At 39.6% G+C, this 139,948-nt stretch overlaps 4 protein-coding genes across 8 annotated transcripts; 1 reads left to right on the top strand and 3 right to left on the bottom strand.

Annotated features, from left to right (window-relative positions):
- Positions 1-20,821: 20,821 nt before the first annotated feature.
- Positions 20,822-53,085, bottom strand: LMBRD2 (LMBR1 domain containing 2). Of its 4 annotated transcripts, none has more exons than XM_062512958.1 (18): positions 53,048-53,085; positions 46,289-46,516; positions 45,770-45,849; positions 43,374-43,469; positions 42,366-42,533; positions 41,321-41,531; positions 39,794-39,868; positions 39,342-39,455; positions 38,601-38,784; positions 38,109-38,290; positions 37,234-37,367; positions 36,908-37,013; positions 36,107-36,204; positions 34,201-34,304; positions 31,923-31,969; positions 30,709-30,811; positions 29,582-29,711; positions 20,822-27,107 (listed from the first exon to the last, which is right to left on the bottom strand). In XM_062512958.1, the coding sequence occupies exons 2-18, from the start codon at positions 46,460-46,462 to the stop codon at positions 27,047-27,049; spliced, it is 2,067 nt and encodes a 688-aa protein (XP_062368942.1). In that variant the 5' UTR covers positions 46,463-46,516; positions 53,048-53,085; the 3' UTR covers positions 20,822-27,046. The 4 variants fall into 4 exon arrangements, with proteins under 4 accessions (XP_062368942.1, XP_062368941.1, XP_062368939.1 ...); XM_062512957.1 differs by lacking the exon at positions 53,048-53,085 and adding an exon at positions 52,868-52,934; XM_062512955.1 differs by lacking the exon at positions 53,048-53,085 and adding an exon at positions 52,873-52,934.
- A 215-nt stretch (positions 53,086-53,300) lies between these two features.
- Positions 53,301-65,260, top strand: SKP2 (S-phase kinase associated protein 2). Of its 2 annotated transcripts, XM_062512937.1 has the most exons (10): positions 53,301-53,366; positions 54,138-54,394; positions 55,846-55,957; positions 56,269-56,412; positions 56,733-56,867; positions 58,095-58,193; positions 60,178-60,305; positions 61,854-61,905; positions 62,534-62,641; positions 63,729-65,260. In XM_062512937.1, the coding sequence occupies exons 1-10, from the start codon at positions 53,359-53,361 to the stop codon at positions 63,940-63,942; spliced, it is 1,257 nt and encodes a 418-aa protein (XP_062368921.1). In that variant the 5' UTR covers positions 53,301-53,358; the 3' UTR covers positions 63,943-65,260. The 2 variants fall into 2 exon arrangements, with proteins under 2 accessions (XP_062368921.1, XP_062368922.1); XM_062512938.1 differs by lacking the exon at positions 53,301-53,366 and having other exon boundaries at positions 54,043-54,394.
- Positions 65,261-66,088: 828 nt separating this feature from the next.
- Positions 66,089-99,109, bottom strand: NADK2 (NAD kinase 2, mitochondrial). The gene is made up of 12 exons (XM_062513027.1): positions 98,759-99,109; positions 83,254-83,342; positions 82,831-82,919; positions 81,225-81,306; positions 79,848-79,931; positions 76,661-76,797; positions 75,787-75,865; positions 73,497-73,640; positions 71,351-71,406; positions 71,214-71,267; positions 70,634-70,757; positions 66,089-68,858 (listed from the first exon to the last, which is right to left on the bottom strand). Exons 1-12 carry the CDS (start codon positions 99,107-99,109, stop codon positions 68,720-68,722), a joined length of 1,428 nt encoding a protein of 475 aa, XP_062369011.1. The 3' UTR covers positions 66,089-68,719.
- A 7,748-nt stretch (positions 99,110-106,857) lies between these two features.
- On the bottom strand, positions 106,858-135,839 carry RANBP3L (RAN binding protein 3 like). The gene is made up of 15 exons (XM_062513636.1): positions 135,596-135,839; positions 126,480-126,538; positions 126,172-126,208; positions 125,525-125,602; positions 124,423-124,497; positions 122,543-122,614; positions 121,758-121,882; positions 121,136-121,239; positions 116,912-117,032; positions 115,430-115,529; positions 114,180-114,310; positions 113,159-113,279; positions 112,463-112,605; positions 110,925-111,111; positions 106,858-106,904 (listed from the first exon to the last, which is right to left on the bottom strand). Exons 1-15 carry the CDS (start codon positions 135,837-135,839, stop codon positions 106,858-106,860), a joined length of 1,644 nt encoding a protein of 547 aa, XP_062369620.1.
- Between the last annotated feature and the right edge of the window lie 4,109 nt (positions 135,840-139,948).

Raw genomic sequence — 139,948 nt, 5'->3', positions numbered from 1 at the left:
CTAAAAATGAATATTTCTGGTTCTCTTTGCAAATCTGCATTCTCTATTATGTTCACTAACTAAATCACTGACATGTTTCTATACAAAACTTAGCAATTAAAGTCTGTTTGTAAAGTAATTGCACTTTCACATCACACTAAAGCCTCTTAAACAGGACCTGGCTCCTGTGCCACACAGCAGTCAGAATTTGAGAACTCTTTTTATACAACCAGAAAATACAGAAAACCAGTTAAATATAAAACCTGCTACATGCAAGCCTGGTCCATAGTGACACTTATACCACTTTCCTATTTTTGTTGGCTGCAGGCTTAAGTTAGAGGTAAACCCTTCCTAGGCTGTATTGTAAGAAAAAAGTTCCAAATAAGTGCAAGGAGGGAGGAATCACAGTAATTCACATGATCTTTCCTCCCTTATAATTTTGTTTTTTCTCCTTTTTGGATAATGTGAAGTAATTAAAGATACAATCAGAGTTTGTTGAAAATAACAGTTCACTGCATAGTGTACAAATGTATTACTTCTTAATACCATTAATAAAACAAGGACAGATCATAGCAGTAATTCCATAAGGTTTTAATTTGTGTATCTCATCCAAGATTATCAGATGTCTCCCTCAGTGAAATTAACCCGCAGTGTTTATTTTAGCTTTGAATGCTAGAGTGGTTTTTTTTTGTTATGTTTTGTTTTAACAGCCTAGGCTATGAACAATTTCAATACCCCATGCTGTCAGCATTGTTTGTTTCTATAGGTGATGTTGTGTTGTGCAGGCCAAACAAAAATGATTGCATTTATTCCTATCAAATACAAAGCCTTTAACTTTAGGTTGGATTTTTCCAGAAGAATCTTGTCTGTTCAGCAACCAGATCCCTTTACATTCCTCTGTGCCTGAGGATTAAATCTGGAGTCAGATTCAGTCTAAGCTCTGCAGCATTTTTTAGATATTATCCTTCAGCTGAGCCCAAGAGTCTGCAATGAAAATCCCAAACACCACTGCAGTATCACAGGTAGAGTCCTACACCTACCTCTGGATTTCCCAGGCCCCTGTCCTAGCCAAAGAAATAGGCAGCAGACACCCCCCCTCAGAGCAGATCTCAAGATCAGAGAATAGATTAAGTCCCTAAACCAATTGCACACATTTAGTTTACTTCTTACAATTTCATTAAATTATTAAAAGCTTGAAAACTTCAGGAATATTTGACAGCCATCTCAACACCTCCTTAAAACTCTGGCCTCCCAGCCCCACAGGCTGCAGCAGCCTCCCATCTCTCTCCATTGTGACCAGCATCATCCAGCTCCAACCTTCTGACAGGTGGACATTACTGTGGTTGCTCTTTTGCATACATAGATATATACATATATGAAAAAATGGAATTTTTTTTAGATTAGATTAAAAAAATAGATTTAAAAATTAGATTTCATTAAAATTGATTAAACTACTCTTGGCTGATGAGAGAAACTCACTGTGAGGTGACAAACAGGAAAAAAAAATCCTTTACCTATACTTTTCAGAACCTGGGGTTTCCACGCAAGGCTGGAAGATGTACAGGAGGTTGGATAGTGTTCTTCCGAACTCAAGCAACAAGTTCAGGGGATAATGGGCTGTGGCCTCACTGAAAAGCTTTCTTATCCATCTCGTTTTACTTGTTTACACACCTGACTGCCCTGGCCCCCCCTTCTTTGGGACGCCTGGAGTTTGCCAGCTGGTCTCCAAGGTGACACTGGAGGCTGTGGCTGGCCCAGCCTGCAATAACATGGCTTCCCTGGACAATTGCTGTGGGGTGTTGAAAACCTTTTCATTTTATCTCTTTTAAAAGTAATGCCTCTTCTCTGCCCACCCAGGCTGGAGAGCAGGGGAGGGTGGGAGACACCTCATGCTCCTCCTGCTAAGATATCACTCAGACTGAGTGAAAGTGGCTCTGGAAAGTGCTGCATTGCCCTGAAGGCGTGGTGCAGGACTGGGTTTTAGAACATGTTTCTTTGCCTTCATAGCTGATAGAGTTGAAAAAACTCTCTGCTTCAATTGCTTAACTCAAAACATAATAGAAACATAAAAGTAAAATACTTATATGTGTTGTGGTTCCCCCCCCTCCCAAAAAACCCCCTCACCAGTGTATATTTTTTCCTGATGATTAATTGCCACTTCGAAGACCTGCTGGTGGTTAGAGCCTCTGGGGAGATGCTGAGCTTGTGTTCATTTGCAGCAAGAAGAAAGCTGAAAATATTAAACACCCATATGATGAGGAAAAATTGTTCCCTGCCTAGACACAGCTATTAGCAACTTGGTCTGCAGAAGGTCACAAATATTGTCAGTAAAATAATGTACCATTTTGGTGGGGTATCAGGATGTTGATGGACACCTTAGGGGTAGGAAATAGCCTGTGTGTGTTCCATGGCCCTCTGGGGCAGCAGCAAGGTGAATGCATAATATCAAGGTTGATGGCAAAGGCAGCATGTACAAGTCAGTGTAAGAGCATGTGGGAAATGAAGGGAGAGCCCTGTTCTGGCCATGGATGAAACATTGAACAAGAATGAAAAATTGCATCATTTCCTGGCAAAAACAGAAAATTATTTTAGGCAATTGCTAGACTAATACCATTTGCATTCTGGCAGGCTGCTTATCTCTCATTGACTGGTACTTCCTGGTACTAAACCAAAGCTTGTGCAAGACTTGGAATATTCTTTTACACTTCTCATGTGGCAGCTGATTGCACACTAATGCACAAGCAGGAAACAATACTTATTTAATATCATTTACTGATTCAGAAATACTGCCTTTGTGAAAATGTAACATCCTTCCATCCACTATCTTTGTTTTGTGAATTGATCTCCAGAGACCTCCTGGGAATTCAGAAGATACAGAGGGCTATGAACATTATGTGGTCTGCTGCCTGTCCACACACTTGGCAAAGACAAAACAGAGGCACCGAGGGCTAGAGAAATGGTTTTCATTGAACAAGAAGTTGGTCCTTGGAATTTGGCTTCCCCCTCCAATAAAGAAATTCTTCAAGCATACAATTTTCATTGACTTTCCGAGGGTTGCAGCAGATTGAAACAACAGGGATGGGCTCTTGAAAGCAAAAAAATAAGGTCATTTAACATCTGGATACACAGCTGTGTTCTGCTGCCTTTCCTTCCCTTTGCCAATGAGGCCAGGCACATACAGACAAAGAGGAATGTTTATTCTACATTCCTCTGGAAACCGTACTGTGCCATTTCTGAGATGGTTAATAAGTTATCAAACTGAAAAATTATTAACAGGCTATCAGGTTTCTCAAACTACATCAGGGTGTGATGAAATTTATTTGGTTGTACCTGCTCTGTTACTGTGCACAAAGCTGTAAGCAGAGTTCAGTGAATTCAGAATTTAACATAAAGGATATACAGATTTCACCAGAACTCTGACACTTTTCCTCATAATTTTCTAATTAGCACTGAATACATGCATACCTATTTGATTGTTGGTTTTGTCTGAAAAGCCTGAACTGCCTGCGCAGTTTGTAGCTCCACACTGGACTGAATTAACTAAGAAAAATATACTGTGAGGCCTAACATGATCTCTAAATTCATGGCAAAGTCAATTTAAGTTTCTAAAAATTCAGATTTCGTGTTGAATTTAGGTAGGAAGGAAACAAACAAGAAATGCCTTTTAAACTTTATAAGAAGTATCTGAAAAAAAAAGTGGCCCTGGCTGTTTTGCAGTTTTGTTTACAAGTTCTAGCACTGTTTCTTAATGTGCCACCTGTGACCATTGTTGTGGTGAAGATCTTCAGCTATCACAAGAACAGTTATGAGCATATCTGCTTGTCCTTGGTAGGGAAATCAGCAGGGTTGTTTGTGTGGAATACAGGTTTAAAAAAATAGCAAACATGAAGTCCAAGAACACACTGTGTAGCAGAGAGGATTAATTTTACAGGATAAGCCTCTAAGCCTCTGTGGTTTTTTTCCTGCCATTAAAATTAAGAAAGTTTCACATACACTAAAAATGAAACCATCATGGTAAGTACATTGTCAAGGGAAAAGTATTCTGATTTTAAACCAAGTTGTAATCCAATTAAATTACAGAATAACTGAATGGTTTGCATTGGAAGGAAACCTTACAGATCATCTAGTTCAAAGCACAACTGAACTCAAAATAGTTTTATATCCAAAAATGCTGTCTCCCTGTGTGGTTTGTCGTTATCCAGCTAAAATTAATTGTCTTCTCTCCAGAGCAGAGACTGGCTGGCACATGCAGACTGTGCTCATGCTGCTGAGCTAATTCCGAAGAGAGTGGTCACCACCAGCCTGCTGCTGGCAGCTGGCTCCAGCCCTGCTTTGTAACAGAGCCCCAACCCAGCCTCCAGGCAGGTCTGATCCCACACCGGTGACCCTCATCTCGCCCCTCTGGGCTGAGAGTTTCCAGCCCAAAGGGTGCACACTACCAGCAGCACCTGTGAGACAGATTGCTCTGCATGGCTACACAGCACTCCTGACCTTTACCTTCACCTTTACTTGCCTTTTTGCCTTGCTCTCAGGAAGCACAAACAGATTTTGTTTTTTTTAATGCTGTGTTAGCTGGTAAATGCACTTGACAAGTTTTTTGAAGATGATTTGAGACCAGGAGCATTCCAGAAAAAGAGGCAGTCATCTTTAAAATTTTTCTTTTCTTGAAAATCTACCACAAATCTGTTTTCAGTTGGAGAATGGAAAATGAAAAGGGTATATATTTCAGTTTTTAAGAAGTTAAGAAACTAATGTTTTCTAGAAATTATTTTTATCCTGTGCCTTGGAATAACGACAATTTAAGTTCTTGAATATTTCAGGGCAAATAGAAAAAACTGTTGTGTGTGTTACGGTTTTTTATTCTACTACATTTCTCAAAAATATTGGCAATTTTCTGTCAACCACAGTGAAACAATGCAATGTAGGTCTGACATGCATGAGAAACTTCTGTGCCCAACCCTCTCTCTTTTGTCCACAGAAGAAAACAGTCAAATGGGCCCAGCATTTGGTAGAATCAAATACCTTTGGATGCTGAAAAGCTGTCCTTAATCAGTGCAAAGTGGGGGAAGTAGTGAAGAATAGAACAAGAACAATCTGCAGCTTGCTTCAACAACAACCAGAACAATCTGTCCTCACTGAAGGGGGCAAAGAGGAGGGAGGCAAAACCAGAAAGGAGAAGGTTTCAGCAAGCTGCTCCTCAGAGAGGCCTCCCTAAAGACAGTCACAAAGTACTGGAATGTCCTGGGGAAGGAAGAGTGGTTGTAAAGTCTCTGCTCTTGGCACAGGCATATGCCAAGAGGGGGAGTCTTGGTGATTTTTTTTACAGTCCACGGAAATGTGGATTTTTACAGGTATCTGGGATCATGCAAGCACCATTAGGCAGGAGAAGAAAAGGTGGTGAGAGGCAAGTCAGTAGTTGTACAGGAGAGGGCAGAGCCAGGCCAAGCACTGCTGCAGGAGTATCTGGAGGGGGAGGGAATGGGGGAGCTGTATTGGTTGCCAGGGGTGGGAACTCCGTGCTTGCCAGCCCATGGAGCCAAACTGACTGCAGCTATGACTTCAGACTGTGTGGTATCATTTCTTAAACAACCACAAATGGGATGTATTCTTTTCTTGTTATTCACTAGAGCTTCCTCTCCAAATTAGCAGGAACTGTTTTGGTTCCTGACTCCAGAAATGTACTGGTGGTATGTAAGCTGGATGCTTTTCCCAACCAGGGCACATTTGATATGGCAGCACAATTCAGCACTCAGCATGCTAGGAATACTTATCAGCATGGCTGGTGATACACAATCACTCTAGTGGGCTTTGTGATGCCCCAGAGCCCCCTTTCTCCATTGCCTCTGCATTTCAGAAGTGATTTCTGTCACCCAGAGCGTGAGTTATTGCCCAGCTCCTCTGAGATGCACAGCTTCAGGGGCAGGAGCTGCTGCTGCCTCAGTGAAGGTCTCTTTTCTCTGGCTGTGAATAGGAGGCTCAGAAATGAGTCAGCAAACAGAAGACACAGTCAGGTCTCAAAACAGATGAATACATCTTTGCTGAGATGCATTCAAATAAGGGCTGGAAGGAAAGCGGTGATGTTGTTGTAAAAGTCCTTCAAGAGTGTCTCTGCCAACAAGCTTGCCAGCCTTGTGATGGGGGCTTTAATGCAGATTTCCTGGGACTCATGATCAAAGCCTGAGATGGAGGAGAGGCATAGGTATGGCATTTTCCAACACTGGAAACAGCACTGCTGGCAACCAGGTCAAGTGCCTGCATAGCACAGATGCATATGCATGAGAAGAAAAGAAGACAAAGTTTAAGCATGGTCCTCAGGGTGAAAGAATCACAGAATCATCAAGGTTGGAGGAAGCAAGATTTTATGGAGCCAGAGATAGTGGAGAAGGGGTCTGTCTTCATCTTTATTGCACATGCATGCCCTGTGAGAGCTATGGGCTCAGGTCAGTACCCCGTGCTGTGATGGCAGGTCCCCCATTCCTTTGTTGGGCATTGTGGATGTCCGTGGGAGACATCTGCTCCCTTGGAACCTTTGCGGGATGTTGGCCCCAAATTCCCTTGAGCTTGCCTAGAATGTGCCAAAGACACCTACACATGTCCACTGCTCAGGTAGGGAATGCATTCACTTACTTTGAGAGAGACATTTTCCTAGAGATCTAAATTTTAGAGACTTAGTAAACTGGAAGGGGTGCTAAGCAATTTTAATTCCACCAAGCCTGAAAGTTAGCATGCTCAGAAAGCCTAATGAACTAGGCTGGAATTACAAATCTTTAAATCTGACTTCTCTACCAGGGCAAATGGGAAGAAATGAGGAGTTTGACAGTGTGTGCCCAGGTGGCCAAGAAGTCCAATGGCATCCTAGCCTGGATCAACAGTAGTGTGGCCAGCAGGACCAGTGTAGTGACTGCCCCTCTGTGCTGGACAGCATACCTTGTGTTCTGGCTTCAGTTCTGGGCCCCTCACTTCTAAAATGACATTGAGGTACTGGAGAGAGTTTAGGGAAGGGAAACAGAACTGGAGAAGGGTCTGGAGCACAAGTCTGATGAGGAGCTGCAGAGGGATCTGTGTGTGTTTAGCCTGCAGAAAAGGAGGCTCAGGGAAGACAGTATTACTCTCTACAACTCCCTGAAAGGAGGATGTAGCCAGGTGGAGTCAGTCTCTTTTGCCATGTCTCAAGCCAAAGGATGAGAAGAAATATTGTTAAGTTATACCAGGGAAAGTTCATGCTAGATATTAGGAAAAATATTTTTCTCTGAAAGGGTGGTCAGGCATTGGAATAAATTGCTCAGAGAGGTGGTGGAGTCACCTTCTCTGGAAGTGTTCACAGGCATTTGGATGTGGCATTTGAGAATATGTTTAGGGATGATTATTGTGGTGCTGGGTTGACTGCTGGACTCAATGATCTTGAAAGCCTCCCTTGCTTGTGGATTGTTGTTTCCAGTATCAACCTCCAGCATCCAGTCTGGGCATGCTCTTCATAGATGAAGCAGACCACTAAACCAGGAGATTCCAACTAGAACTCATGAACTGTGGCTTTGTCAATGTTGACTGGAAAAACTGCCAAATCCCCACAGTGCCATTTTGGAAATCTAATTAGAGATGTCTTTCTATACTCTTCTGTCTCTTTCTATTACAATGACTTTAAAGACTTCAGCAAAACACATATGACTATAAAAGTCCTTTTTAAAAAAGAATTCACATGAATGGGCTAATGTAAACTAGTTTGATCTGCTTACTACCCCCTGGGTATTACAAATCACTGAAATGAAAAAATCACAGTCCCGAGGGAATTATCTGACAACGAAAATTTTCTCATGCCTTTAACATAAACTTTTTATTCCAGTTAGGTAGCACAGTATTAATGTCAGGAAAGGTCCTGAGATGTTTGTTTGCACATTAAAGACTTGATTTGGAAATTAAAAATTAAAAAGGGCAGCTCCTTGCTTTGCTATTTCATTCACAGCTATTGATCTCTAAAACTTCCAAATTTTGGATAATCTCTTTCATCAGTGAACATTCAACTGGAGACATATGGACTTGCACTGGATATACCACTTCTACTACTCAAAAATTTAAAGACCTTCTCCAAAAGACAGCTTGCCCAATTTGCTGCAAGGGCAGGCAAGAAGTCCAGCAGGGTAGCCCTGTAACCTGGCACTGCCATTCCTAGAACAAGCACCATACTTCAGCAGAGCTTCACAACAAAGGCATGCAGGCTTGCTCTGTCTGAACTTTTCTTGGTCTGCGCATAGATTTGTTTTACTTTATATGACAGCAATTTCTCTAAGTGATGAATTGCATGTGGTAATTAATTTTATTTTTTTTTGTATGGTACAGATTTATATAGATAGAAATGACAGTACTTCTATGAGTAATGGAATTATTTACACCTAATACAGTACCAGGATGAAGACAGCATGGAGCTTAGAGCAGTATAGGGCATGAAATGATGAAATCTGGGGCACAGGCTTGGCAGTGGAGGCCTTGCAGCTCCCCAGCAGTGATCAGTTAGGGAAATATGGAGTTGGAGCTGACAATGCTGGGTTCAGGAGCAACAAAAAGAACAAAAATAGGAGTCTTTAGTATATGTGGAATAAACCACATACAGTAAAGTCAGCTGTAAAATGTAGCTGCAGACCAGTGCGGGGGGGTGAATGGCATAATGTAATTGTATCTTATGAAATACAGACAAATGACCTCAGGTAGGTCCTAGAGCATCAATGTGGTATTTTTCAATAAAGGATACCAGAAGGTGAAGATTCACAGTTTTAAGTCTGCAAGATTTAAGGCTGAAGATTCTGACTTGTTTAATGCACTCTTTGTCTGTCTTCAGTGTGCAGAATGAACCAAGGGGTCTCAGTGCCCTGAGCTGCAGGACTATGACTGTGAGAATGGTCAACTCCCTGTTGACCCTGAAGTTGTGTGGGATCTGCTGTTCCAGCTGGATCCCTACAAACCAGTGAGGCTGATGGGATATATTTGAGAATCCTCAAAGAGCTGGTTGATGTCAACACAAGATCTCTGTTAATTAATGAGCATTTTGGGAATCCAGAGATCCTGGCTGACTGCAAACATTATCCCGGTTTTCATAAAGGGTATGAAGGAAGACGCTGGAAACTACAGGCTGGTCAGTCTCACTTCATGGAAAGTGGATATGTTCCATATCATATGTAGATATATTTCCATATCATGGAGAAGTTCATTCTGGGATGTATTGAAAGGACAATGGATGTATCAGCCACAGCCGACATGGCTTCATGAAGGGAAAGTCCTGCTTGTGGAACCTCTTTTCCTTCTACAACAGGGTAGCCCACCTAGCTGATCAAGGGAAGCCAAGTGATACAACTTTTTCGGATTTTATTTCAGAGATTTTGATACTGTCTCACAGGTTCCTTCTGGACAAAATGTCCTGCTCAGAGCTGGACAAGCACATCATGTGATGTGTGAGCAGCTTGCTGATGGGTGGGGCACAAAGGGTTACAGTGACTGGGGTGACATCAGACTGGTGACCTGTCACTAGTGGGGTTCCACAGGGCTCCATATTCTCTGTTTTCTTCAATATCGTTATAAATTATTTGGAAACAGGACTGGAATGGGTGGTAAGCAAGTTCACAGATGATACAAAACTGGGAGAAGCTGTTGACTCCCATGAAGGCAGAAAGTCCCTGGAGAGAGACCTCAGCAAATGAGAGGACTGGGCAATCAACAACTGCATGAGGCTCAACAAGGGGAAGAGCTGGACTCTGCACCTGGGATGGGACAACCCTGCATGTACAGACAGACTGGAGAAGGAGATGCTGGAGAGCAGTGTCATGGAAAGGGACCTGAGACTCTGGGTCGATGGCAAGTGGAACACGAGCCAGCAGTGCCCTGGCAGTCAGGAGGGCCAGCCCTGTGCTGGGGACATCAGGGACAGCATCACCAGCTGGGCAAGGGAGGGGATTGTCCTGCTGTGCTCTGCACTGGGGCAGCCTCACCTCCAGTGCTGGGGGCAGATCTGGGTGCCAGAGTGTAAGAAAGGCATGAAACCATCAGAGAGTGTCCAAAGGGGGGCAATGAGGATGGTGAAGGGTCAGGAGGAGAAGCCGTGTGAGGAGAGGCTGAGGTCACTTGGTCTGTTCTACCTGGAGGAGACTGAAGGGAGACCTCACTGCAGTTACAACTCCCTCATGAGGGGAAGAGGAGGGACAGACACTGATCTCTGCTCTGTGGTGACAGTGACAGGATCTGAGGGAATGGCCTGAAGTTGTGTCGGGGGAGGTTTAGGTTGGATATCAGGAGAAGGTTCTTCCCCAGAGGGTGGTTGGGCACTGAACAGGCTCCCCAGGGCAGTGGTCACAGCACCAGCCTGACAGAGCTCAATAAGTGTTTGGACAATGCTCTCAGGTACATGGTGTGTGACTCTGGGGTGTGCTGTGCAGGGCCACGAGCTGGACTCAGTGATCCTTAAGGTCCCTTCCAACTCACCATATTCTGTTCTATGATTGTATGACTTTAAGACATAGAAGAGCAATGGAAGGGTGAACATAATCCTAAAAAAAAAAAAAGACAAAAAGTAAGTGTATTATAATTGCATTATTAATATTACTATTGACACTATTAAACATATTAGAGTTTGAACTGTCTTGTTACTCTTTATTTTCTCTATCAGATTTGGATTAGAGATAACATGCTCTAATACATATCTGCATATATCAACAATAAATTCTTGGTTTTACTTATATATAAGGTTCTTTCTTCTTGCTCATAAACAAGACCTTGAATATAACACAATGGATGAGAGGGGTATGAGGGCCTTGAAACTCAGCTCCTAGCAGGGGGCCAAAAGACACTCTGTAACATCTCTCCTGCTCTTTTTGAGGTAGGCAACACATTTTGCCAGCTGCCAGCTGCTTTAATGGGAAGTTAGACTGTTATGTTGTGTGTCATTTTCTCACTCACAGAGTTGAGGTCTGTCTCAGCAGTGAGATAGCTTTGGCCCTCCCTGTTACCATTTCCCTTGAAATGGGATGGTGGTTTTCTTCTTTGCTGGGAAGTTAGGCAGGTGATATCTCTCTCTGTGAGTTGCAGGGTAATGATGTCTTTGTGTAGGCCCCCTACGTGGCCCTGTTTAGCAGATAACCAAGAATGATTTCAAATACAGATGATAATATATCTTGGTGATGCCCAGCAGGTTTTGACAGGATTATTTGGATCATCTGCCACAGACCCTCCTGTCCAACTTGTGAGGGAACGTGTCCTACCTGTGACTTATTCTTTCTTGCACACCAGCCAGAAAGCTTCTGTCTGACCACTAGTTTAGCAAGTACTGGGAACAACAAAATCTATGTTAAATTCCCCAAATGCACCCAAGGCTTTCTTCTATAAACAAGATGCTCTTGTCTAGCAGCAGGTTGGGTGGGAGTGCTGCCAGGAGCAGGACAGCATTGCTCCCAGGCCATAATTCATGACCCCACCTTAAACAGGGCAGTAGAAACCTGCGTGGCTTGTGTGGGAAGGGACCAAGGAGCATTGGACAGTGGCACAGATTTACAGGGACATGCTGCAGAGGGTATCAAACAGGGAAATGCAGAGAAGCAGGTACAGTCCATGGTGCAGAAACTGGTAGGAGGATTCCTCAAATATTTCAAACTCCATTTGTCCAGTGACAACATGTTACAGAACCTGCTGTGATTCAAGATCTTTTCTACTAGTCAAGTCATAACTTTATGCCCTAGCAAAGTTCCTGCTGATTTTAGAAGTGTAGCATCTAACCTGTATGTTTGGGCCTGAATCAACAGAAATGAAGTGCCTGATATCTGTACTGCTCCCTAAAGTCAGTCACCCAGTCCCCAGCCCTTCAGATAGATGAATGTTCTTGCTCTGTGTCTTGTTGTGCATCTCCATTACAGACACTGATGTTGATGGGGATCCTGCCACAGCATAAACCACTAGCAGCTACCAGGATGCAATTATTCTAGGAGACTGCCACAAGTCAGCATTTAAGTGTTTGTAAACTACTTCCTCTGTCTGAAGGCTTATCCTTTTCAAAAATAAGTTAGACATATTTTCTCAAATGGATTCACACCAGTGAGAAATTTAGTTCAGACATGTGAACAAGAAACCAGACTACAACTACTGCCATGTTTTTGATACACCATTCCTGCATTTGAGGCCAGATAATGCTAACAAGAATTTGCTAACATTATCTACCCAGAAATTGCATAATCTGGCATGTTTGTTATCTGCAGGGGGAAGTCACTATCTTCTGATGGACAAAACCTCACAAGTTTCTGTACAGTCATACCCCCCAGATGCCACCAAAGATGGCTGTTTTGATGATGCCAATAAGGAAAAAAAAAAAGTAAAATGCCCACCCAAACCCAAAAAGAACATAAAAACAGCACACAAAAAGTAACAAAACATTTCTTAGAATAGAATATTACAAGACAAATGTTAATTCTAATTGTACTATAAATATTATGTAAGCTCTAGGAGTGGTACATTCAGTCCACCACCAGCCAAGGCCAGAGGCAGGCCAGGCACTGTTGTGCTGCAGTCCATGATATGCAGCTTCCTGGAGTGCAAGAGGCTCCTCTGAGCAGAAACTCCAATGTGGAGTCCCAGCTTTTCTGCTGACATGGCTCCTGCCTGCACTGACCTGGCACAGCCCTGTCCTGCCATCACCAAAGAAGTGATCTACCTAAAAGGCTTTCAGCATCAAGAAAGATGGCTTTGACTGCTTTCAGCAGTGCTTTGGCACAAATATCAAGTAAATACTCCTAACTCCACTGTCACACCAGTCCCTCATTGCCTATAAGGAGCCAGACCTCATCTGAAGAAAAACAGACGGCTCTGGACCTCTGGAAAATTTGGAGTTTCAACCTTATCTTGGAGGATTTGTGATCACATGGCAGAAAACCGTTTGTTTCTTAGTTAGGAGCAAAGCTGGTCAGGTGGCAGGATTAGGACTAAGTGGCTTGCTTCAGGCAGCAGGTCTTTCTGAGAGGTTTGGTGCCTGACCTCTTCTCTGACAGACGTTGTACAAGTGATTCAAATCAAACAAACTGTGAACTCTTTGCCTCCTTTTACCCCAAAGTGGTGAAATAGCATGTGTTACCCATTCCCTGTGAAAAAAATATTTATTTTAGCCTCTGAAGAATCCACAGGAAAAAGAAATGAAGGCTGAGTTAAAGGCAGTATATTAAAATGTCTCCCACTTGAAAATACTGGAACTATCATGGGAGTTAAAATGGGACTAGTTGAGTCCCTGGCAAGGCACTAAGTACTTTGATGGCCAGGACTGCACTGCTGTATATAAAAAAGTGTTTGCCAGCAGCACTGACAGGTTTGTGGAGGGCAGGTACACTATCTTTGTCATTTCTGTGTACAGTTCCTTAAACGGCTTGAGTTATCTGCAAAGCCCATCTCCATTCCTCACAGTCCCAAAGAGTGGCTTTTAAAATAACAGGCTTCAAATAATGAAGTAAGGCTGCAAAAGTCATTAAGTTGAAGTTGCCTCTCCCTTTCCCATGCATGTCCAATTCCCTACCACGTTATTCCTACTCAAAGCTAATGTAGCCAGATAAAACAGATTTTAGATAAACACATTCAGGGAGTTAGGTCCTGCAGTTTCAAGTCCAGGTATATCCCTGGTGGATCTCATACTTTGAATAAAATACAAAACATTTCTAGGTATGAAATCCAGGTCAGTGTAGTATTTTATCTATCACCAACATGCAGTTGTCACCTGCTACCCAAACTGAGGCAAGTGGAAAATAAAGGAAGCACAAAAAGCAGCAAATCTCTTTCTTGGGCAGTGTAACATTTTCTCTCAAGGTTTGCAATTTTTGCTTGGCACAATCCTGGTCATAAGCATGATAAATCTTCTGTAGGTTGAATGGATAAGGCATCAATCCCCTGCCTTAATGTCTAACTCAGAAGCCAAGGAACATACTGGATCAACCCTTAGATGATACTAGGATTCTTTTGCAAAGTTTACAAAGCGCTTGATTCATTGACTGTCTAGCCTAGGGACTTTCCTTGAAAAGTTTCCTGGAAAGGGACAATGTGTTAAGTGTCAGGACATGGAAATTGTGAAATATCACAGCTTGGATCCAAACCCACTGAACTCCTGCCCATGCCAAGAGTTCAGCCCTTCACTGTTGCAAGGGAGGGGAAGGAGGTCCTCTTGGAAAATTCTAGTCTTGCCCAAATGTTGTGGTGACTGCTCTGAAAAGGGGTTCTTCAACTGATCAGGAGAAGGATCACTGCACTGAGCTCAAGGATTTAGTGAGTTTGGAGCTGTCTTGTAGAATATTCAATCATTTCTCATTGAGTGGTGGATTTGGACAGCTCATGTAAAGTAAGTGTAAAATATAAAAATAATAAAATGCAAAATACAGAAATAATAATAAAAAAATGTAAAATAGATCAGCTCATGTAAAATAAAAAGCTGTCTAGCTGTACACATAGACAGATATTTAAATAGAGCTTCATCATCTGCACAATCTGTTGTGTAGAGTAGACAGATATTTAAATGTATCTTTGTCATCTGCACAATCTGTTGTGTATTTTGCAGAATGTCCATGGCTTTCTGGAAATCAGGACTTTGCCTCATGTGAATATCAAGCTTATTTCAAACACAGTGATACTTACTTTAACTGGGTAAGTTGGAAAGCAACTTGCTTACTTACTGTTGGAAAGCAGCCTACAGTTTCCTGTTGCAAGGAAAGCAGCAAGAAGTCCAGAGGAGTCTACAGTGGTGTGGGATGGCAAGTGGCAGCATTTGGGTGGGACAATCACACATGCAGCTGACAAGAGGCTGCTGACACAAAGTATGTGCTTTTGCTTAAGCAGACATGCTCTGAAAGAAATTTAATCTTACAAGTATGCATTGAAGTGGCAACAGGAATAAAGGATATTTTCTATTCTTCAACGATATTAATTATTCCTTTCAAAAGGATTTATTGAAGAGTTAGCTAACTTCATTAACTTCTAAACTATTAAAATTTAAAGAAGTCACAATTTTTAGATTTCACAAGGAAGTAGCAATTAAAATGACAAAAGCAGTAGAAGCCAGTTAAAGTCTTGCTTTTTTTCCATTACAGGTAGAAGTTCAGCACTTACCTGAGTTTTATGAATCAATACCACTATTATGCACAAAGACCTCAGTTCCTTGAAGGAGAAGTTTGGCATAACATCAGTGATGTTTTTTAATCCTTCCTGCTCTGCTGTAGAAAAGTGTGTGCTGTAGCAGAGTGCCCAACTGCAAGAAAGCCACAAGCTGTGATAGACACTCCTGTGTCTTGTGTCTCTGTAGTTATGCCTACTTAGCTGTGAACATCTGAAGCATGGAAAGAAAACTTTTTTCTATCTTTCTAGGATCAATTTCTGTCACCAGAAAGTCAGGAACAGAGAAAATTTGAAAATGTTGCCCAAGAAAGGAAAATCAAATCCAACAGAAACCTGACTCTACATAGGTTAGGGGTTGCTATGGTGCTCTTCCAGATTTTGTGGCAGAAGCCAAGGTGGATGATAGCAGAGAGTGTTGGAATTTTCGATTTTACAGTAACAGAGAAATGAAAAATATCTTGAGTATAAGCAGCCAAGGAAGCAACCTTTGAATCTAACACTGTGCTGTTGGAACCCAAGAATAATTCTGCAGACTGTGATATTTTATTGTTCTCTGTAAGTGCTAAAAGATTTCAGAGCAAAACATAAAAGCTCAGATTTCTTCATTGTGACATTGGGCCAGCTATTCTCAGTCTGTTTCCTGAACATACTTTTCTGGAGAGATACTGCTTTAGTATTTATCAGCATATCTACTCCAAAGTAAATGAAGTGTCATCTTGCCCTGTTGTAGATAAGCTCAAATTGCCACATTGAACATTACAGCTTGGATGCCTTTGAAGGATCAACAAGCTGTGTATGGGCTCCAATGGATAGAATCTATAGCTAATCTAATGACTGGTTTCATATCTGTTCTTTGTTCAAATATACTAATGAGTTCGGTCAAGCCCATTAACAGTTCCCAGAGAAATAACCACCTAAGACATGGGTTTGTTACTGCTGCTGACAAAGGTCTTCATTTCAACAAGAGTAGAATCAAGCTTGTTAATTCTTATAGCTCATTAGTAATTATGGCTCCGGGCAATTCCAAGAGCTCATTAGTGTTATTGTTCCCAGTAAATTGTGATTGAATATCTGATTATATTTCAGCAGCATTTCAACTGGAAACAAGTTCATCCCATTTTCTGGAAGTTTTTTGAAGATTTTTATTTATTTCTAGCTCTAAATTAATTCCAAATCACTCAGAACCAACAAAAGGAGTACACTCACCATAATTCATGTTGTCATCCTCTCTAGGAGAGGACTTCCACCTCTGTGGGTGCCTGGGACAGACCCTGCCCAGCCACTCGCTCCCCTGAGCCTGCAGATCCCAGTCCTTGCTTGGTTCCTGCTTTACACCCCATCAGTGTTTTTTAATCACTGTCTCTGCAATATTTATTGCTCAGAGAAAACAAGTTTCCTGTGATCTGTGAAGTCCTTTTAAGCATTATCTCAGAAGGCTGGACTCCAGTGTCTATGTCTTCATAACCCGCCACTGAATTGTCTGAGAGGCAAAAGCACAAGTGTTTTATTTTGGTGCTCTGAATTGCACAATGATTGCTCACACTCTCTCCCAAATAACTTCCTCAATTTCCCCGTGTCAGGATATCCCTAACTTCAAGCCATGAGCTGTGCTTGAGTTTAATACCAGAAAGGAGAGGCAAAACTACAAGGTGGTGGCACAGTACTGAGCCCAACATAGGCTTTTGTTGCTCCTCTGCAAAGCTACATCATCTCAGGCCTTGGAGGCCAGCCATCAGCATGTTACTATCAGATTTCCTACAGAAAATACATGGTGAGGTTGGGAGCAGAAAATGCATATGGTGAGGGTGGGAGCAGCAAAAGGTGATAAACTCAACCCAGGAGCCAGCAGAGCTCACACCTCTCTTCCCAGCACTCTGCTTTGCCTCTCAACACACTTCCTTTGTGTCCTGGCTCTCTCTGCCCTAGGTTGGCTTTTCCTCATTCCTGCTAACACACAAGCTGTCTCTGAAGGGAGTCGTGCTGTGCCACACTGGCTGCCACAGGCCTTGTGCAATAGACCTGGGAACAATTTGTGAAACCTGGGCTTGAAAGCTGCAGCTTGCTCATTGAAATGTGGTGGGAGTCACACACCACTTTAGTGCTCTCTTCATGATTCCCATAGATTTCTGTGGTGGTGCACCCCCCTGCCGTTCCTTTCCAGTGTGATACAATAAATGCTTGTTGGGCCTTGTCCTTGAAAACACCACCTGGGCTCAGCTCTTCCTAAAACACTGTCTGCTCCCAGGAACTCCTACAAGCTTGTTTTTCTCATGGCCTGCAATAGAAAATACTTCTCTGGCCTGAACGGCATAACATTCCTGTTCACACACTTTCAAAGGAAGTGCCAACCCAAACTGTGGCCAGGGTGAGGCACAGTCATGACTAAAGCCTGCTCTCTTGTAACTCAATAAACAGAGGTCCAAGACAGGGCCCTTTGAGCTCTCCTGGACCATAGCGAGCCTGCGAGCAGCAGGCTGCCCTCTGGGGGGGACACCTGTCAGAGCCAGCAAACCCGGACCAGCAATGTCCCTCTGAGGGGGACACCTGTCAGAGCCAGCAAACCCTGACCAGCAATGTCCCTCTGGGGGGGACACCTGTCAGAGCCAGCAAACCCTGACCAGCAATGTCCCTCTGAGGGGGACACCTGTCAGAGCCAGCAAACCCGGACCAGCAATGTCCCTCTGAGGGGGACACCTGTCAGAGCCAGCAAACCCGGACCAGCAATGTCCCTCTGAGGGGGACACCTGTCAGAGCCAGCAAACCCTGACCAGCAATGTCCCTCTGGGGGGGACACCTGTCAGAGCCAGCAAACCCTGACCAGCAATGTCCCTCTGAGGGGGACACCTGTCAGAGCCAGCAAACCCTGACCAGCAATGTCCCTCTGAGGGGGACACCTGTCAGAGCCAGCAAATCCTCAGGTCTGCTATACTTGGAGGATCTCCAAAGCACAATGTGTCCTGGGCTGATACCTCACTCCTCGAGAGCCAAACCTTTGCCCATTGGGAAATGTAAAACATCTGAAGAGAGTATTTTCACTGACCTCTGAGGCAGATTTTTCCACAGCTACCTTATCTTGTACTGACTATGTCTGCATGCATACCCTTGAACATATGTTATAGCAAATCTGGAAGTTAATTTAAGTTACAATTATAATTTATGCTAAATGATGTTAAGTGATTTCTCTGATTGATTGTTGAAGTTAAGCTATAAATAAAGGTGTAAGTTAAGCTAAAGTACTGTTAAGTTAGTGTTGTTAAACTTTAGGCTGCATTCCTTTTCATCCTTGTTTACACTGTCCTTACACACACCCACACACACAGCCACACACACCCACCTAGGTAGTTTTGAGTTAATTTCTGTTTTGATTGCCTGGATTTTATTTTGTTGTTGCTTGCTTTCCCTCGTTGTGCCTCGGTTGTCCTTTGTAAGTAGAGTGAATCTTACCAATAAATTGGTTGCGCTTTGTAGTTTAACATTAAATCTGACTTTTGTTCATACCCTTGTTGGTGATTTTTTGGGCAATCTCAAGCACACTCACTCAGGACTGATTTAAAAACAGGAAAATCTTCCAAATAAAAAGCATTATGTTTTAGGAGTACAAATGCTTATGTAAGGAGCAGGCTCTGGGGGAGAAGAGGAACAGAGAACACACAAGGAAAATTCCCACCAGCATCTGGCCTTTATGAAGCTTACTTAGAATAGATGACCTTTCTTAAACTAAATTGCTTTTTTTGACTGTGTATTATTTAACTGTAAGCATTCATTTGGATTTCAAAGGTCTAGCAGGTTCCCATAGACACGTCTAGGCACTGCCTCAATTACAGCACATATTGCTCTGATGTTGACAGAGCAACACATTTTTAACCAGATGTTTCTACAGCAGGAACCCAAGCTCTTTCCTTGTGTTTGTGTGCAACCCACATTCATAAATTACTCCAATACCTGACCTCTGTACATGAGCTGAATCTCTCTTTGCAGTCCAGGTCGTGCTGCCCGTGAAGGAAAGAGAAATTGTCTTCCCTCTCAGCTGGGCTGTGACTGATTTCAGCTTTTTGATAAAACTCTCAAAAAATCCTGAAGGCAATGGACTGTAATGAACCAATGAAAAACAAGATGCAAAAGACAGGATGTTTATGGAGAGAAAGGGTAAAGATCTTTATCACAGCATGCAGAGCAGAGACCAGGATAAGCAATCACCATGGCATTCTGCAGGTGGAGCTGAAGAGGGAAGGGTAGAGTTAATTCACAAACCTGGTAATTTCACAGTTGGGCAGATGGTAGTCTAGAAGATGTAAAATCCACTGAACACTCAATGTAGTTTCATTAGCAATTGCTAACAACTAAACACCAGAATTTATATTACTCTCTGAGCAAATAAACATCTGACAACAAATAACTGAAAACTAGTATTGAATAAGGACAATTCCATTAACTGAACTGCATAGATCGTACATTGGTAGATTTAAGAATAGTAACTTATCACACTAAGTCTGGAGGAAGAGTGTGGCTGGTTAACTACCTGGAGAATGATTCACTTCCCTATTCAAACCACCTCTGAAAAAAAATATCACACATATCACTCAGAGTCACAGTATAGTTTGGGTTGGAAGAATGTAAAGGTCACCTAGTTCCAACCTCACTTTGATGAACGTGAACACCTTTAGCTAGATCAGGGTACTCAGAGCCTCCTCCAGGCTGATCTTGGAAGTTACAAGGGATGGGACATCCACCACCTCTCCGGGCAACTTGTGCCAGTATCGCGCCACTCTTGTTGTAAAATACTTCTTTATATTTTATTTCAATCCAGCCTCTTTCAGTTTCAAACCACTACTCCTTGTGGGCCTTATCCTAGTTGTAAACTCCCGCTGAAGTATTGAAAGGCTGCAGAGAGATCTCCCTGGAGCCTCCTCCTCTCCAGGCTAACAAACTCAACACAGCCTTTCCTTACAGGGGAGGTGCTCCAGACCCTGATCATCTTTGTGTCATTGGGACTTGCTCCAACAGATCCATGGCCCTCTTATGCTGGGGACAATGCAGCACTGGTGGGTCTGACCAGAGCAGAGCAGAAGGGCAGAATCACCTCCCCCAATTACAGAGACAGTAAAACAATGGATTTTTTTTTTAAAAAAATCTTTCTCTTTTCCCTTTACATTTTTTTTAATAGGGAAGATAAAAGCAATAAATATGCAAGTATTAGAAGATGAGATGGAGTAAATTTCTTTGCTGTGCCTGTCTCCTCACAGCTGCAGTGGATTAATCTCTTTCCTTTATTCTCACCAGTGGCTTGGATGAACTAGAAGAAATTATGCCGTAGTATGAGTTATCACAGAAAAGCAGGAGAGATGTAGAGACCCTACCTTTCATCCCACCTTATGCCCCACAGAAATACTCAGTGCCAAGTCAGTCCCAGCAGTGCACAGGGTCCTCACAGGCTTCCCTGACACCACCATCAGGTATGAAGTATTCTCGATCTCCCATTTTAATCTGCCTTCAAGATGATTCAAAATGATAACCAAAAGAAGATTGGATTTTTTTCTAAAGTATGAATATACTTTAAATAAAAGTATAACTTTCACTTGGAAGATCAAGTTTCTCTAAAAGACTACTTTCAAAAACACCTCAGAGAAGTATGAATATCTAAAATACACCAGGGAAAATGTATTGCAGAAATTATTTATTTCATGCCAATTTAAGTATTTGACTATATATATTGTAGCACACATTTCAAAAATATTATCCAGTACAACAGTAATTCAGCACACTACATAGAAAAATGTTTAACTCAGTGAATTTCAAATTTGGAATTTCAAAAGGTATTTACGCATACATACTTGCATCATAAGGCGAAAGAAGATAGTCCATCCATAAGCAGCACTCCTACAGCCTATCTTAATATGCACTGGAGAATTAAGGTCTATTACTAAACCTATACTTAGAAATTAATTCCCTTATCTTCCAGACACCTCTACAACAAACACAATGAATTTCTAGAGAAAATAATTAATTTCTATGGTGACAGCTAAGGTATCACTCTGAAACTCCAGTTCACAGGAATATGTCAAACAACATTATCCTGAAGAAATAACTGAAACTGCATACTAAAACACATACATGCACACAAAAGCATGCTGAGGACTACATTCCAATGCATTCTAAGAGAGACAAAGAATAAACCTGACTGGGCTTACCATAAGACCCAAACAGAGAGTACCAAATACAATGCAATAAAAACAACAGCAATATGTACTTAAAAGGGATCTAGGGTTTTTTTTTTTTTTGGTTGTTGTTTTGTTTTTGTTTTTCTGGCTAAGAATACTGAATTTCTGTTAACATAATCAAATGGTGTAGGAGTGTCTCAGCTTCAGATTAGACTACTTAATTAGAGGCACAGCTAGTATCAGGTGTCTGCCATGAAGCAGTACATATCCTGGAGAGCCCACTAGGGAAAAGGAATGTAATAGTTTCAGAAAGTTTGCAAGATTGACAACTAAGCTGCTCTGACAAAAGTTAACAATTTTTTTGAATTTCAAAGAAAATTTACAAGGCTAGGATGCAATATATCCCCTTAGTAGTGCTATTGTTAATAATTAAGATTCACCTATTTGTCTACACTGAACCAGCCAGACTTCTTTAAGAAGCCTCATAAAAAGTTTTCCTTCATACAGTGATCTCTATTTGTTATTATGAATGCCCCTCAGATTTCAAGTAATTAAAGCATAATGAAAACTGAAATAAAATTTAGTATTTTTCACATCATATTTACAGTATTCCAAGACAAATTTAATAAAATATGAATTACTGTAATTATAGAAAATCAAAGTAATATTTTTAATACTTCCTATGTAAAAACCATTGCTCATATTGTATTTTAAAATAGCATGAATAAATATTTAAAAGACAGCAGCTTTCTACAATTCCTATTAATACTGTTAATGATTACTTTACAAGTGCTTGATTGCAAAATAAAGGCAGATTATATACCATGATTTTTCCAGTAGTGTAATTTATGGAAGTATAAAGTTTATTTTTTTCTTAACACATTACTGTAGTTAAATAAGAAGCTATGCTGTCATTTGCCCAAAGCATCACCAAGAGCACAGATTAGACGTTACAGATCTTTCATCTTCTCTCATAAAAACACTTCCTCACTTTACAGCTGAGAGATATACTACACTCCTCTGTAGCTGAGTAGTGGACTTATTTCCCAATATACATTTCAAAATATGTATTAAGAAAAAGAGAACTACAAATCTGACTACAGCTTTTTGCTACCTATGCTTCTTAAGAACTTCAACACAGTCTAGGTACTTTTTTCACACTGCTTTTTGAAGTTCATTGTGACTTGCACAAATTCTTTTCATTCATTTAAATTTTTGATGGGAAGACATTCAAACATTTGTACTTAACTTGGGTGGAATTTTTGGTATTTTGAGGTTTCTTTTGGTGTTCACCAATGGAGAGAAAACTGCAGAAATGATGGCAAAACGTACACACTAACTTCTCAGTAATTGAGGAAGTGAAATAATAAAGAAATATATAATTGACATTCTTTAGCAGCAAATAAACATGACTCTCTATATACAATGACAGAAAAATACATTAACACTTAGTTCCCAAAAGCACAGCTTGCAAGGGAATTTACTTAAAATCACCTAATCTGGAGCATCAGAAGTGATGCAGGAACACTGTTAGTCTACAGTACACTCACTGCTTAAACATATCAAAGCTAGTTTTAACTTCATTTGGCTGTAATGCTAATGGGACTGGAGCTGTAGCAGGAAAGAACCCATCAAGAGCTGCCATAATCTGGCTGAGAAGCACCGTAGAATCCCAGAATGGTTTTGGGGGGAAGGGACCAGTAAAGGCCACCCTGTCCAACCCTCCTGCAAACAGCCAGTACACCTTCAACTAGATGTGAGTGCTCAGAGCCCTGTCCAGCCTGGGCTTGAATGTTTCCAGGGATGGGCATCCATAGCTCCCAGGAGTGGGGGTAAATCCTTAGGGGCATAGCCCCCAGCCAAGTTCTGCATTATTTGTATGAATAATAACCAAACTTGTTTGAAACTAAAACTCTAGTGAACAGCAAATATTGTTCTTTTATAGTAGTACGTCATATTTCTTTTCTGAAAGTATTCCAAAATCAGTCATATGAACCCATAGTGAGTTTTCAAAACATACTTTAAATTAATTAGCCAATAAATTGCATGTAATTAGAGCCTGGATAACTCCTGGCCAGCAATGCACACTACAGATGACACCTGACTTCACTTATCAACTCCTTGTTTAACTGAACAGTGTCTGGTGAGGATGTGACACTAGGCATTGCCAAGCACAGTACAGAGAACTCTTCTCTATAAAGAGAGATTTTCAGAGCTCAAAAAGCAGCCATTGGTTCTTCCTTACTCCACCACAACATCAAAAGTATCAGTGAATTCCCACTTCAGTGAGCTCAGAATGTCTATATTAGAATCTGTTATACACTCAACTCTTCAAATTACTGTATTCCAATGAAATCTGCGCCAAGGACTAGTTACTTGTTATATATAAAATCTTGATCATGTTTCCCCAAGAAGGCTCAATCCCACTGTCTGGTCACCATGAACTAGATAAGGCTATTTCACAGATTTTAAGAAAAACAGATGCTCCCTCTAGATAAGGCTATTTCACAGATTTTAAGAAAAAGAGATGCTCCTTCTAATAGCTTTTCTACTGGCCCTGAATTAGATCCCTTTGCAGTGACATCTCAAGAGTTAAAGAGAGAATTTAAATTTTATTTCTGACTATTAGACTTTTATAAATAAACCACTGAACAATTAAATAAGATACAATTTTTTGAAACAGAAATACAGAGTCTAAGAGCATTCATGGGGATGGGTGCCCAAGAACATGTACAACACCTTTCATATAAGGATGAATTCAGGACAGCACTACTGAGTAGTTAAAAATAAATTAAATAGGTGCTACCACAGAATTGCTAAAGAAATATCTGAATAAAGAGAGACTCATCTTCTCAACTTCCAGTCCCTGATAAAACTCCAGCTTTTACAAACATGAATAATCAAAGTAAAAATCGGCCTCAATATGAGTAGTCTGGAAATTGCATGAGCTTGAATGCTGTGGGTACGGCTGACATCACTGTATGCACCTAAGAACAAAACTGACAATTACTGTACATCGGCCAATTTATTAATATAATTATTTCTATACAAATAAAGATATTTTTCTTCATTGTAACAATTCAGTGTTTTAAAACAGGCAGATCAATGCATTACAAATACCACTACTGTTAGAATACATGTACTAAAATCACAGGAGGTAGTGTTAGATCCCCATTAACAATTACTTGAGAAAACACGGACTATTTTTAAAAATCAGTAGAATATGTAATTCATGAAAGCTTACTTTTCAGAATAACTCATTCCTAGCTGCTTTAAGGGATGTGTTTTTTTTAAGCATGATAAAGAATGTATGATAAAAACATGTTCTCTTTCAGTTTTCAACATAACTTTGCAATAAGCACATAAGAAAGCTCCCAAATGGTAAAGATTTCTGACAAACTGGAAAAAAGCAACATTTTAAATTATTCAAATTACCAAAGCTATAAAGCTATAATGAATTTGACCACATCTTTTACCTTATGCTTACATTTGAAAATTCATTCAACTAACTATGGTTTAAAAATATGCCTACACTAATGAAATAATGTGAAGCTTTTTTACACTGTTAATAATTGGCATTTTTGAATGGCAAAGTATTATTCTTTTTGCAACAACTTACCGCAAAATACAGGCACCTTAAAAACTGTTATATAATGCAACCAGGGTATTTAGGATATTAAAAGTGTTTCCCACTACCTAGTCATGCTATGTATTTCCCTTCTTTTCAAGAAATACTTACAGTTTGAAGCTGTGCCTGAGGTGCGTGCAAAATATGTTTCAGTATCTAACTCTGCATGTTTCTTTTAGTTACAAAAACACTAGTGTGCCAAGATTTTTAATCATTACATCTGTAAAGATCTTAAGCAGATATTGTATCTTCAATAATGTATTCTTGCTATTGCACGTATGCTCATATGATAGTGACACCCAGGTCCATACTCAGTTTCAACTATTTACACATGCTAAAATCATGTATCTGCATATAATGCTGGAAAAGGAAAAATACAGCCTTTCTTGACCAACAAATGTTGCTCCAAAATTTATGCTGAAAGAATTTCATGGAATCATGAGTACCACGATGGAAGGAACCTCAAGGATTATCTGTTGACACCAAGCTGTGTGGTGCAGTCAATACTGCAGGGAAAAGAAGCTATCCAGGAGGACTTGGACAGGCTTGAGAGGTGGGTCTGTGCAAAGCAAGGGCAAGGTGTAATACCTGGGTCATAGCAATCCCAGACACAGCTTACAGGTTGGGCAGAGAACAAAGTGAGAGCAGCCCTGCCCAGGACTTGGGGGTGCTGTGGGTGAGAGGCTGGACATGCCCCAGCCATGGCACTCACAGCCCAGAGAGCCAAACATGTCCTGGGCTGCATCCAGAGCCCCGTGGGCAGCAGGGCAGGGAGGGGATTCTGCCCCTCTGCTCTGCTCTGCTGAGACCCACCTGGAGCACTGCATCCAGAGCTGGGGTCCAGCACAGGAGGGACAGGGACCTGCTGGAGTGAGCCCAGAGGAGAGACACAAATGTGGTCACAGAACTGGAGCAGCTCTCCTATGAAGACAGGCTGAGAATTAGGGTTATTCAGCCTGGAGAAGGGAAGGTAGTATGGAGACCTCACAGGAACCTTCCAGTGTCTAAAGGTGCCTACAGGGAAGCTGGAGATGGACTCTTCATCAGGAGGTATAGTGAAAGGACAAGGGAAAATGGGTGAAAACTGGAAGAGGGCAGATTTAGATTATGTATCTTAAGAAATTCTTTGTTGTGTGGGTGGGTGGTGAGGCACTGGCACAGGCTGCCACACCGAACTTACAGAGACCCCATCCCTAGGAGTGTTCAAGGCTAGGCTAGATGGAGGACTGAGCAACTCTCTAGAAGGTGTCCCTACCCATGGCAAAGGGGCTTGAGATTAGATGATCTTTAAGGTTCCTTCCAACCCAAACAGTTCTGTGAGTATGACTTTACAGTCCAACCTTTCTGAGCAAAAGCACAGTGTCGACAAGATGACCCAGCACCTTGTCCAGCCAAATTTTAAGTGTTCAATGTTGGGGAAATCTACCACTTCTCTGGAGACGTTATTTCAATGGATGATTATTCTAATTTTACAAAATTTTCCAATTGTGTCCAACTGGAATCTCATCAGAAGTAACTTCTGCCCAACTTGTCTTTTCCATGTGACTCCTTGTAAAAAAGGGAGTCACCATCTCCTTTGTAACCCTCTAAATACTGCAACTTCTACTTTCTGATTTTATGAAGAAAGCCTGAATGGCAGGCTTTCTCCTTATATGGGGTCTGATTCAAATACAACTGAAGGCAAAAGAAGCCTTAGTTTTCTTCAGCAGATTTTGGACAAGGTGTAAAGTCCAAATAGAAAAATTATAGAAAGCATTTATTATTGTAATTGATATAACTGCACTTTGGATGTATCAATATACTCTTACAGCATTGGTTAAAATACAAAATAAAAAATTCTAAAAAAACCTCTTCCCCAAACTCAGAATATTACAGTACAATTAAGCCCTAGGTATATTTACCTAGTTTACCATCTATTAACTTTAAATAGTTTTCTCATTTTGGTCATGACACAAAAGCCACACTGATGCACAACAGTATCTACAATAGCAGAAGCATATTCCTATCACAAGTGGTGAAGTTACCATACACGTGCATTTCCAAAAGAGCTGCTCCTTCATCTTTTTTTTAAAGAGTCTTTGATGGTTCAGTGATATATCACAAATACAGTATTTTCCAAGCAATGAGCAGGAGCTAGATTTCCACTGAATTTTCTTTAGCACTGATGAGCTTAGACATCATCAAATATTTTACTTCGAGACATTGACAGGTATCTTCCACCAGGCTGGTACCTGCAGAATCAATTTTAGAAGTGAAAGAGTGTCCCAGGAAACAGAAAAATAAAGACCCATGAAATCATCTAACTCTCATTGCAAACTTACTCCTTAACTCCAGTGAATTACAGGCTTTGATGTTTTACTGAATTAATTTCCATGAGAATTTGAAAAACAATCATTAAATGAAACCTCATATGACCAAGAGAAACAGTTATATGAATACTGGGAGTCTTAAAGAACTATGCCTCCTAAAACAAAGGAAAGAAGTTGGATGTTTTGGTTGAACAGGACTTTTATAAAAAAATTCCAACCACAACAACAACTAAGCAAACAAACAAAACCCCAAAGCACAATAAACCCAAACAAACAACAGCACCCATAAAGTAGCTGCGGATGCTTAATAGTAGACCTCATGGGGTGTTCTTAGAAGAAATTCAGTATGAAATTTAATAAAAACAAAACCCCGTATGCTTAGTGGGAAAAGAGAAACTTCATAAATTGTTGGTCAAATATATTTTAGAAACACTTCAAAAGCACAAATAAGGTCAAACATAAGCACAATGCAGCTCCTTGCTGTAGTATTTACTAAAATCTAAATGATTACAAAGCCAGAACCTGGTGTCCTAACTGCCCTTACTGTCCAAGAATGTTCTATCTACTACAGGAGCTCTAGTTTTGAAAACCAATGTTACATAAGCTACTTCTAAATTAGCTGGAATTCCATATGCAATAACTCTTGATTTACTACCTCCACAAAATGAAATGGTTACTAGGTGAAGCTCAACTAAGCCTTGAAGCTCCTGGTTTCTTTTTAAAGAAGAAATTTAGAATGTTACACTTTGCAAAGCATGCATAGATGCCTGCAGACTTCTGACACTGTGCTTGAGAGATTATTTGCTCCAGAATAATTACATATGCATACTCCTGTTTGTTAGTAGACAATCCCTTTCACACTACATAGAGGCCAACTGCAGACAGAAATTCTAGGCTAGCTCCTCTTTAAACTCTTGTGCTTAAAAAGCCCAAATTTTTCAAATGTGGGGACATGAGCCTAAACCAGTTGTCTGAATCAACCTGTGAAACCTGGCAGTGCCATTTAACAGCATTCTTTGCATGTTTCTGAGCTGGCATTTGTTTATTGACATTATAGATGTAAATCCACTGAAACAATTATTTTTTGTGTCTCTTTTTTTATTGGGCAAGCTAGTTTTAGCTGAAAAACAACAAATGATAAGTTTTTATATGTGAATTTTAAATTATTTGTCATTTAGTGGTTCTACACCATAACCACCCCCTCCCAAAAAAAAGCACCCATCTAATATATTGCTTGTTTCTTACACATGAGCAGAGCTTAGCAGTTACATAAGGTACTCTACAACTAAAGAAATCTGGTGTTGCAGTCACAGCCACAGAACCACAAAAATCTCTCTACAGACAGAGATACACAGTGCAGTCTGCTGCTCCTTATTCAGAAAAGTTCAGATTTTAATTTACTTTAGTAGTTCCAAGATCTGATACCCAGCTGTATTTCAGCAGCAGATCCTCTAACATTCAGTTTTCTTTCCTGCAGCCTTTTCAAAATGGATTTTATACTGGGTAATCAAGTGAGCTTTCTCCAGTTGAGCTTTGTAGGAAATTGGGGAAAACCTTATTTTTATTGTACGTCTGTCTGTTGAGGCATACACCTAGACCAGGTAGCTTGGTGTGCAGCTGCAGTCTGTGCCCTGGATGGCAGGAAATGGGAGCCCCAGGCATGATGCCATGAACAACTAACAAAGGGCACAGGGACCTTTGGCCCAGCCAGTCAGAGACTATGCAGGAGCCAAGGGCTCAGCTGGAAGACCCCGGATTGTGGTGTACATGGGCTGTGAGGGTGTAGAAGCTCAGGTATTCTTTTGTTTGGGGTTCCTCCCTGGAGGCACCAATTTGAGCTGTTATGCTGTCACTGCACTATGATTAAAGCAACCAGGTATCTGGGACTCTGCTATGGGAAACCTGCGGTCAAGCTGGAAAGGGAAACTTTTCTGACTCTTGAGTGAGAGTGGAGTGAGTAGGGAGTGAAAGGGGGATCCCTTGGGTAACTAGAACTGCTTGTGGTAAAGGGGCTTTAGTCCCAGCAGTGAAAGTCTGGGGTGGCACAAGTGTGACCCCCAGACTGACCCCAGAATGGTCACACTGGGATGTTTCCTTAACATGCAGGTCATTCACACATTTTATTTGCAGTATTTTTCAAATTATGCCATATATAACTTTATATTCAGCTCAAATCTCATTCTGACATTTCTAAAAAACCTGGAACACCTTCAAGTTTTAAGAGGTTTGAAAATTATCTCCTTATCATAGGGGAAAAGGAAGAAAGGAAAAAAGATGAAATTATAATCTTCATTTAAAAGACTCTTACTATGAAACTATTTGATAGAGCTGTCATAGGTCAGAAAAAAGAAGGCATCAGAAACTTTTAACTGGAAATTACAGAGAGTAATCCTCACCTTCCTGAGTCCGATTCAAGGGGGTCATCATTAACAGAGTCTGCATTAAAATCCAAAGGTTCTGCATCCTGGAGGAGTTCTATTCTATCTCTTTCAGTCCTACCGTTTGAACGGGTATACTTTGATAGTGCTGAATAAGTAAAGGAATAAAAGACACTAATTTGCTTTGTGAACAGCCTGGAGTGTACGGAGACATCAAATTAAAAAAAAACAACATAACAATAACAAAGTAATCTCATCCAAAGCAAAAGTGCAATAATTTAAAGTAGATTTAATATTAAACCAAACTTGTTCAAGTTTGTAGTATTTAGATTTTCTATATCTTTATCTCCACAGAAATGCAACTACAACTTTTGCCCCTCGAGTAGGTTAAGATCTACCTTGCAAAGAACCAAGAACAATGAGAAAGTACAGGTAAGCATTACTTTTAAATCACCTATTTATCTTCCCAGTTTCATGCCTTAACTAAGCTGTTTGGATGGATTGTTTGCTTTTGTTTGTTTTTAAAAAAATAAATATTTAAACCTTCCCTCCTTCTCCCCTTTTCCTCCTTTTTCTTCAGTTTCATTTTACTTGTTGTTAGCTTACAAGAGCACAAAAATACAGTAAAGACCATTCACATTCTGACAAGCTATTTGGAAGTTTAAAGCATCCACAAAAAAGTATTTTGCTAATAGACACTATTAAATGAAAGTATATACACTTATGTGATATTACATTTGTTGGACATCTGATTACTTTACTATTCCAGTCTGAGATAGTTCATTTGCAAGCAGAAGAGGTAAAGTTTAAGATTTACAACACCCAACTTCAAGATACATCATGAAGTTTCTTTGCTGACAACTGCTACTCTAATGGCAAGCACTATATATCCCATAAGACTAAGTAATTAGTTTGAAGAGTAGTCAAAATCTCTGATCCCAACTAGTTGGAAATGGAAAGAAATACAGTACACTTTTGAGTCCCTTAAATGGCAAGATGGCACTGAGCCACAGAAGCTAACATTATCAGCACAGCATCTAAGACAAAAAGGAAAATATCTGAAACTACTCTCATAGCCAGTGCTGTGAAGACAATGTACTGAAACACAAAAAAATGGAACTTCCCCTCCAACCCACAAAGCTTACGTCTATTGGCATTTGTCTCTGAGAAGCTGGATTCTTTCTGGTCTGTGTGGACAGCTCTGCTTCTGGTGGAATCGTCTCTATTTCCATACCGCTCCTTCCACTCCTTCCATGGAAGGAAAACCATGAAGAAAAATATAAGTTGGCAGGAAAAAGCAACACAACTGTTCAGTATCTTAATACAGGAAGAATTTTTGTTTCATTTTAAACTCCAAATGTATTTCTTCACTAAACCACTTATCATAACTGTCCTTAAGTAAAACACTTTTAGAAAACAAATTGCATCTCAAATCCGCTCTCAAAGTTCAGCCAACTACTCCAAGTTAGGGCGGGAACTGCTGCTTTTCTTGATCACTACTTCCATCTAGTGGCAAAATGGAAAAATAACGAGATCCCCATAGCACAGAAAAATTCATAGCTTAGTGTCAGGTCATTTCAGGGTATATTACATGTACCATACACTTGCTATTTTGCTTCCCAACAAGTTCGAGTTTTAAAATTATGAGATGGAAGGAAAGGATCAAAAGAAAGGTCTATGCAGTACTGTCTATCATCTAGGATTAAATTATACCTGAGCTTGGAAAACAAAGAGGTTTTAGTCCCACTACTATCTTGCTTGCATCCTTTCTCTCATCTTTCATTGTGACTTTCTATACTAGATTTTGTTATAAACTAGTGAAAAACTAAAGCTTCACAAATCTTTCAATACCATATGCACAGAAAACTTGACTTGAATCAAACATTCTGTTTGTCATTCACTGGAAACTATTAATTCTGTCTTAAATATAATTCCCTTCTCTGGCAAAATATAAAACAGAACCTTTGCCAACGACTTTCCAATGAGCACACAAGGCAACAGGTTTGGGAGGAGTCCACATTTCAGTATGACAACCGTGCAACTGCAGTTACTTTAAGTAGAGCCTGGTAATAAACCATTCCAGATTATTCTGTATCCTAGAAATCAGGACCCTTTTTAATGCTTGTTGTACCTATTGGCATACACCACAGCACACCGAGTAACAAGAGCATCCAAGTAGTGTCATTAAAATTGTCCTCTAACCTTATATAATTATCCTCCAGTCAAGACTATTCAGCAAGATTAAACTGATTCCATCAATTATTTGGGAGTAATTTTTTTATGAAACAGATTTTGTGAAAGTAGTATTCCTATCAGATACTGCAGTATAATACTATAATTAGCTATACAAATCTCATACCCTTCTTCTGTTTTCACCTTCTTCCTGTCTCTGTCGTTTCCTTTTCTCTAAAAAAAAAAAAAAAAAGCTTTGTCTGAGCTCCATATAAGGAAAATAGTGATTTTTTTTTAAAATAAACAACAGAAATCTGAAGTTAACTAATGAAGATTCTTATTGAAATACATGACACTAACACAAAAACAAAACAGAAAGCTGCTTGTCTATCATTATGGAGTTTCCTATCAAAATTATTTTGTCATGATGGTATCTTGGATCATAGCATAAAATTTGGATACCAGCTGGCAAAGCAAAAAAAAAACAAAAAAAATCCCAAAAAAACAAAACAAACCAAACCAAAACAAGCAAACAAAAAAACAACAACAAAACAAAAAAACCCTCACACACAGAAAAAAAACCCCACCCAAACCATTAGAAGTAACTGGGAAAGTATGATATCAAGAAAAAACTTCAGCATTTTTGAATCAAGATCTTCATGAAGTTCTGTGAGGCCCAACCCGTGACCCAAATACTTTGTTTATAAAGTTGGAAGTATACAACACTGGAGGTATTATAAAGTTGGAAGTATAACATTACAGTATCAATGTCATCATAACCTCTTATTTAAGGGAATGAAACTTTGATCTTTCTCCAAAAAAAAGAAATACTACTACTCTAAGTAAACCCAGGTTTTGTTTTTCATCAACTACAGGAATAAAAGTATTCCATAATATTACACTGTATCCAGAATTTTAATTTCTAAACATTTACTCAAAAATTACAATGGCTTTTAGCAACTTTTAAGAATCACTTTCAATAAAAATTAATGTAAAATAAAAAGCTTTCCAAACCAGCAGATAATTCCAGTTCTACATAATTAATGTGCTTTCTCTAATAAAACACAACTAGTTGACATAGCAAAAAAGACTAAAGGAAATGACTGAATTTTTCCAGCTCAATCAACACACTTACAAAAGAAAAATTAGTTTGTTGATGATAAAGACAATTTAGATGTCAACCATCTTTTATGACAGACTACACAAGTACCTCCTAAGGTATTTGATCAGTAACACACTACAAAATATTTAGAAATATGCACAATTCAGATATTGGATGAATAACACTGGTACTTCATTTAAGATGTCAATGGAGTCCATCACACATAGTGACCACAGTGTTGTAACTTTATTGCAGTTTGTGCTGCAGCCTTTCTCAGTACAGCCTTTAAAATACTGACAGACAGTACACTTTTTTTCCCTGAAACATTTCAGACAAATGTAATCCAAAAGTATATTACATGATGAGGAAAAGGTATTTAATGCCTTCTTTACATCAGTCTTTAAGACTGAGACCAGCTGTTGTCTGGGTACCAGGTTCTCTGAGCAGGAAGTCAGAGATGGGGAACACAATAAAGTCCCCAGAATGCAAGGGGATATGATCAGTGACCTGCTACACTGCTTGGACAGACACAGGTGTGTGGGGGTCACATGGGATTGACACAAAAGCACAGAGGAAGCTGTGTAAATGCTCACCAAACCACTTTCCTTTGAACTATCAATTGGGTCACAGTAACTCTGTGCAATGCTCAAGGCTTGGGTCAGAGCAGCTGGAAAGCAGCCTGTTGGAAAACAACTTGGGAGTGCTGGTTGACAGTGGCTGAACATGAGCCAGGGTGTGCCCAGGTGGCCAAGAAAGCCAATGGCACTTGGCTTGTATCAGCAACAGTGTGGCCAGCAGGACCAGGGCAGGGATTGCCTCCTTGTCACACTTCAAATCTGGTCTCCAGTTCTGGGCCCTTCAATTCAGAAAAGACACTGAGGTGCTGGAGTGAGTCCAGAGAAGGGCAAAAGAGCTGGGGAAGGGTCTGGAGCATGAGTCTGATGAGAAGCAGCTGAAGGAGGTGGGTGGGGGTGTTTAGCCTGGAGAAAAGGAGGCTCAGGAGAGACCTTATCTCTCTACAACTCCCTGAAAGGAGGGTGTAGTGAAGTAGGCATTGGTTTCCCCTTCCAAGTAACAAACAAGACAAGAGAACATGTCCTGAAGTTGTGCTATGGAAGTCTGGATATTAGGAAAAAATTCTTCACCAAAAGGATTGTCAGTCCACTGCTCAGGAAGTTTGGAATCACCATCCCTGGAGATATTTAGATGATGTGTAGGTGTGGCATTTCTGATCATGGTTCAGTGATGAACTTGTCACTGCTGAGTTAAGGGTTGGACTCTTATCTTAGAGGTCTTATCCAGCCTCGATGATTCTGTGGTAGTATGATTATACAGGGAAAATATGACAGAGAACCTAATTTACCTCTTCTGATTAGCTCTTTTCCTTCATCAATCAAATCAGAGGTCATTTCGCTATCACCCATGAACTGCTGGAATCCCAAAAGATTCAAACAACGAGTTCCTAAACTGGTAAAAGATGAAGCAATTTCCTCTGTTAATTTACAATTAGTAGTTTAGATACATTACAGAACAAAATGTAAAACAAACTATTCAGAACTGTATGAACAATCCAAGTAAAAAGTAAAAACACAGAAGACAGATTATTATATCAGCTGAGGAAACAGAAAATTCAGAACCCAGAACAATAACTGGTGACCCAGAACAGGAGGGAGACCTAGGTGACCCAGAACAGTAACACATTCCTAAATACAATTGGAAGTGATGGAATAACCCTATTCAAACAGAGAAATTAAAATGCATGTAGTCTGAAAGTAGTGCAAATGACACTTGCTTAAAATGCTTTTAACATTAGATGCTTGCTTTAAATGTTCTCAGATATAACAGAATTTGTACCTATAATATGTCATCAACTCTTCTTTGCCAGAAGACAATTACTATAAAAATTCTGCTTATTATAATTCCTATGTTTTTGAAACAGTAATAACATAGGAAATCCACTTCCACCTCAGGGGTTCACTCAGGAAAATGTGTACCACGACCTTTTAAGCTGTAGGGATGCTGACTACCCTTCTGGATAGCCACTGGCAGTCAGACAGCAAGCTTGTTCCACCTTCATTAAGCCAGTCCTGCAACTACATAGCATGAAACCGCTTTCATCTTTTCAACTTCACACCAGAAAACACAACTGCTGTCTTTGTACTGTTTTCCCTCTTCCAAACTGGGGTATTGATATATTTTTTTTCTATATACTACCTTAAGACTGCTGGATTAAACACAGGAGACTCAGCAGGCTTTCCTCAACAGATTTTAATTCAACCTTTGCTTTTGCATGTATCTTAATTAGCAGAGGTCATTAAAGCAACCCTCTCTTCTTTAATTTCCATTCTTTCTTTTCACTATGGTATTCCTGGATGATCATCATGGACAAGAGGACACACAAATTTCTCTTTTCTCCTTTCTTGTAATTGGCTTTCCTGTTTGTTGTTTGTTTTTGTTTCATTTGTTTTCTTAGCTTCACCACCACTTTCCTCACCTAACCTAAAGGTAAGCAGGGAAAATTCACAACTAGATACTTGCTAGTATCTAGTAAAGACACATACACTATTAATGGACATCCAAGGCATTTTATTACACTGTACTTGACTAAAAACACAGAGACTGATTCTGACTGAACGGTAATGCAAAATTGAAGATATTAACATAAATGTAGTTCTGCAAGATCAGACTAAAAGTATCTCATCCCTTACAGTGTACAAAAACAGACATTTTGAAATTATAAAGCAAGAATGCAACAGTGTTTTCTGCAATTACCCTTCCAGCCTCCAACAAACTGTGACTTAGGGAAAAAAGATCAAACTACTTAAACCAGTATGCATTACCAGAAATCTGGTAACAACATACCAGAAACCTGATGTGAATATTTTATATAAGTCTGTTAAAAAGTCCAATACCTAAAATTGCTGCTAGTGGTTAATTTATAAGAAAACTTCACTGAAAACAGCTCCCTCATGGTAATTTTCATCTCAAGAGCAGAATCTAAATGTCCTCAGGCTTCAAAGTTTGAACAGATTACCCTTTAAAATCTAGGAATGAAGTTTAACTAAGTTATGAGTTAACACAATCTATATTTTTAAAATGTACACATTTCACCTACATAAATAGCAATCTGTGGATTTAGGTTTTGCATTTTTATTAGAATTACACATCTCAACTGCTGGAAAAGGAGTACTAAATCTCTTCCTAAATTAGATGAAACTAATTTTATTAATGTAAAGAAGCATGGAGGATCTACCTTGCAAATCACTTACCTGAAGTATGTAGCAATACAGAGAATGACAACAAGCATTGGGTAATATATATAGAATCCATCTGCAATGAAGGACAGCACTCTCATGGATCCCATTATCTAGGAAAAAGAAGCCACAAGAACAAGTTCTAATTAGCTATATTCCACATAAATCCATGAAGATTGTGCCTTCTCACATAAATACACAATCCTTTACAGTAACTTTAACAAAGGCAGTATTATCACAGATCTGCTTAAGAATAAGCAGATGTAAAAGCCACTTCCTGCACATTCTGAGGTTTCTAAAATGCTAGATTTTGTAGTCTCACCTACTCTAGAACAAGGGCAAATCTGGCAGATATTTTTCATCCACTGTGAAGAGTCTCTAGACAACACAAAGAATCTAGTTACTCACAACAAAGACATGAGATGTAACTTGCCACAGAAACCAATTCTTCAATAAAACCAAATTCACGGATTTACAATAGGAAGTCAGGATTGCTCCTGATCCATAGGGATGCCCTACATGCTAAAGCCAGTGAAAGCTAACACAGGAGTTGATATTACAAAATGAAGAACACCCTGAACTCTATAAAGCAAAATATTTTACTTTCTTAAGATAAAGAGGCAAAAAACTCTCAAAAAAGCTGTTGATGACTTCTAAAAATTATTACCAAACTCCTTACCTATAACCAAGTATTTTTACCTGTTGAAAACATTGAAAATATTTGACTATCTGAATCTTACTATAAGATGCATTTAAAAATACTCTGCCTATTCCCCAAACCATACTGAAAGCTCAAAACTGCACTTTCTTACTTACAGATGTATAAGCAGTTGGCTGAGTGTTTTTGTGAGAGATTGTTGCATCCATATGGGTCAAGCCCAGAAAGTTCAAGCACAACGGTGGAGTAAGACGGCAAAATAACCTGCACAAATGCAAGAGGCAACACCCTTTAAAAGAGCTTCTTTTGAAAGAAAAAAAAGTCATAACGGTATCTATCATAGTAACTGGATCTCTCACAGAAAAATGAGGAATTAGGAATTATACCCATAAATTACAAATTAAAGAATGTAAATGGAAGTTTTATGGACATTTTCAATTCAGTATTTGATAGAACACCTGCAAAACATATACCGAATACTCACATGCCACTGAAAAGGAGACTGTATGCATCTGTCTGATGATGTGAAGCTAAGTAATAATAGTTAAATACACGGATCCTGAAGACAGTGGAGTAAACACAGATACTTAAGAAAAAGATGGTAAGAAAACAGGCCATCTGGGGAAAAAAAAAAAGTGGTTGAAATACTGAATTCTATTAAGGGTTTTAATGTGTTCAGCAGATAACCTGTCACATGCAGAGACCATCTCCATCCTTAATTTTTCATTTTAAGATGTGAGAGTACCTTAAATTCTGAGAAGTTTTGGGAGTTTTTCAGAACAATTTTAAACTGGAAACGATAATTGTAACATTCTACATTTAAGCTAACACAGTTGACCATAGCAATATTCTACTACTTCTCGTTAATGTAAATAAAATGCTGCAATTGCCTCAATAATTACTATGACTGGTCTGACATTTCTTCCCACAAAAAAAGGCATAAACCTTTTCAAATCAACCTTTCCTAAGTATACTGGAATTTTTCAGCTCAGTATCTTTACTGATACATTTGTGCACACATATGCTTCCCACACCTGTGACTGGATTCCTGTTTAAGAAACTGAGGTCACACACATGGCTGATAAGAAAGTTTAATTAACACCTATGCTACAAAATAGTATTTCAGAAATTATTCTACCCATGATATTCAGGTCACACCTTCACCTGCTATTTGAGAGTTTTAACAAGTGGCAAAAGGCAGAATTCCTCCACAGAAGCAAAGTTTGGTACCATGTATTTAGAGACCTACTAAAGTTGACAGATTATTTAGAGATTAATTTTTAAATCTATTTTATCTACTGCTGTTATCACCACCATTGATATGAACATATTTTTTCCAAGTGATTATCTCCAACTTACCTCTATGTATATATAATTATATGTCTTTTCCGCCAGCTGTATGAAAACCGCAAATAGTGACAGAACTGGTTTTGTGCTGAAAAATGTGCACTCTGACCACACAACAATTACAGAGAACATGGCCAGCACAACTGCAAGCACTCTGTAAAACCATGGTCGGAGAAGGCATTCCCAGTACCACTCTGGAAAAAACAAACACATACACACACACATCCAGAACAGGTTAAGGAAAGTTACAAAAGTAGAAACAGAATTCCATCACAAAAGTCTTGAAAGTTTGCTGTTGCTTTATTGCTACCGAATTTGTAAATAAAACTGAGGCTTATGGCCAAGAGCATAAATTAGTATCAGATAGTTATTCCATCACATAACCACATTAATATTGCAGACTTGCTTCCTTCTGGTGCAGCTGAACATAAAACACTTGGTTCTTTTTACAGAATGGTATCAGTTATGCTGTAACATACTCAAAATCTGCATGACAGCACTTACCAACTGTTGGTGTGTAGAAATACTGGAAAATTTTATTTTCTGGTTCCTGGGAATGAAAGGTATGAACAAACTGTCGAGTTGCACTGCTTTCATTTTTTGCCACATCTTCCAGGTAAAATGCTTGCTCTAAAAGAATTTGCCACTGGACCTGTGTGCGACGATGTCTCTGCACTGAATAGATTACCTACAATAAAGTGCAAGAAATTAGGGTTACAAGGTACTTGTTACAAAAAATGGCAGAAAATCCTTCCAAAATCCCTTGAAAATGTGTGCACTGAAGAACTGCAAATACTGTATCTTCAAAAAAGCAGGCAGTTAATTCTCTGAATACATAAAGCACAGAAGTACTACCTACATGATTACTGAATTTTGCAGCTCTTTCATCACAAACCATCTGTAGCAGTTAAACCCTACTTTTCCCAACCCATCACTTTATTTTTGCACCTCAGGAAATACCAAGCTTTTACTATAATTTCATTTTCAGAATGCACTGTCAATCAACCACTACAAGACTTATTCACAAACAGCTGTAACACTATCAAGATATAACACAAGAAAAACATTTTTTACACAACCTGAACTTTGACTGCTTGGGATATTAAATGTCTGTGCATTCTTTCACCAAGAAAAGTTTCTGTTCAGTAGCTTAAACCTACTATACTCAACAATCAGATGAAGTGCATTCAGAATCTTTGACCAGCACTTACTACATCAGCAGCATTTTCCCATCTATTAATATACCTGCTTGTGAAGTTTGGCCAAACTTTTTTCACTGGGATAACTGTTCTGTCTTTCATCAAAATCTTCATAATCATCCATGTTCCTACCCATTCTTTCCTGGTACTCAGTAGGGCACTAGAAGGAAAAGGGAAAATTAACTGGGTGACAAAAGCAAGCAGCCTTTGCTAATTATTTGTAGAACTTTGGGGCATTTCATGCAACTGAAAAGCTCACTCTAAGCATACGTTTTTCTCTCTTTCTACAACACTATGTCAAAATACATCTGATAATTACATACGTCACAAGAAAGTATTTCACAAAGAATTTCAACTCAGTCTCAACAGAAACTCAGAAGACGTCAACTAGAGATTTTATATTAAGAGCAAAAGAAAGTAATGTACATGTACTCTGTATGTGCAGGAAGCACCTCCTCCCAACGCAATAATTATGGTTAAAGATGAGCAATTGGTTACCTTTTTCAGTATTGTATCAACACATTTCCTCAAGGGGTGGTTGTATTTGATACTCTCACTTACTTTACGAACTTCCTGTTGGTAGAAAAAATAACAGAGTAGTTTAACTATGCTAAATTAAAAAACGTCAATTAATACATTATTCATAGACTAAAAATTTTTACTGGTCAAATAGAGGTACAGCTCTTCCATCTGGAAAAGACAGTCATCAAAGCTTAAAAAAATACAGCTTCCTAAAAGGCATAACTTTACTAATTATCTCATAAAAGGTAAGCAAAGTATTTTTAAAGAATACTTTAGCATTAAAAAAAAAAAGAACAGAAGTGTGCAACACAACCATACAAATGCGTGGAGGATTGGTTTCTACGCATGAAGGCTGAAATGGAAAACGCTTTCTTGTTTAAGTTACAGAGGAAAAGGAGATAAAGAGTAAGTCCCACTGACTGACTCAGTGCACTGACCATGTCTGTAGGAAGCCCATTCCAGTGTAAGACCATCCACCACCCTTGTGGTAAGGAACTGCTTCCAGTCTGGACACAGCTCTGAACCACCCCCACGCATCCTGTCACTGGCTACCAGGGAAAGAAATCAGCACCTCCCTCTCCAGGCACCTGAATGAAGCTCTTAGTAATTTGCTTCAACTTTTGGTCAGCTCTGAAATGGTCAGACAGCTGCATCAGATGACCACTGTTGGTCCCTTCCAGTGGAAATATTCTATTTTAAGTGCTATCCTGGTAAAAGAGGTTGTCATTGCTCATTTTCAAGTCAGTTTTGTAGTTATGTCCCACTTAGACATAAGTTAGTTTTTAACTGTTTTAGTTTTCTTCAAAATGCTGCTACAAAGAATGAAGATTCTATTACTAATTTGTACTGACACATAACACAAATTTCCTCCCTACCCTACAAAAGCTCACACATACTATTCCAAGCCATGGTAACCCAGCAGAACCCAGCAGCTCTATTCTTCTACTATTACCCAGCAGTAATAGCTCTTCAAAGGGCTAGATTTCCATTCTGTTTTTGAACTACATTAGAGCCTATTGCTCAATGACATTTAACAATAGAGCCTAAAGAGAAACTTTGAAAAAAAATTATCTATATATTCCCTTCTCAAGAAGCATGTAAGCATGGCACCACAATTTAGAAACTCTTCTCAAGATTCCAGAAATACACTACAATCAGAGCATAAGAGTGGTACACAGTTTGAACACTAGTGAAACATCTGTTCTGTTTCAGAACTGACTATTCAAGCTCACTCTGAAATGTTATGTTAGTGACCAGTACTAATCCAAAAGGGTCAATAAAAGAATAGACTCAACAAATAATGTTATCAAGTTGTTATGATTTTTAAGTTCTGTTTTGCCTTTTACACAGGATTGAGTGCTATTAAGTGGCATAATATGATGATTTTCTTAGTTTACAGACATTTTAACAGTAAGATCATACTGCAAGTGTCCAACACCAACGAATTCAGACACAACTAACAGCAGCCTTCACTTTTTTCCACAGGGAAAGCTAGTTACTTACCTCCATAATATCCTCTAAATTCTCCTCTGCATCTGCTTTTTCAGTCATCAGTTTGGCAGCTTTGAAGTAGGTCTTCATGAGTAGATAACCCCTCTTGGCTCCATTCCAGTGAGAACGAGGGATTTCCACCAAACCATAACCCAAAAGCAACACAAGAAGGAACAGACCCCATGTGTTTGCAGCAGCTATTCCAATAGTCTGAAGCTGGTTCCTAAGGAAACAAAACAGTATAAAAAACCCAAACAAACAACACCCTCCTATCCTGCCTGAAAGAAACCAGCCTTGAAGTATCAATATGGCTTTCAAGTTTACAGGAACAGACTCTGGTTCAACTAATTTTTTGCATGGAGTCAGTCTGCTGCTTGGCCATATTTAAAGCTGCCACAGTTTTCCTGTATCTCTCATGTTCGGCCCACTATGAAGGGAAAATAAGATTTTGTCTGCTTTCAAAGAAACTGTTCTCCTAAAGCAATGTTCCCTTAGGAAACAACATGAACTTATCAAACTTACTGACACTGAGGTCAAAATAGCATAACTGCAGTCACTGTAAGAAACAGCCTCAGAACCCAGGATTTGTATTCAGAATACTGTGTTCAGAAATTTGTATTCAGATTTCTACTCCATCTGGTATGGAAGACTATAAGCGATTTATAGATGTCAATTATTTTAACTTTCCTTTTCACCTTTAAAGTCTACAGCATTCAGATGCACTACACAGGGAATTCTGATTTTTTGAAATACATTGCTCTGAAAAACACTGGATGTTACTAACTTTGCAAATGTGTTTGTATGGAGAAAAATGCACCACTGTAAATACAAGAGGACTCCTCTCCTGTAGATACCAAAATCAGAAAACCAAACCCCAAATCTCTATAAATATTCAAAAAAAGCTCCTTTCACATAAAAAGTTAACAAAACTTTCTAACTGTCTAGCAAAATATTATAATTAAAACTTGTTTCTTTAGAACGACCCATTTCATCCACAGAAGAAACTATCCATGACAATTCTGTAAGAATTCATGGAAGTGTTTTACATTATTCTTACCACTGTAAATTGAAGTTTGGGTTTACAGCCACATATATTAGAAACGCTCCAAAAATCAGCAGATAAGTGCCATAATAGATGGCATTCTCAATCAAAGCAGTTTTAATCTTTCCAGTGATGGAGAACCCTCCCGATCTAGCATATGACTGCATGAAAGGTAGCAGAATCCTAGAAGAAAAGGAAACAAAACAAAACTACATCAGTCAACTGAAAAAAGAAAACAAAAAACCCACCAATCACCACCAAAGAAATCTCCCAAACACCCAAATCACCAACCCCCCAGAAAAGTACTTTAGCGGTGTCAGGTTACAGAGGCACAGGTGTTAAAAGTTTAAGACACCGAAGCTTCTAAGAAATTAGCTACTTAGATGTTTTTATTCTAGATGTACCTGTCTGATGGCAAACCTTAAACAAGCTGCAGATAAAAACAATACAGTTAGCTTTGCTATGAAAAATCTATGATAAATAAGAATGAACTACCAACCCTGATATCCTTGATTAACTATAAAAATAATTATTTGACAACAGGTTGATCAGAAACCACACAAAGCACAGACAACCCAAAAACCCAAAGACAATTTTTTTTTTGTAGCTGTATCTAAAGCTTTATGCAATATAGCTGACAAAACCAACTGATTTATAATATTACTCAAAAGTCACCCAAATTATTCATGGAATTATTTTGGTATCTGGTTGCCTAAAACGCATTTTTTTTCAGACAATCTATCCATAAACACCTATATGTGTAAATTGCTTAGTTTCAACTACAAAAGTGAACTGAGGGTAAATGGCTGCCAGCTGAAATTCGCTTCCACAGAAGCAAGAAAAAAAAAAAACATGATTAAATTAGTACAGTAATTATTACAGAAATTTCACTACTAGAAAATAATATACAATTTAAAAGCTCTTTGCCACAGTAATACACATTTTAAAGAATGTTATGACTGTTAAGATGGTCTACTTAAAAATTATATCATAGTCCTTGCCATATTATTTTGCCTTACTTACCATGTTAAAAACTGAGATGTCCAATATACAACACGCCAGAAAATTGGCATAATTCCATCAGGAATGTAACTCCAGGGTTTGAAACATTTTTGCTTGCTGTTACAATGTAAAGAAGACTATTGTCAGCTGCAGAGCCAAAAGTACAAAAACCATCTTCTAAAAATTCCTACCTAGAGAAGCCTTTGAAAAGAACATAGTAGTAGTAGTAGTAGTAGTAGTAGTAGTAGTAGTACAATACTATTTGAGTATATAGTCAGCAATCAACAATCTCCCAAATAAATAAACTGAATAATCACAGAGAAATATTTGTCATTTTCCTAACCACATATAACTTATTTGTAGAGCACAACTTTCTTAGAGAAAAAGTCCAGAAGCCCCAAGACTGAAGAGGACTATTCAATAAAGCATTTTAAGGTGACAGTTTTTGGTTTTCAGTAGTAATTATTTCATTCACAAAAAGAACACTTGTTTAGGCAGAGAAGCATTAAACTTTAGTTAGTGCAGCAGGTTTTAAAAAAATATAGGCATATAATCATCTAGAGCACTTATTCATACAAAGAACGTATTAGTTGTTTCTTCTGCCACCCAGCTGGATTAAGTCAGTTTTATATAAATTTTGACTCAGTAAGCCAATACTCTTTTGAGAGGTAGTGTTTGCCACAGAAGACCAGAAAAGTCATGTGAACCATTTTAGGAAAGAGAAGAGGGGAAGGGAGAGGGAGAGGGAGAGGGAGAGGGAGAGGGAGAGGGAGAGGGAGAGGGAGAGGGAGAGGGAGAGGGAGAGGGAGAGGGAGAGGGAGAGGAGAGAAGAAAGGAAAAGGCATCCATCTACACTAAGGCAGTTTGGTGGTTTTTTCCTACACACCTGTCTGGGTAATGAAGCAAGGCTGAGTCAAGAGGCAATAAAGTCAACTTAAGATAGGATTACCTAATGAGAAATAATTGGTGTTTTCCAGGGTCCAACTAGTTAAGCCTGAGTTGTAAGTTTTTATGTGCAGAGACGTAATATTTTCAAAACTATCAACTCAAGATAGAATGACAGGTAGTATGACTAAAGATTTCAGTACCTCTCCTATGAAAGGTGCTGAAACCTTTATGAGAGGCCAAGAGAGTAAGGGTTGTTCAGCCTGGAGAAGAGAAGGTCCCAGGACACCTTATAGCACCTGCCAGTATCTAAAGTGGGCTTATAAAAAGGAAGGAAATGGACTTTTTGTATGGGCAAAGTGACAGGACAAGGGGCAACAGTTTTCAACTGAAAGAGGGCAGGTTTAAATTAGAGATTAGGAAGAAATTCTTTACTGTGAGGATGGTGAGGCACTGGCAAGGTAACCCAGAGAAGATGTGGATGTCCTATACCTGACTGTTCAAGGCCAGGTTGGATGGGGCTCTGAGCAACCTGGCCTAGTGGAAGCTGTTACTGTCCCTGGAAAAAGACTGAACCAGACGATCTTTAATTCCCCTTCCAACCCAAACCATTCTGTGATTCTATGAGAAAAAGTTTGTCTGAAGCTATAGATAAATTACAGGTTGCTGAATAGTTCTCAAATTGTGTATATAATTAAATAGGTTTAATTAACATCCATTTGTTGGTCTTAAGTGTAGTGTGCAGTATTGTGTGACTGTCATTTCACCACTTCACCATTCTTCCAGGCCCCTCTTTGGGGCAGCAAGACTGGCATTGCTTTGCACAGACGTTTCAGCTGACATCTTAAAGGCTCTGAACATCTTACAGATAACTACACTGCACACATCAATAGCATAGGGAAACAGCCAGCGTAGACTAATGGATGAGCAGCCATTGAAAGAGCCCATGTTAGTCTATGTCTCCATTTCTTAGAGATGACTTTCTTCCTGCCAGGACACAACTAGCAGGCTACCATTACTTTAGTGGAATACAGCGCATTTCAGGTAACAGCAATTGCCTTGTATATGTAATTGTAAGAAGCAATTAGATATGCCCCTGACATGTAAGACAAGCAGCTAGTTTCATTCATATGGTATAAATTAAAGGTATAAAATTAGATTTTCAGGTTTAAAGTCTTTAAGATTGTAAAGGAGAAGCATTCATCAAAGTCTATCCTCATAACCAGGACTTGCACAAAAAGCTTAGTCCTATTTGCTTTAACAAAAAAAAACAAGGAAATCTAGTGACACCAAAAAAAATAGTTGGGTATTCAGCGAGAACTACTACATAATTAATATGTAATTTCTCCCAGCAGATAAAGATCCACCTTTCATCACCTTCTCCCTCACTGTCCTTTTTATTTATAAACTTCAAATTTTACATCACACAGGTAACACTTATTTAACAGTGTTAAAAATACAATAAGCTCCTATCAATTAAAAAAAGAAAATCATAAAATACAGTCTAAAGAAAAAAAACACTTAGCTCATACCTTGGAGCAAGGGTAACGTAAGAGCCATTACTTTCTGCAGGACTGGAGTTAACCGCAAGTTTGCATCGATTATAAATAGTCTAAAAGACAATTTATTTTATATCAGTGACCAAAGAGGTATAATACTTATTTAAAAATAGTAAGTCCTATTTTAAAGGCATTTCCTGTACTTCAGGTTTACATTTGGAATTAATTGTACCAATAAACATTCAAACCAACATGCAGTCAGCAGTCAAGCAAGTAAAATACTGAAAGTGTCCTTATGCTGCCTAAACAGATTAAAAAACTGTTATAAACAAATAATGAAATTTTAAATGTTTGAAACAGATTTGTTATCTGATGAGACCAACAAAAGTGAAATTAATTATGAACACAAGACACTGTCGTGTTTAATTTATTAAGACACTACACAGAAGATATCTTTGGTGTTTCTAAGAGATGGTCTTTTACAATCATTAGTTTAGAGAAGTACCATACACCTTTGATGCAATTAAGCAGGAAGTCCTGCATGTTTCTTACCGTACTGACATCCAGAGGCAGTATGAATACAATCAGGAAGCAGAGATACCAAGCCAATAACGTTGCTACGATCACTAGCCTATGCTGTTTCTTGAAGTCTCCATACCGGTGAAGCAGGAATAAGGCCAGGAAAAAGACAAACACTATCTCGAGGCCCAGCGCTGCACCACTCATTGTTAAAATGTTGGCTCCAGCCGCACCACGGTCACTTGGGAAACAATATCAGAACTGCAAGACAAAAAAGACATTTAATTAAAATATCTGGAAGATTTTTACATGAAAAAGTTGTTCAATGGACACTTTAAAACATATTAACACACCTTTCACACTTCATGTGACCAGGATTCTTATCAGACAAAACCAGAGATCTTCAGCAAGGTACCCTGAAGTCCTCTGAAGAAATTAAAATATGTCATTCCAACTCTGTCACTTCCAACAACATATTATGACAACTCCTGTTCATTGCCTTGATATACAATAGATCCAGGAGGCAAATCTCTGTCCTTTAATTGACTCCTAGCCCAATTTTAGGTCCAGCACAAATCTCAAGACAAAAATCTATTCTGCTCTTTTTTCCTCCTTTTAGAAGCAATCAACAAATTTTTACAAAGGATTAAATGTTTAAATTAAATGTTTCCGGATAGCTAATGAACAACTTTTTAAATAGAGCATTCCTCAAATACGTATTTAAAGCCTGTACATAAGAGTTAATAGAGCATAAAAACACAGCAAACTATGTGTTAGTCTACCTGTAATGCACCTCTTTTAAGTTTGAAATTTCAAGAATTTTAATTCACCTTTCTACTCCTGCTATGCTATTTAGAGAAACAATGATCTCAGTTCATTTGGTATAGTTTGCCATGATGTATTTTTGTTTTGCTCATCCTTTTGTGTTTAGTTACTCTGTTACCATCAGGACTGCTCTAAGAAAGTTCATACAGTTTCATACAGACAATCTATTATGCAAAGGGACAGCAAGCTGTAAAAATCCATTACTGCAAACTTCACTGACTCATTACATTTTTATTTAATCTGCTTCAGACCTTTTTAATACGCATCATTTTACCACAGGCATTTTATGCATTATTTAAAACAAAAAAAAGTTTATTATTGTAGCTAGTCTGACCTGTCTCTCTATCAAGACTAACATTTAGCTGGTTTAAGTGAAATAGTTTTTGATATGGCTTTGCTGTTAAGACTTCCAGTACTTCCACTCTTCTGGAGTTTTAAAAGAAATGCTATTATTGAAATTCCCCTCTACTTACTTTTAAATCTCTTCAGAACTTGGTAAAGTGAGCCATTTCTTTTACTAATTTCTCAGTAAACTGTTTAAGCAGATCTGTTATGCTTGAGGGCACTAAGCAGTGAAAACTCTCTTATTTGCATTAAAAATAGCTAAAGTTTATTATGCCATTACTGCCTTGAGGACACAGAGGAACAATTATTCTTTGATTTTTTTTTTCCCACTGAAATTTGTTTCTCCCCATTTTCTACTTTCAGTTTTGAATTTCAAACAGTCAGAGCAGTCTGTTTATTCCATATTTGTTGTGACACACAGATCATTCCATATTCGGAAAATAGCTCAAGCTACCTTCCTGTTTCTAGTCAAAGATGCATACACTTTTTCTTTTCTGACTTTTATTAAATATGTTTATCAAACTATCAACACTTCCATTAGGACAAACCATCCCCTTACTACCTGTCTGTAGTCTACTTTAGATAGATCATTTGTACATTAAAAACTCAGGATATCCCACCCATTTTTCAACCACTTACTCGAAGCAAGTCCTTGACTGCTCTATTGTACCATCCTTGTTTCCTCAGAGAAGTCTTTTCTATTTATGGTATAGCAGCAAATTCCACAGAAGCAAAAGCAACAAAACAATTATGTATCAACTTCATTAAGGCACTGCTATCTGGCATGTAGCTTTTTGTGCCCATTACAGCCACACCTTTTGCTATGTAAACAAAAAAATTATACAGCATACACTTCATTAGTCACAAAGTTTTATTACATTCACACCTAAAAATCTTCTACCAAAACAGAAGGTAGAAAGTTTTTGTGCAAAATACTGCACTCAGGTATTATCATGGGACACTTTCAGAAGTATTATAAAAATGTACTGCGTATGCTAAAATGAAGAGGGAATTGAATCCTACCACAACTTAATTTACTTTCAAAGACCAAAGTGACTTTGCAGTTATCAGTAAACTACACTTTATGTTCTTACCTGGTTCCTATTTTAATCTCAAAACATAAAAATAAAGGCCTGTTTTTTCAAAACACTGAGACTAAAAACAGAGTTGCTTTGAATTAATGTATACACAATTTCAAAAGAACAGTTTAAAATTTCTAGATACAAACCATTTAAAACCAGCTCTCTACATAGAAAGATTAAATGGAAGAAAATCCACAGAGTGAAAAATGCAATGCTTGACAGGAGCTCTTCTGGTGAACTAAACCCAACTCAACAGTGGAGATGTATCTCGGAGCTGTGCTACTAGAATCAGGCCTTAAAATACATTACTACAGGCTATAAAGCCATGCCTTCCTGTGGAAAGCAGCATTTGCCCCTGAAGGTGGTTGTTAGCTCAAAGAAAGGTAAACTCCTTACCTATCACCTTGTTTTCATCTCTTTATTTAGACAGCCATCTCACTATTAGCATACAGCTACCTAGTATCAGCTGGCTGAAATTCCCGAATCACTAAAAAAATGTTGTCCTGGAAAAAATACTTCAGAAGGACTCTCTTGTACTGTACAACCTTCACAAGGGCTTAGAAGATGCTCCTATTAAAGCAGTGACAAAGTAATAAGAGCCCTCACCATGAATGGAGAAGTATTTACTGGCATACTCAGTTTCTGAACAACCAGGCAATTGCAGATTAATACAAATAAGATTAAAAGCTAAAACACTGGCACAGGGAGCACAACTTAACCAATAAAATACAAGGACATGCTCTTCCCTGCCTCTTTTCAAACACAGAAAAAATTTAGTTAAGATTTTTTATTTTACCCAGCTACTAACACTGCACACATCATAAAGGGCTCGGTGCAGCCTTAATTCCCTTTATATGACAGACTCCCTACTGTCAACAGTATTAAATTACCCTACCAGCTGAAGAGTAACTGCACTCATGACATCTACATTACAAATGAACTAACTACTCTGCCTAGTACAGAAATCTCAAGTTACTAAATGAAACAGCAGAGAATGAAAAAACCCCACACCTTCTTAGAGCTCTAATACAGCACCAATTTTAACAAAGACATTCCAATATTATATTCCAAAAGAAGGGCTAGAAAGAGTTAAGCATATCTGTGAAGGATTCCCCCAGCCTCCCAGGAAGTACCTGAGGAGTCCTGAACAGGGAGTAAACATTGCTCCACATGCCTCACTAAAAGGTATAAATAGGAATAGGATATTTGCTTCACAAATTCAGCTTTATCAAGGTTTCCAAATTCTCTCCCTACAGGAAACATAACATTACTTCTCTATCCTGTATTTCTGTGGTTGATTGCTCCTTCTTAACACAGACAGAAAACTGCTCAGCTGTACCCGTTTCCCCCTCACAAGTTTCCAAATCTTTAAGGTATTTTGATTTACACAACCACTTTCAGAAAGACCACAAATCTCTTACAGTTTTGTGTCATCCATAGTTTTAACCATCATACTATTTAATTAGCAAACTCTAAAACCCCTTAAAAGTATTTGACAAGGGAATGGTGTCCTTAGCCACAACAGCGGTTCTTCCCAGCTTTCTTTCCCAAGCAAAAACATTGTAAGGATCAGAATCAAAGTCCTACTAAGCAATATATAAGATTATAAACTAATCCTCTTGTATACACTAGGTCTATCAGTCATTAATGAAATACATTTGATTACTTCAACTATTTGTCCTTGACATACTGATGCTGTCTTTTACTCACCTACTATACTACATACTTACAAACAGCTTTAGTGCCAGAATTTTTTTCAGGAATTCAAAAAGAAGAGGAGTCTGCCAATCTGCTGCTCCGCCTGTCCTTCAAACACTACTGATAAAGACAACCACCATGCTTCCTAGTTTTCTTGTCTGGTGCCTCAGACAATTCTAGATTACTAAAGCCTTTTTTTTTTTTCTTATTCTTCAATCATTCTCAGGTAGAGATCAAGCAGATTTGAAAAAGCTGCATTTCTAGACATTTTGGATATTTCAGTTGAAACACCTGAAAAACCAACCAGCCTTACTTTGTATTTTTCAAGATCATAATTACATCTGAAGAACACCTGTCATCAAAAAAGTTGCCAAACTATGGAAGATCTCTTCCAGAGACAGTCAGGGACAGAACTGAGAGCCTTAACATACCAAAACAACAAAAAACCCCAAACACCTGCGCAACAGCATCTCCCACTTCAAGCTGAATTCACACTCACCTGCAAGTACAAAAGCTAACATCTCCAGCAATGTATCAATGGTCAGCTCACTGATGACTTTCTGCCTGTACGTCAGGGAATAATTTGCTAGTTCTTACTGAGGTTCTACCAGCATATTTCACTTGACAAAAAAAACCCAGTGTTTGGTTTCTGAAGCCTGCCCTGCTTGGCAAAATTACAGACTCCACTCTACAGACATGCAGTAGTAGACTACAGCCTTTAGAACTGATAGAACTGCCCCACATTAAGAGCCCTTGACACTTCCATCTTACAACAACAAAATGGACTAACATGCACTTTAGAACTTATAAACAGAGGACCAAGAGGCAAAGCAACAACACAAATAGTCCCTTCAGCCATTTTAATATCCCAGTCTGCATAGTGTGCTGTGGGGATATATTTTAGGTTGGTTTCAGGTTGAGGCGAGGGGTGGCATCCTGGGTTTTGTTTGGTTTGTAGGTTTGGGGTTTTCTGTTTACTTTATTATTATACACTGGCCCTAACAGCCTGGGGGAAATAGTATTTATAAACAGACAACAAAGAGCTGCTTTATCTCTGTACAGTGAGAAAGCTAGTTAAAGAAAGAAAATAGCCACAAACTGCCCAAGAAAACCAACCAGAGTAATTATCTAATTGCACTATTTGAGAGAAACAATCTCTGAGATTAGTGAAGAAGGCAATTTGTATGGCTTTGTTCTTCTGAGACACACTAGTCAGTCTACATACTGACTGATACTTTATTAGTACCTGTCAGTTCAACTATTTTGCAATGGAGAAAAAAATTTAATCGACTAAATCTTTAATTAACAATAGATCAATATTTAGGGAAACAAGTTTTGTATCCTCTAATTAAAAAAAAAGCTATGCTGACACTAGTCAAAATAGCAGTACTCTCTTATTTTGCAGGAGACTAGGTTCCACTCAGTAGCACTAAATGCAAGACAAATGCTTGAACAAGGAACATTAAGATTTTTGTGTTTAAATGCAAGCAGGGGCCATCAGTAAAAAAACATGGGAAGCTCACTTGCTTTACATGGTGCTGCCTTGTAGTCCATTAAAGGATGCCAGAATCATTAAGGATGCAAAAGATCTCCAAGACCACCAAGTCAAAATTTTATTATATTAAGTAGCACAGAGGCTGAAGCTTTCAAACAGTTTAGGGAAGCATGCTGAAAACAACACATAGAAGAAAATAACTCACTTATCGTAGGAACTGAAATAGTATCAAATACAAGCACTGCACAGTTGCAAGCAGAATCTAAAAAAAACAGAAATCGCTATCTAGGCTACCAGACTAATGCACTCACACAAAGCAGGTGTCAGTAAGGCAGTCACATGACTACTGCCCAACACTGCATTCAGGCAAACAGACTATTTGTTAATTTCAGATTGTAAAAGACATTTGGATTTTCCAGAAAATAATTTCTCCATTTCCCATATATTAATAGAGAAGAATGACATGATTCACAAAGAAAAAAGGGATTGCAGAAAAGGTGAAATAAACTCAGCTTTTTCTTTTTTAAACCCAAACACCACCTCTTTGTCATCTGATTATCTGCTTAAATAATCTTTGAACAACTGTTCCATGACTTAATACAGGAAATGGTTAAAATATTTTTCTTATATGAATGCTAATTTGAGTCATAACATTCTCTGTATGTGACATAAAGTTGTGTACTCTTTGCCACAGGTTCCATTATCACCCTCAATTTTACAGGCACGTCTCTCCATCGTTATGCAGTAAACAAAGGACAGCATTTGCAAGCAAGTGGGTGACTAAGAGCGGGGTTGGAGGTGCGTCCAGAATTAGTTCTCCATCCCCATCAATTTCAAAACAAACACTTTGGGGGGGGAAAAAAACCCAAAACGCAGGAAGACCTGCACTGCTGAAATTCCGGCGGGCTGTGAAACACGGCGTGAAAAGACTGCAAGGTTTGAACAAGCATGGTGAAGGTCAGGACCAGCCACACACGGGCAATTTCAGGTTCTCCAGAGAAAACCTCGGAGGGTGAAACGTGCCAGCGCTCCCCGCCCGGCCGCGTGCGCACAGGCCTGTGCGGCACAGCACCGAGCTCCAGGGACACGGAACCCGCACGGCCCCGCGCTGCGTGCTCGGGGTCCCTGACGGGAGGGAATACCCGGGATCAGAGCCTGGAAACCAACCTCACCCAGCACAGCCCCGCGACCATCCCTCTCTCCGCGTCCTTGTCACAGGGGACGTGCCCAGGGGCTGCCGCTTCCCGAACCCGGCTCTCGTCCCCGCTCGAGAGAACCGGTCCGGCCGTGACTCGGCACTGCGGCCCCGCTCCGCCCGGCCCCGCGTCCCGCCCGCCGCCGTCTCACCACGGCCGAGCCGCCGCTCAGCGCCACGTCCCCCGCGGGGCTCCGCCGCTCGCCATCCCGGTCGGCACCGGGCTCAGAGCGTAGCGCAGGGAGCGGCGGCCGCTCCCGGCTTCTTCCGCGTCGGAGTCGCCGCCATTCGCCGCCCGCCGGCCCGGCACGGCCCCGCCCCGGGGCGGGCACAGGGCTGCGAACTACAACTCCCGGCAGCTTCCGCGCTCCCCCCCCCCCGCTGCGGCTTCCGGCGGGCGCCGGGATGGCGCGGTGCTGAAAGGCGCGGGGCGCGCGGAGGTGCGCGCGGCTCTCCCAGCGCCATGCACAGGTACGGGGGGACCGGGACACGGGAATACCGAGACGCGGGGACGCGCCGGGACATGGGCGTACGGTTGCCGCTGCTGGGCTGCGCGGGATCCTCGTGGCGCCGGGGCCGAGCCTGAGCCCTCGTGGGCCCCCTCGGCTCCTCCGGCTGCGCGGGAGTGGCTGAGGGGCTCTGCGTGGGGACCTCGGGGGAACGGCGTGGGACCCGGGGGAGCGGGAAGGGGCTCCTGGCCGCGGGGGCCGTGCTGGGATCACACGTGTGTGTGCGGCCCCGCGGGTGGTCCCGGGGGAGCGGGGGGCTCTGCCCGCGGGTCTGGCGGGCGTACGCGGAACCCGCGGGCCGCCTCTCCCGCCCGCAGCCGAGGGGAGAGCTTCCCCCGCCTGCCGGGGCATCCCGTCCCGCCGCCCGCGCTGCCGCCCTGCCGTGCCAGGGTCCCGCCCGGCGCTGTCGCGGCTGTGTCCGGCTTTGGTGGTGTTGGGAGGCTGCCGTATCTCGCCGCCTCCATTGGCTCCGCTCCCCGGTCGCTCGCCCGCCCCATCCGGGAGCGGGGCGCGCTCGATCCCTGGCGGGATCTTCCCCCAAGTCTGCCAGATCGAGCGCACGCCTGCGCTCTGGCCGCTGCTTGTGCTTCCAGCGCCCGCAGATCCCCACATTTAGTTGCCTTGCGTGTGAATGTGGAGTACGAGTGACTGAGATGCTTCAAGGATCCCCATCCTGTGTTTGGTGTCAGTCTGGCAGTACCCTCAGAGCCTCTGGGTTTTGCTGTGTCTGCAGAAAGCATCTCCAGGAGATCCCATCCTCTAGCACTAATGTTTCCACTAGCTTGGAATGGGACTCCGGCAAGACCTCGGACCTTCTCTCGGGAATGGGAGTGTCGGCCCTTAAGAAAGACAAGCTGGGCAATGAAAATACACCACAGGACCTGCTGGTGTCGTCACCCTGCATTCCTCCAAAACGGCAGAAGGTGAAGGACAACGAAAAGGACTTTGTTATCGTGCGCCGGCCATGGCTGCTTCGAGAGGCAGAGTCAGGTACTGTTACCCTGATCCAGGTTCTGCTTCAGTAGAGATGGAGAGTGGGCATCACAAGTTCACCCTGCTTTATTGTTTACTTCTTTTGCCCTTACCTAGCAGAATGCCACTTTTAGATCTAGTGGCTTTCAAGCTTGGGGTGATAAATCCTCTTTTATGTATGCCTTTAAATAGGGGTGGTGTGTCTTCTGCCTCCTGAATTGTGGCCCATGAAAAGCATGGTTCTCTGCTGCCTAAACCCATGAACACCTTTGTGTGTGTCTGTGCTGGGGGAGTTGTGCTGCGGGTACCTGTGCCTGTCTGCTCTTGTGTATGTGATGTAGGTGGCACTTTGGCCCAGCAGGGCTGTGTTGTGAACCAGTGTTTTAAGGTCACTCAAAGAAAAAGCAGCAAAAGTAGTTTTAATATAAAAGCTAAAGTGTGACAAAGTTTGTATTTCACGCTTTGTATTTACTAAAGTACATGGAGAAAAAGCAAGCTGAAATCAATCAGTCTAAAACCAAAGTCAATGGAAAAGTTATCTGTTTGTAGACAGGAGGAGAAGGGTAAGTAAGGAGTGCATGCTGAGATGGGTCAATGAGGCTGTGTCCCAGCTTCTGATGGAAATAAGCAGTGTGAGGGACCATGCCAGAGAAAAGCACGTCAAAGGGTGAATGGCTGCTGGGCTGGAATAAGAAAGAGCAGGGCTCTAGAATTCTTGAAAGCGGTGTTTCTTTCCCTGATGTCAAAATGTGGCTTTTAGTCTGGATGAGTATGGGATGTGAAATAAATAAGCAGCTCTCTCCAGGCATTATGCTGTCACACACAAGGTGGGAATGCCTTCAGACAATCCTGCTTTTATATAAGATGGACTGCTGGGTCAAAGGCAGCTGTTACTGAGCACCACCACCCAGAAATCTCCCATGTGACTCATGACACCTTCTGGAGCCCTGAGAGAAGCTGTGATTGCACCACATTGTTTCATGTAATTCTTAGAGTGGTGATAGCATGCATGTTTTAGGGAGCAATTTGTACTACGTGATTTTTTTTCTGTGTATCACACAGAAGCATGGCTTGTCTTGAGCTCTCTTCTGGGACCCTTGCATGCGTAGGAAGAGTGGGCATTTCAGCCAAGGGGAAAAAAAACCCAGAGAATCATACAAGTGTTAGATTACAAAGGCAGTAGCTAAGGTGCTCTTGTTCCCCAAGTGAGTGTATGAGTAGTGTCAATGGCTATACTGTGTATAAAAAGTTGATATTATAGGAACCTTTGCATTTACCAAATGTGCCTAGGCAAATATGGAAAAATGTCTTCCTACAGTGGTGAGCTGCAAGGGAGATGAATAGTGGGGCTGATGTATAGTTTCTTTGTAGACATAGAGGGGCTTGTAACAACCAAACCAAACAAGGCATCTGACCAGCTGGCAAAAATGAACCAGCTTTAACTAGAACATGTTTTGCTCTTCCTGAAGGTATTTCTTTGGATGCACTTCCAGATGAATTGCTTTTGGCAATCTTTGCCTATTTGCCCCTAAAGGATTTGCTGAAAGTTTCTATGATTTGCAAGAGATGGCATCGACTTTCGTGAGTATTACTTCTTGTCATCTAGTACCAAGGAAAATCTTTGTTTCCATGGACTGTTAAATGGTCTAGTTCTCATCTTATTTATATATATATATATATATATATATATATATATATATAAAATTCAATTTAGGCCATATGTGGGTATGTATAAGCAAAAGATGCCTCACATGTTTTAGCATTATTGTAGTCTATTATAGTTTTCCCTTCTCTCAATCTGTTTTTGACACTGAAAATGTTCTGTTGTTGTACTCATAGCATTGACCTTTTACCCATTTGAACTCACTAACGAGTAAAACTCTATGCCCCAGGTTTGATGAATCTCTCTGGCAGACTCTTGATTTGACTGGTGGGAATCTGCTGCCAGGAGTGCTTGGACAGTTGTTGCCTGCAGGTGTTACTGTGTTCCGCTGCCCAAGATCTTGCATTGGGGATCCATTGTTTAAAACAAGCAAGTAAGGCTTTTTCTGCATGTTCTGGATCCTGCAACTGTGTCTCAAATTTTCAGTCTGTGTTTTTGGTTTTAAGGCACCATAATGCCCTTGCAGTTTGTATCTTGTAGAGCAAAGAATTACCATAATCTCCAGCATTTTTATGTGGTACTTGCAAAAAAATAAAAAATTAACTCCAGCAGGCTAGACTTTCAGGGGTTACGAGGAATCAGTGGAAGTATTTTTTACAAGTTTAGCAGGCTTTTAGTGTGTGGGATACATTTGTGATATGGAGCAGGTTTTAATGCAATTTTAGTAACCTCTTTCTTTTGTTTTTTTGTTAGTCTTCTGAAAATTCAGCACCTGGATTTATCAAACTGCACAGTGTCTGCTGCAGATCTCCACAGTATTCTTTGTCTGTGTGAAAAGCTGCAGAACCTCAGCTTGGAGGGTCTAGTGCTTTCTGACAACATCATCAAGTGAGTGACATGTTCGGGAATATTCAGTAAATACCTTTTGTTTGGTGCCATTATTTTGTGCAGGCTAATGAAAGAATGCAGTGGAAAGTTGTTCATTGTGCAAGTCTTTTGGAATGGCCAGTTTTAGGTGCCTATTTTTCTCCTCCCAATTCCCCAGAGTAGCAGGAGGTTGGAAAAACTGCTCATCTCTCTAGTGTTTGAATCCATATTCCCTCAGCTAAGATGTAGAGCAGAGCTATTTTTATTTTCCTGTTTTTGTGCTCCCAAGAGAGCTTCGTGTTTGATGTGCAGGTTTTTTTCTATTCCAGGGGCTCTCAGTAGCTCTCCCACCAGGTGCCCATTATGCTTCTGCAGTGTTGCTCACTTTTTTTGTTGAACTTCTGAAGTCCTGGAAGATTCTATCAAGTGGAAGTGTTTTTTGTTTCAACTGCAAAGACACTAATGGGTGTGACACTAGTAATGTCAACCTGTTCAGTCACACCAGGGGATTGTGGAGGTGCCAGGGACCATAGGTCAGATGGCAGAGATCCTGGCTGTCTTGCTTTCTGATGCCTTCCTCACTCCAGGGAGGGGGAACTGGAAGACAAGCTAACCAGTATAGTTTGGCTTTTCATATGATCAGTAGTAACAGTTAAAACTATGTGAAAATTGGGTACTAATTAAGCACTACTGATGAAATTCTATTGCCTTCTGAACAAATTTACACACTGAATGTAAGAGTTTCCAGTTTTTGTTAACTGCATGTGTGATATAGTCTTGTGAACAAATGGATGCAGGGGATACTATTTGGACATGGATTTTGTCCTGGGATAACCTTCATCTTGCAGAGGGGTGACATCAGAAATGGGATGTTTGCTTTGTCTTTTGTAGAGGTGTAGTCATCTCTGATAAGCTGTGGTATATGTTTATTGGCATATGGCAGAAGAAGGTGAAAAGAAACCATTTCCTTGTATACTTAGTAGTTTATAAATGTGCAGACTTGTCAGCAGCGTCAAGTAAGTAGACAGGTATCCCTTTTAATGTTGTGCCTTGATGCAGCAAGCACAAAGTGGAGACCCTTAGTGACTCAGGTTGGTCATTTGATTAAAGATGTGGCACTTCATGTTTTCTGAACAATTCCCTGTCCAGGAAATTAGGTGTTAAAAATAGTCACGTCCTAGCAAAGCAAGCAGTGTTCCAACATTTAAATTTTATCAGATTTTGCTTTTTTTTTTCCTCTCTCTACAGGAGCATTGCTAGAAATCCCAATTTGATACGACTAAATCTCTGTGGCTGCTCAGGGTTTTCTGCTGAAGCTTTGGAGCTGATGTTGAGCAGCTGTTCTATGTAAGAAAAAAGCAGGTTTTGTTATTCCTGAAAGAAAGGATATTTTTTTTTTTCCTTGGGCATCCCAGTTATTCTTGTACCTAAATGTAGCTTTTTGTTGTGTCCCTTGCCCAATTGTTGTTGGGCAGGGGAAAGTTCAAAAGTTTGTGAGTGCTGGCCTTTCAGGTGCTCAGCTTCATGGTTTCTCACAGAAACCTGCAGTTTCCAGCTGGCATGAAAAGACTGGGAGGGCAGCTCAGACTTTTCCCACAGGCTTTATTATCGTCTGTGAAGGGGTCAGACTACACATCCAAAGATGGGGAATCACACATGTACTTTTATAGGGTTTGGGGGGATCACAAGTAAACCAATGGAAAACAGGGTTAACACATTTTGGCCAACTACATTATCTTTCTTTCTTTGGGACAACCAATTATAAAGAACCAAACCTAACCAGTAATATTCTAAAAAGATAAGAAGAAGACCTTGCATTTTTCTAGCATGAGTCATTCTAAATAAGTAGTTTTTCTTATCTCAAAGATGATTCCAGGGGGCTGTCACAGGACTAATTGCAGAGGGATTAATCTCCTCTACATCTAATACTTTTTTAATGCATTTTTTTCATGTGTAATGTTTTGTAATGTAATTTTTTAATGTGCCTGGTTTTGTTCCTAGATGCGTAACAGTTGACTATTACCTGAATAGTCAGGTCATTTCTTTCCATCAAGCTATTTTCTTCTTTAATAGGAAATTTTAGTAGTTTTTCATAGGTTTTCTGGATCATCTTTTTGGGTGGGCAAACCCCATTTATAATCCTTTGATACAATATAAATTTTATTTTCTTTATGACAATAGTATGTGATTATCACAAAGACCAAGTGTGTGTTTTGGAACTGGAAAGTGGAGAGTTCCAGAGCTCCCTTTGCAATCAGAGTATGGCATGAGTGGTTGAGAACACTGTGCCTTTCCGTGGTAGAATAATCCTTCAGTAATGTTCTAGTTTATGTAGAGCTGTGTTCAGATTGACAGCTCCAGTGATTAAGCCATCTGCTGGCAGAATGTCATTGAACTGGGCCCCAGTGAATTCAGGATTTATATCCCAGTCTTTCTGCTGACTTCCTGTGACCTGCAGGACAGCATACGTAATCATTCTGTCTGCAAAAGGCATGTTTTTTAATAAAATTGCCAGTTACTGGGGAGCCAGAGCCTTAATCATTCTGTTGCTTGGTCTGATTACGCAGATCATGAGCTCTTTAGAGGATGGCAGTCTGTGCAGTGCACAGTGAATACCAGATGGCAAACCTGGTCCTAGGAATGTTTTTTCATTTTATGTAGAGAGTGCCAGCTAAATGATCTAGTTGTGCATTCACTGTATCTTTGTCCCTTGGTCACAGCTACAACACCTGCACACAGAGTAATGCTTTGTCCCAGCCCCATGGTGACAGGCTATAGGTAATCAAGCACATGAAGAGAGCTGAGCTCTCAGCATGACCAGTGTTTATCTTAAACTACAAATTATTTTATACTAATTAGGATTAATTGCTCATCTAACCAATGCTAATAATGAGTGGTGGTTTTTCCTCTCAATGTGACCATCTGTTCAGTTCTAACAGATTCAGGTCAATAAACACCTAATGAAAAGACCGTGTCTCCTTGTGGCAGTTCCTGGAGAGACCCTTCACTTCCTGAGATATTACTGAATCATTCCAGTTGAAAGTGGTTTTGGGAAGTCACTTTAACCCCTTTCCCAGACCAGGGTCTAAAATTAGCACTGTCCAAGTGGGTGAGGATGTTCTCTAGTTGCATCTTGAAAATATCCAAATACAGATTTGTTCCATTCTTTAGTGGTTAATTATTGTCATAATAGGATTCCTAGTCATGAATACAGTAAGTTGGCAGTAGGCATGTTACAAGTTATTTGCTTTAGAGTATCAACTGTAACGGAAAATACCAGAAGTTGAACTGTTTCAGCCATTCTTGTTAACAGCTCTCTGTTTGTTTGTAGGCTGGAGGAACTGAACTTGTCCTGGTGTGAATTCACAGCCACTCATGTCAAAGCAGCAGTCAATCACATTACTTCAAAGGTCACCCAGTTAAATTTAAGTGGATACAGAGAGAATCTGCAAATAGCAGGTAAACAGCAGCCTGACAAACCTTTATCCCACCATGGGATGAAGCAGCAGGCTTTACATTTTCTTCTGATTAGCACTGACTCTTTGTATAGAAGAATCATGAGCTAACAGTAAGTTCTGTGCTCTGTATAATTTGAAAGTCTTGTTGTCAGAGACTCTTACCATGAAGGGTGAGATGATTTTTCTTCTGAACTGAGGAACAGTCAAGTGAAAACTCATTTCTTCAGCTGAAAGGAACAGCCTTTACTTGTGAAGTAAGCCCTGGAAGCAGGACTTAATCATGCTATGAATTAGCTGCAGGAACAGTATCTGGAAAGCTTTCTTAAGGCCTCTGCTGAAAGCATCTTCTAAAAGAAAACAGTCATAGAAAGTGCTTGAGTTTGACTGACATCCAGATACCAGTTAATTTGGAAGGCAAATAATCTCAGGAATTAACATTTAACCATTTACTTGCTAATAGTTCTAGGAAGGAAAGTTTTATTAAGTTGGAGGGTTAATGAAAATGCAGGTAAAGTCAAGATTTGGGGGAGGGTACATAAAAATGAACAAGAGCATAGCTGAAGGGTGAAAGTTCTTTGTGGTGAAGAGAATTTAATTTTTGCAATGAGTGAATATGACAATAGGGCACTGGATGACATGCAGGGGGTGACCTCTCATTTCTGTTTAAAAATCACACAGACCACTTCATGCATTCCTTATGTGGGGGGAAATAAGCAAATCTTATGTCAGCCCCAAACCCATAAACAAATATGCTAGAGTCTTCTCCACATCAGGAACTTCAAATTGAGTCATTAAGAGACCAGACCATGTGCTGACATTTTCTCTGAGTAATTTTACTGTTTCAGTGCAATTTATCAGGCATAAGACTTGAATAGTACATTAATCATCATAATTAAGGCATTGTTTAGTTTCTGCACATGAATTCTGAATTACCAAAATTCTGTTGCATGTTGTTGAGCACCTTGCAGTGGTTTTTAGATGATATCTGAACCACAGATGATTCAGTGCTGCTTGCAGACAATGAAAATAAAAAAAATACAGCTTAGTGTAAAAAATTACTGTAAAAAAATTACAGTAACTTTTTGTCATAAGGAAATAATTTTTTGATGATAAAAATTGAGATGCCTAAAGGATTTGGTGCTCTGAAAGGACATTTGATGCACAGAAAGTTTTCATTACTTTTTTGCTACATGTAAGTATTTCACACAGCTCACTACGTTTCAGTAAATTTCACAAAAATACCATTGGGATTACTGTCTTTCTAAGTCGATGGTTGATGCAACTGACTTCTAAGCATAATTTGCTGAATGAAATGTATCTGTTTTGCTGATGGTTAAAAGAAATCCATGTAAAGTATCTTCATAGGCAGACTATGCTGTAAGTCTTAAGCATGTATCTTTTAGTCTAAAAATTGTGCTTCAGTTGTGGAAAAAGATTTTCTATTCGGTAGAAAAGATATAAATGAACATGTGTGGACATGAGTAGGCTATGTAAAGCATGTCCATCTTGTTACTGAAAGAGGGTCTGACTCTATGTGACCTCTTTCCAGATGTGAAAACGCTGGTGGAGAGATGTCCTTTGCTTGTCCATTTAGATCTCAGGTAAGAAGACCTGTGCAGCCAGTCCTTAAATCATTGCGGTTCAGGGGATTAGCACTGTGGCAAGGTTGTGTAGCACTGCACATACAGGAAATACTACTTAAGCTAAAGCTATAAAAGATTTAATATCTGGCATGACCTAATCTGGAGCAGGTAAGTAATTGAAGATGTCTTTGTTACCCCAGCATAAATGTCAGATACCTACAGGATTTGTTAACAAGAGATGGTAATTGGTAGGTATAATGGAAGGAACTATTCAGATGCCTACAGTTCATTAGCCTAGCATCCTAGAGAGGGTTTTAAGTCATCTCTAATGTAAATTTGCTACTTGGTCATGTAACTGTAAAAAAAAAAAAGTGTATCTTGGTTTTGACCTAGTCAATTACAGTATTTTGGAATCTCTGAAGAACTTGCCTATTCATGGTGTAAGTTCTGCAGAGTATCTGTGTGAAGAGAAACTTCTGCTTCACTTGCCCAGCACATACACAAGAGATGGGTTGCTCCTATATTCAGCAAAAACATACTTTGGTGGTAGGAAAAAAAGATATTCAATAAATTCCTCTGCCTGAATTTTACTGAAATCTACTGCTGCTGTATACTTAAACCTTCATTTAATGTGTTTTCTGTACAGTGACAGCATGATGTTAAAGCCTGAGTGCTTCCAGTATTTTAAACAACTTGTGTTCCTACAACACCTGTGCCTTAGCCGATGTTACCAGATATCACCTGCTGCCTTAGTGTAAGTAACCTCTAATAAGCTTTGGTTTGCTGTTCATGCATAGGGTAAGTTAATTTCAGTTTGCTTTCTTTTTAGGTTTTGAATTGCAAATACTGTTTCAAAAAACATAATGGTATGAGGAATTGGGAATAAAACTAAGATAAAATAACCTGTCTGCTAGAACCTGTAGTCTTCAAGAATCCAGACTGGAACCAAAGCTGAGATAATCTTTCAGTAGTGTCAGTCTGCACTTACAGAACTGGCTGCTCCATGCATGCCTTGTGTCTTCTGTTAGTGGCATTATACCAGTGGCACTCATTGCTGGCATTGGAGGTTGCAGTCCTGCCAGTGACCGGTATTGATGTCTGAGCATGCTGCAAGGTTTGGAAAAGAGTTGATAGTACTGACTGGACTAGTAAGCTGTGTATATTTGCTTTTGTGTGCACCTTTATCAGTTATTGATTGTGACTGAAACATGGCATAGAGTGACTTGTTTGTGAGGTCATTCTGCCTTTTATTAGTATAGAAGCTTTCAATCACAATACTTTCAGGAAAGATGTCAACACAAAGGAAACAGCCAACAATAAAAGGTTGAGAGGAAGAGGACTATTGAAAATGAGGATCTGAAGAACCTTTGCTGTGGAAGCACGTGCCTCAGCGTTTTGATTTTTTCCAGTACCTTCAAGATAAGATACACAGTTGAGATGATGACTGGGAAAAAGTAAAGCAGTCAAGAAGCTGGGTCTGGGTACTCACCAAAATATTGCTACAAATTGGAGACTGATTAATAATACTTGTGGGTTTGTGTCCTCTCAGCCACACCCTGGAATTTAATGTGGGCAACTTCCTTCATTTGTTCTAGATTTTTAAATCTTTGAAAGAAGAAGAATCAGTTTATTTTCAGTCTGTGAGAGACATTAGCAGAAAAGTCATTTACTAGCCAGTTTCCTGAAGTACCAGTGCTGAGTACTAGTTTCCATTAAGTATGTGCTTAAGTTGTTAACTCAGTTTCTACTAATTTTTTAGAATAAGGTAATCTAGCTTGGGTACAGGCTGAAAAACCCCAAAAAAATGTTTTCAGTTTCATGATTATTTCATATTTTTCTAGAGAGCTTGGTGAAATCCGAACACTGAAGACTCTTCAGGTATTTGGAATAGTGACCGATAGCTCCCTGCAGCTCCTCGAGGAAGCTTTGCCTGACATGAAGATCAATGGTTCACACTTCACCAGCATTGCAAGGCCAACTGTTGGCAATAAAAAGAGCCATGAGATTTGGGGCATCAAATGCAGATTGACACTGAGAAATCCTAGTTTCTTGTGATCATGTACAATGCACTGGATGCCATGGACACACTGTGTTGAAGCTCCTTAGGAAAAAAAAAAAGTGCTGGAGCACCTTTTATCATAGTACTGTTACTGCCTAACTTGGTCTGACACCCTAATGTTGTTTATTTGTATCCATTTTCTTGTACGTAGAGCCTTTAGAAATTTGATCTGTGAGCAATTGCAGAGTATTTCTTTCAGCCTATTTTACAGGGGATCTTTGAAAAAAAAACTATGAAACAAATCACCATTATTAAGCAATGTCAGCCTCTAGCAACTGTCTGCAGCTTCTGGAACAGCTTGCAGAGGTGCTGATATCTTTATAAGTTTGATTAATGAATTTACAGAATTCTAAATGAATCCTTATGTATTAAATCTATTCAACTATGTAACTGAAGAGAAGCTACAGTAGGATGTATGAATTAAGCTTGAAAACAGTAAATTGGGGATATCTACACAGAAACAGCTAAGCAGCATAAAGGAGATATAGTAAAGTCTTTATTTAGGAGACCACAGAGGAAACTTCTGTCTTTAGTAGCCTTCATTTTTAGCCAAATACAGTCTGAAAAGCCTGTTCAGAATTAGCATATGTGTAAGAAGATGCTGGTTATCCATTATTTCATGTTGTGGTCCTAGGTTTTCTGATGACATATTAGAGAAACTTAGCGTAGCTTCTATGAGCCTGATCTGTGAACCTGCAACTGATAAACTGGTAGATGTTTTTGCAGGAGAAGGGCTCAAAGAGTTCTAGATATGACCAAAAACCAGAACCTGGGACTGCTGTCTAAGGGAGAGATGCTTTGGTGCTATCAAGAGACATTAATTTTTCTTTTATATTAGTTTGTTTGTAGTAGCACTTCACTTCTTGTATTTGTATCACTAACCACTGTTGTCTAGTGTTGATTTTTTTAAGTCATAGGAGAAGCTGAGAAACTGTCCAAAAAGGAAAAAAAAAAAAAAAACAACAAATAAAGGATAGGGACAGGTAATGACTTTAAATGAACCTTTCATTTTCATCTGTTATCAGGGTCCTGATGCATAAGCCTAGAATGTTCTAGCAGGTGTTTAACTTCATAATTCCTAGGGCAAAACTTGGACCTTCTGTAGTACATAAACATGCTGCTGTTTTTCCCATGAATGCAGTAAGGAAGCAGCTGAATTTATTCATGGATGTTTTTAAGAGTAGCCAACATAGTGCTGTAGGCTTTTGCATAGATAGAGCTTTTCCATTGCAGTCTTGAGAAAAAACATTCAGGAATGAATACCTGGTAGTGCAGAACAGATTAATTACTGTGGAAAGATTGTATGAGTACTAGAATTTGATACTCGACTTTGTAGAATACAGTAAATAAAGCATTATCTTGGCAAGCTAAGTTGGTTTGTTTTTATTAAATTTAACAGTGTAAGTAACAGGTGCTAATAATGGGCTTGTCTCCCTTACAGAGGAGTTAATGGGCAACATAACTTGTGAAAAGTTGGAGGAATGATAGGAGGTTGGAGGATACAGAATACTCTGTCTCAGTTCACTGCCTTAGAATTGTATCTTAAATTACTTCAAGAAGAAAAAGTATGTCTTGGCACCACAGCACTACTGTAAATTCTTCTTATGCACAATGTAACTGCATCTTCTCTTGCATTTAATAGAGATCTAAAAAATTTCTGTTTTATACAAAGTGACTGATGGATAGGAGAATGCTTTTCCTGATTTGCCACCAAAAGAAGTTTCTTGAAGTACTGCATCATCAATGGTGATTTAAAGGACAGGGTGCTATCATAAATACTTTCATCATTTATTAGACTATGGTTTAAAACCTGTGCAGAATTGGAACAGTAGTAGGCCTTTAACTAGAAGGAATAATTTTATATACCAGGTTCACTGTTGCCTTTTTAATGGTTATGATGGCATTTGTAGTAGACAATGAAAGCCCTCTGGATAAGGTGCTCAACTGATCCTATCCCTAAGGGAAACAGTAAGTAGCCCTAAGCACTCCGTAACAGAACCTGCTACATTGCTTAGTCTCTGTATTACATGTAAATGCATCAAGGCTCACAAACCATTAAAAGCAAACTGAAACTGTGAGAAGAAACTGAGCACATGCAACACTTGAAGGTTGAAAATAAGGCACAGGACACCTTCATTTATCAATTAACCTTTTTTATTACATAACGTATAAATGCCACTTGGAAAAAAAAAAAAGCAAAGAATAACAGGTCTAGTTTAGCAGAACACAGTGTAGACCAGCACTAAATGAAAATACCATGGACTTAACTCAGCAAGTAGAAGGCATGCAAAAATCACTGCCAGTCTGTGCAGATTAAATCAGTGTTAAACCAAGACTCAGTCTTCTCCTGGAATATTGTCTACCAAGTAAGTTGTCTATCCTGTAATCCTTCATCATAAAGGATCCTTAAAAAGGGTCCTCCAGTTCTTCAAGAAAAAAGAAGGTAATTGCTTACTATTAATTATGGATTCCTGAATCCTAGTCAAGTTAAGCATTCACCAGTAAATGCTTCCACAGAACTGCAATTAAATACAGACAGAACCAGCAGAGGCCACTCATGAGTAGGTCAGGCTTCCATTTTGCTAAACTAGGAATTTGACTGTGAAAATTTACTACATCCTAATCTAGATTGTACTCTGGGGCTATAGGGCCTGAAAACATTGCCTTTTAATCTTGACATTCATAATAAGGAATGACAGGCATGTTTAAGAGTTCTGATAGACTAACCAGTCTCCATTAAAACATTACAGCCACAAAAATGTCTAAATAAGCACGGGAAAGGATTTCTGCCATAGATTTGCTGTGCATGTGTTCAATACCTAAATCTGATCTAAGAGTGGCAGAGTCGTAGGAAGCAATAAATTAGTGTTAATTTGCATTGGTGGGTTTAGGATTCAAAAAATCCCCAACAGCATACTGACTAGTGCACTTGACAGAGGCACATAATAAACAATCCCTAAGTGGTTACAGATGGATTGAGAATAATTTAGAACACCTAATCTCTGTGCACAGAACTTTTGGAAAGATTAATCTTTTATGTCTTTACCATTAGACAAGCTTTGCACATTATTTTAGACAGAGCTTTATCCTGGTAGTTCCTGAACTTAGCAATTTTTGAAATCTTATCTGGCTACTTTCATTTTCCTGTCCTGCTGTACAATCACAACAACCCAACAGTGTAAATAACCCTGCAGCACACTTAGAAAGTGAAATATACAGTGATAGCTTATTCAGACATCTGCATCAATTTAACATTTTTCTAGAACTGAATGGTCTGGTCAAATCAATATACTCTAAATTATGTTTTAAGTTCTATTCACTCTCAAGTCTAGAAGGAAAAAACCCTTTGTCCATTTCCTCTGACAATAAAAAGCAGTTTACGTTTTGCAAGTGGCAATAAATACACTGATTAATTGGCCACACTGGAGAACATTTCCATTAGACCTGAGAACATCTGTTACAGAAGTCTCTTCATTCAAAAGTCATTTGAAGACAACTCAGTCTTGGAAACCAATCTGCAGTAGACAAAACATACTATTTTCAAGTCATGTAGCAGAAGAGTTCCTGCTGTAGGAATATTTGTTTTGTCAAATTCTGCCTCCCCTCTGAATTATAAGCACAGATTTCAAAAGGCAGTCACAGTTCACAGTTTCTCTGAAAGATTTAAACGGTCACTTGCTCTTCTTTAATCAGAGCTTTTTATTTTCTTTCTATTTTTGGCTTGATTACCTAACATGAGCAGAGACATATGAAATTAATTTCTTGTCATTTACAGATTACTAGAATTCAGCATCGGATTGGAAATTTAAGTTTTCTGGAGAAAGTAAAAACATGCTGGGAAAACTGGAAGACATAGGCATTAGCTTTTGCTCCAGCTCCTAGTACACCCAGCATATCTCATTCTTCTTTAAATGTAAGAAATTGAAAACCTAGAATTCCAAACCACTCAACTTATTAAGGCCAAATCTATTTCTTAACTATAGCCATTATTACACACATTAGTGTCTCTGATCATCTGCCTTCCAGTTAATCCATTCAGTGAAGGAATTTATGCTACTACAACATGATTCTGTAATTTGCATATTCCTCATGAAGGAGTGAGGAAAACCTTTAGGTTTCAAGTCCCTATCTAGCCAAACAGAAACAGTAAAAGCTACCTAATTCAATATGTATTAAACCAGACTTATGTTAATGTAAGTCTAGAAAGTAGAAAAAATACTGGAAGAACAAAAAAAAAATTGCCGTAAGTTGTATGAAACTACAAAGTTGTAGAATTTTTGAAAAGCATACAAAAGATTTGTATTTTCATTTCTTTTACATCAACATCATGGTTTACCAAAATCTGTATATCCTTGCATCAAATTGATAGTTTGACTGTCAACTTTTCTACAAAAGTGTATGTATGAAGTATTTAGTTTCATCAGTCCCGGACTGTTACTAAAAAACTGTACATGTGAATATTTAATGCTTGACTTAATACTTGAACCCATTTACCTGTGTTTACAAAGCTTTCATGTCTGCCTTACAGGTTAACATGTCAATTTTCACTGAAGTTAGAGGTAACACTTCAGACATATTTTACACTAGATGCAAAAAGAGCTTAAATATCAGACTAATGATTCCCCAACCCAAAGGAATGAAAAGCATTTCAAGCTTCCTCCAAATGCTCTTGCATCTGAAAAGGCCAACTTTCAATATAATGCAGCATTGTGATATCCCCATGGTTTCCCTCTATGGATCCATAAATGTTTCAGCAAAAGACATCAGGGTCCTTCATTCTTCCAGCAGAACAGTGCACAGTGAATCCTCTGTGTCAATCAATATTGAAGCTATTGCCCCATCATTGAACTCAAAAGATGTTCCTCCATCCACAACCATACAAGCATCCCAACAACGGGAACGGACACAGACTCTGCAAAAACCCAACAAGGAAGGTATCACAAAATAGCTTAAATTAACTATTTCACACAAGCACCTGACCAATAAAACTGGTTCTGGGATATTCTTTTGCTTGGGCCAGTAAATGCTTAACCTCCACTTAGCATGGTACTAAGCACTAGAACCCCCCCAGGTGTTTTGTATGGACATAGTAAACTGAGTCCAGAGAGGACTCAAGGACTTGGTCAATGGAGCCTATTGCTCCCAGAGTCTGAGCACAGCCTACAACATAACACCTTATGTTGAAAGCTGAAGCTTAGGTGGAATTTTTAAAGAAAGCTACTGATGATCCCATTTAACTGTGATTTACTTAATCCTCACAGGAAAGTTTACAATTAATTTATGGTTCTAATATGTGGTCTTCATATTATATGAAATACATATTTTCAAGTAGCAATGCTTGAGATTAAAATAATTTGGACATTAGTGTAATTTATTTTGTTACATTAACCACTCAGAGAGAGGAAAAGGAATTACAAATACAAAGTTCAAGGTCAGGATGCTTGCCAGGCAACTTCAAGAACTGGAGCATATTACTGTCAATATTGGAGTCAGACTACACCATATTTAATAAGTTTAAATCTAATCTTATAGAATTTAAGGCATCTCTTTTAGAGCTGGACAAGACAGAATAAAGAGTTTGGCTCAGAGCTCCTTTAGATATTTGCTTTGATACAGAAGGTTGAATTTACATTTAATTACAATGGAACTACTGCATTGGTTTCAATAGTTTCTATGTTATTGTTTGCATGTTCAGTTATTCTGATCATGTAACTAATGGCTGCATATGTTTAATTGTGACAGGCTCCACAGATGATAAAATCATTTAGATTGGGAAAGATGTGCAAGATCATTGAGTTCAACCATTAAACAAGCACTACCAAACCCACCACTATGTCCACAGGTGCCATACCTACATGTCTTTAAATACCTTCAGGGACGATGGTTCCACTGCTTCCATGGGCAGCATGTTCCACTGCTTTACAATCCTTTCCATGTTCCCTAATATTCAATCTAAACCTCCACTGGCACAAGTTAAAATGATGAATTAGCAAGTAATTCAGTTTGGAAATGTATTTAGTCCAACCTTCTGCTCAAAGCAGGCCTTACTTAAAAGATGTGTTAGGTTGCCTAAGACCTTGCCCAGGTCTTTGAGCACCTCCAAGAACAGTGATAAGACAATCTATAGAGACAACATGATCAACTCCCTGACTATTCTCAGTGTGAAAAATTTTTTTCATTAATCTGAAACTTACATCCTATAAAAATATGGCTGTTGCATTATACTCTGCTCTGAAAAGAGTTTAAGTCAAGTCTCCTCTGAAACAATACTTTGGTAGCTGAAGACAGCAACTGGATTTCCCCTTAGCCTTGTCTCCTCCAGGCTAAAGAGAAGCACTGTTTGAGTCTTTCCTTAAAAATCACTTGTTCCAGCCCCCTTATGCTCCCAGTGGCCCTTTCCTGAATTCACTCCAGTTTGTCAATGTCTGTGTCTCATACTGAGAAATGGCACATATCCAAAACTGGGCACAGTGAGATTCTTTTATTCTGTAAGATTGTGCAGGAATCAAACATTAAAAAGCCATAACAAAACTAGGAAACATTTTCATCCTGCTGTTACACGAACAATACTCAAGTCATTCAAAGCAAAAACTGGATGTTGAAACACTTCAAGGGAAAGTCTTGGATTGCTCATACTTTGACAGATACAGAGTGAAGTAACTTTTTGCTTTTGCAGCCAACACTTACTTTGAAGAGAAGCCACGCTGACGGCTACTTGAGAAAACTCTGTTTACAATAGGCTCTCGAACACTGAAAAACATCTTTGGTTCCTCTGGACTGTAGAGCAGAGACTCATTGTAATCATTTGTTACTGTAAGCAGAGGAGTCAGCCATTAGTATTTCCAGAGACTATGAGTTACTCTCAGAAACCCACATTCTTCCAGGGAAGACTGGCTTCTCCATCAAGAGGGAACATCAATTCTTGACAGATGTTTAATAGTCTTTACATGCAAAAAAATTACTTTTAGGGAAGATTCCTTTCAGTTCTACTGCATGATGAACACTCAATAGCTCTCTTCTGGTGATTAAATGCTAACTGTTTGAAATTTTAGGAGAACTGAAATTCTCCTGAAGAGGACATACAGAAGTCTGAATAAGTGCTTTTTTTTCCAAGTAAGACATTGTTTGCCAACTGTGCACAATTAATGTCTGTCAGAAAGACTATTACTGCAAGAGTGCTAAAACACTGAAAGCTGAGTGGTACAGAATACAAACAAAATGAACTGGCCAAAGATATATTTTTTTTAAATCTTGCTTTTTCACTAACCTTTCTGTACCAACTCTGTGTTCAACGGCACATTCAAACTTCCATGCTCTTTTGCTGTTGAGCCAAGAGAAAGAGCCCCAGTTAGATAGATGTATCTTTATATAAACCTGGCTACTAATGCCACACTGTTCACTCACCAATCTTAAGGATCTCTTCAATAGCTTGATGTGCAACCTTGTTAATATTATAGGACCTAGACAGAGAAGAAGTCTTGTTTGCTAAGCAGCACAACTTAGGAAAAAAAACAAGCAAAACAAAAAAATCTTGCACACTGATGAAAAGCTAAATTCAACATTTGGGGAGGGAAAAGAATGCTATTAAGTGTGAGCTGGTAACAGTTCATTTTTTAAAAAAAAGTCTTAAATCAACTCTTGCTTTGGCATCTACCTGTGGCCTTGTAAACCTTAAAAATCCATTAAGTGAGGTCTTTAGGAAAGAAGAGCATGGGATGTAGTCTCCTTGTCAATAATCCCCCTGCTTTAAAACACCAATAAGTGCAGAATTAAATCTGCATTAAAAAACAGAAGCATGACAGTTCTAGAGATTGTGTTCTTACCCTGCCTATCCAACCCTTGCTAATTGATTTATTCTCTTAATTCTCATTTATGAACCCAACACTTTTTTGCAAGTATTTTACCTCTTTATTTATCCCTAAGGTGTGGTCTTGAATCTCACAAGAACTGGTGCATTTAGAAAAGAAACAGTCAGATCAGACACTTCTGCATTTGACACATTTGGATGAACAAGTAAGTCAACATAGCCTCAGTCTGAACTAAGTCAAAACTCCAAAAAAAAGCCTCCCTCCTCTGCCAAGACTCAAAAGGGAGTAGGTGCTAACCACAGCCACTGTGCAGCAGCACCATGAAGTTCTCACATGCCTGTGTCTCAATACAGCTTAAAACATTCAGTCCAGCACTTGTGTCATGACAGTAAAATGCCTCAGACTGCAATACAGACCCACTGCACCTGTATCTGACCACAGAACTGCTGAGCATGGCTGTCCAAGGCTCTCTTACAACTACTGCCTACCTGCAAGCAGATAATATCCAGATATCCTTTTACACACGTTTTGGCAGCTACAGAAAGCACCTGGGCTTTTAAATGTCTCTCCGTCCCAAGAAGTCTGAAATTTCAGGAGAGCCCCTAGACAACAGGCTAAGGGAGATCACTACACTGAGGCTTGGCCTCAGTTTAGAAAAGTCCAGCAACACATACTCATTACAGCAAAGGAGAGAGGAAATCCTGGAGCTTGGTCCCTGGTTCTGGGTTTGCTCAGCAGAGAGTGTATAAGCAAATGAAATGCTTAAGTACAGTACTGAATTAAGACTGTACTTTCCCAAGGTACTGAACACTAGGAAAGTTTCCCTAGCCATCTGCCAATTTCATCCTTGGCATGTTACAGGACTAAGCTATGCTGCCTGAATACAAAATTCTGAATTACAATGAAGAGCAAAATCCAGCAACCATGGTTACAGCATGAATACTCATTTTTGAATGCCATTAAAAGCTTCTGTTTTAGTTCATCTTAGCCTGCCACAAAAAAAACCAGTGCCTATTGTACCATTTTAAATCATGGGCACACAAACATCTCTCAAATCTCTAAATTGATTAGACTTACATGCAGTACGCAGAACGTTTAAACTAAAGTTTAAATAATTTATCCCTCCAATTAAGGTAGCACAGTTCTGTGTAGAAATGGCCATCTTTATTTAAGGGGAGTATTTTGGCAAAGAGATTGTCCCCTGTCAATTAAATATGAAAGAAACAAGAGGCTTGAAAGGGGAGTAGACAGTAGATGTGCCAGAGAACACTTAACACTGCTTCCAAATATATGTTTTCCAATTCTTCTTAGAGCTTAGATTTTTATAAGTTTACTGGGCTACATCATCTAAGCATTTTAATTTTAGCCAACAAGAGTAGTTCATAGATCACCCCAGTATAGTCTCTGCAAGTCACAGCAGAATCTCTTTCCCCCACCACACCCCACCATTCATTTTCATTTGTGGCATGCCACATCTTTCACTGAAATTACACCTAAGGCAAAATTCTGTCTCAGTGCCACAGCTCCTCACCGTTTCAAGGCTTCTCTCCATACCCACAAGTGAGTGCCCTGCTCTTCTCATACACTTGGAACAGCTCTGAGCCATACTGACAGTGACAATATTAGACTGACTTACCCCGTAGCCCAACAGAGCCTCAGTAAGGACAAAATGCACAGGCCAAATAGCTTCATCTAGCTTATATGAAATGGTATTTTCTGTCAAAGCAACAACGTGTACTCACCAGGCTTTTGATCCTGTTCCAGTACACACATTAAGCCCTGAACTCTTCTGTTTCTCCCAAGGACCATCATCAACTGATATTTCATAATAGGAGGCCCTATGAAGCGAGAATTTAAAACTGGGTTTGCAGGACTTAAAGTTCTCCCTGAATAAGACAGAACACACAGCCTTATCAGGCATGTAACAATTTAGAGGGCCTACTTTCAAATCTGGATCACAATTTCACAGGCTTTGAAAAGTGCTTCCCGATTCACTATTTTATAGCAGCTTTTATAATGGACTAAAATGATCTGTAGCATGAACTGTTAGAACCTTTTTGTGCAGTCACTTCTCGTGTTAATTTATGCACAAAACTACCTCTGTGGTTCATCTGTAGGGCTTGCTGGACCTACAAATAAAACTATAAGTAATTACCTTCCTTGCGTAGCTGTAGTACAAAAACTGTGTTTATGATATGATTGTTCTCATTAAATTATGTCCAGGAACACTAAACATTTCAACATCAGTAAGCAATAGCATAATTGAACCTGAATTCTTGATCACTTCAGTAATCAAAAATCCAGTGATTCTTCATGAATAGCTTTACACAATCATCAGGCTTACATTTCTCTCCAAATTTTTCCTAAAACTCAAAAGTAGTAGGTCTTGATGTACAATCATCTCCTGCACATTACTGTTCATCTGTCGGGGGATTCCTAGTGTTAGGCCTAGAGACCAAAGTTTCTCTCTACAAGCTTCAGAATATCCAGGAGTATCTTTATGAATTTAACTTGTTGATATTCACAGTGCCCAGTTCAAACAGTGTGATTCAGGCTTCAGATTAATAGGTATCACCTCAGAAATGCCACATTCACTGCTTTATGCATGACTGAGTTTCACCTTTCTTAGTAAACAGAACTTACTGAGCTATTATTTCAGTCTGGATCCACTAGAAACAGCTCTTGGCTGTTTGGTCAAAGAGTTTATACTCTCAGTAACTAAGGGCATGTTGTGTAATCACTCTTGAGAAGATGGGGAGATTAGAGAGCTGGAAGTAAATTAAGAACACAGCTGCAGAGTTTGATTCAGTTTAATGTAATTTTTGCAAGCTGGGTATGACAGTTTTTCTAGTGTTTCTTCTTCAGTTTTATTGTTTCCATCACTGACATACAGAATAAGTCCTTAAAAGTCCTGAAGTAATTTTGTCTGAACACAGCAGACCTGTCTTTAGACAAGACTTGTCTTTATGACATTTAAGTCTTCAAGTCTAAGGTCCTATTAACACCATACTTATTTCTAGAGGTTTGTTTCTAGAGGTATTGTGTTCCTCAAATACAGTGGAACCAAGAGCACAATATACTTGTGACATTCCTAGCATTGGAAATCAGCTTTTTGTTCCTCTATCACTGCACATTAAATAAATTTCTTAGAGTCTTGATAAAATTTGGCTTGATTTAGTAGAAAGCAGGATTTGTAGGTCTTTGAGATTAATTCCTTCTGCCAGTCTGAGGCTGAAGTAAAGACAAAAAAATACAGCACTCGTAGAACATTTATGTTGTTTGCACCAGCAATCAGTGTCCCAGGCACTGTACAAACACAAGTTGTTAAACTCTAAAGTGGCTTTTCTGTTGTTGTTTTTGTTCAGGGCTTTTTTAAAAGATAAACAATAAAACAAAAACAGATACAAATTACAAGTAGAAGTTTGGTCAAATCCTGACTCATGTCTTTTACCACAGCCCCAGTCATATTCCCCATGTCCTTCTTATTGTTTGGCTTGCATTGATCTTGAGGACAGAAAAGACAGTCAAATGTATCCTGGATAAGGCAGTACCATGATTTGATACAAACACATTTCTTAAATAAAGGAAATAATTATTTTCCATCAATAACAAGATTTCTGCCAAAAGCAGGCTGATACCTTTGCATATAATGACATAAAGGCAGACAAAGGAGTCATGATAAAAGCTATTTCTGCTAGGTCATGCTAAAAGCTTATTAAAATATATGTAAGAAGATATGCAGGAAAGGAGGCAGTTGAATGACAGATATTTAAATCATAAGTAAAACTGAAAGACAAAAGACAGGAAAAATGAAAGAATAACCAGACAGGAGGCAGAAAACCAGAAATTAACACTGCACTTACATCTTTGAAAATACACTTTGTAATCAGTGGTAATATGATCAGTGTTAAATATTTATAGACTAGAACTGAAATTTGACAGTAAAATCTCATCACTGAGTGTCCCTTGCAATGTCATAAAAAGAAATTAAGTCAACTATGCCTTGCTGTAACAACAAACAGTCAAACATACCTGGATGAAAGAGATTCCCCAATGAAGACTTCATTGAGTGCTCTCACTGGTAAAAGATGTGGACCAGAAATATCAGACCCTGCAGATATCAAATGTAACAGTTTTGAATCACGGATTTAAAACACAGGTTTTCAAAAAACATTCACAATTCATTGGAGGGCAGATTCTGCTGCCTGAATTTGTTTTCTAGAGCTAATGCTCCTTTTTCTTCAAATACTTTTTTTTTCACTGATTTACTCTGTGGCCGGTCACTGTCCTTCACTGGAGACAATAAATATTTAAACCAAGGTCAGCAATGATACTTAAGTTCAGACACTTTTCCCTGAAAAGTCACAGGCAAGCAGGCAGAATGAAGTCTTCTCTTCTGTCAGTCACTCACTCTTCCAGCCACATTAAATTCACTGGCAGTGACTTAACAGACATTTCTGATGAAGTTCAGAGAATTGGACATCATACCACAAGGTAGTTAAAAGGGATTAACAAATTGCTCATGTTGACAAGGACTTCTTAGTGAGCAAATGCAGTATTGGACAAAGGCACAAAAGCATACATCTTTCAACCCACCATAAAGAAAAGAGCTGAAAGTGTTCAAAAATTATGTACAGACAGATTCTTACTTCTAATGTCTTATTTGCTTGCTGGTAGTCCAAGACCAGCTTTTACAATTCTCTATCAAGCTAACTTAAAAGTCAGCATGCGTACACAAACACACAGACATGCTCAAGTAGTTCTAGTAAGTCTAAGAGACAGTATTTTATAAAAGATCAGGTATTTTGACAACAGGTATTTCAAATACTAAAACTTTTACAAATCCTTATCTTTATTCCAAGTTATCATAGCAGAGTGATTACATTCTTGTCAGATTTTAACCTACTTTGATCCTGGAATCTTTCATTTATGTGAGCCCTGCTGTGTTGCTCTTGGCTTAGCTGTTGTTCATGTAAATCCACAGGGGTTGTGTTAATCCCAGTTCCTTCAAGATACAGTCGGATTCTTTGCCGCCACTGCCACCTAAGAGAGGAGAAAGAAGTCAGTATGAAATATTCATTACAAAATTAGATAGGATCTGAGAGTCTCCACTCTCAAAGCAGAACATCTTAAGATTAGGAGCTAAATATATTCAAAGTCATATTTCAATTTTTATAGCTTCTACTATAATTTCTAAATACAGAAAGTTAATAATACTTAATTGCAAATTCTTTACATTTACCAGTTTGCTACCTAATCTTTTTTTTTGCATGTGTAAAATAACAAGACACTGGCCAAAAGTAGCCTACATAAATTGCATGTAACAAATTCTCCTTTTTAGGCATGTGATTCTAATATGTGAATGAATGACTGATACAATGCTTTTGAGAATAAAGAGATCTCAAGAATTTATACAGAAATACATGCTGTACTTTTAACACCTTTTGCTTGTATTTGTTCATGTCCAGAAAAACAGCTCTATGTATCCCTTTATATATAAGGTCCCAAGAATCCTCTCATTTTAACAATCCCTCCAGGTCTAGGAATTTAGGGTACTTAAGAGGAATTCATTTGAAGCAAGAGAAGGATATAAAAGCTATGTTACAACATCTGGATTTTTTTTTTCCCTAGAGATATCAATTCATTTTCCTCTTACAGCCTGAGATATTTCATAAAACAAAATAGCAATAGTTTTGTCTAAGAAAGCAAATCACAAGAGTGTTATGAGCACATCTTTTCTCTGATCATACTGCTGATATCCAGGTGACAGTAACCAGTTTTTCCTAAAATTACAAGAGACTTATGCTTTATATGACTACACTGCTAATTTTTTCCTCCTGTCATCTTTACAGAGCCTCATTCACATTCTGTCTGCCCTTAAATTACAAGTATGATTTCAGGTAGTCATGCAGAAAGCATGCAGTGAGTATCACTATAAAAGCCTCTTGACAATGCTCATATCTAGAACATGTCACATCCCCTACAAAATTAGAAAATGGGACTGTACTCCTAATGCCCCTTTTCTGAGAACCTGCTACACCACTGACCACCAAGATAAAATACATGGGTAATCTGATATAGTTTGTCCTTTATAAATCAATAATGTTGGCTGTCTCATGGATTACAAGGTCCATGTTAACACAGACTGTTGCACTGATAGATACGGCAGGGATAAGGAGAAAAAAACAATTGCCCTTTTCCAGCTTCTGCCAACTCACCACCCACTACAGCTCCAAGATACCAGAAGCCCTTCCAGACAAGGATTCAGTTACCTGTTCCAAAGTTTGCTTAGGGCCAAACAAATCTAAGAACTCTCAAATTAAATACCTGCTCACCTCCTTGCTTAAGAATAAAGTTCCTATTGTTTCAGAAAAATAATTAGAGAAATACTTTCTGTTTTCACCCTGGTGAGGTTTCAGCTCTGTCATGAATGAGACATGTCAGCAACAAAAATATAACTTTGTTTCCAACAGAACATCAAAATTGCCACATGTCAAGGGAGGTTATCTGAATAAGCACTATGAGTTTCACTTCAGCAAATAATGATGGAGACTAAAAAACTTCTGTTTTCTCAGTCTTAGAATAAGTGAGTTGAAAGTACCTGTTACTTTAGCCATACATATTGAAAGTCCTTCAGTTATTTTTCCTGGCAACTGCATGCATTTAATTTCATAACTTTTCTACGGCTCAAATATGGTTACACTTCAAGTCAAAAATTTAATAAGCTAGAAGTATAAACAAAAATCAATTGCTATACACTTTCACATGAGTGACACCCATCTGTTTGATGGTTTTTCATCACAAAAATATTCTGTAAAGTCATTCTACTACAGAACAATGTGTCTTCTTAATTAGTTATTAAACACTTCCCTACCCCATCCTCTAAAATTCAGCTTGTTTCTTTTTAAATCAAGTGGGTTTATTCTATTTTAATTCCTAGTACTGAAAACATCAAGCTATATTCACCATGAAGAAATGTTTTGCTTTACACTAATCTGTTGGCAAAATTTAAACCACTTAATCTCAATCACCAAAACCTCAGATGCAACACACTGACCATTTTCTAACTGTGTTTCATTAGCTTCTATTCTTATGGCCATCACTGTACTACATGTTTTTGAGTCCTTGTCCTAGGGTGACTTAATAACGCTTGTATCCTCACTTGTCTGTTCTGCTTATGCTGGATATTAAGTTCATCACCTTTGGGACAGTTTCTGAGAGTGAAGGGGGAGAAGAGAAGAAGCTCTGCACAGTTTTTCTGCAGAAGCTGCACTTGCTCACCTGCATTCCTTCTCACGGACTGGGCTGTTTGCAGTATGGACAGAGAGCAGGAGAGAGTTTGGGGTTTTTTATCTAGCTGAGGCACAAAAGTTCCCTGGACTGTGGTTTTTCTTTTTCTTGGCACTCATCAGCCCTGCTCTGGACTGAAAACCCAGAAGACATCAGGAGCTCACCCCTGTGGCCCCTGGGGCTGGGACACAGCATTTTCCAGCACAGGAGGGACTGAGAGAGACTGAGTGATCCAAGCTGCAGCCCATGAAAAGCACACTGTCTCTGAATTTGCCACCTCTTCACAACAGCAAGAGGTTTTATTGTTTAATACTATCCATTTTTTCATGTTTGTGAGTACTTTGCTTGTTAAATAAACAGTTAAATCCACTTTTCTTGGAGATTTTCCTCCCAAATCAGCTGGGAGAGAAGGAGCTTGAAGGAGCTTTCTAGAGGAGACCACTTCAAAAGTTTCTTCCAAAATTTGCCCTAAACCAGGACAGTCCTAAAATACATAAACCAATATACCGCTTTCAAGAATTCAGGCCCTCATTTATGAATTTGCTAAGTCAGAAGTGAAAATCAATTATTGCAGATCATACCAGAAGACTTTTTGCTGGAACTGGCAGTAAATTTTATCATTTGTATTCCAGCGTCACTCTTGACCACAAACTCATTTTTCAACATTATAAACATCTACACAGAATTCACAATTTGAAGCATCAAGATTTTACTAAGCTTCACCTGCTCCTTGGGAAATGTACACGATTAGGTGTTTTCCAACCCCTGTATGTTTTTGAAAACGAAAGATCAGTGAATCCTACCTGAACTCACCACGATAAAGCTTCTGTAGTGCTTCAGGAAATGAATGTGTGTATCTCACAGGCAAGCACAGGTGACCTTCTGACCTGGTAGCAAAAAATGACAATGAAAACCACAGTATTACTGTTCAAATTCGGTACCTTTGGGAAACATAACAAAACAAATCTCCCTATGTGTTACATCTAGCAAAGCTACACTTCTTAGACCTTTATGAATCTCTACTATTCTTGCACAGTATCATATCAGCAAAATCTGCTTTCAGCTCCTGGAGTCTGTGTGTCTGAGACAGGATATTTCTCCCACACTTCCCCTAAAAACTGTCTGTCCAGCTAATAACCCTGCAGAAGTATGTAAACACTAATATAGCTCCTGTCACCACTCTAGGCAAGCAATTAAAGTTTAATAAACCTGGAAGGTGAGAAAAAAAAAAACTTCCTCCACTTAAACACAAGTTAGCAACATGAACAGCTAAACAACATGCCTAAGATCAAAAGAATCTCACGTCAAAACTAGAAGATAAACACTGTTCCCTTCCATGAGTAGTATGTGACAATTCAAGGCACTTGTTATTTGAACCCTACTGGTCAGACTTGATAATGCAGACTAGCTACTCAGAGCATTTGAAAAGTTTTGGAAGAGAATGCATTAAAGGAATAAAATCTTTTGACCACCACTTTATACACTAGGAATAAAGTAACTGTCAACATCAAAAGCAGAAATCTAAATCTGGACCTCTGAGCAGGCAGAGCCTTGGTGAATTCTGAGTTTCACTTGCCATCCATTTGAAGGTTATACCAACCAAGCAGTACTAACACACTGCATCTACTGAGCTGTAAGATTGATGTGGGCAGGTGGGTGCAGCTTGTGCAGAGTTTATAATAGGACAGCTGAGTGCCAACAACTGGCTCAGGAGACTGAGCTTCTGAGGTATCTTACGATTTACATTAAGAAACCACAGCAAACTTCTTCATCTGAGGTTCTACTGGATTCACCTTCTTCACAAAGAAATTAAGTTTCTGTGCATTCAGGCACCACACTTAACTGCTTTTACCAAGCCTTTCTTCCTAAGTTCTATACTGCCATCTCTAGCCTCAATTTTCTGTTTAGTAATACAAGTTAACTAGCTGCAAGTGCTGTTACACTTGTGTGTGAGAACATTTGTGGTAGTGTAACACAGACATGCTTGTCCAATACTACTTAATGTCCTCTCAGATGGATCAGGATAACCTCTGTGGAAACTTCTCTAAAAAAGCAACAGGTTTCCTTGGAATCAACAACAGATGTTTATGCTGTCAAATGCTACAGCCATGCACCATGAAGACAAATGCACAGTGTGTCTAATATTAAATAAACCATTGCTTTCCCAAATATGTTTTTACCTTTCAGGATCAGTATTTATTCCGATGACTGGTTTAAATTTATCAAAGACCTTACTGGCTGCCAACAACATTGTACCATCACCTACAGAAAAAAAAAAGATCAAAAGTTAGTTTCACTCCACATTCCAGTACCCCGAACAGAATGTACTCCACCATTAGTATTATGTGTGTTTATATCAACAACAAATCACACAAGCTGGACAAAAATTACAATGGGACAAAACCACTGACACCTTATCAAATAAGAGTAGTGACAACTACTCTTAAGAGTAGCAACAACCAAATTTGAGATGGAAAACATGAAAAACACGACTGGAAAAAGTACAACTTATCTCACAGGTATACATGCCCAGGCAATTAAACGTGGCAGAAGCAAGCTTTAAAAGAGATTTATGGAAATTTCTGTACATTTATCAGCAGCTAAGAGAAATTCTTTAACAAAAGTAAATTTAGAATGTATTGCTAAAGCAAACCACAGGAGACAGGAAACAAAACCAAATGTTACTATGAATCACATAAAAACAATGATTTTAGCTTCATCCCAGTTGTCCTCCTAAAAGGCAATTTTAAGGTCTTATTTGGCCCCAAAGAGGCACACCTGGCAAAGAAGTCTTAGGTAAGTAGAAATCTTTATAGATATATTTAAATGTACTGGTTTCTCCAGACATTGGTATTTTTTCCTGTCTGTTGAACAGAAAGAAAACTATAACCTCATTCAGTCTTTGCATAAAGATATAAGCTTTGAACAGCATGAAGACATAAGCTCTGAAAACCTCAGATGATGTATCACTTCCCTGCTGCTTGCCTCAACCATTAAAATTTTTGCTGCAGACAAACTGGAAGTTTAGGGAAGCTCCTTGAGATCTACAAGTGTGTAATTCGATGCTCCAGGAATAAACCTTTCTACCCATTCTTCATGGCGATCAGTACCTAAGAGAAGGCTGTGGTCAAGCCTATTTGCCACAGATAAGTGAACACTCTGTCACAGCCCAGCAACACAATTCTGTATTTACAGCATATCCCAAAAAATAACACTGAATGAACTGCTGCAATCCAGTAATAAAAATAAACAATCAGGTTAATTGCTTTTTGGTTCATCTCGAAAACATTGATCAGTGGCACAAGATGTTCAGAAGCTGCAGACTTTTACCTGTACCATCCAACTTGATAGGCCAGTCACTGGATTAAGTGTGAAAGCAAGAAAGAAAGTTTGAGCAAGGGGACCATGAGATATTATGTTAGTCTATACCTCACATCCCAAAAAACAATGACTAGGTTTTAGGGCTACATAAAATCACATGACATCAAGCATTTTATCCTCTTTAGTTGAAAATGACAGTAAATTGCAGTTTATATTGTTCACACAAGAAAAACTTTTCTAGTAGCCGTGCAATGGGATTCATTTCCATAGGTTTCCATTTTAGATACTAGAGGTAGACAAGATGGTCATATGCACTGTTTTTTGTCAGATTTTCTGACAATTAGATTAGCAATTTGTTTTCAGAATGTGTGTATTTCCAGTTGCTTCAAACACCACAAAGTATTTTTGAGAAACATATCTACGGAAACATACTGAAACAAATACTTCTCTTCCATAAAGTCATACCTCCTGCTGATATAACAGCATCTGCCCACCGAACTGTCTCTTCATTATACTCTCGACGCTTAACAAGACGAACTTCTATCCTTTCATTCCTGTAAAGGTCAGAAAAAGTCTCAATTCTGTTCTGTATTGTTGTCACAGCCTTCCAAAAAGTTGTCATGCAGCTAAAGAGTAATTAGAGTAATATTTGGCTTAAAAACCTTTGACACACAAACCCTGTACTACTTGCAAGATGATAATAGAACATGCTAGTCAGCTGAACTGAGCCAGCTCACATGATGGTTCTTTCAGGAATGACTGTTCATCTCCACCCCTTTCTTTTCAGTACTCCTATTTTATTAGCATTTGTAACACAAGGCTTTTGCTTCACACAATCCATAGGTATTCCCACTGCATCTGAAATCCTCAGCACCCATACATCCTTACCGTAAGCTGTCTACAACATGCTCCACGTTTTTTGTATGAATGCGATGCCGTTCCAGCAGACCAGCATAGTTAGATCCCTTCAAGGCAAGCTGTAAGACACAAATGGTTTTTGTAGAAGTATACAGTAAGTGCTCTTGAGCAGCGTAAATAGAAGCTATTTAAAAAGCATGTATTTTCTCTCAGCAGAGATACATTTTTATAAGCCTTCCATTAATTACATTTCTATATACACAGCTGTCAGGTTATATTGACTAGTTCATTAAGTTCATTAAATGAATCAAATGGCCACAATAAGCAAGAATCAACAGACTACACAAATATGCAAACAAGCATACGACATTGACTTCCATGCAACTTCAGATACTTTGCTCCTCCTGAATCTGCTAACTGATTTAAACTCTACATGAATCTATACAGTTACACTAACTATACTTCTGAATACTTATACTAACTGTACTTCTGCTGAAGCACCCAGTTAGCTCAAAACTGCGCTGCAGAGAAGACAGACAACAGAAAAGGCAACAGGAATGACAATTAAGAAAACGCAGCCCGAAATGCCTACAGCATTACCCTTCAAATTGTATTTGAGCGAAAATGGAAGACTGCCAATTACTGACAAAGGTGACACTTTCTGTGCATCAAAAAAATCTTAACGACAATCCACCTACTACCTTTGGAACTGTTTCCTGGATTATATGCCACATTTTTCAAACAAGTTGATAACAATAACAAGACGTGCAGGTGCATTCTAGTCTCATCCTTCCTAGAAACTGGAGAATTTGAATACTTAATCTCAACACACTCTTGAAACCACAGAACCGGTCTGCAGTTTATACAGACACACTCATAAGAAGGCAGGTGAGATTACTGACTTGTTGCAGATTAGTTTTGCAAGAAGTTTTTGTGCGAGTAATTCAGTCACCATTTGCTCTTTATCTTACTTAGCAAGGGGGGCCCTCATCTGGGGCTAATACTGCCAAATATGTGTGTGCATGGAGATAAAGAAAGTGAAAGAAAGGGTGCAAAGGATGTTAAGCAAAAGGAGTCTATAAATACATTCATAGTGAAAGTGATCCTGCTTTGAGCAGCAGGCTCCTGATGCTCCTCCTAGCCTGAATTAATCTACAACTATACTGTCACGGCTTCCTTTTCCCTGAATAGTTAAATATCAGCAGAAAAACAGAACTTCTCCTAGAGTTTGTGTAGAGGAATTCATCTGTGCCAGAAGCTCTAAACAGGCACTTCCAGCAATTTATTCAAGTGCCTTTATTCAAAGTTTTATACCATTCCAAGAGAAAGTGGTGCCAGACAGCCTTGTCTAATCCCATTTTCATAGATTTCTCCTCTACACTTTCCTCTAGAGGGAAGAGGAGAGGACTGTCAGGATATGACAACTACAGTCAACCACAATCCAATACCCAGAAAAGAAATCTTTATTCATCTGACACCCATTCATGTCAAGAAATCCAGCCATGAGCTAAGCAGGTAAGATAGACTCAGTACCAAAGAAGTTACAGAAAAGAATGGAATTGGCTGCTCTGGAACTGTATTGCTGTTCCACTCAGTGTGTGGAATTGGAAGGAACTTGCAGGAACAAAATCTTCAGGTGTTCTTATAGCTGGGATCAGGAAACAACTTCCAACAGAGACTCACAGGCTGCGTGGGTGCATCAACAGCACTAAAGGAAGACAGTGGGAGTAGCTGCCTGCCAGCTATGTATGATCACATGCACACATAGGCATGTGGGTGATCAGAAAACATCCAGATCAATATTGCAGGTTATTTTTTCACAGGCTACCCGCATTGGTTTACTAGGATACAGGGTGTTATGTGCCATTAATTGCCTCGCACACCTAAACCCTTTGTTTCTATTCCTGAACTACAATACTTGTGCACCCCAGACACCACTTGAACCTGCATGGTGTTGCACTGGGAACTTGAACGATGCCCCTGTGGGCTCTAGGGAGGGAAAGATGACACAGGGCTATGCTAGTTACAGCACTGCCCATTGCTGGATCTGCTGTCAGCCTCCCATCATCCCTTTGGAGGGGAAAGGAAAAGGCAGAAAGGGAAAAAAGAGGTATTTGCCTCCCACAGACATCTGCTGCTGAGCACCACTGGTCTAATTTGCTAGAAGAATTTTCAACTGGACATTCGAAGCACAAGTTGATCTTGCTTTACCAAAAGAACAAGAAATCCACAATCAAACAATTTCCAAACCATTACTAAATTCAGTAATTACTAAAATTACTTCCTCCAGAAGTATCTGTTGCAAATGAAACAAGCATCTGACAAGCAGAATGCTGTGGCACACTTTTTTCAGTCTGCTGTTAGTTCCACACAAAACAGAAACCACAAACTCCATCTTCAAATTTTATGTACCTCATTTATTTGGCTGATTTGTCAGCATGCTATCTTTCAACTTGATGGAAGAGAGCCTTCATCTCAGAAAAATAATAATGTAATAATTATGTGGATGATCATTTCCAGGTTTTTGAGCCATCAACATCAGTGGTAAGCCAAAAGCTAGTATTTCCCTGGCATTACCAGGAAGGAGAGGTATGGGTAATGCCATTGCTACGGAACAGACTCTGTTCTGTAATTTACATTTGCCATAGCTGAGTTAAATTATTTCATCAACAGCTTCAGAAAACAGAAGAGGTTGCCCAGCAAATAAACTGTCAGTATTCTGACAACTGGAACCACTTCAGCAGCACTGTAGAACAGGAATTGAATATGTAGATCTCCTCTTTGAATTTAGCTCTAGAACAAGTAAGCATGCATTACTAAGCAAGAAAAATGAAAAGTTAGGGCCTTTAGTTTAAATGGTGCTGCTATATCTATGGAGTTAACCAATTGTCCTGATCTGCAAAAGGCCTCTGAGATTACAACAGTCTGCTAATCTCCAGGCTCATCTCTCTGTGCTCACATATTAATAACTTGCAAGTTCATTCATCGAAGAACTCACAAAGGGGAAGCCTGACTGAGCCTAACCACAATCAAGTATATCCAACAGGAATGCTAATCATCAGCTGCTCTCAACTACTCGAGACTACTCGACTACTCCAAAGAACCAGAGAAGTGCCTACAGTCCCAGTGCTCAGAGGCACAGAATCACACCTTGGCTGAGCTACAGTGGCCCTCTGGAGGGCCTCTGGTCCAACCCAGGCTCAAGCAGGTCCATCCAAATCCACACATCCAGATCCAGATGGCTTTAGAAGATACTCATAGATGGAGCCTCCACCACATCTCTGGGCAAACTGTGCCACTGTCCAGCCACCCACACAGTGAAAAGGTGTCTCCCAGTGTTCAGACAGATGGACCTGAATTTCACAGCCTCTGCTCCTGCCTCATATCCAGCACCTGAGTGCCACACCAAAACTATGATAAATGCTGCTGCTGGAAAGAGGTTTACACTTAGAGCAAAGTGGAAGACAAAACTGAGACTAGCACCCGCTTTTGACTTTGAAAGAGCTGAAGGCAGTCCACCTGCTGTGTGCATGATCACCTCCCTAAAGAACCTTGAAAACACTTGGGATATGCAGACAGTGCAAGGACAGCTTGGCTCCCAAGCCAAATCATCAGTCAGGTCCCCAAACCAATGCCAGGCTTAGATTTTGCCAACTGACTCCTTGAAAATGCCAAGACGTGTTAGATTCTGCATGAAGACAGCTTTCAGGGCCTTCTTCCTTTGGAGGAAGCTCTGATTTACAATTATGCCTGTTAATCTTACCTTAATACAACACAAAATAACATGCATGAATATATAGACAATATATATACCCATATACAAGAGCTATTCCAGCAAAAAGTGCATTAGCATATGAAAACAAAGACAAATTGAACAAAAATACATTCAGGCACAACTTCAGTAGTAGTCTTAAACCTCACAGAAGAAATGCAATGCAAGGCAGGCTTCTAGAAGAGCTTGTAGTAGAAAACATACTCAGGGGAACAGAACACTTCCGATGAATGGAGCTATTTTTCCTTAGACTGAAAGAAAAAGGTCTAAATACCTAAGAAAAGCTCTTCTTGAATATCCTGGCCTGATCCTTCTTTAAGGAAAAGATGATTTTTCACAAAGTTCCTCTAATAGTTACTTATTCAAGGGACTTTTGCATGACTGCCTTTCTTCTGAAGTCTTAGCCTACACCTCTGGCAAGTCCCACAGCATTTGGTTTGAACTGTTGGGTCTGCTGTCCTTTAGTAATGTTTGCCTTGCAGGAACAATGCTGCACAACAAGGACATGGCTTCCAGACACAAAAATAGAAACCAACACAAAGCCAAGCAACATCAGAATACCCACTGTTGTCTACATATGTGGATTATGATCCCTGATTTAGAAAATGGGAAAAGCCATAGCTGAGTCCTACTGGCATTGCTCATTAAGCATTAGGATAAAAGAGTATGTTCTCTCAATACAGTAACATGGATATTGTCTGGAGTGAACTTGTCTACTGAGAACTTTCTGCATCTTATCCTAGCAGAATCACAGAGTGATTTGGGTTGGAAGGGACCTTAAAGATGATCTAAATCCAGCCAACCTGTTCTGGACAGGGACAGCTTCCACTAGACCAGGTTGCTTACAGCTCCACCCAGTCTGGACTCTGACTACTTGAGCCTGGGTTGGACCAGAGGCCCTCCAGAGGGCCACTGTAGCTCAGCTAAGGTGTGATTTTGTGCCTCTGAGCACAGGGACTGTAGGCACTTCTCTGGTTCTTTGGAGTAGTCGAGTGAGAGCAGCTGATGATTAGCACTCCTGTTGGATATACTTGATTGTGGTTAGGCTCAGTCAGGCTTCCCCTTTGTGAGTTCTTAGATGAATGGACTTTCAAGTTATTAATATCTGGACTTTGAGTTCTCTGGGCAACCTGTGCCAGAGCCTCACCACCTTCACAATAAAGAATTTCTACCTAACAGCTAAATCTATCTTCCCTCTCCCAGCTTAAAGCCATTCCCTTCACCCTATCAATACACTCACTGATGAAAGATCCCTCTCCAGCTTTCTTGTGGAGTCCCTTCAAGTACTAGAAGGTGATATAAGCTCTCCTCAGTCTTCTCTTCTCGGGACTGAACAGCTCAATCTGCCTTGTCCTCACAGAAGAGGTGCTCCAGCCCCATGATCATCTCTGTGGCCCATCCCTAGACTTGTCCAGTAAGATTAAATGGAACTTTTCAGATGTGCTTTGGCCTTATATGAATGCATATATACTCTCATTACGAGGCTTATGCTTAATTCACAGCACTAACTTTTGCACAGCCTTAAACTGTACCAGGGTGGAGTTAATGCCTTGGCGTACCAACAACTTGTTTTACAACAGATGGTCATTCAGCAGTTAAACTAAATGTCTGACTAGGAAAAAAAAAAAAAAAAAAAACAACTAACAACAATGAAAAGTACAGATCTAGAAACAATTACTCTCTCAAATTTCCACAACGAACTTGCCCACACATGCATCCCAGTTGGAAAACAAAACAGATCACTGCTTTACAATCTACCTAATTTCTACAAAAATAACAACCAAACAATACAAATAAATTTAGAGATCAACAGCTGAATAGAAAAATATTTAATTTTAATCTAAAGACAAAAATGTTATGAGCACTAACATAACAATCTGTTTCTAAGCAGAGTACAGTGCTTTAAGTCCTGTATTTTCAGAAATTGTCTCTTGAGATTCAACCATGTGCCCCAAGTATAGCCAAAATTAGCATTCAGTTTTTGTTCTGCTTTAAAAGGAACAAGATTGTGACAGAACAGGAAAGATATTATTCTCAATACATTAAATTTTGAACTAGAAACAGTTTCAAATATAGGACGTGTTTCAAGCCATATACTTCTCTTAGCTTTCCTGGCTAAATTTGACTTCATTCAAAACTTCCTAAATTATCAGACAGTCAATCTACAGGCAAGTAATTATCCTATGTTCTAGTGATAACTAGTTAAGACAAAGCTTGATTTGTCATGCTAAAAACAAATACAGTTTTCCTCACAGGTCAGGCACACACTAAACTACTGGATTTCTTAGGAACTCAAATGAAACATTAAGCTTCTTTATTTCAAAATGTAAAAATAATCCACATACAAGTACATAGGATTAAAGCACGGTTCAGCTTCAGAATCTTAAGATAATAAAATGTCAGCAACAAAACATAAACTGAACAGCTAGCCTCAGAAGAACTTGCCCAACAGAAATCTGTACTTTGAAGATGCATTTCAAGTCTCCCACAGAAAAGGGTCTGCTAGGGCAGGCACAGCAAGCTTGAACCACAGCTCTGATTGATTAGTGTTTTTACCACCCACCAGCTGGAACTGATGGGTCAGCTGAGTTTGGTGGTTGTACACAACAGATACCCAGGTTTGGACATGACACAGTAAGCACAGGACAGCACACCTACCCTCAATTTATAGCAGAAAACAAGTATCATTTATGAGATTCAACTGCTATTTTCTCATCAGTGACAGACAGCAACTTTGCTGTCAACACCAAGATGTGTGGTGCAGCTAAGATGCTGGAGGATGGTGGTGTCATCTGTGGGACCTGGAGAGGCATGTCTGAATAAACCTCATACAATTCAACAAGGCCAAATGCAAGGGGCTGCACCCAGCTGTGGGATGAAGGGATTAAGAGCAGCCATGGAGAAGGACTGGATGAATGAACCCCTGGACACGGCTCAGCAGTGTGAGCTCACAGCCCAGAAAGACACCCCAGGCTCCATCCAGAGTCCTGCGGGCAGCAGGGGAAAGAGGGGATTCTGCCCCTCTGCTCTGCTGAGATCTACCTGGAGCACTGCATCCAACTCAGGAAGGGTATATACCTGTTAGAGTGAGTCCAGAGGAGAGGCAGAGATTATCAGAGGGGTGGAGCACCTCTCCTGTGAAGACAGGCCGAGAGAGATCTTTAATATCCCTCCTTTCACAGAAGTTGCCTGACTTCCTAAAAGGGAAAATGTGGTCTAATTGCTCTTGCACTAGAACTAGTATACGCATGATTAGATCTCATATGGTTTGGCTATTGATAAAGACTCAAGACAGTAAGACAATTATATTTAGAAAAAAAAAAGTCAAATTCAAGTATTTATTGAAAAATTCAAGGCTTATTGAATAATAATGTTTGATAAGACACTGGTTTAATGTGGCATCTTGACCCTGACTGGCTGGATGTCAGGTGCCCACCAAAGCTGATCTTATCACACCCCTTCACAACAAGACAGGGAAGAGAAAATATAGGGAAAGGCTCACAAGTTAAGTTAAAGACAGGGAGAGATTACTCACCAGTTACCATCACAGACTAAACAGACTCAGATTTGGGAAATGAACTGAATTTATTATGAATCAGAATAATGAGAAGTAAAACAAATCTTTAAAACACTTCCCCTTCATACCCCCATTTGTCCCAGTTCTCCCCCACCCCCCCCCCCCCAGCAGAGGGACATGAGCATGGGGGAAATAGACAGCTCATCTCAAGTTGTTTTAGACACTGCTGAAGTAGAGCTCTTTCCCCTGCTCCAGCCTGCAGGCTCTCCTACGGCAGGTAATTCTTCCAAAACCTCTCCAGCGTCAGTCTTTTCCATGGGCTGCAGTTCTCCATGAACTGTTCCAGTCTGGGTTCTCCACAGGGTGCAGTCCTTCAGGAGAGGCTGCTCCTCTGTGGGTCCCCAGTGGGGTCACAAGTCCTGCCAGCAAACCTGCTCCAGCATGGCTGCTCTCTCCATGGGCCACAGGTCCTGCCAGGTCCTGCTCCAGCACGGGCTTCCCATGGGGTCACAGCCTCCTCCGGGCACCCAGCTGCTCAAGTGTGGGCTCCTCCAGGGGCTGCAGGTGGATCTCTGCTCCCCCCAGTCCCCCAGGGGCTGTGGGGGCTCAGCTGCCTCACCATGGGCTGCACCAGGGGCTGCAGGGGAATCTCTGCTCTGGCAGCTGGAGCAGCTCCTGCCCCTCCTCCTTCACTGACCTGGTGGCTGCAGAGCTCTTCCTCTCACACAGCCTCACTCCTCTCCTCGAGCAATTACACATACACAGTAATATTGTTTCCACTCAAATACTTTACCAACCAAAACTACACTACCACCATAAATGGCTTGACCTGTGCCAGCGAGGGTCCCTCTTGGATCCACCTGGCATCAGCTGCCAGACATGGGGGAAGTTTCTGGCAGCTTCTTACAGAAGCCACATCTGTAGTCTTCCCCTCTACCAAAACCTGGCCACACAAACCTAATACACTCAACCTTTTGCTAACAACAGGACCAGTTTCAGTAGAATTATGTTTGCGGTACCAGTGGATTAACCCATTTTGGGACACCCAGCTCCTTCAAGGGCCTGCAGTCCAGATCATTCAGACTTGCACTAGTGCTCTGAAACCCTCTCTAAAGTGAGCCTAAAAACCAGTCTCTGTGAGCAGCTGCAGGTCCTGAGTGAACTTAAAATGGCTTCTGATAATTGAATAGCTAAAAAAATCCAATCCACAAAGGTAATGCATTGTTTACAGGAAGGCCTTAATAGTAAGTGCTTGCTTTAACTACAGCATCAGAGAAATCAACCAGGTTCCTGAAACAAATTCCTACTGTGGATCAGAAGTATCAAGGCTCAGATTTAAGTTTTCCATAAGGCCTTGAATACGAATCAAGTTTCCCAATACAAATTACTGTTGAGTTGCAAGTCACAATATTAAATCAAATTTCTCCTCCCTTCCCAGTATGGATTATTACACAGCATACAGGCCCCTAGCCACCTGTTTAAAAAAAAAATATGCTAAGCTAACCAATGCAGTAAGTCAGTACTTACTACACAAGAAAGGCAAAAAGGCTGGAGTTACCTGACTAGCACTACTGACTAACTTACCAACTTGTTGTCAATTGCTAGGTATTTTTCCCAATATTGTCCCTGACTATTTGCTGTTTCTACCAGTTTGCTGCATCATTCCTCATACTACAGACGTCCAGCAGGCTATTTTAGCTAGGAATATTTTTTCCTTATAATTTTTCTCACTTTTTTCTTCAGTAATTCAGATCCCTCACTTTCATTACACAGTCATGGCAGGCCTTCAAATGCTGCTCTATACTAATGTGTCTTCTGTAGAATAATGACTGTGAAGTAAAGATATCGTAGATTTTGTAAACCATTACTTCTGTAATAGCAGACCTCACTTGCAACAATTATGTTCCCGAAGTTTTACAGAAATACTGCTTTACGGCAAGAGTTTGATGCATACACGAACAAAAGTTAAAATGCCATGAACTGTTTTCTAATTGTTCATCCACCACATTAAAGCATTATCGTAATTTTAACCACATCTGAAGAATACACATAGTGGTTTGCAACTCAGAGGGTAATGCAGAGCAAATTGTTGTGTTAACTACAAACACAGCAATTATAAACACGGTACTGCTTTCTGCACTAAAAGACTTATGGAAAACCTGCTTAAGGCAATTCAATCATTCTCATTAATTCAGCAAAACACCAACATGATGCTATAAATCACAACTAATGAGTACTTAAAACCAACATTAAAGTCACTTCCAAGAAGCAGCCTTCTTCAGCTGTATAAAGCATCATATGCTTCGCAATACAGCCCCAGAAGTTTAATTTAGGTGAATTACACTGAAATTCCCTACTTTTATATCTACATCCTATATGTGACTGAGTATACTTGAATGGTGCACTGGAAAAACAAATCTTACGGAAAAAAATAACTACTACATTGCATTTGATTGTTTCTATCATTTTCCAGACCCCTTTTAGAACAACATAATCGGAGGAACTTTTTAATAAAACATATGCAAGTAAAGTGACATAACACTGATGCAAATATATTAAATATCAAAGGTAAAGATAAACAAATGCACACCATCTTTGTCTAACTTGAAAAGCATTTACACCCATCCCAGTCTCCAGTCAATTAGCTCAAAAATTTTATTTCTGAAAAAAAAAATTGTCTTTATATAATCCTAGTGGAATATAACCGGTGTCTTGAATTCTGTATGCTCCAATTCACTAGTTAGTACCTCTCCCTCTTTTCAGGATAAGGTAGAGAACAGTACAGTCCTAACAGCTTTAAAACACAGTTATGTGCTCCATAAAAGAACATCTACTGAAAAAGTTCACATTAAGAGATAAGAGATGCGTAGTCTGAATTCAACAGACAATGAAAAACTCCACAGTATTACCTCATTCATTAAGGAAATTTTTAAAGATACTACCTTCAAATATATCCTGTACATCTGGATCCACAAGAGGACACAGGGTTAAATGGCCTAGTACTTAGTGATTTTCAGAAAAGCAACTTTCTTTTAGTTGTCCATTAAAATACCAGATTTCACTTTAAAATAAGAATTCATGTGAACTTTGAAGTTTGCATATTGCTTTTTCATTCTACTGCCTTCCTTCCATTTGCAAAATTCCCAGTGTTCTGAAAATATTTGAGTAGTACTTCCTTAATAAGTGTTCAAGAGGATCGCAGGTATCTATATTGAAGCACAGTCTTCTAAACCAGAAATCTAAGAACAAAATACCTGGCTATTTTCCAAAAACTGTATCTTCAGGTGGTAGCATGTAAGTCGCAAGCCTGTTACACTAGCACCCAGGAAAAGTAATTCAAAAGTGATACTAAAAGGGTATCTTTGAACACTTAATGTAAAAAGTAGCAAAGAATTCTTCTGTAATTAGAAACGAAAATCCATCACCTATCAAGTTAAAGGTAAAACAGTACATTCCCCTCAAGAAGGAATTTTCTAAGAGATATGAAAACTTTACTAGCTAGCACAGGCTAGCAACAAGTGGTGCTGTACACCACAACTAGGAGCTGAAGTGTGGGAGGAATAGTATACTGCTACACACACCCTCCCACACGCCATCCACAGTTCTGTGAGCTTGTTTTGGTGCACAACATAGGAGCCCCACCTGAAGCCCACCTACTTCCTGGGCAACACTCCTTCCTTCCTTCCTGGCCAGCCCTGCTTAGGATGTTGCTGCTGCCCTATGCACCACCTGTGCAAGTTCACAGTGGCCTCATTCAGGGGAGGCAATATCCTGACATGTTACCTCTTCCCTAAGCAGACACCCCTTTTCTGTAAAGCTGTATGAACTTCACATCACTGAGATGACCAGCCCTAGCAATTAGTTGCAGTGTTCCAAAAGAGCTAAAACTTGTTCCAAACCTCCAACTTCCTCTCTCTCTGCGCCAAAGACACATAAACCAGCCACAACAGTATAAACTCTAGTCCCCACTGAACAACTTCCTTCCAATCGAGACCAAGACAAATGCAACTTTTCATATGATAAGACATTTTCAGAGACAACTAGAACTGTATAAGAAATGTGTTTGGACAGGTAAATTGTTCATCTTCTCCAACTACCTTACAGCTGTGACAAATCAGCAACTTATCACATCTGCACTATCAAACAAAACAAAAACCAGAAGTCAGGAAATGAGCTTTATCTACTACTGCAGCATTATATTCTCTTAGTTTACATAGGGACAACAGCAGTGCTTCCTCTGCATGGATTTAATGAGAGTGAAATAAAGAGAACATGAAACAGCCTTCAGTATTAGTTGACTGGATCATCCACTTTTGTAATTAGTCATATTTAGATGCTAATCCCAGTAAACCAGGTCACAAGAAACGCAAATTGCTGTCACTTACAGTAAGCAAACTGTTGGACTTGGGAGAAAGATTAGTAAAACTTAAAGTTGGTAACTGCAAGTTTTAGAAATCCAACAGCCCCTTTAAATTTCATAAGGGTAAAGAAAATACTTCTTGTATGATACGATGCATAGAATTTATTGATATAGCTTTTTTTAAAATTGCTGAGTCATTTTGGAGCATGCTTTGTTTTGTGGTGTTAAAAACCCATTTTTATAGGTCTCTAATCTCCCTCCTGAACAAAAGACTCTGAAACCCTCCCCTGCACAACAGCATACAGCACTTAATTACACTTTTCAAACTAGGTCAGAATTAGACTACTAATTAGGATAGTCAGGTTTGTTTATGTAGAGTTATAAACATATTTTAACAACATATTTGTAAGCATGTAAGAGAATCTGCCACAAGTCAGGTAGAAACAACTGCCTGGAGCAGGAATGTACAACATGCAGGTAGAGAGAGGCAATGGAAGATTTCATCTTTCACAGACCTACTGAACACTCTCTGTTAGTGTTTAGTAGATCTCTGAAAGTAGCCCTTGCTCTCCAGCTCTCCTCCATTAGTTTTGCTCTTCTGCTGTCTGGACTGCTTCTTTACCTCTCATATCTCTGCTTACACAGAGAAAAAATTCTGTAATTGTGACTTTGCAGTTTTGACTTCACAACATTTCATAGTATTTGTATAATATGACTCACTGGTGTCCACAAAAAAAAGACCACAGAAGGGTTTAAGCTACAGGTGCCCAGGGACTTTATGGCTTATTAGAAATGCTAGCCAGTCACCTTCACTACTGGTATTCTGCTTCTTGGAGGATACTGTGATATACACTGTATTTGTCAGAGATAATGATATATACTATGATCCATATCATATTTTAGTACACATTGGTGTATGCCACCGATTCATCTTCAACCTCCTTAAACACAGAACAAATCTCATCTCATTAGGATGTGCACCCAAAGATGCCACCATTTCTGCATTAAGTTACTTACTGCATTTTCAGCCTTAATACATAAACACATGGATTGAAACAGCTACATTCAGGACTCCTCTCCTGTCTAGGTGATCAGGCAGAACTGATGAAGCTCACAATTCTTAATTGTGCTATACTGACACCTGAAGCTTTCAAGTATAGACATCAGCTATCTTCTAGAAGCAGGCAACAAGCCCAGGTATGGTTGCTCAAATCTAAACCTCTATTTCAGATAGCCAGCATCGGGACATCTGAAGGTCCATGACAGAGGATGACAGCACCATGCTCCTCCTTTGGTGCTGGCTCCCTCACACTACAAGCCTCCTCCAGGATCACCCAAAGACTGAGCCCCTGCAATGCCACCCCCACTATGTCTGGGTCGGCCAGCAGCTCCAAGCAAGACAAATTTCTATGCTCTTTTGCTTTCATTTTGCCTGTATCCCAGCGTGAGGCTTTCACATGAGCTCAACTCCCATCCTGACTTCTGTGTGGACCTTCAACCCAATTGAGCTGCAAACCCAAAGACACTGCATCTGGGCTCATTTCTGAGATCAGATATGTTGGAGCAGCTTCCTACATCTCCCCAGGAGAAACGGAACCCAGGGAGCATGAACTGCAGTTAACACCAGGAAGCAAAATGCATTGTGTTCCCAAGCTGCCCACAATGGCTCTGCGGGGAAGGACACTTCACTCTGGTACAGTGATCTGTCCCCAGCAGAGACGATAAGAGTATTCTGAATCTTCATATAACATGTCCAGTGAGGCTGTCATAACTCAGTCTGAGGAAAAAAAGATCTCAGACCAGAGTCACAGCAGAACGCAAACACAGAAATTTTTACAGGTTGGCTAAAAAATTTAAGAAATGGGCAGCAAGGATAATTCCTTTGCTCTCTTATTTTCTATTTCAAAAACAAAATTCTGCAAAACCTTTTCAGTGTGTTCTTGCACAAATCTTTGTATTCCTGCTCATACAGCAAGAGCTCAACTCAATATTGCTACACACATAGTTAGGCAAGTTGGGCTTTGTCTACCTGGCAACACCAAGTTTTATTGCTGCAATTCCTCACAAGGCAATATTTTAAGGGGAAAGGTAGATCTTTCAAAAGCACCAGACCTAGAGCAGAAATTCTAGAACTGTCACACATACCAAGAATTATTGTGTACCTGTAAATTTCTCCAAAAGGACAAACTCTAAGGTGTTTCTGCAACTGTTAAAAATCACCCACTGAGTTCACAATTACTTTTTAAAAAACGCATATTCAGAGTGATACAGATCACTAATCATGCAAAATATGCATTCTCGTGAGGGGGAAAAAAAAAAAACGGCAGCTACCATTACATTCAGTCATGAACACCTTACAGGATGCCCACTGATATAGTGTCCCACTCCTTCCTGTACAGAAGCAGTCAGGGAAAAGTAACCAAACAAACCCAGTCTACTTGTCCTGGGTTTAGCTACACACTGAGGACAACCTCTATGCATAACAACAAGAAATAACTTCTCACAAAAGCTAAATTAAAAGAAAGTGCCTTACAGTTGAGCTGTGAGAGACTTTCTTTCCCTCTAACCACCCTATGAAAGGAAGTACTGAGACACCTCAGCAACAGGATCCTACATGAGAATCAACACAGACTGACATTAAACTTGTTGGATTGCGGCTACACAGCTATACAAAATATGTAAAAAATGTTTGGACAGGAATTTGCTAGATGACCAACTGGAGCACATAGACATTGCTGTAGATACCATACATTCTATCCCAATTCTTCACAAAGCAAGACTATGCAGCCATTTGTCCTTGCTATCTGAGCTAAGCACACATACAAGTTTAATCCAAACCCTGCAAGTCAATAGAGATCGAAAATATTTCCAGTTGTGAGAGACCAAAGCTGTGACAGACTTCTCAGACACAAACTAATCTGTGGACAAATTAATGTAATGGACTTATTTGAAATAAAAGTATAATAATATGAACTCATGACATGGTCTTCAGAGACTGCTAGCAGCCAAAGTAATTCCTGCAGGTACCATCTTTCAGCCCAACGGTGGCAGATGAACACTGGAAGGAGAAAGCCACAGGGTAAAGGGAGAACCAAGTGATTTCACTGAGCACGATGGAGATGAAGTAAGACAAGGCACTGGGTGTACATATCAACTCTCAGAGATGCTTTCCTTAGTTCATTAACAGACCTTTAGCATAAAGGTTTCTTAGAGACTAAAGAAAAAGCTTTTCTAAAAACTGCAACAAGAAGGGTGGATCTGAGAGAGATCTGGCTGCCTGGATGGAGGAAAACACGTAAGGATGGAGTGAGGATGTGAGGCAAGAAAAGAGAGGAAATGCGAATCAGCCAACTCTAAGACTCAGAGTGGATTTTTCATTGTGCTTTCCTCAGCATGCACTTCTCTAATCTTTATACTGCACACACCAAGAAAAATACTGCAGTTTGCTAAGGGCTGCTGGAATCCCTCCTAGAGTAAAACCCAAACACGCTTACTACAAGTCTCTCGGCAGCATGCAGGCGATGAATGTCCAGTGGCGTGGCTCGTGTCCCTCTCCCAGTCAGTGCCGCCCGGCGGCTCCATCGGGACCGGGGGCCCGGGGAGGGAGGCGGCGGGAGGCCAGAGTCGTCGGCAGCAGAGTCACAGCGCGGGAACGGCGGCCGCGACCCCGCTCACCTCCACGGCCGCCGGCTCCGCCCCACCAAGGCCCGGGGAAGCCCCAGGGACACTCGGTCACGGCGGCCCGGCGGGGCCCCAAGGGCCGGGCATCACCCCGGTCATCGCTCGCCGCAGCCGAGCATCACCCTAGGTAGCCCCTCCACTTCTGCTACAGCCCTGGCAGCAACGCCCTAGGTGGCCGGGACCGCCGGCCCCTCCCGCCGCTCACCAGCTGCTTCAGGTCCTCCTCGGAGAGCCCGGCGTAGCGGTACCGCTGCTGCTCGAACTCGTACCGCGTCGTCTTCACCACCACCGCCACCCGCGACGGCCGGAACCCGCCCCCCGCCGCCCCCGTCCCGCGCGGCGCGGCGCCCGCCGCCACCCGCCCGGCCGCTGCCGCCGCCGCGGACGGGCTCAGCCCGCCGAGCGCGAGCAGGCGGCGGTGGGCGCCGCCGAGCAGCGCCGGCAACGGCGGGGCGGGGGAAGCCTCCGCCCGCTGGCATAGCAACGCGGAGCGCCGAGCTGCAGCCCGGCCGGCGAGGCTGAGGCGGCCGCAGGGGAAGCCCCAGAAGGAGAACATCTCCCGAAGTCTGCGCCGCTCCCGGAGACGGGCGCGGCGCTGCCGGCGGCGGCTGCGGCCGCTCTGCGGCGGCGCTCGGCACACATGGCCCGGCCGCGCCCGCCGCCCCGCCCTCCCTGCGCGCAGCCGCCGGCCCCGCCAATAGCGAGCCGCGCCGTCGAGCACCCGCCCCCCGGTGGGCAGGGCCGGGGTGTTCTCCCCGGCGCGTGCGCCCTCTCCAGCCAACCGGGGCACAGCGCGCGGCGACCGCGTGCCCCACCCCGCGCCCCGGGAAGCCCCGCCCACGCATGCGCAGAGGTGAGGACCAGCTTGTCGCCCCGCCCCTGCGTGCCCCCGCCCCGGCTGCTGGTGGCGCGCGGGACGGGGCGCGAGGCACGTAGGCGGCGCGCGGCGGATCTGGTCGCGTTCTGCGCCCCGCGGCGCTGTGAGGGGCGCGGGACCGACCCCCGCCGTGAGGGCACAGTGACAACCCCCAGCGCACCCCGGTGTCCCGACGCACAGCAGCAGTAGCCCCAGTGCTTCCTATGCCCAACAGTGTTCCCGGTGGCCCTCAGTGCTCCCGTGTCCCAGGGGACAGCGACAATGTCACCCCTTCCCCACCAGTACGCTCAGTGTCCCGGGAGGCAGTGATAAAGTGATAACGAGGGAGAAATTACTTGGTTTTAGATAGTGTGTGTGAAACTCCCGTGTTGCTGCTCCTGTTCTCGGCCTTTGTGATAACTTGCAGCACCGCAGAAAGGCAAATACGAACTTACAACAGTTTATTAGAGAAACTTCAGACATCTTTGGGGAATATGAAGGAATTCTGAGCCTAAGCAGTATTCTGAGACGAATCAGTGCTCCTGTACGGTGTGCCCCCACAGGCCGCCGCGCAGCGAGAGCCCCCGTTGTGGCACAAGGCCCCGCTGGAGCAGGGGGTGCGGGGTCGGCCCCACGCAGCCTGCGGCGCTCAGGTGCGATTGCTGCGCCGGGGGCCTCGTCTGCTTCCCTGGGAGACTGGCGGCGGAGGGGAAAAAAGCTTTCGGAATTCAGAAAGGTGGGAAAACGCAGCACGCGCTCTGTTTTAGAAGGACTAAATAGTGCATCTGGTGTGGAGAGCTGGCGAGATACATGTAGGTTAAAGGCTCTTTTTGTTATCCATGCCTGTTCTGGCATTTGTGACGTTTGTCAGGATTAGGAAGGGCAGAAGAGACCTGGCCACAGCACTGCGAGACAGAGTCTGGCGAGTCCAGTTTAAAAGAAAACAAACAAACAAACAAACAAAAAAAAAAAAAAAAAAAAAAGAAGAAAAAGAAAAATCTATCCTGACTTACTTTTTAATATTTTAAGCAAGCTGTCCAGAAATTCCGTGGGGGTTTGCATGATTAACTGGCACAGATGGTCCTTCTGCTCTGAAGGCTTCAGTTAGACAGGCATTTCTCATTACTCACCTTGCTATTGATCTTCCCTGAGGGAAGTGACTGAAGCAACAGCTCTTGCCTGTCAATGCAGCACTGTTTCACAGTGCTTTGTCAAGAGTCTTAGGAAAAGAGCATAGCTGCTCCCATTAAGCTCTTCCCACAAGCCAAAGGCTCTCTCCAGTATTTGCCGGTGGGTAGTAGGATTTTCTGTCTACTGATTAGCATAACCTTGAAGGAAAATATCACAAAACAGATTACCAGGAGACCAATTAAACATAACTAATTCCCTCGCTAACCAGAAAATGCCTCATTCTGTATAACCATTAACTTTTAGGTTGTACAAAGCATTCGTTAATACAACATCCTGGAGATCCAAAAGATACAAGAGATTTTGAAAATTTATTACTCTATTCTGAATGGTATCTATTTTATAACTTATTTGATCATGTAGCTGCTCCTCTAAGATTTTGTGGTTTGTGTATTGTCTATTTATATTGAATAGCTTTGGTCTTTGAAAATCAAATCAGCTTCAACCACTAAGATGGAATATGGAACAGTATTTTATTCTGAAGTCATGTAATTATCATGTTATGGTCTTTTTGAATTAATTCCCACAGCAGGCTTATAAGCATAAAGTATGAAATATGTATTTAAAAATGTAAATTCAAATCAGTAGATGATACCTTAAAGTTCTGGAAATAATGCTGAAGCACGGGGTATGAAGTGATTAATCAATAGTTTTCAGAAGGAAGTCTCTGACAGACTAGCTCTTTGTCAGAGTACACAGATTGTCTGATACCCCATCGTCTTTGTGGAAAAGGAATCAAAGTTTCTAAAACATATAAAACAGAATTTGTAGAATGTTCTTATAGCTCGCATCTTACTTTATAAATGGACCTACTTACAAAATGTTCATTAGACACTAATTGCTCCTTCACTACAATTCTTGATTTGAACATACACCTGATACACAGCAAGAAGACACATGTATCTGTCAAATGACCTTTTACCTATTTTGAGATATATTCAGTTTGTGACATATGACATGTCTTCATGCCCCATTTTCAATGACTTTAAAACAATATATCAGTGGATTAAGGGACAGATTTTTTCATGCAAAATTGAATTAATAAACACAGGCATTTAAACCTGGTATCCTTACAGGACAAAAATATAGACTAGGAGTGAATTCCCACCATAATAACTTTGCTGACCAAAACCAACTTTGGTTTGGGTTACTTAAAAATTTTTCATGGAAACAGATGTCTCAATACTGCCAGAACTTTGAAAAATGCTTCAGAGAAATGCCCGTTTTAGACACCAAGGAGTACATGATGTAAATTTCAAGATAAAAATCCATAGAAAACCAGGCATCCTTAGCTCTAGATGCTTCAAGGTATACAATAAACTTTAAAAAATATCTATGTGATACACAAAATATTCTGTGTAACAAAGTAACTGGAAAAATTTCTACATAAACAATAAATTATTCCCTAAATTTCACTAGCTGCAAAACTGGCAATGTGCGACTATGTCAGCTGTTTCATATAAGATAATCTCCATATGTAGCCTTTTTCCACCCCCAAAAATGTATATGTTGCTTATAGTGCAGTTACAATCTGGGACAATTAATCATTTCTACTCCTTTAAGTCTGTAAATAATGCCTTCTTGTGATAGTTTAATTAATAACCAGTATATAATTGACTTATCCAGTTATTTGCATTGTCTAGACTTACTCTATGTAACCCTCAGTGCTACTGATAATGGAAAATGATGGTGGTTTCTTTGTGTTTAAAATAGTGATGCTATCATTGTGACCTGCATTCACAGGGGAGGAGGTAAACACACCATCACTATAACATTTCATAAAATCAAGTCTTAGGATTTTGAAACCATCTGACTGCAGGTGTTAATTCTGATAATCCAGAGGAAAACTCAAGACTAACGCTTAGAGAACAAGTCACTCATGCAACACATCAGAGTCTTACAAGGCAAGTAGTCTGATAGAATTTGATTCCATATTCTATCCATGTGCTTGCGCGTTGCTTGCAATGTATGTACCCTCATCACTGATTGCTGATAGTTGAGTCGTATAATTTGTTTCAGAAATTCCAGATTACAAAATCAAAGAAGAAGTTTAAGAAAAAGAATACTAAGCACAGCTATGCAAATTACTTATCTTTTTTTTCTCAAAACCAATGAGAGAAGCAATCTTTCTTGTCCACACTTCCATTAGAACATATTTTAATTATCGGAGATTTACTTTTCTACTTTTGTTCCCACTCTTTGCTAATGCAAAGCAAACTACACCATCCCTTAAGTGGTCTAATACAATTGAAGTCAACATTTCAGAAGCAATTTGAATATGCTCAAACAGCTGCAGACACATTATGTTGACTAGTAACTGTAGTGTTTGTGAAAGAAGGCTGTTCTGATTTGAAGTTCACTTTTTCAGATAGAGAACTGCTGTAAAATAGGCCATGCATACTTTTTCTAAATTTTCCTGCTAGCATGCCCCCGTGGTAAGGCCTCGAAAACCCATGTTAGGGAAATGAGGATGCTCTTTCCCTCTCTGTCCATGTTATACTGGCTGTCACTAGCAGTGAAAGCAAATGTGCTAGAAGATTTTCCTGCATTCTTTTATTCAACAGAGACATTACCTAACTCTTAACTTCATACAGTCTGCCAAAACTATTTTAGAGATCACTAAAAAGCATGACATAAAAAATGTGAGTGACAAGATTTAGAAAGAGATACAAATGTCTCCAGAATGTAAAGTAGGACATTCAGTCTATCCCCTACAAGCAGATTTTGCTAGAAGTTCATAATCTTAGTAGAATATATCATTATTATTAGAAATTGTTAGTTTTCCCTCCTTGGAAAAATTACTACTGCATGAATACATTAAGATCTTCATGCTCTACATTATGTATATAAATGTCACTGGGGTTTGTCATACATAAATAAAAATTCATCTGGAAAAAAAAAATTATGTTGCCTAGTTTCATATTTGGGTTTGAGTCATGTCTTTACACCTCGCTTCAGGCTACAGGGACCCATCCTTCCATGGTCTGTTTCTCCTTACTCCCAGAAAGTGCTACAGCTTGTACAGAGGTAGCAATAACACCACTCAGCCCCACTAACATCACAGAAAATACCAAGCTTACCCTGAAACTGATTCCTCAAAGGGTTCCTTTCTCTGATTTCTGTCACTCAGCAAGTGCCAATTTTCATGAAGAATTTAAATTGTCTTAGAACATTCAATTTTTGGAATCTGGACAGTGGACTCAATGTGGGTCTGACAGATGGGTGGATGGAGTGCACAACCACTTACACATTGTTTCCTTAGGAAAGCAGGCTTGAGATTCTGCAGCATGGAACTGCAGAAGCTCTAACTGGGACACAAAATAAGACTACTAGTTACACAGAAATTTAAGTGGTAAGAAAATTGTTTATTGTTGAGACATGGAAATTGCATGTCATAAAATGACAAACTACATTTTTAGAACCAAGTTAATACATTACATAATGGTGTACCTTCAGGCTTGAGGAACAGTGAATTTTAGTGCAATGAGACTAAAGAGAATGCATAACTAGGTTCTTTAGAGTACAATTTTTTCCTCTATTACCAAAGTTTTCAATGTCTTTAAAATAAATGTCTCTTTTCCTCCTCAGCTTTTAGGAGATGAACCTTAGTGAGTGTGTGTGCACATCACTGTGTGTTTATACACATACTTGTGTATACATAAGGATCTTAGGAAGAGGCAGTCAAAAGAACATTTATTTATAAACTTTGTTCTGTATTTTGTTGGAGCAAATTACAAAGTGTAAGTCCTGTGTCTGAAAAGTTCTGCTGTCCCTGCCCTGGAAACCTCCCTCATTTGCCAAGGATTTTACAGCTGTAGTAGAATTTAGAGTGGTATGGTATTATGACACTCAGGTGCTTAAATCCTGTTTCACAGGAAAGCTTTGATTATCAGGACAGACTTTGAAATCAAACTGCATTCACTGAGTGCATAGCCAGCTGAACTCCAGGGCAAACTTATCACCATGACCTGTTGCTAAATATGTAGGGCTGCTGTGTTTTACAACTGCCTGAGTTTTTATAACACGGAGCTTTGTCCCTGAAGGATGAGTTGCAGCAATGAAATATGAAGGTCAGTGATGTAAATACTGTTGTGGTCAATAGTGAGTCTGATAACAATGGACACAATGTACAGCTCATTATGGAAAGAATGTTTTTGTTATTGGCAGACTGGAGTCAAAGAGAATCCCCATGCTTCACTGTTTGACATAGGTGCTCTGTTGGGAAACACTCCCTTTTTCCTGAAGGTAAAAATCAAGTTCTACTTAAATTTACTGTCATCCAGATGCTAAATCAATGTCAGACAAGTGCTAACTTTGATGCTGTTAGGAATAGCTACAGCTAAAGCAGAAGTAAAAAAGTGCTAACGAAATCCTTAAATCCATTTAGGATTAAGTGTGATCCAGATATCTATTTCAGATTCATTTGGATGCTAATCTTGATAGTGCACTGAGAATTAAGGAAAAAACTAGTATGGTTCCAGCTTTGTGCACGTGTTCAGATGGGAAAACTAAACTGTAACTTGACTGTTCAGGTGTGTTGCAGCTTTCTAGAGTGAGAAATCATTACAATTACCTTAATTAAAAGGACTTGAGATATTTCAGAACATTGTTTTAGCTCTAAGAATGACAAACAATATGCAAGACATCAGGGAAGTGGCAGTGGAGAGATAGCAAATTCTATCTTTGACAGAATGAAAACATGGAACATAAGTGGTGTGTCTTACTGTTCATAGGCTTATGAATGACCCTGCAAGTCTTGATTGACAGGTATTAGAATTAGGAGGATTTTTCCTCACAAAAATGTTTAGGTAGAAGGCAGTAGTTTGTGGAATGACTTTGACAGAGCAACTGTGTCTTGGCCACTGTTGGGATTATTGTGCACAGGTGAGTGTGTAACATATGAATGATGCTGTTAGGAATAGCTACAACTAAAGCAGAAGTAATCTCAGATAATCTCACACATTTAAGGGATTTTTTTAATGTAGATATCCTGTTGTACTGCATTTATTTGTGTATATCAAATGGATAATAAATATACACAATTGCAGGTGCTTGTTTTGTTCAGCTAGAGAGGTGTTCATGAGCAAGCAGATACACCTTAAATTTTAAAGTTCACATGGCCCTTAGAACAGGCTTTTACTTCTTCATGGTGAATTCTTTTGATGTGTACAGCTGAAAGATACAGGTCATGGTTCTTTTCCCTTAAACAAAATTCTGCAGCCAGTATATCACTCCAGATATTTTCAAAATAAACATTAAATAAAATCCCTTGTCTGAAGGCTGGGTTCTATAGGCCTTGGTCATGCTAAACTGCCACCCCAGAGTTTGCTTATATGTACTTACAAATAGGATGCTTAATGTTACCACACAATTTTAAATAAATGTTTTCAGTGACACCTAGCTTAAAGCTTTCCAAATGTATATTTTAAATAACAGATTAAAAGTAACAAATATCTGTTCACATATATTATTATATATGCTTAAGTTCATGGTTATGTGGTATTATCCATCAATATGATGAACAAGTACATATTCCCTATAAAATTCCTTACTCTAATAATGTATCTAAATAGATTTAATTCTAAAATTGAAAATATTTGTAACAGTTCTTGACTATTGGAAGCTATGGTGTTATTCACAACTCAGTGCAAAGAGGCTGCCTGGAATCCTCAACAGTGCATCTGAAGTTCTTTCTCCAGAAATCAAGTTGTGTCTATAATTAATCTCTATTTAAAAGTCATAAAGTAATATGCATCTGATTTCCTCCCTCCAGGGGCTGATGAGTCAGCTTAGACATTTTGGGAAGATGAGTTCCCAAATAAGCTGTTGTAACCTCTGCCAGATATCATGAGCAGACAACAGACCGCCTGCGGTTCCATCTAGAATGATCTGAAAAAGAATTTATTTTAAAAAATCTTGCTTATTTGAACATATTCATGTTTTGAAACAATCCAGCATTTCATAATACCAAAGCAGTAGGGTAAAGTTTGGATATGATCAGTTCTTGGTTTAGGTAAATAGGTAACTAGATAACACAGGATTATTCACAAATATTTGAGCATGTGAATCATGAATGAAGCCTATGACCCTCCATGTCAATAAAGACAAGCACAAAAAACACTAAGGAATCTGATGTCCAGGTAGGACAATGTACCCAGGATGCAAATTGTCTCACTCTGTGGAGGGTACAGTGTCTTAAGGCTTCATTGCAAATGCTCAGAAAACAGAGAAATCCAACATCCCTTCAAACAGCTCATTAGTTATGAGAAAGTGATTTTGGTGCATAATCTCTGTGACTTTGACTCATCTGCAGAAAGTAGGTAGAACTGACTAATATCAAACACATAATACCACTATCACAGTACTTGCTTAAAAATCGCTGCTACCATCTGGCCACCCCTAAATACTTACTAAAAATTTAAAATCTCTTACAGGTGAAATGAAAGCTTGTGTTTGTGAAAATATTAAATCTGATTTCCCCCCTTCTCTTTCCTTCAATCACAGAGTGTCTTTTTCTCTGCTTTAGATATTACTGGTGCCTGCTGAAAAGAATACAGAAACTCCAACAGAGAAGTTAATTCTTAACTTTTCCTTTTTACTCAGTTTTAATCACTATCAGGTGTGTGTGTGTTAGCTCATAGTTTGGAATCCCTAACAACTGTTAAGAATTTAAATTTAATTGACAAGAAATGCCAAACAAAGATAGTGATTTTTCAGTAGTTACTGTGGAGTTGCTGAAGAGTAGTTCCTTTAAGAATTTTTGAAGTACTTTGCTTCAGAATAGAAAGAAAGCTCTTGTAACATTTTAAATCTTGATAAAATCCAGCATAAGAGAGAGTGCTAATGAAGCTGAGATGGGAAGCACGTGTATAGTGGACCAGAAAATGTCCTTAAAACAAAACGTTTTTCATTTCTGCAAATGCATTTGCTTTTGCATTTCTGTGTTATGATACTGTCTGGCTCTCAGACCAACACATTACTGGTGTTTAGAGACTATTGGCTGTCAATACCAGTGGTCTCCAAAATCCATGCAATTCTTTGTGGACCCTTATGGAATACACTCTTATGTCTTTGCACACTGTGATTTTTCTTGTAAGGTATGGGTATGGAGAGTCTTCTTGGGACTTACCTAGTCCTAGATTCCAGAATCTTTGATTTCATTCTAATAGTTTCCAAGATAAATTCCAGAGAGGACACATCAATCAAAAGAGAGGATCCCTCAATCAGAGTGAAGTTAGGAGAAGATTTCAGATTGGTGAGGTGGAGTATAAAGAGTAATGCATAGTATTGGCCTAGTGACACTGCCATACTTGTACCTCCCATGTACTTCACTTGTTTGACTTTTGTCAGCCAAGAAGTTTACTGTTTAGTCTAAATTCATTTCCTCAGCTCACTTTATAGTCAGAGCAAAAAGATAAATACTCTCCATGGAGTTACTGATCCCATCCACTCTTAAAATCTGTTTCAAGATTAATGGTTCTTTTTCTCTCCACTCAGATTTACAGCGCAATTTGTTGGTAAAAATATTCAGGCTGTCACTGGTGAAATGTGATCTGATAAAAATGTCAGGCACAACAAATTTGCCTTTATGGACTTTATGAAATTAATATCTCTACTTGAAAGTAAAACAATTCAACTAGGGATTTTAAAAATACTGGAATACATGTCTGTACTGAGCTCACAAAATCATAGAAGTATCTCTACTACCTGATACATCATCTCTTTATAGCATTAATATACTGTAGATTAAGAATTTTCTGTAAAGAATGCTAGCAAAAAAAGTCTTGCAAATACAAAGGATCACTTCATTGTCCATAATTCACTTATTATGTATATAAGTTTTGCTTTCTTCTTTAGTCTCAAGCACTAAAGACAATTATTATAAAGATACTATGAAGACAATTATCTAATTTCTCATGTCTATCTAATTTCTCATGTATTTTTACATTGTCTTGAAATACATAGCATAATCTAGGCAACTGTGTGAATTCAGTTTATCAAGACGGAAATTGCTATATTAAGAAAAGATAACCACTTGGGGGTGAGTGAGAAAAAAAAATAGAATGGAATGAAATAAAATGCAGGTGTATTTTGTAAATTCTTCTATTTCTTGTAAAGAAACAGTCTCTGAAGACTTACACTTAACATTTATATACTCTTAAGGAGATGTACTCTCCGAAACTGAGTTACATCAATAAAGAGAAGATTATTTATTCACATATACTCTTCAATGAAAATGAAAGAATGAAAATTAAGATTAAAACAAGCACTCTTAAAAAAACACGATCTGTTCTATTGTATCTAAATAGACATTTCTATGCTGGTATTTAAAACTGACCTCTTCCTGTTCAAAAACCATAAGGCTTATTATTCTTCCATTTTTGTAAAAGAGATTTCCAGGGACAGTCATGGGTGAGATTGAATGTCTGAAGGTGGAGAGTGACTTGGATACCAGTAACTGAAATGTGTGCAAATTAAAACACTGTGGCTCTGAGAAGAGATTAAGCAGAAAATTATAGAAGCCATTTAAAAAAGCACTTGAAAGGGATTGTTGAAAATGTTGTTACAAACTGGAATGAATGAGGCACAGATGCTTAAACTGAAAGGACAAGGTAAAAAAACCACTTCACACAGTTCAGAATCTGTTTGCTGTCTGTCATCTGAATATTTGTATCAGAAGTCATAAATTTAACTTGCATATCTGTGTTCCTGTGCTACTTTTCCCTCTCCCTCCCGCCCTTTTTTTTTTTCCTCAGAAAGAAGAAAGAGTTCTTATTAGGTATTCTGGGAAGGAATCAAGCTCCATACAAGATTTCCATGTTATCAGAAACTGTGTGCAGTTTTGGGTCAACTCAATATAAGAAGGATATAAAGGTAATGGAGTCTATCAGAAGCAGGATGACCAAGAGCCTTAAGGGGAAGATGTGTGAGGAGCAGCTGAGGTCACTTGGCTTGTTGTCCCTGGAGAAGAGGAGACTGAGGGGACACCTCATTGGGGTCTTCAACTTCCTCATGAGGTAGGAGGAGGAGGAGCAGAAACTGATCTCTTCTTTGAGATGACCAGTGACAGGACTTGAGGGAATGGCCTGGAGCTGTGTCAGGGGAGGTTTAGGTTGGATATCAGCAAAAGGTTTTTCACCTTTCATCAGGAAAAGGTGGTTGGACACTGGAACAGGCTCCCCAGGGCAGTGGTCACAGCACCAAGCTTGACAGAGCTCAAGAAGCATTTGGTAAATGCTCTCAGGCACGTGGTCTGTGACTTCTGGGGTGTGCTGTGCAGGGCCAGGAGCTGGACTCGATGATCCTTAAGGGCGCCGTCAAATTCAGGATATTCTATGATTCTATGATAAAGGAGGAAAAAAATGTCTCCTTAGGGAAACAGTACTTAATAGCTATTACTGTCCATTACTTGATTCTTGATGAATAGTTATTGAAAGGAATATTTATATTATAAGGACAGTATGTTACCTAGCTGAAGAGGGAAACTAATCCTGTGAGCACAACTCAGAGTTGCTTGATATAGTCCATCTGTTGAAAAATCACACCTAATTGGCAGCTCCTGTATCCACTGTAGCAGTTTGACACAAGCAGCGAATTTGCTTCTGAAATATTCTTTTGCTAAGATAGAAGAGCTTTTAAGTCCAACAGCTCTTTCTGCCTTGATTTCTGCAATTGGGACCACAGCCCTGTTGTGAGTTGCATTAACAGAAGCGTTAAGGTATTAATATCTTATATCTTTAGTGGCATTTTTCTCTCTGAGGAACCTACATTTTTGTCGCAGTGAAGAAAATTGGTGTGTAAATGTTGCCCTGCAGATTTCCTAGTTGAGGTAGTTGTTACAGCCGATGAAGAATCATGTTTTGAATTAAGTTAAAAATGATATAATAAATATCTCAGCAAACACACTGCACTCCAGGCTTTTAGTAACAAGTTAATCACTGATGTGAACGGACTCATCCTTCACTTACTCAAAGTAAAACCAGTATCTCAACATCTCTAGTAATTTCTGCTGAAATATACTGGAAAAAAAAACATTTAGGTAATGCTTGATATTATAAAATTCCTTAAACTTCAAGCTTTTGTCAAGAGTGTTCCATGGCTATAAATATGTGTAGATACTTGAGCTGGCAAAACCTTACATCTTAATAGTAGTAAATCAAAATACTAAAAGGAGTTACCCTATTTTTACCTGAAAAAGGAGTACTGGTATCAGAGAAAAGTTATAGCCAGCATAAAAATAAAAAAAAAATAAAATAAAATCCCATTTTCATTACTTTAAGCAAATACCCTGAAAGGATTACACATTTCCAGCAAAACTTCCACTTACCAGATCCAGTGCTGCTCACTTGAGTTAGTTCTTCATCATCATCACTATCACAGTTTAATGGCTGAAAAGCTGTTTCTGACTCTGTGTCTACTTGATGAGCATCTGGCTCTTGCTCAGCAAAGCTTCGCAAGGCCACAAGGCGATGATGTATTGCTGCAAAGAGGTGTTCAGTGTCTTTTGAGCTTGCCTGAAGAACATAAAATGTATACAGTCCAAAACAACTGAGAAAAATCTGTTTTTAAAATTTCATTTAAAAAATAATGGAAGAGTTGTATTTTGTCCTTTCTTAACAAAAACAATCACCTTAAGATTCACACATAATAGTTCACATCCAAATATTAATGTAAATACAAGTAATTTGAAGTTTATTCATGTGGTCTGAGCTTTATATGCAGCTGTTGCTTATTTTCTCTATAGTTACAAGAAACGTAACCTTGTACTTTCCCTGAAGAACAGCTCGGTTTATATGGAGTAGTTGATATTTTGAATGATTCCTGAGTTTGATTCTAGAAGTAAGAAAGAAAATCATCAAATGGATGCTGTAGGGATGGATACCAGCCTCTTCAGCAACTGTGGAAGCAGCTTCCTGCAACCTTTGCCACACCCATACATGTCTATTTTTACTGCCTAGTAGTGCCAAGACAAATTTACAGAATGTAAATTGCATAAAATACACTCTATGAAAACAGGCTACCACACATGGAAATCAGGACATTTATAATTCTCACATGCAGACCAGCAGTCCAGCACAGCCATAGTTAAGTCAATCCCTGTTATGAAGTTACAGACTTGCACTTGCATATACAGTGATTGGTGCTTTGCTTATGTATTATATTATGTATTAACTTCCTGGAAATGATCATTTATTTTTCTTTCCCAGCAAGCTGAATCCTTCCTAGGAAGATCTACTGGGGAAATCGTAAACATCCTTAAAACCATCTGTATGCTCTCACTTTCCAATTTGGGACATATATGCTATTTATGTGCAAATAAGTCCAGCACATTTCCATCTCTAATTCAACCCTTGCTGCAGAAAATCGGGATTCCCAGGACTACAGTTTTACACAAGGTGATATTGAAACTCTGTTCTCCTCAACTGAGAAACTGAGGTCCTACACTGGATGGATTTGTTCCATTTGTTCCAAGTGCTGTGTTGAGAACCTTGGCAGAAAGTTACCAGAGTAACTTACAAAATTGTAACTACCTGTGAAGAAATTATCAGTGTATTGCTTCCATTAAAAAAGAGCTATTCCTGCATATTACTGGAATGATATCCATTCCATTGGTGGTATGTGAACCAGAGCCTGGAAATGTCTTTCTTAAGGCAGATCATCACATCTGTTTTTTTGAAATATCATTGTAACACATTCCATAATAAAAGCCATGTAGCATCTAAGCTGAGCTTAGGCTGATAGAGCATGAAGGTCATTTGCTAAAACTAACCTTCAGATGAAGTGGGGTAGAGCATGAAGGTCATTTGCTAAAACTAACCTTCAGATGAAGTGGGGTTTTGGGTGGAGCTGTTGTCTCACACTCACCTGAGTTAGAAATACTTGAACAGAATGGTCCCCTTGATCTGTTGCAGTGAAACACAGGCTCCTTCTGTTTGCTCTTTTAATAACCATTTGTTCCCAGAGTTGTGTGTTGAGAATCAGTCTCAAACTACCTTGATTTCGCATAACTAAAATTAGAAGGTTAATATGGTAAGATATGCTGCAGCTGTTTTCTACAGCACTTGTATACAACTAATACTTTCAACAATTATTCTTTTTTTACTTGGTCTAAACCCCTGATATAGTGAGATTTTTATTTTTTTTAATATCCAAATTTATTAGTTTCTTTCAATATGTCTGGAACACAAATAAATATTCTGAAAACTGAAATTGCTGAAACTGTTCAGTACAGTATAAAGGAAGTGACAGCACAGTAAGAACAGTATTCCAAAGGAGCCTTGAAACAGTGTTACTGAAAACACAGAACAAAGAGCAAACTGTTAGACTGGTGACTGAGCTGAAGACACAGTGCAGCAGAGAAGTACACAGAACCTAACAATATATGTGAGCCCAGTTCCTCAGTGTGTAACACGGGGAACTTTAACAGGTAAAAAATTCTCAGGAACTTGACTTAAATGTAATGATCTTACAGATTTAAACAGTCTGAAATAAACTCTGGCCAACAATAATACAAGTTATTTGGTGTTTTCTGTATGGGGTATTTAATTATTTAATTCATACTTAGTCTTGACTGCAACATTCCATGCTTATTGCTAGAAGTGTCATTAAGCCTCAGGGATCCTCTCCCTCTTTCGGTCCAGGTTAAAGAAATCTTGTTAAATACAAAGAGCTTGCAATTAATCTGAAAGAGAAATTAATGATGAAAACTTCCAGCCAATGCTATTTTTATTTGCTCTAAAATTTAACAGTTGTAAAACTTTTTAATACATCCATATGCATGTGTACAAAGGTAGATATATAGATATGTCACCATTATTACTTAAAATGAAATGGCTCCTAGATCTGTGCTAAACTCTTTTCTCATCACAGAAAACATACAGTTTGAATCCCAGTTTACTTTTTCAATTATTTCATCTTTATTATCTTTTTGTCTATGATATCCACCAGCATAGCTAAATTTGTTGCAAAAGTTGTACAACCTTATTTCCTCACTTGTTACGAATGTTATGCAGCCCAGTATACCAGTACTGCTACTAGAAGAGTACTGCTCCAAAGACAGCAAAACTTTTGTGTTCTGCCAAGACAGAATACTCAATGAAAGAAAAAATAATGTTAAGATTGTTAAAATTGTAAGTGCTGTTTTTTGAGAAGATAATATTTTGAAGACAAAGAATAGCAAGATATGCCCTGCCAGGTTGGGACGATATTTTAGCTGAACTATCAAACAAATTACTTTAACAACACATTGCTTTTTTTTCCCCCAAAAATTTTTTTCATAAACCCCATCTTTACTCAAATCACTTCCAGTTCTGAGGTTTTGGCTACAGCTAGTATACTGTGTAGATGCCTATAAAATACCACAGAAATAGCACTTACTGAAAGGGACTACAAAATGAACAAACATAATATGAACAAGAAAGTACCAATTTACAGAAAAATTGTTTAGCTGAGGCATAGCTTTAAAAACGCGGAAATTTAAAATATAACTTGAAGTTATTTTCAGATTGCTGCATCTGCAATAAATCTAGATGTTCTTTTCAACAGCAAAGCTACTCACTGTTAAGGTCTATGAAATACACACCTGCAATACATTGTGTTCTGCTTCTTCTCCAGTTATAACTTCAACTTTATCTAACAGGATTTTCTCCACTGGCTTGGAAATACAAGCAGCTGCTGATTCAATTAGTGTTGCATTCCTCAACAAAGCTCTTTCTGAAGGGAAAAAAAAACAACTTTCTGTACAGGGAACATTTTGGGAATATTTTTAGGATAAAAAAACTAGTACACAGGATGTGACCTTGTAATACCTGTTGTATCTGACATTGTTTAGTGTTACTAATAATGCTTTTTGGCCAAAGGAACAAATATAAGATGAAAAGGCAGGAATACAAAATACCTCACTATAAAGGCTCATGCAGAATTGAACAGGGCTGTCTATAGTTGCAAAGGTTTGTCCCAAGGGACAAACAGAAACAAGCAGAGACAAGGGCTAAATATTTAGGAGCTGATTTTCCAAATTAAACTCAACTGATATGTTGTTATGCTGAGTATATATATCCCAGTATTCAGAATAATAATACATATACAATGAATATTTAACAAAAATACAGAAGGACAAGATCTGAAAGGAACAACACTGTTACAAAGCTCTATATCTTTGCATAATCTATACACATTTTCTGAAGGCTTTATTTTTATAATTTTTTTACTTGTAAGAATGCTTACACAAATCACAGGATCTAATACATCTGTTATTAAAGAGGAGTGCCAAATTTGTCAAGAAGATTCACAATAGGGGCCTGTTGGGGACTCTCTCACAGCCTAGGTTTACATGGCTTGCTTACTAGAAAATCTCACACCAGAGTCACAAACAAAGCCCTGAAATCTGTCTGTATAGAACTTTCAGTCCCACAATTATGATTCAAAACAACAAAGTAATTTATATGAGAATTTGAAAAATGCAAGCAGCAGACAGCCAAAAATTGTAATTCAACAATGTGGTCCACAAGGCATTCATAAAGGTTGCTGCAGCTTTTTTCAAACAGTAAATAATAATCTGTACTAAATAATAATATTCTGCAAGATTTTCTTGAGTAATTAATATCATGCTTTCTGAAGTTAGTCCAGTCCATATGTCATAAACCAAACTGTTGCTGCTTTCTGAATATAGATTTTACATACTGTAAGCGTACTTACTCATAGAGTCTTATCCATAGACTGGATACCTTGAGAACGGATGAAAATTATAAACTACCACCCATCTGACATCCTCTAAAATACAGTGAAACATACTAACAAAGCTAATTGTGCTTGTTTGCAGAGTATGCTTACTTGTTTGTGGCCCAACATGAGAAGACCCTGTGGACATGGATGTTATTTCTCCTTTGTGTAAATCAGCTTCATTACACAGCTTGGGATGCCTCTCAGGACTCTGAAAAAACAAAGGGGAAGTAAGAATTCCTGTTTTACAAAATGGCTATATTACTTTATATCAAACAGAACACTGAATCATTTAATGCATACTAGGCTGAAGATCAGCAATTTTAATAGCTTCACAGTAAAAACTAGCCCAGATGATACAATTTCAGTCTCTAGAAGAAGTAATATTATTATCATAGAATCAGTAAATCATTCTTCTCCAAGAAGAATGACCTCTTTGTGTGGATCCTGGACTAGTATTTAAATCCACTGAAGAACTTAGATGTTAAGGTGGTGGTTTATTTCCAGTTCAAGCCCATAGTTCCCAGAAGAGCAGTTTAGATCTCAAGTCAGCACAAAACCTCATAGGACTTAACAATTTCTATCACCTTCAGTTTTGCAGATATATTTTCTTAGGTATATCTAAATAAATGCTTGTGGCTCCTGACAGTGCTCAGTGGCTCAACTCATACCATATATATAAATCTTGGTCAGAAGTCATAGCCCAAACCCTAAGCTTTTTACCTGGCAGATAAGCATACAGTTTTCATCCTACTTCAATTGAAAACTGAATTGCAATTCCATTTTCAATGATGCAGTCCTCAGCCTGGGAGCCACTTTTTTGTCCTAGAGTCCTTCAGGACTTAAGTTGCCTCACAAACATGCACAATATGCTTTAACATGCATAGCCACTCTCTAGGGTGGGTGTCCAATTTTTCCCTCATACTTATTCTTCCCTCATACATATTCCCTCATAGAATCACAGAATGGTTTGGGTTGAAATAGACCTTAAAGATCATCTGGTTCCAACATCTCTGCTATGGAAAAGGACACCTTTCATTAGACCAGGTCGTTCAGACCCCATCCAGCTTGGCCTTGGATGGTCACCCTGGATGACCTTCAGGGATGGGGCATCCACAGCATTTCTACCATTGTTTTCCTGTGGTCTCATCACCCTCAAAAGAGAAGAATTTCCTCCTAATATCAAACCTAAGCCTACTTTCCTGCAGTTTGAAGCCATTTCCCCTTCTCTTCAGCCTTCTTGCAGGCTCCCTTCAGGTATCCAATCTCTTTACAGTTATGGCGGATGTTACTAGAGCAGCAGGAACCACATTCTTTTATCTTATATTGTGGGTGTTCCACTTTACATGGAATAGATAAAAAACACTTTTTCAAGAAGAAAATATGGACCAGAAATCCATATTGGTATGCATTAGTAATTAAAGAATACATTTAGGGTGGTGAAGATAAGAATTCTTACCCCTCCAACAGCACATTCTTAGAAATTTTCTCCTCAAGAGATGTTGGAACCATATTTACTCACATCTTTAAAAGAAGGAGGACCTAAAAAGAATCAATATCTGAAAAAGTAATTATACTCTTAAGCACACTGACCTTGATAAAAAGTCTGCCAGCATGTGCAGATCTGACCAAAACTCTTTCAACCATGTTTTCCCCAAACACAAAATCAGAATTGCTGTTGTTTTGTACACTTCTTTCTTTGAGCAACTGACTTCTGTCAGAACAAAATAACATAAGAATGCAGTTTAGAACTATTTAAAGCACTTCAAAGATACACCACACCTGACATTAAAGAAAAACAAAAATGTAATCACATAAGCAATCAGACAAATTAATTAAGACAATCTGAGAATATTCTCTATGGAACATTTCACAAAAGGAACAGTGTATCACACTGTATTTCGCTAAGATTACTGAGGATATTCCCTAAGACCAAAGAACAATCTGCAAAACAACATGCCACCTCTCCTCAGGGAAGCATCTTACTCCAGAAATTTTAATGAGTTACTTTTGTTTCCCTGTTTCCTTTTACTCCTCCAAAGGACTACCAACAATTAGCTGCTATCCTTTCAAGTTGGTGCAGCTCCAGAACTCTGCAGAATAATATACACCCCAGTGCCTTATGGGCACTCCTAGGTCACCCTCCTTACATGCTGGAAGGCAATGTATTTACATACACACACAAATACTGAAAAAATGTATAGCTATGATAGCAGATGGCTTAAGATGAGGTGTAAGTAAAACAGGAGAGAAGTGTTTCCATTTTTCAATTACCTGTTTCACAGATATACTTAAAATGAGAAAAGAACTGAATACTTGCAATCCTTTGATACTGGCCAACTATATTTTAGAGATTACATTCAAGAACATTCTATACAGGTGGAATTGTGATTTGACCTGCTAATTACATAGCCACTTTAAATTAGCAGGGTTCATTTTTTTTCTAAAAGTCACTAGACAAGTTCTTGTAAACTCCTTTATGTGGAAGCTGTTCCTGCTGCTGTTTTGGTTTGGATTTTTTTACAAAGGGTTATATTATCGGTTGTTTATGCTTTCTGTAGAGCTTAAATCCTGCATGTCTTGCTGGCATAGGCAAAACCATGCAAGTTCTTTTCACTTTCTGTTCCCGAAGGATGACTTGGCAGGAAGGCAACCTGATACTGTGTCACAAACTGCATACTTCTGTTTCACAGTATTTATCACCCTCGGGAGGGCTTAACATAACATATGTCATGTGGAGGATATTCCTGTTAATTAGCTGGGTTTGTTGGCAGAACTTTGATGATTGCCTCTAAACCAGTTTCTCTGTTCACAACTACAGTGTGCTTGAAATCTCTTCAAGGATCTATCTCTTACGTCTCTCAATCTTGCACTAAATGAGAAAAATATTCCTTAGAATTCTCATGCATGAAGTGTTGCTAAGACTAGGAGCAAAATAGAGAAATCAGAAAATACTTGTCTTTTCAGCTTTGAAAGCTTCTGTGCATGTTTTGGGCCATGAACAAGGAATCTGAAGTGTGTTAATAAGCTTTTTATCCTTAAACACACCCCTCACAAAATTCACTGGAATATGACCAATTTCCATACTGACATTTCAACTGTACTTCTAGGCTGCTCCAATAGCAGCTTGAGGACAGCACCCCAAAATAGCTAAAAAACCAAGAATTAGAGGCTTATTTCTAAGAAAAAAATGAAGGAAATAGTTTTAATTATATTCAGAAAAAGAAAAGACAAATTAATCAGTGCAAGATCTTTCTTTTAAGGGAAAGTTAACTGGAAGTGCCAGCCTTAAAATGTTATTAAAACCTCAATAGCCTTACACTCCTGCATGGTAAGAACAAAATGTTCTTGCCAGGGATGCACTGTCAGGGATGCAAAGTGTTCTTGCCCCAGGGATGTCATTATCACAGAGATACAAAACACAGTCATTGATATCAGGGAATGATCACTAACAAGGAACAACGGGAGGAGAAACATGGATAAGGTACTTGCATGTGATTATAAGAGGGGAAGAGATTCAGGTACTGGCATTCTCAGTGTCCAAAATATCTGAGTGGCCACCATTTCCAGTGCGGGCCTTTAACCCTTTCAGTTTTCCAAGCAAATCCTTGTGCAAAATTGACTGCAAGCCTATGTTTTCCCACTGTTGTATTTCTGTCACTTATGACACAAGTTCTCTGAGCTTTTAATCAGAATCAAGAAACTGGAATTTCTTCTTTTTCAGTTCATTACTATAGTCAGCCCAGGAAATAAAAATAATTGGTTTCATGGAACATGGACAGCTGCAGCAACTGCAGAAGGGTAACAAGGTATTTTCACTTATCGCTCCACAGAATCATATAATGGAGAGATGAAGAAGTGGAAGAGGAACAAAAGCAAGAGATATGTCTACAGGCAAAGTAATCCCTGCTGTTGCATCTCTCTGCATTTTATTTTATAAATAAATGTCAACAGTTATGCCTTGATTGAAAATTAAAAGCAAACCTAAAAAGTTTTTTTCTTAGCAATGAAGAGGTCTGGCTGCAATGTTCACTTACTGTTTAGCGTGTGTGCACAGTTTAATAAAGTCTTTTATTATTTACGAGAAAACAACTATGCCAGAAAGATTTTACCTAGGTATTTTACAGCATCAGTCATTTAATAGGGATCAGAAGAATGGCATTTACATCCTCCTGCAATCTCATAAGAGCAGTAAGCACCTGGTTGTCTTTAAATTAGTTCTCAACTGTCAAAGGAACCAACATTTTCCATGATTGTGACAGAACTAGTATTGTGATATACAGAATTCATGAGGCACAAACACACCAATCAGGGTGTTTGTGGAAAAAAAAAAGACAATGGAATGAAATACCATAAGTATTTAAGTTTAAGTTTACCTATAAGTTTAACTTGTTGGCACTGAATCTGCATTTTCTACTTCACAGGAGAAAGTTACTCACTAAAATTTTCCTAGATATTGTACAGATGACAGAAGGTAAACAAATTTAAAGTATCAAGAGCAACTGATTTAGCTTTTCTAATACATGCTTTACCATCATTCAGATTCTGCTGAAAACCCAGTGTGCTGTGTGGCCACATGTCCTCAGAGAGCATCAGAACAGCATTAAATGTAATAGAAAAGGTTGGTTCTTCCAAAATCACAGTGAGCATCTGTCCTCTAATTATGTTATTTTTGTTGATAAGGATTAAGAAGTTAGTGCATCTAAAAATCCCTTGCCTCCTCAGAACCCTGGCACTGTGCATCCTAGTCTTTATCTGTGGTTAGAAGGCTGGCACAATCTCCTTTGCAATTAACATAATCTATGCCCCTCTTGGGTAGGAGGGGGAATTAGGCAACATTAGAAATCTATTATCTGTGGCCTTAGTGATTTTCAAAAGTCTCTCTCTCATCAAAAGTGATACAAGGTGTATTCCTGATGCTCACAATTCCAGGTAAATAACTCTCATCACCATCAGCAAGCAGTATTAAGACCACAAGACAACCACAGACCTAGGGTTCTCATGAGTCAGTCCCCAGACAGAGAGGTAATAGCCTAATTTTGCACCAGTATGACTTCCTCTCACTGCTGCCTTGAACCCTTTCTGTTTCCCAAGCAAATCTTTGTGTGAAGTCAAATACAATACGAGAAGACAGTGTTTTCCCAGCATTGTATTCCTGTCACTTATAACACAAGCTTTCCAAGCTTTTAGTCAGAGTTTGATTAATCTCCAAGAATGGGGTTCTTTCCATCACATACCACTGTATGGGGATGAGGATGGAGAAACATCCCAGCCCAAGGACGTCAGCCTCCTCACAGAAATACTGAAGTCTGTGCTGCACAAACATGCTAGCTTATCACAGTCACCACAGAGAGCTTTTAGTGCCAGAAATTCTGCTTTGTGAATGAAAGTAGAGCATCAATTGCAGCATTCACCTGGTCTTCCAGATCAATCTTACATTTTTGTCTTTATGCCTTTTGTGTCCAATACGCTGACATATATTGGCAATTCCTCAAAATAATGAAATTTCCTGAGTTTCTCTGCCCCTTTTCTATGAGATGTAGCAGACATGGAGTCAGAAGAGACATGGCAAACCAAAATAGTTTCCAGCTTGGTTGCTAGCTCACAGAGATTAATTGCAGTTAGGAGTCCACTTCTTATGGCATATGAAGCTTATGTCAGTAGACAGAAATCTTGGCACCACACACAAACACCAGTGAGGCCTCTGTGGGTGCAGACAGCATGGGCTTAGTACCACGTTACACATAGATGATGAAAGGGCATGCCATCAGCCAACTGACAAGATGATGTAGAAATATAACAAAAAAAAAATCTTACTGTGTTTTTTGGGAGCTGGAAAGATTCATGGTAATAGATGACCCCACTGCTGCTTTGGAATTTTCTGAATTATCAGCTGATGAGTAAGACCTGTCTTCCAATAGCTAGGAATGATAAAATCAAATGGATTAATCAGAGCTAGTATATTTTCTGCTATTAATAGATCTGCTAGAATCCAGAGTCACTATGGTATAGATATAGACAGACAGATACACATACAAATAATAGATGTGGAAGTTGGCAGAGCTTCCTCCAGCTGTGTTTTAAGCCAGTGCCCTCAATTAAAATACTAAAATCTCACTTTCTAAATAAACAAAATCCAAAACACCCAAAGCTGATTTTCCCACAGAATCCTGATATCAGAAAGGTAAGAGAGCCTGCAGAGGAGAGATGATTTTTCAAACACAGTCAGCATGAGTTTAACATTTCACATCATGTCAGTGATATATCAATCCACTGAAACTTACATGAGAACTTTCTTGAAAATCACACAGTGGAATAATTAATTGCTTTAAAGCATCACTGGTTGGTTTGGTGTTTGGTTTTGGTTGTTTTGGATGTTTTTGTCTGGTTGGATTTTTTTCCTTAATTTGAGCTCCAGTAAAATTATTTTTCTTTTTACCTGAACACATGCTTCTTTCTTAGTCACTAGAGATACTACAGGAATTTCAGGACAGGTCAGGGCTTGTGGGGGCTGTAAAGTGGCAGGTCTAATGACATTCCACAATTGACTTGGTGACAAAGATCCTTTCAAAATACAAAGACAAAATATTTAAACATATACTTTTTCTTCACATCTAATTAATACCAATATGTCTTGCCTTTAAACTGAAGGTTTCAAACAATTTTTAAGTAACATTTACTGTTGTTTACTTGCTTCATATTCTGAAAAATTGTAATGGTTTCTAAAGTACACAACTCTGAAATGAAACCAATGTGTTATCAGGATAAAAAAGTAATGTGTTATATACATAAACATTATTATTTATACTTAAAAATATATTTGTATTTTATATTATGTATTATATTTATATATTATATTTAGGTATATCTTCATACTTATATTTATTGCTGTGTTTTTGATATGCCTTCTGCCATTTCAAATTTAATTCTGCATGTTCAGATGCCAAGAAATTTCTTCATTACCTTCTCTAGGAGCAGAGGTATTCAGTTAGAAATGTGAAATTTCACTATGGAAGGTTATATTCAGTCCACTGAGGAAAAAAGTTGTCAGAGCAGATGCTCAGACTAGAGTTCCTAGGAAATTTACACTGTCAAACAAGAAACTGCATAAAGATACCTAACCTATCATTCAGTGTGGAAAAGAGCTGTTCTTTTTTTGTCTTCCATATCTCTAAAGGATGTCTTTGTGGAACTACAGTGAATAAATATTACAATGACAGTTACCTTCTCTTGTACTTTTGATGATGTCAGGATTTCTTTGAAGAAGAGCTGAGGTCATGAATATGTTATTCTTTACTACAGAAAAGGAATTTAAAATTGAATAATGAGTAAACCCAAATTTTTACCATTAATTAATATTTCTGTAACCCCTCCCTGTTTTGGTAGTACCTGAGCAATATTGCAACATATCCCTCTGAAAAAGATCTCTAAGATAACTGTTACTGTCTCAGTTTTTACAGGTGGGCAGACTTTGGCACCAGAAAGAACCAGAGGATTTTTTTCTGGCTATGCCACAGTCTTTTGGATATTAATGAATGTTTTAAATGCAACATCTTTATTCATCTTTTAAAACTAGGCGTTCCCGATTTGTAGAAACATTGAAATGCCAATGATATCTGGTTGAGTTCTAGGTATTTTTAAGATTTTTAAGTGAGGCCCAAATACATGGGAATAAATAAATAAAAGTATCCTGCCCTGTTCTGCTAAAAAGGCATTCATAACTTACTAGAATAATGGAAGTGCACTACTGATACTTGCACTGTTTTAATAAAGATGTCAAACACCAATGAGAAGGTGATAGCAACCACATTGTTGAAGGCTAGGAGGGGTAATGTGTATGTCACTGATATCCACATAGTTCTGGAGCCAGCCAAGGACTCCTGGTAGTAACTCAGTGTGTGAAAGTGCAGGATGTGGCTGGGGGAGAGGCCCTACAGAGATAGGACAGCACTTTTCCAGGAGAACCATAGGCACAGCACAGCAGGAATGAGGCCAAGATGTGGGCATGGACTGTAGGGGCAAGACCACCCAAGACCCCCGAAGTGTCTGACCCATTTCCAGAAAGAACAAACTGCAAATGAGAACTGATTTTCATAAAAAGAGAGGAACTCTTCTCCAGGGTGGGGAAACTCTTTTATCTAAAGGTACCCCCATGAAGCCCAGGTGTGTGCCCCAGGACCCTGGACATGCCTTCATCAGACCGATGCTGGTGCTGGAATTGGGACTGGTGAGCTCTTTTTCTCACTGTCTTGCTTTCTCTCTTCTCCTTTTAATCCTCTTTAATTCTCTCTCTTTCCTTTCACCTTACCTCTTCATCTAAAACCTACTTCCATGTGCTTATAATAGGAAACCAGGACTTACACCAGTTTTCATGCCAAGTGTGTAAGTTTTATAAGTCAAACTTTTTAAGGTTTTGTACAACTTCTGTCATTCCTTTCCACCATGACCACCTACAAATCTTGGGTGCTGCCTTCCCCTTAAGGGTGGGATTCCACACATGTACAATGTCCTGTAAAATGGCACAACTGATACACTACATACCATCACCACTTTTTTATTGCAAGAGTGTGTGTTTCCGCTATTAAAATGCTTTGAACTCTTAACATTGCTTGGAAATACTCTACTCCAGTGTCTATCAAGAACATATCTCTGGTAAGAGACATAGGCTAAGATTTGAGACCACCCCATCGTTCCTGTTAGTTCTAAGAGTGAGGGTATTCCCTGGGTCCCTGGTTCCCAGGCTCCTAGGACAGAAAATTATATTCCTGTAGGAACCATCACTGTTATATTGCAAGCAAACTATTAACGTAATTACTGCAATTTCATTTTGTTTTTTTAAGTATAATTTGTATCACACTTTGTAAATACATATTCTTAAATTATTCAAAGATTCCACCCCTGTCCCAGAGGATTCTCCAACTATAAAAACAAAACTTATCTTCTGTTGAACTGCCAGTCCTCCTTATGAAACACGCCTTTCTCCCACCTAAATATCAGACTAGTCCAACATACTTCAGCTCTGTCTAGCAGAAAAAGCAATTCTGCACACATCTTTATTTTTAGCTAATACTTGTTTTTCTACACAAATATTTATTTTTATTTACCTGTCTGGGAGGGAGGGAAAGTAGGAAGGATGTTAAATGAAGATGATCTCCCTCTTTTCTGTGTGAGAGCAGTATCTAAAAGAATAAGAGACTGAAATTATCACTTGTTTGGAGAATAAAAAAGACTGTTTTTAGGGTTAGCCAGGCTGATGTAATGATTTCATTGACAGCAGAATGAATTATTAACTGCTACCTACCATCTTTCTGAAGCAGACTATTAGGTTATGTCTATGCTACTGATCCCAGGAGGTCTCTGAGGCCAAGCAGCATAGCCTGGCTCAGGCACACAGCTAATCCTCTCTGTGACAGCTCTCTCCTGAAGACTGCCAGGTGGGGAGGTTCAAAACAGAGCCACGGATGTATCATTTCAACAGGAATCAAGAGGGAAAACACTCCAGCTTCCTTCTGCACTCTGCTTTATTTTTTGGTATAGGCATGCCCTAAAATTTCTAGCATATCTATCCCAGTTTAACTTTCAGAGTAAACCAAACTCAGCTTAAGTCCTCCTAGGTACATTCAGATGTAATTTTACAAAAATGCACTGAACATATATTAATGCCTGAAATCAGAAGTACCTTTCTGGTACCATCCATATGTTAAAGATTGTGAAAAAAACAAACAAACAAACAAACAGATCAGTCCTTCTGCACAGTAGCTTCAGTGATTTGTGTTCATTTCCCATGGAAACAATACACAGTCCTTAAAAGCCTTCCCAGTCAGCTCCTGGCTAGACAGAAGGAACCCCTCTGGAAACTGTTTTACATTTTAAAGGATTGCCCAGAGAACACTTCCAGAAGCCAGGGACATAATTCTTTTCCCGACCTCATCCTCCCTTGACTGTGTGAGCAATTCAAGAAAATTATACAAAATTTAGATATTTTCCGCTACTTTATGTAGTATTATGTAAGTATGGAAAAATAATGTATTTTAAGTAAAAAGGTATTTATTGGAAATTACCAGCAAGTATCTGTGTTTAAGTTTTCATGACTTGCAGCATGCCTATAATGCATAAATATTTCTTAGATGGGGGAATTCATTCTTTTCTTTACCAGATGAGAATACAGAACTCCAATTAAAACATTACTGGAGGTAAATGTCATACCAGTGTGAGACTGAGAGACAGACTTCTGCAAAGTCAAAGATGATGATCTTGCACGTTTTCTGGAACAACTAATGAAATCTAGACAAAAGAAAATATAATGTAATTGGCATGAGGCATCATCACAATGTTATGATACTGGATTAAAACCTGAGCAAAACAAATTCTTATTTATTCTTATGAGGGATTTACAGAACAGCTTTAAGACAGTAGCTAAGAGCAAGAGGGCTTTGGAATTTCAGTCAACACCTGTCACAAAGCCCTGGGGAGTCTTCTTTATTTCTACTATGTTCAGGGAACCTGAAGCAAGGACTTAGAATCAGTTCCCACGGGTTCAGAAAACATTACCCAAGCAAATAGAAAAAGGCAGTCAGGAGTTCATGCAACTGAAGAATATGCTTGGTCAATTTTCAGGGCTTCTGGAGCTTGTCTTTCTGGAAAATATGGGAGGTGAGATGGAAAACTCTTGAGGGAAGACAGAGACATATATATTAGGACAGAGTAGGTGGCTCAACAACCAAAAAATCTTAGTCTGGGAACTGGGATTTGCCCCTGCTCATAGAAAGAGTCCAAACACTGTTTCCACAGGCAACAGGCAGTCCTATGAATAACCCAGTTATATTATGCTGTTTCAGTGATGTGGTCATTACCATTTTCAGCTTTGCAAACTGGGTCTTCTGCAGGCCGCTGGAAAAAAAAATAAGCACGGGAAGTCAAGGAAAATGGAAAAGTCATTTTCTAGACAGAGGCACAAAGTGTAACAGTCCATCATATATGCATTAAGTCATGCTTCTGTTTTCTCTTCTTTCTTGTTCTATTTTAAGACCATTTATTACAAGTGTTAACCAGGGCTAAAATCTTACTGCTAGGATAATTGTCAATAGAATACTTATTTCTCAACAATTTTTATCATCAATTTTTTATCAATAATGAAAAAGGGAAAAAGTAGGCTTTTTACCTTCAAAGAACAGTCCTTCTTTTCAAAAACAAATGTTGGCTGGGCAAGGACTGATTTCTCTGGAAAAGAGGAGATTTTTAATAACAATTTTGTAATGGTATTTATCAACCAGAGATTTGAAAATGCTGTGCAATAATAAACAGGAGTTTATCCTTTTGTTACAAAGGAAGAAACTATAGAAATGCAGTGATGTACAGTATAGTACATTAAAAAATAAAAAGCTCTGATCTCCAAATCTGCGTGTGAGTTTTGCCCAAGTAGATGTCATGGGATTTGGCTTCATGTTTTTAATACTTCTTTTAAAAACCCCTGCTTTTAGCCTTTATAAAAAACGTTTGCCACCCTTTAAGAATAAGGGTGAACTGCATCTTCAGGTAGCAGAAAACAGCAAGGATGGGAAATGTAAAATATCCCTAAATGAAGGAATAGAAGAGAATGTGTTACACTTGGCCTTTCAGCTACATTCATACATTCTGCTCTTTAAGATTCAGGCAGGTGAATGCCTAGGGTCAGTTTTAATGTGTGTGTATGATAAATAAACATATGGAGCTCTACAGAGCAAATTCTAGTCTCAGCATACCCCTACATCTCTTAGGCATAATTAAAAATATATTGGATCTGTGCTCTTTATTTCCTATTAAATATTCTTCTGCATACATTTGCCTCATATCATATCATATCATATCATATCATATCATATCATATCATATCATATCTTATCATATCATATCATATCTTTTATGCTGATTTAGGGTTCACTACTTCTACATCTCATACAACTTCTTCAGGCTGTTTACTTTGTTAGGCTTGTGACTGTTACAGCCTGTGCAACTCTAATGGATTAAATTTGGTTGTCAGTGTTAAAGAAAAAGCACCACTATTAATGACATATATATTATATGAATTAAGGGCACAGTTAATGAGCAAAAAAAGCAGACACAAACAGGTCTTTTTTTTAAAGACCACCCCACACAGGATTCATCTCATGCTTGCTTGATACATCTGTCATGTGCAGTAAATGGAAACAATCAGCTTCTGACTATCAGCATATTTTAGCTGTGTACTTTAGACTAAATGCATGTATTTTTCTCCATGGCTGATAAGCACAGAGTACACACTAGGGTGGCTGCTGAGCTATTTGACTGGCCTCTGTCCAGAGAAATCTCACACTTGGTACCTTGTTAGCTGACGTTTGACAGAATATTTATAACATACACAACCTTTTTTTAATACTCTTTTCCTCTGTTACCTCTTCAACAAAAACATCCAAGTGAAAATATGTGGATAGATATTTTTATCTAGAATTGCACACCTGTCTGTGACCAAGCAACTTGAGCTTTGGTATAAATTACTCAAAGGTTTAATAAAGCAAACATCAACCCGTCATGTAGGAGTCAGGATTACTACACAAAAATGTATTAAACTATCGAGGAAAAAGTAAACACTGTTAAAATAAATACTTCATGTATGTAAGCAGGCAAGGAGCATGAAACTCTTACTCAAACCCAGGGAAATACAGACAGAAGAGTTATAGTTAATACAGTCTTGCTGTTGTTAATTTTATATTTACTTTGCATTGTGTGTGTGCAAAGGACAGGATTTAACAAATTTAGCATACTTTGCAATGAAAGTCTATTTCTTCCTTAATAGAAGAAGCAGAAAAAAGTTCACATTGTTCCACTGGAAGAAAGGTAACTCTCTGTCATTGAAAGTTGACGAAAAACTCCATAATCTGGTTGCAGCTAGGGGGTCAATGGCATGACATGACATGAAGCAATTCCACTTCTATTCACTAGAGGGGAGTGGCACACATGAACAATAGTATTTCACTCAAATACGATTTTTTTAAGAGAATAGGCTTTTTTCTCTCCCCTTAAAAACAAACAAAACTGTCATTCTTATTAAATGAAAGAAAAATACAAGAAGTGAAGAGTAATTACAGAAACCTTCATATTCTTCTCAGTAATCCTCAAGCTCAGAAGCTTGCACTATTTTTAAAGGTACATTTTCTACTCCAAAAAATGGAAGTAGCAAAGACTGAAGTGCTGTGAAAAAGGAATTGACTTTCAGACACAGAGTTAACCTTTCCTGGAGCTAAAAAGCTGTAGGGGACTTGAAGGAATTAAGAAAGTCCACTACATCTGAAACAGCAAGAAGATTCCGAAAATATTTTAAAACCCACAAGTTCCTGAAGAAAAAATCATAACTGCTTAATTACCAACTGAAGCACATGAAGCTACAGAATAATAGTACATTGTAATATTGCAGTAAATATAAAGAATATATCCCACCTGCTGCTCTTGAGCCAAAGAACTGCCTGTAGATTTAATCAGAAGTTGCTGAGGCTGCCAGTTATTTATAGTTTTTACAGTTCTGTAGTGCTTCTACTCAAATCAAGAAAACCTTTTTGTAATTCCCAAAGCATACTCCATAAAGCTCATTAGTAAGATCTTCAGTCCCCAATCAGGCTGTTCATAACAGGGGTTTAAAAATGTATTTGTTTTAACTATGTATCCTAAGCATAAATTTCCATTTACACTTTCAGCTTCTTAGATACTCAAGCATAACCTATCTGCAGCTGCTCTCCTCAGAAAAAGACACCCAGAACTTCCCATATGTGTAATACAAGGCCATGAAGGAGTTACCACGGTCATGCTGATGTGATAATTTTAACACTGGTCAGTACCTCTGCATTCCTGCCCTTCGTTTCCTGCACTGAGTCTGCCTCTGGCAGGGTGGCTGTGCTGGGTGAAAAGAGTCGTGTTTCTACACCCAGCCACGCAGGGCCAGACTCTGTCCCAGAACAAGCAGCAGCAGCCAAGGCCAGGCACAGGCAGATGCAGACACAGGAACAGGAATGGGTGGGCTGGAGCCATTCCCCCTCATCATCACCACCAGGACACAGACAGACACGGGCTGGCTACTGCCTGGTTCAGACCAGGCCACTCCAGTCCTTGGCAGCTTGGCACTTGTGGATAAAAGAGGCTGTTGGAAAAGTTACCAGAAAATAATGCCAAATGAACTGCCTCTGTCTGCAAGGACTGGAATAATCCACCAGCCTCAGCCAAGACTCCAGACACAGGACCTGTCTGTCTGCACATGAATAATCACCACAGACTGGGCTCTCTCTCCCCCTTGCTACAGCTCCCTTGAAGTTGTTGAATCAGAAATGTGTTTCCCTAATGTTTGTTGTATTCAAAAATCAAAATGGGCCCTTGTCTGGAACATGCATAAGAAACATCCAGTTTCTTTGTCTGAGATCTGACCTGGACAGTGTCCTGGCTCCAGCCTCCTGTCCTGCACAGAAGCACTATCAAAGGTGCTCATACCTGAGCTACCTGACATGGAAGGTGCCCAGGTTACAGGATGAAAACTGCATTCCATTTGAAAGAGCATTCTTCAAAGGGAAAAGTAAATGCTGGCTGATGCCTGACGAACACTAGCCAGAATAACATACATGAAAGAATGTAAAATTGCTTTCACCACATTTGCTTGTAACCTAAATGCCAGCATTCTCCATGAGATGTAAGGGTCCCTCTGTCTTTGTTGTGACATTCCACTCTTCACTTCCCTATTACCTTTTCTAAAGCTATTGACACTTCACAAAACATATACATTAAAAAACAAATGGGACACTAATGATTTTTTAAATTTTAGAGTTGTTATTATTATTGTTCCATCCTGCCCTAAACACAGATAAATGATCCTTAACCTTTAAGGGCTAAGGACACAGTGGAGAGAATATAAGCACATATCTGTTTCTAATTTTCAGGCAGTCCTATTCCTGAAATCATGCCAAAAGTGGTGACAGTACTGTTTCTCTAGTCCCCTCAAAGAGATGCAGAAAAACCCCCTCAAATCTTTCAGAAGGTAAGATAGGAATTGTGATCTCACTAAAAGTTCTTTATTTCTGATGTTGAAACAGTCAATATGTACATTCTCAAATTAAAAAAAAAATAAATTGTTGCATCTTCACCATTATCAAACATGCCAGAAGACTGAAAATGCTTTAATTCATATCCACAGCAAAAACTTTCACATTTTTTTAAGTAAAGAGTTTCTGAGCAAGGCTGAGCCCACCAGCAGCAGTGGTAGCACCTCTGGGATAATGGATTAAGAAGGGCAAAAAGTAGTGCACAAGGACAATTGCAGCTGTGAGAGAGGAGTGAGGCTGTGTGAGAGGAAGAGCTCTGCACCCACCAGGTCAGTGAAGGAGGAGGGGCAGGAGCTGCTCCAGCTGCCAGAGCAGAGATTCCCCTGCAGCCCCTGGTGCAGCCCATGGTGAGGCAGCTGAGCCCCCACAGCCCCTGGGGGACTGGGGGGAGCAGAGATCCACCTGCAGCCCCTGGGGGACTGGGGGGAGCAGAGATCCACCTGCAGCCCCTGGGGGACTGGGGGGAGCAGAGATCCACCTGCAGCCCCTGGGGGACTGGGGGGAGCAGAGATCCACCTGCAGCCCCTGGGGGACTGGGGGGAGCAGAGATCCACCTGCAGCCCCTGGAGGACTGGGGGGAGCAGAGATCCACCTGCAGCCCCTGGAGGAGCCCACACCTGAGCAGCTGGGTGCCCGAAGGAGGCTGTGACCCCATGGGAAGCCCGTGCTGGAGCAGGACCTGGCAGGACCTGTGGCCCATGGAGAGAGCAGCCCATGCTGGAGCAGGTTTGCTGGCAGGACTTGTGACCCCACTGGGGACCCACAGAGGATAAATCATGGAGAACAACAGCCCGTGGAAGGGACTCAAGTCGTAGAAGCTCATGGAGAGCTCCATTCTCCTGTGGGAATGACTGTGTGGTGGAGAAGGGGAAGAGTGCCTGGAATCCTTCCCATGAGGAGGAAGCAGCAGCAGAGACAAGGTGTGATGGAACTGACTGTAATCCCCATTCCCCATGCCCCTGCTCTGCTCAGTGAGAGGAGGCAGAGAAAGGAGGGAGTGAAGCTAAGGCTGTGAAGGGTGGGAAGAGGGGGCTCTTTTAAGAATTGGTCGTAGCTCTCACTACCATACTCTAATTCCAATTTGACTGGTATTAAATTGAATTGCTTTCCCCAAGTCAAGTCTATTTTGCCTGTGATGGTAATTGCTAAGTGTTCTCTCCCTGTCCTTATCTCAACCCACGAGCCTTCCACAACTTTCTCTCACCAGTCCAGCTGAGGAGTGAAGTGAAAGAGTGGTTTTGGTAGGCACCTAGCATCCAGCCAGGGTCAACATACCACAACATGAAATAAACAACAAAAAACCCCAACAAACAAAAAAACAAAACAAAACTAAACCCCCTTCTTAATCAGAAAAAAAAATTCTCAAATAGAATATGAGACTTGAAAATTTGAAAGCTGTATAATGTCCAAATGTCACTGACTTACAAGATCTTTAACCGCACCCAACTTTCATTTACAACATGCTAGTAAGCACTGCAAAACACATAAAGACTACATGAAAATTTACAATCAGTTTTTAATTTTATCCTGTCAAACAATAAGGCTATGACATTGAATTTCCAAGTTTATGTGCTCTGATATGCTGTAGCATACTTTGGAAGCTTTGCACGTTGCAGCTATAATTTGCAAAAACAGAAGCAGAGACATTACTGTATTTTGATGTTACAGCTTAGATTGCTGGTTCCCACAGAACTCTAACCAAATGAAGTTAATAATAATACATTCTTGCACTGCCATTTTTCTTGTTTCACATCTAAATTAGCTCAATGAGGACATGTAATTTTGGGAAGATGTTGAGAAGAAAAGTAGATATAATGTTACTTTGGTTGTTACATCCCCAGAAATAGTTTTATATCACCAAAACAGTGAGAAAAAGAAAAACACATGGAAAAGGTTTGACTCTGTCACTAATAAATATGTGCTAATACACAGTATATTCAAGTTATTACTTGAAAAAACACTAAGACAAAAGTTTGTGGCAGAGAAGGAATACATATACACGAAGGAAAATAAAGCAAAAATGGACTAGTATTTAAGTGGGAGACATAGACTGAGAAATTTACATGGATAAATAAAATTGATAAAATAAATTAATAAAATAAATTATTTTCACTATGCTAGATGGTGATCTGTACATTAGTGACTGCAAAATATTTTGCTCTCTAAGCTTGGGCTCATGTCTAAATATTGTTTCTGACTTTTGATACAAAAAGACATCTGCCACTATTTACAGTGTTGGACCATTTTCATCTAAAATGAGGTGGAAAATAACAGAAAACCTTGTGGCTTCTGTCAGGAAGAAATCAAAAACAGAATTTGCCAAACCTGCAATAGAACCACAGTTTCTGGTTTAAAAATAGTCATGGAAGTTTTCAACATAAAACAGAGTCAGTTCACAGCCAAGAGAAAGTGCCACAATGCTGCCATCCAATGTCTTGGGTCCCTCAGTGGCCTCACTACATAAGCCAGGCTTTTCTCTGATAAAACTTAAATAAGACAGATGATATGAGGCAAAATTGGGGTGTTCTAGAACAGTACTTCATGCAACCAACTTAATGAAATGGATCAAATTAAAAGAAGCATGGGAAAGAGTTTGAAATTTCCCACTGCTCACCCTGAGTAACAGGTGTGTTCCCAGGGTGGAATTCACACACACAGCTGCTCAGCACAAAATAAAATAAGGTCATATGTGAAAAGCAGTTCTAACCTGGCCATACGTCCAGTTCTAATTGGAAGAGTTTTCCATACAGAAAGATATCACAGATGCATGTTATATACAGCTACATGCAGATTCAGTATCTTAGTCATAGTTCCAGACCTGTATGCTAATGGAGTTTTTTTCTTTAATAATACTCTCCTGAATGTCAGTGAATCAATAAATGTGCAACAGTTCCTCGTGAATCCTGATTTTCTGAATATGTTCAACAGAAATTGTTCTAAATAGTTGGTCCAAAGCCATGCTGAAGTCTTTCATGTGAAAAAATATTTTAAGTATTATTAAAATAAAGTGCTTCAAATTTATTGAGATTAAATCTTTTGCACAGTTTTTTATTATTTGAAAAAAAAATCAACCACCTATCATTGTGAATTTTATTTCCAGAGACCTTAAATATATATCACTGATATATATATATATATATATATATATATATATATATACATATATATATATATATATATATATATATATATATATATATACACTTGCTGCAGGAGCAACTGAAATTCAATGGCCCATGAAGAGCCTGCTGGACACAGCACTGTGATCTGTTTAAACACCCTATACTAAATACAAAGTGCACATTATCTTGGGTTATCTTGGGTTCAGACAGCATCCTGTAAATACAGTTTGGGGAACCAATAAATAACTTCACACCTCCCTGTCTGGATCAGGAGAGAGCACATCACCAATGAAGGAAGTTTCTGTTTTACTGCACTCAGAAAGAAGAAAGTTCATCTAATTGACAACTGCAAAATAAAACTTCTGAAGGAATTTTTCCTAGAACAGCTTTACTACATTGTTGGGACTCCAATATTGCACACTCTTTGTTATACAAATAGTTCATAACCCACATAAATAATTACCCTGTCATCAGTGACACCAGTTATGAGAGCAAGGATTCTTCATGCGGGCACAATCCTGCATAGACTCTTAATATTTTAAGATATGTTCATCCTCTCCCAAGTCACTCTTTTCAATGCTACAGATTCTAAACACAGACAGGGATGAGGGTGGAAAGAGTTCTTCTATCCAAAAAATCCCATCTAATGCACATGGCTCTCACTGTGGTTTATAGCATGCCATGTGAGAGATGAAATTTAAAATTTAAAATACTTCTCTCAGCCATGGAAACTCAGCTGGCAGCCTGTGGAAGTGTTTATAAATACAGCACATGACACCCCCTCACCTCTGTAGAGCACAGCTCTCGCGTTTATATGGGTTTCACATAAACAGGCATTAAAATAAGAGTAATTTTTATTGCTCTCTCAGCAATATTGTAACATAATTTCTGAGAGAAATGTAACCCAATTGGCTTTATTTCAAGCATTAGAGTGAAGAAAATATTTCTGAGAGTCACATCACTGGAGTGTAATTGTAGCAGTGAGACAATACCAGAAGTGACTGCCTCACGAGACCAGCAGGACTGTGGCAAAAAGCATAACCAAAAGTAACTTTAGAAGCACTGAAACATCCTCTGCTCAGAATTTTCAGCCTATTATAAAAAGTCAGTAAAATACCCAATGCAAGGGCAATAAAATTCATATGCACAAAATGTGCTACCTTTTTCAGGGCACTGCACCAAATTTAAATTTCATCAATCCCAACGAGGTAGCACAGAAGTAACCCTCAGGGGCTTTGTGCAGAAACTGACCTATACAAGTAATAAGGATCATGATCCAATAACATTCACACTTCCTTAAATTTCATTGAGTAAACTGGCCTGTGTGCTCAGTATTAAGCACAAACTGAAAGGCTGGTCAACTGATAAATTAGCCCAGCCTATCTAAAATGTATCAGTCATAACATCAGGCTTAGCCCTTGAAAGTCCTTTAGGTTCATACATCAACCCCTGGGGTAAAAAATGGTTGGTAGCATCATCTTCAAAAAGTCCTTAATATTAACACTTGTTTTCTTTATGCATACCCATCAGTTTTAATGATACTGATAAATGTCTCTTAATTCATGGCTCTCCTGACTACCTAAATAAGGGATTTGGCTGTCCACCTCTGTAGTCAGGGACCAATCTGAGGAGCGAGAGCAGGACAGTTTCACTCTCAAGGTGCAGGGCACATCAGGGCATAAAATGTCCAGGAAAATGAGTGCTGCTTCCAGGTACGGCCAGAAATGCAATTGCTATTCCCACCCATTGTCAGGCCCAGCATTTAGGAAAGCTACAGGAAGCTCAAATGGCAGGGGAGTTAACACTGTCAGAAACATAGAGAGGCCACATCCACACATCTGGTAGCGTCCTTTTGTCAAGTAAAATACGAATTGGAGATTTCCGACTGACTACCAGCAAAAACAATGCAATAAGAAAGCACCGCCAGCCAAGCTGTTGTGTCACGTTACACACAGCACTGTTACCAACCAGGCACACTCTTTGTGTTTATCCCATTCCCCCCCAAAAAAGCCCGGGGGAACACAAGAGACGTGCAAAAGGTAATAGCTAACAAGACCTACCTGTAAAGCATCCCTCCTTGGGATCCAACACGCTGCCACGGGAGCCTCGGCAGGGCCTGGGCATGGTCTGTTCTTGCAGGTGAGGAGCTTGGTGCAGAGCCCAGGGACCACCGGGCCAGTCTCTTCTTTTGGGGAGGTCCGGCACCTTCGGCCCCCGCCGGGGTCTGTCACAGCCAGCGCAGGAGCATCGTGTGCCTGCACAGAAAATATTCCCTCTGCAAGCAGGAATTGGCTCGTTTCTCATTATGAGCTCAGCCTAAGTGCCCTGTCATGCACAACTCTCTCTGTATATGTACTCATACACAACATATCCGCAGTCGCTGGGTCTGGCAGCCTGCCGCCCCTCGATCCAGCCGGCGAGGAGCCGGGACGCGCTTCCCGGAGCCGGGCAAGGATGGAGCGGCGGCGGCGGCCGGCAGGGACAGCTCGGGGATGGGGCCCGGGGCGGCTCCTCGCCCGCGGGGCGGGCCATGGGAGGGAACATGGAAAGGGGGGCTCGGGAACGAGCGTGAGGAGGGAGAGAGGGAGGACTGGGAGCCGCGGGCGCGGTGCGCTCCCGTGAGTGCCGTGCCCGTCTGCTGCGGAGCGGCTTTTGTGGCTGTTTCTGTTTTCAAAAACAAGATGAAATTTCACGCAAGGCAGCCGAGCAGGGCGGTTGTTCCCAGGCTGGCGTGAACCAAGCGCAGTCAGCACAAAGAGGTGTTGCGGTGCCTCCTTCCAGACGCGCTGCGCTGCGAGCTCTGAAGCCTCGCCCGAGCCTCCTGCTGCCCTCTTAAATGGCAACAGCCCCAAATTCTGCAACTGGGAGCGATTTCAGGCCATTATATATTGCGGGGCTGGTGTCAAGCTGCCTGTAATCTTAACGGTTCAAGGCAAAAAGGCAGGAATTTGCTATAAATTCACCAGAACCATATGTCTAGTCTAATCTAGTCTTCACACAGCCAATATCAGATGTTTGACAGAAATAAAGATGCAAGAAGTCCAAGAGCACACAGATATTCAGTGATTTTCCTTCATTAGAGACTCAGTGTGTGTTGGCATAACTTCTGAATTGTACCATTTGACCCTTTGCAGTAGAATCAGAGAAACTTTCAGACTGGAAAAGACCTCCAAGATCTAAGTCCAACCCTTAACCCACCACTGCCTGTGTCCAGTGCCTGACAGCCCTTTTGGTGAAGGAAATTTTCCTCATATGCAATCTAAATCTCTCCTGGAGCAACTTGAGGCCATTTCCTCTTGTCCTGTTCCTTGTTGTCTGAAAGAAGGTATCTGGTCACCTGGCTATCACCTCCTTCTCTTCACATGCTCCAGCACCTCATTGTCTTGTAGTGAGAGTCCCAAAATTAAACACAGCACTTGAGGTGCAGAAACCTGAGTCTTAACTGTTAGAACACAGTATTTCTGTGACATCCAATTATATGTGCCACCTCTGTATAAACCTTAGTAAGTCCTTGACTTGTGTGCACTTCATCATCATGTCCCACAGTCACAGAATTGCATGAAGTTTGTAATTTTTGTTTTGCAAGATTTGTTTAAATTGAATATGGCCTTGTTACTGTTATGTTCAACAGTCCAAGCCTCTGAACAACATTTCATTGTTTTTTACTTTTGTCATATATTCTAGTTATCTTCTGAGGTGCACTGTTCAAAATTTTTCAGTCATTATTTCTTTTGAATTCACAAACACCCTGTTTCAGACAGAGGTGGCACATAGGCAGCTGAAGAAAAGGTAATGACACAGAGCTATGTCTAAATTGTCCAGTGAAACCAGCTATGCTGTCTGACAACATATAAAGATATTTGAAATCAATCCCTTTAACTCCCTATGACAGTCTTTACAGAGTTGTGTGGGATCATAGATAGCCGTAAGGACAACTGTTGGAGAAGGAGAAAGTGTTCTGTGGAAACATCACATTATCCTGTCCTGTTCTCAGCCTCAGCATCCACTGCTAGCCCCTGCTCAAGAAAGAATTCTTTGGTGCCACTCAATATCACCATTCTTATATCCTTTCTTAGTACTATATTTATTTCCCTGTCAGACTCCTTTAAATAATAAAATCTTTAATACACTGCAATAGCTAAGTGAATGTATAACATCATCTGAAACTGGCAAATAAAAGTAAAAAGAAAGGAGAAATAATTTGGAAGTCATAAAGCATTTGGAAATAATTTTATACATTTCAACTATGAATATGGAAATTAACCAAGGAAGTTAACTTCTCCATAAGCAGTTTTTCATCACATTGTGATGAAAGTAATTTTGTATTAAGAGAGAGCAAAGAAAAAGCAGAGTAGTTATCTGGGTCTACTCTTGTCTAGGTCACAAGATAAATTCCTTATTAGTTCAAGCTCCAAATGGTACAAGGTTCTTTGATAGACAGAGTTAACTATGAATCCTCAATCAAAGTCATTATAATTTAATTATGAGTCTAACACCTTTGTGAACACGAAGTTATAATGAACAAAACCAAGGGTTTGCAACTAGTGTTCAGATAAAATCCTGAAAATGTCTGCATGTCCTGTTGTCATTGACATCTCTGACACTCTTCTCTGCAGACCTGTTTCTATCAACAGAACCTCCAAGGACAGCACAGGTTTTGGGAATGCCAGCACGATGCACTCACATTCCTCCTATTTATCCAAAGATAACATTTGAGGATTCCTTATTTAACATTAATAAAGTAAGCACAATACATTAATTTTAATTTACAGATACATTAATCTCTCAACCAAATCCTTCATCTGAGAATTCTCCACTTAATAAAATTTTAGAAGGAAATATAAGTCATATCAAATGTGGTCACAGTGCTTTTGAGGTTTTAACCCCAGCCAGCAGCCAAGCCCTAAGCAGCCACTTGCTGTGTCCCCCCATTCCCCAGGATCAGGGAGAGAATCAGAAGGATAAAAGCTGGAAATCTTTTTTTTTTTTGTTTTGAAATATAGAGATTATAAAAGGAAAAGCAAAAGCAAAGTAAAACAAGTAATTAAGTCACCACTTCCCATGGCCAGGCAGGTGTTCAGCCATCTCCAGAAGAGCAGGGTCCCATCAAATGTGAAATGACTTGGGAAGATGTTCACATTCACTGTTACTCCAAATGTTCCCCTCTTCTTCTTCCCTCTAACTGAGATCCTGAGCATGATGTCACATGGTTTGGAATATGCTTTTGGTCAGTTTCGGTCACCTGTCCTGGCTGTGTCTCCTCCCGACCTCCCAGGCACTCCCAACCTCCCGGCCAGTATCGCAGTTCAAAAGCAGAAAAGGCCTTGAGTCTCTGTGAGCTGTGCTCAGCAATAACAAAAACATCTCTGTTATTATCAACCCTGTGTTCAGCACAAATCCAAAACACAGACACTTTGAAGAAGATTAGCTGTATCCCAGCTGAAACCAGCCAAGTTCATTCATCTCCTGCATCCAGAACAGTGATAAATACACCAAGCAGAACTGACCCCAGACTTGAGCTCTGAGGAATGCCACAGCTAAGTGGTCACCAGTCAGTGTAGTCCCATTTGAGCCCTGCCATCCAAACCGTTCAGCACTCAGCACACTGTGAACCTGCACATCCCATTGCTGGATGACTTGCTCAGGAGGATGCTATGAAGGACAAAAGTATCAAAAGCACTTACTAAAAGCCAGGAAAACTACATCCACTGCCTTCTCTTCACCCACTATACAGGTGACCTTCTTGTGAAAAGATATTAGATTAGATGAACAAGAATTTCCCTCTGTGAATTCTTGTTGCCTGTGCCTGATGATTACATTGGTCTTTAAATGCCTTTCTTCACCCCCTGCAGTTTTTTTTTCATGGCACGAACATCTGAGCAGCACAATCTGTATTTCCCCCCAGAACATCCTCTTAACATGCAGGACAGAGGAGCAGGGCTGCTGTGACACCGTACACATGCACACATAGTACTTCCAGAGCCAGGGCTGCTCCCAATGCATTTCTCCACTCTCAGCAGAAGCACACACTCCCCCTGCTAGATTTTTAACATTTAAGTTTTCCTTATTAAAGCATTTATTCTTTAAATAAGCCCTAGTCACAAAGCCAGCTAGACAACCCACTCTAAAATCATTATGCCATCCATATACTGTTAATGTAAACGTAGAACAGCTACAGGCTTACAATCTCTAGAACACCCACGCATATTCACTGGTGATTTCCCCAAAGACAGCTACTTTTTGAGTGACACCAGCCAATTTGTGACTCATTCTACATGAGCCCTCTATTGTAGGAATATATGGATTTTTCATCAGGACATGATGCAGTACTAAATCTAAAGACATGCAAAATTTTATCTGAAAATAATCCAAACATGCATGTACAGAATAACTTTTACTCTAGAGCCTAAATT

The sequence above is a fragment of the Cinclus cinclus genome, chromosome Z (assembly GCF_963662255.1).
Source record: "Cinclus cinclus chromosome Z, bCinCin1.1, whole genome shotgun sequence".
Taxonomy (NCBI): Eukaryota; Metazoa; Chordata; class Aves; order Passeriformes; family Cinclidae; genus Cinclus; species Cinclus cinclus.
Note: the sequence above shows the minus strand (reverse complement) of the source record. Positions and strands in the feature narration are given on the sequence as shown.

What these genes read in the sequence shown, in the direction of transcription:
- LMBRD2 (XM_062512958.1), bottom strand. Translation starts at nt 46,462, where the DNA reads ATGAGTGGTGCAGCGCTGGGCCTCGAGATAGTGTTTGTCTTTTTCCTG. An exon ending in TACGTTACCCTTGCTCCAAG is followed by an intron (nt 43,470 to 45,769) that starts GTATGAGCTAAG and finishes ACATTGTAACAG; the next exon opens with CAAGCAAAAATGTTTCAAAC. An exon ending in ACATCTCAGTTTTTAACATG is followed by an intron (nt 42,534 to 43,373) that starts GTAAGTAAGGCA and finishes CTTTTCTTCTAG; the next exon opens with GATTCTGCTACCTTTCATGC.
- SKP2 (XM_062512938.1), top strand. Translation starts at nt 54,058, where the DNA reads ATGCTTCAAGGATCCCCATCCTGTGTTTGGTGTCAGTCTGGCAGTACC. An exon ending in ATGTTGAGCAGCTGTTCTAT is followed by an intron (nt 58,194 to 60,177) that starts GTAAGAAAAAAG and finishes GTTTGTTTGTAG; the next exon opens with GCTGGAGGAACTGAACTTGT. An exon ending in CTTGTCCATTTAGATCTCAG is followed by an intron (nt 61,906 to 62,533) that starts GTAAGAAGACCT and finishes TTTTCTGTACAG; the next exon opens with TGACAGCATGATGTTAAAGC.
- NADK2 (XM_062513027.1), bottom strand. Translation starts at nt 99,109, where the DNA reads ATGTTCTCCTTCTGGGGCTTCCCCTGCGGCCGCCTCAGCCTCGCCGGC. An exon ending in CTTTATCGTGGTGAGTTCAG is followed by an intron (nt 76,798 to 79,847) that starts GTAGGATTCACT and finishes CTCCTCTCTTAG; the next exon opens with GTGGCAGTGGCGGCAAAGAA. An exon ending in CACAGAGTTGGTACAGAAAG is followed by an intron (nt 70,758 to 71,213) that starts GTTAGTGAAAAA and finishes CTCTGCTTACAG; the next exon opens with TAACAAATGATTACAATGAG.
- RANBP3L (XM_062513636.1), bottom strand. Translation starts at nt 135,839, where the DNA reads ATGAGAAACGAGCCAATTCCTGCTTGCAGAGGGAATATTTTCTGTGCA. An exon ending in CATCAAAAGTACAAGAGAAG is followed by an intron (nt 121,883 to 122,542) that starts GTAACTGTCATT and finishes GTATTTTGAAAG; the next exon opens with GATCTTTGTCACCAAGTCAA. An exon ending in AGAAAGAAGCATGTGTTCAG is followed by an intron (nt 121,240 to 121,757) that starts GTAAAAAGAAAA and finishes TATCATTCCTAG; the next exon opens with CTATTGGAAGACAGGTCTTA.